The sequence below is a fragment of the Nelumbo nucifera genome, chromosome 3, assembly GCF_055504915.1.
Source record: "Nelumbo nucifera cultivar China Antique chromosome 3, China Antique-T2T, whole genome shotgun sequence".
In the NCBI taxonomy this organism is placed as follows: domain Eukaryota; kingdom Viridiplantae; phylum Streptophyta; class Magnoliopsida; order Proteales; family Nelumbonaceae; genus Nelumbo; species Nelumbo nucifera.
In genome coordinates this window covers 80,090,255-80,234,433 of record NC_142651.1, presented here as the reverse complement: position 1 = coordinate 80,234,433, position 144,179 = coordinate 80,090,255, and the positions used below count along the sequence as shown (strand labels likewise).

General features: G+C 41.5%; 3 protein-coding genes and 1 pseudogene across 4 annotated transcripts; 3 read left to right on the top strand and 1 right to left on the bottom strand.

Annotated features, from left to right (window-relative positions):
• Nucleotides 1-38,580: 38,580 nt before the first annotated feature.
• LOC104589459 (scopoletin glucosyltransferase-like) lies at nt 38,581-40,746 on the bottom strand. Its single transcript, XM_010247807.3, has one exon. It carries the CDS (start codon nt 40,353-40,355, stop codon nt 38,811-38,813), a length of 1,545 nt encoding a protein of 514 aa, XP_010246109.1. The 5' UTR covers nt 40,356-40,746; the 3' UTR covers nt 38,581-38,810.
• Nucleotides 40,747-55,781: 15,035 nt separating this feature from the next.
• Nucleotides 55,782-95,303, top strand: LOC104589458 (pentatricopeptide repeat-containing protein At3g12770). Of its 2 annotated transcripts, XM_088902147.1 has the most exons (5): nt 55,844-56,612; nt 56,970-64,856; nt 94,007-94,182; nt 94,274-94,509; nt 94,729-95,303. In XM_088902147.1, the coding sequence occupies exon 2, from the start codon at nt 57,018-57,020 to the stop codon at nt 59,232-59,234; it is 2,217 nt and encodes a 738-aa protein (XP_088758273.1). In that variant the 5' UTR covers nt 55,844-56,612; nt 56,970-57,017; the 3' UTR covers nt 59,235-64,856; nt 94,007-94,182; nt 94,274-94,509; nt 94,729-95,303. The 2 variants fall into 2 exon arrangements, with proteins under 2 accessions (XP_088758272.1, XP_088758273.1); XM_088902146.1 differs by having other exon boundaries at nt 55,782-64,856.
• Nucleotides 95,304-97,755: 2,452 nt separating this feature from the next.
• LOC104589471 (putative inactive receptor-like protein kinase At3g56050 pseudogene) lies at nt 97,756-115,895 on the top strand (annotated as a pseudogene).
• A 2,171-nt stretch (nt 115,896-118,066) lies between these two features.
• On the top strand, nt 118,067-127,294 carry LOC104589470 (wall-associated receptor kinase 2-like). Its single transcript, XM_088901915.1, has 3 exons — nt 118,067-119,056; nt 119,151-119,339; nt 125,930-127,294. The coding sequence occupies exons 1-3, from the start codon at nt 118,129-118,131 to the stop codon at nt 127,135-127,137; spliced, it is 2,325 nt and encodes a 774-aa protein (XP_088758041.1). The 5' UTR covers nt 118,067-118,128; the 3' UTR covers nt 127,138-127,294.
• The last annotated feature ends 16,885 nt before the right edge of the window (nt 127,295-144,179 follow it).

Sequence of the window (144,179 nt, the reverse complement as noted above, 5' to 3'; positions counted from 1 at the left end):
GATCTTAACCCGGCCCGAGGAGGGCGATGTTTCAGAACTATACCTCTCGGCGAGCGACGAAGTGGTCAGTTCGATACTAATAAAGGAAGTAGATCGGGTCCAGCGATCCATCTATTATGTTAGTAAAGTATTGTAGGGAGCAGAGACGAGATATCCGGAGATAGAGAAGCTAGCATACGCACTGGTAATTGTAGCTTGGAAGCTCCGCCCATACTTCCAGGCTCACACTGTTATCGTCCTCACCGACAAACCTCCGAGGCAAGTCTTACTTAAGCCCGAGGTTTCTTGTCGGCTGACGAAGTGAGTCGTTGAGCTCAACGAGTACGATCTCCAGTACAAGTCGTGAACTGCCATTAAGGCTCAAGCCTTAGCAGATTTCATCGCCGAATGCACATTCAGTTCCGAAATTCCCAAGTCGGTTGAGCCTGAAGCTCCCGGGCCGGTTGAGTCCGAGCCCCGTGAGGTAGCAGCCAGTGTGTCATCTCTCCTAGTTCGGCCAAGCGCGAGCTGGGATGAGGAGCCCTGGATCCTTCACGTAGATGGCTCCTCAAACCAACAGGGCAGCGGAGCCGGAATAGTCCTGCACGGCCCAAGTGGTACGAAACTGGAGTACGAATTGCACTTCGAGTTCGTGGCATCTAACAATGAAGCGGAGTGCAAGGCATTCATAACTGAACTAGCCTTAGCTAGAGAAGTAAAAGCCAAGCACATCATTATCTGCAACGACTCCCAGCTCGTGGTCAACCAGGTCACTGGCGAGTACGAAGCTCGCGAGCTAACCATGGTTGCCTACTTAGCCAAAGTCAGAGAGGCCCTGCTCAACTTCCAATCACACTTTATCAGACAAATCCCTAGGTCGGATAACGCTGAGGCCGATGCCTTGTCCAGGTTAGCCAGCACCAGCGACATCACCATGAGAACCGTGTACATAGAGGACCTGCCTCGGCCTAGCATTCTCAGGGGGGCAGAGGAGGTCGCTCCCGTCATTCAAGTAGAGCTGAGCTGGATTGACCCACTCGCGAGCTTCTTGCTACATGGGACCCTCCCTGCAGATTGCAATGCAGCCAGAAGGGTGCAGCACGAGGCAACCAAATACGTCATGATAGACGAATGACTATATCGAAGATCCTACACGCTACCCTACCTGCGTTGCTTGCGACCTACCGAAGCCGAGCTCGTACTCTGTGACACTCATGAGGGTCTGTGTGGCGGACACTTGGGGGGGCAGGGCCCTTGCCCAAAAGGCACTTCGATAGGGGTATTATTGGCCAACAATGAAGGCAGATTCCCTTGAACTCGTTAAAAAATGTGACAAATGCCAGAAGCACGCCAATATCCACCACCAACCTACTGCCGACCTCAAGTATCTCACCAGCCCGTGGCCCTTCTTACAATGGGGCATCGATCTACTTGGGCCATTCCCGCCAGCAACGGGTGGGAGGAAGTTCTTAGTAGTAGCAGTGGATTATTTCACCAAGTGGGTAGAGGTTGAACCCCTTGTAACGATCATAGCCCAGAACTTCCAAAACTTCTTTTGGAAGAACATCGTGTGCCGCTTCGGGTTACCTCGGGTACTGATTTCTGACAACGGCAAGCAGTTTGAGGACATCAAATTCCAAGACTGGTGCCAAGACATGGGGATCCGACAGAACTTTACTTCAATCGCACACCCTCAAGCAAATGGTCAGGCGGAAGTCACAAACAGAGCCATCCTCCGCAGACTGAAGGCACGGTTAGACCGAGCTAAAGGGTTGTGGGCAGATGAGCTACCTAGTGTTCTATGGGCCTACCAGACCACGGAGAAGACCACCATGGGAGAAACCCCCTTAAACCTCAACTACGGCACCGAAGCAGTTATCCCCGCAGAGATCGAAGTACCTACACTGTGACTAGAAGCATACAGTGATCAGGCGAACGAAGATGAGCTGCGTACCAACCTCCATCTACTCGACGAAGTAAGGGACCTCACATACATCCGGATCGCAGCCTACCAGCAGAGAGTAGCTCGGTACTATAACGCCAGGGTCAAGAAGTGGAACCTCCGCGTTGGTGACCTGGTCCTTCGTAAAGTTGTGGTACCTGAGCCCGACGCTGGCAAGCTCGGTTCTAACTGGAAAGGACCTTACCGAGTGAAACGAGTGCTTGGGGAAGGAACGTACAAGCTCGAGACCCTCGAAGGGAAACAAGTACCTCGGGCATGGAATATTGTCAACTTAAGACAATACTATCTGTAACAACTGAGTAGGCCACGAGCCACTCCCCTAGCCTAAGGGCCAAAGCACCGAGCTAACAAGAAGACCGGCACTACATAAGACCTAGCCTCCTTAACGGCATAGGCTAAGTACCCTAAATACCCAAGGCATAGGCAGCTCGGGTGTATCACAGGTTGAACTCTGTAGGGACAATCGATGTCCACCTAACCCAGATGAAAACAGGTCAGGCATATGCCCTACTATGTCACTCACCTCGGTGTGCCCTATCACATCACCCCTACTAAGTATTAGGAGACAGTTCGGGGTGATGGTAGTTAAGGAACACCCACTTTAGAAATTTAACTCGATAGGTTAACAGCTTGGGGTGAGACAATCATATCGGCAAAAGTAAATTGCACAAACACTTGGCAAAAAATATTTCTTCATTACATAAGCTCCATTACATAAATTTCATTACCTAAATATGTTCAGTACAAAAGAGAAGGAAATTGAGCTCGCAGGCCCAGTACAAAGGAGAAGGAAGTCGAGCTCGCAGGCCCAGAATACAATGAGCACTTGACTATTTGGGAGGCTGATCAGCCTTACTCGGGGCTTCTTCAGAGGCCTCCTCGGAAGAATCAGTCAGATCGGTAGCGTCAACCTCCCCGTTGTTGCCATCATCTTCAGAGTCAGGGTCATCCACGGTCTGGCGTGCCATGTCATTCGTGATGTTGAAAGAAGTAAAAGCACTTATATCCAAGTTGGGGTAGGCACGCCTTATCCACCACCGGCCGAGCTTGAACCCCCTATAGTAGGCCTTTGACATTAAGCTATCGAACCTCGACGACTTGACGTAGTCGATGATGGACTGAACCTTGGTTTGCTCCAGAGTGTTGGCTCACGGAATACGAACTTACCACCATGATGTGGGTTGCAGCACACCCCCGAGCTGTCATGGGGAGAGGTCGGCCCAACTCACGACCTCTGCATTGATGATGCCCCTATTACTTCGGTTGAGGCTGACCTCGGGATCCAAGATGGACTCCTCCTCCTCTCCAGTCACTGAACTGGATGCTGTCGCATCTGCAGCGCGGTGAGCCGACTCTTCGGTGGTCTCGGTAGCTGCCCCAACAGAACTCGAAGCCTCAGTGGCAGCCCCGACTGGCTCGTCCACCAACCCCTCCGCAGCCTCAGGCTTTTGAGGTGGAAAATCATCCTCTAGATCTATCACTAGAGGGGCATTGTTGAGCTCAGGCTCAGGGGTGGGAGCCTGGGGATGATCGGGCTCGGGGGAGGGAGCCCTTGGCGACTCCACACGAGCCTTCTTGGCAGCCCGCTTCTTCCTCCTTTTCATTTGGTTGAGGAGCCTAGGAGCCATAATCCTCTCTTCTTCGTTCATAGGACCTGCAACAAAGTTGGCATTAGTAAACCTGAAGACACCAAGCAGATAAAAGCAAAGCACCAAAAGATAGAAATAGACCTACCCGGGCTCAAACCGGCTTGAACGAGCTTCTCTTCGGTGATGTACTCCCGATGATCGAGCTCAGCCTGAGCCCACGAATGGAAGGTCTCCCACGCCTGCTGGTTGAGGGTGATGCTGGTAGCCTGGGTAGCCACCCTCCAGCTAGTGAGGAAGGGCCACCCCGTACTGGCCCGGACCACAAAATAGTCCCGCTTTCAGGCCGAGACCTTGCTCGGGAACTTATGCAGCAGCTTGAAGTCTGGGCGAGGAGACAAGTAGTAGACTTGCCCATGCTCGGGGGGAGCGCTAGAGGCGCTCTTTTTTATTAGCAGTATGGAGCAGAGTATGTCCGCGTCTAAAGAGAACTGCCATTCGTGACAGAGGGAAATGGTTCCCACCAAATTCCGCATGGAATTGGGGTGAAGCTGATCCAGCGTGATGTTGAAACGCCCCAACATCTCGGGGATAAGGGGGTGAAGAGGGAGACGAAGCCCACCGATGAGTTCTTCCCTGAAGATCACGACCTCATATGGACTGTGCTCCCAGGGGAAATTGCCAGTGGGAAGGTTGTAGGAGTACTCTGAAGGAAGGTTAAATTGCTAAATGATGTCTTGGAGCCTCTCCAGCGTCAGAGTAGAAGGACCGAACTGGTCCGACATCCGACCTCGATGAGAGGTGGACGCCAGTTTACCCGAGGTTGCCCGTGCCTCATGGGAAGGCCGGGCAACAGCAGGATCACCATGACCCGAGGTGCCCGCCTCGGGTTCGTCCGAGAAACTGCCCCCACTAGATATAAGGAAGAACGAATTGAGAAAAAAGAAAAGAGGGAAGACTCGGGGACTCACTAGAAGGAGACGAAACCGAGCTGGAGACCTCAAACGCGAGCTCAAGACAAAAAGCACTTAGCAATGAAGGAAAATGGCCAGAATCCCACTATTTATATCCGCGGGGCCTGGTAGCGAACGGTCAAGATTGGATCAATCCAACGGACTTTAAAGAAACCGACTGCGAAACTTTCAAGGCGAATTTGATTTATAAAAGTACTTTCTTAAAAGTGCCTTTACAAAAGTACTTTTATAAAAGTGTTTCACTAGGGATAATTTTATAAATGGTATTTTAAAATTCAACTAGGGATAATTTTGAAAAAAAAAATGAATAAGTGCTTATTGTATAAGCACTAAAAAATTTGGAAATTTGGGCTTAAAAAAAACCCTTATTTTTAAAATAAGCACTTATTTTGGGCTTATTTTCCAAACACCAATAAGTTTTCAATAGTGTGGTCCCAACCCAAATAAGCACTTATTTTTAAGCACTCCCAAACAAGGCCTAGTCAATTCTAAAATCTGATAGAGCTTACGCAAGGCTTTGGGCTAGAATGCATATCCTTGGAAATCACTTATCTATACTACTTATATAAGTGCGAATGAGGAGGTATTGGCTTCCGGAATTTTTCTTTACTAAGATACCTTTCCTCTTGAATTTAGTTCATCTCCATTGAAAAGGAAAAAAATGTACGTAAAAGAATATCATTTAGTACATTTAATTACCTCTCATTAAGTCTCAGATTTAAGCCATTAAATAAATCACATTCTCTCTCATCGAATCCACCATTTATACTATTGTTTATCATCATTAAATTCCACTAATAAATCCATACACAATAATTATTAATAGAATGTAATTTTATATTTTTAAAATAAACCTGGAAATGAAATCATATTTTCCATCTAGGTGGTGGGTAAGTACTTCAACTATTTAGGTCAAATGGATAATTTCATGATGTCATTAATAAATAATACAAATTTAGAATTATAAAAAATACAAAAATATAGAAAAAAAATTAAAAAAAATTGGACACGTTTCTATTATTATATATTTGTCATATTAAAAAGTAAGTATGATAAAATAGATATAATTTTATAAATGATGCACATCAAATATACAACTTAAAACCGATGGGACATTAAACCATCTTCCTATCTAGGGGGTGGGTTAGTGGTTCAACCTTTTAGGTCAAATAGGTTGACCCATGTCATTAAAAATAAATTTTTAAAATAGAATAGTACAAAAAAATGACAATTTTGGGCACATATATTATATTATACACTAATAATATAAACAAAAATAAGTATAATAAACAATAATTATTTATCAATGATATAAATGAAATGCAAAATTTAAAAACAGTTTGGAAATTAAACCAATTCCAGATGGTAGGTAGGTCAATGATCTAACATTCATGGTCAAATGGGTCAAGCTATGATGTCATAACTAAGTAACAAATATTATATATATATATAAACTCAAAGAAAACTATAAGCTTGGTATAAAGCATTTTGATATAATTCTATTGTTATATATTCACCATATTAAACAAAAATAAATGTGAAAATAAGAATTGCTTTTATCAATGATGAAAATGGAATACATGATTTAAAATCAACTGAAAAAGCAAAATGTTTTTTTGTGGTTAAACTATCCATGTCAAATGGATCAACACATGATGTTATTATTAAATAATAAAATACATAAAACTCTAGAAAATGTAAAAATTTGTCGATAATTTTGGGTATATTTTATAATATTATATATTCATCATATAAAAAATGTAATTACTGAGAATTATTTTCATTAATGATATAAATGGGATAAAAATTAGGATAAAAAAATAAAGAGCTGTTAGACAGTTTTGTATGCCCTTAGCTTCAATCAGAATGATGTACTTTATGAGTTTATTGTAAATAAATAAAGATACATATTTGATTCATGTTCCCTTGGTATGTTTCTGTGTAATACCCTTAAACTGGACACTTAATGAGACACGTGTTAGTTTAGAATGTTCACAGCCAGTGAGTCAGTCTGGGGAGACCTATCCTGACAAGGCTGACACTGTGGTGCCACCAAGTCGGTTGGGGTGGCCTGTCTCAGCTGCCAGGGTGAGACCCTAGGCACATACAGTGTAGGATTAATTGAATATTTGAACTGGACCAGATTTCCAGTATTGCCCTGGACCTTGGAGATTGATGGGCAAAACTGAAAAGTTACACCTGACCCCTAGACTCGATTATGATACTGCACTAGGTGTTGGATTGGGCTATCTTTGATGTACCAATCAGTGAGATCCTTAGCGGGGGTCAAAACCTGGGTATGTTGGGACAGCCCGAGAATTCATCTGAGTGGGTGATCATAGTGACAGGATCAGCCCCTTTGTCGGACAAAGGTAATGATCGGGGATGCACTCTCACTGATGGAAACCAAGACTGCCGGCAGCCGATTTCAACCGTTGAGATTTGTTTTGCAAAATACATTTTATATAAGATATAAAAGTATATATATAGTTTCTAAAATGTTTGCAAGAATGTTTTAATTCCCGGGATCCATATAAGTGGAGAGTGCAACACTGTTCCTTGCAGCCGAGGGAGAGGTCCTCTCTTATCGGGCAGTGTATGATCATTATGGGCTGAGAGGTTAAGTGTAAGACCATTGAGGATAATGCCTGATGGGCTAATCTTGCATCTGCCCACAGTCCCTGGGTGTTACAAGGTGGCTTGGCCCAGGGACCACTTAGTGTAAGTGTTGGGCCCATAGAGCTCATTTGATGGGTTTCAGGGGGTACACTGTCTTCAGCAGTGCATTCAGCCAGGCCTTGTAACAAAGGCTGGACTGAACCCATGTGGCTGATGTGTAGATCAATGCTTGGGTCCCACGCCATACAAGGAAGCCCAACTGGGCAGCAATTTGGAAGGTTTTTTGAGTATATAACCTTAAATGGGCCTTAAGCCCATTTCGAACTAGGCTGATTTGATCAGTCATCTAAAGGGGGCGAATTCTGAAGTGGGTCAGCTAAAAGGATTGGGCTTAGACCCTATCCACTCAGAGAGTCCAAGATCTAAATGAGATTTAGATCTGGAAACCTCCTAATTAGATTAGGAGATAGCTGATCTGATCTGCAGATAAGATAGGGATTATCCCTTATCACTAAGGGACTTCTAACCCAAATATGATTTGGATTAGCAACTCCTAATCTGATTAGGAGCTGATCCCTTTAAAAATATAAAAGGGGAAGGGGGCGGCAGCCTTGAATATAACAACAAAATCAACAGCATTCTTCTCTTAAAGAAAGAGAGATTGAGAGATTTCCTACATACTACGAATTCTCTTCTGCCGCCACTTTCCTGCCATTGCCATTCCTTCAGTTCGATCTCCAGTTCTTGGGTGCAATCAAGATTGGATCTTGATTTCAATCTTTTGGGAAAAGATTGGTTGGAGCTGTACTCACAAGCCGTCCAATTGATTCTTGTGAAGGGTCAAGTTCTTTTGAAGAACGTTGCTGATTCTACTCCATCCTGCACTGCGCCATCTTCAGTGGGAGCAGTCTTTGGATCCTTCCTTGGGCGTGAACACCTCCATTGGGAGATAGTATTTCTCCGTATCTGGTATAATCCTCTCCCACTCCTTTTGGTTCAGATCTGGTTCAGTTTATGGTTCAAGATTGATCCTTGAAAATATGATTTTCTGAATAGGGAATACGATTCCCAGTTGAAGGGAGAGAAAAATTTTTGAAATTCGCCCCTTATTCCGCAATCTTTGGGCGTCCATAGGATGGATCTCTCATCCCTTCAAGAGCATCAATGTCTAACACAAGACCCAACTAACCATCTCAAATGGTTCAATAATTTAATTAGCTAGGTCATTGTAGGCAAGTGGTTTGGTAAGGATGCAAACAGATCATATTAGATTTGAATTAGGGTATATTCAAATCTGATATGATCCAAAGATTCGACTGAATCTCATAAATATTGATTCGAATCTGAATCCGATCAAAATGTCAAATACTTGAATCTTATACGATTTGATTTAATTTAAAAAATAATAAATCATTAAAAGAAAAATAAAATATAACAATTGAAATAAAAAATATAAGTATTTTTTCAACTATTTCAATTATTAAAAATTTTACAAAATGCAATATAAATAACATATTTATAAATTGATGAGGGGTAATTTAGCATGACCTACTAAGTAAAGGTCACGTGGACGCAATCTGCGAGTAGGACGACAACTCAGCAAGAGAAGCCTAGTCAGCAACTTTCAGAGCTAGGGTGTTCGATCACCTTGGTACATAGCTACCTCGGCATAGAGTCACCTCGATAGAAAGGCACCTCGATACCTAAGCCAGTTCGGAACCCAAGAACCGAAGTGACACGTAATCGACTCTAGAAGTTTCCCAGCAGACTCCGAACCTCACGGGATCATGCCGCATAATGACAGGCCTTATCCTCTCCCCGCCTGGATCGAGCGGTAATGATAAACTTCATTGACTAATACATTACTCCCCGACTAAAGCAGAAACGGATTTCATCTACTCAGGCCGAAGATCTCGGAACCGTTTCATGAGACCCACGACAGCTCAGCTATATAAGGGCAACAACCCCTCCAGGGCCCAGGTACACACGATTACTTACATTCAAGCTCTTTAGAACTCAAACTTTAGCTCGCAACCACAACAAGAATACTAACTTAAGCATCAGAGCGACCTCACCGGGTTATCCACCCTGGTCTCTCTGATCCTTGTTTTGCAGTTTGATCCAGCTCCCTATGTGAGCACATCCATGCAACCTTCTAGCTAGGAGCATCCAGATCACGCATCATCAATTGGCACCATTTGTGAGAAATGATCAAAAGGTCATCCCAATCCTAGTTACAGTCTTAGTCTCAATTTCAACCTCAATGGAATCATCCAACCATAATGGAAAGCGACATGAACATCATTGGGGGGCAAGAGCAGCAAACAGTCACTCTCTAGGGTTCCTCGGTGACAATTGGCCAGTTCACATTCCCCTAACTATCTCTGGGGTCCCACCATTGTCCGTGCCACACACTACCCAATAGGTGAGTGTCCCGCTCCCCCAAGTGAGTGCCACATTCTCGGAGCCTTCCGTGATCCCCCTGGGGTCGGGCACTCTCAGTTCAACGACCTTGTCCAGAGCATCCAAACGATGCATATCCAAATGCATCGGATCCATCAATTTCAGTAGTTTCAGTAGTACTACTTCTATCAACAATACCATCAGTAGTTTCCACCACTACAACCCGAACCAACAGACAAATCATCATCAAGGGCAAACCCAAAACCAGAATCAACACTGGGCTCACTAGAACGTCCGCCAGTCCCCCCCCCCCCCCCCCCCCCCCCCCCGTGGTGAGGAACTTCGCAAGTGGTGTGTCCGAAAGCGTGTCGTTAAGCACTTCCGAACACCGGTTTAATATTTATAAAATTTTTTCAATTCTCAAACAACTACTAACGCAATAAATGGGTGAGAATAGGTCATATCCACAGGGAAGTGAGGGAAAAATTAATATACACTCAAATCCGGGCAATATAACACAAGAGGGAAGTGCAAAAATATAAAAATTAATTAATTAAACTGAGAAAAATATAAAATTCGAACAATACCGAAAGTTAAAAGTGCAAAAACATAAATAAATACAGAAATAAATTAACAAAAGAAACGAAATAAAAATATGTAATCCGATTAGAGGTAGCAGTCTCTGGATCTCTCCTTTGACCCTCGAACTTCTTGAGCTAGGCCTTCCCTCTTACCTGGCTGAATTGCAGATCTACAAAAAATAAAACGAAAATCAAATGGAATGAAAATAAATTGTAGAAAGTAAATAATGAAATTAGAATAAAAAGAACAAAAATTAAAACTAAAATAAAGTAAAAGTGGTTGGGATCCGATTCCGGAGGTGGCAGTAGTGGCTTTGGCAAACTGCAAGCAGGAACCCCTCCTCTTGCTTGGGCGTCCTCCTCTTCCTTTAACCTTGAACTTCTCAAGATCAACCTTCCATCTTACCTGGGGGCAGAACCCAACCCTTTCTCAAGGGTTCTTGGGTCCTTTTTATAGAGAAGGGTCGACACAACTGAGATTAGAGAGAAAGAAGGGGGTGGCAGCTAGGTTTTAGCAAAATTATGGGTGCTCTAGGGTTTCTAATGGAGGGTTAGGATGGTTCTAGGGTGATCCTAAGGCTGAGTAGAAAAGGAGAAAGCACCCAATATTATGTAAGGCTTAGATTTAATGGCTAAAGGCTAAATGATGAAGACTAGAAGTTAGGTGGCTCCTAGGGTTAGGATGCTAAAAAGAGAGTGCCCTAGAATGGATGGTGGAGATTAGAAGGGATGGAAGGTGAGGATTTAGCAATTAGAGGCAGGTAGGGTTTGTTAAGAGTGAAAAGAATGGGTTAAAAGGCACCCTAGGGTTTGCTAAGGCGTGGGGAGCATGCTAATACAATAGGAGGGCTGCCAAACTGGGTTTAGCAGCTAGGAGGCACCCTCCTCAGTTTTTCACAAAAACACCCCCTTTCTCAACTAGACTTCACACCAGCTTCCCAAAATCTACATTTCAGCCATGAAAACTTCCCAGTTTTGCACAAAGACCCTCAAAGGCCACAACATTGAAATTAACTAGGAAAATGACACAATTTGACTACTCTAAGGCCAAAATTACCCCCGAATTGATGCCCTTAAGGCATCAAAATGCAGAGTTATCAACAAGTAATGGTCCCTCCCTCGGGACGGACCCTGTCGCGGGGTACAGTAGGTGACCAACATACTCCCCCTACTTCCCGAAGAGAGAGTTCGAGGGATAGGCCCAAACCCAGCCAGCCTGAGAAGCACAGTAAGCAAGTTCCACATCAAGGTAATGTAGATTGTTAGCTCACGGCTTGAGGTGCAGGCTCAAGAGGAGACCCCTCAGTTCCTCGCAACAGCTAGCATCAGACACACAACAAAGAAGAAGCACCGAGGAGAACCCATGAACTACCTCGCCCTACCATTCGAAGTAAGATTGAAGTACCTGACAATACTAAGGTTGGTAGTACAAATGTTGCACCACCAAAGAAGCAACAACGGAGACGTCATAGGACTCACCATTCATCAAAAAGAAACTGTCCACCAGTGAAGCCCAATCATCCAGCGGATCAAGATCAAGAAAGAGAGGAGTTCGGTGGCCACAAGAACAACATCTGCTCTATTGAGCCAGCCATCCCCCCTGTCACCCAAGCTCCTAGCGGCCCCAATGCTGAAAGATTTCAAGGTACCACCGCTAGACAAGTATGATAGGTCCTTTGATCCTAACAATCATGTAGACGCATTCCAGTCCTAGATGCATCTTTCCAGGGCCAACAATGCTTGTATGTGCATGGCTTTCTCCACCACATTTAGAGAAGTAGTTCGGACCTGGTATAAAAACCTCACGTTGGGTTCCATAAGAAGCTAGTGCAGTTTGCAGACATGTTTATGACCAACTTCATCACTAGTAAGAAGTGCCCGAAGTCATAGGAGAGCCTTCTAAACATGGTGCTGAGGGAAGGAGAGTCAATTCGAAGCTACATCAAGCACTTCAACGAGACATGCCTACAGATACCGGACCTTAACCCAGCAGTACATCTCATCATAATGCGAAAGGGAATCACTCACAAAGAGTTCAAGTGGCACGTCGTGGCCAACAAGCCAAAGAACATCATTGAGTTCCTCAAGTTGGCCAATCAGTTTATCAGTACAAAAGAAGAGATAAACCAAAAAATCGACAACCAGCAAGGAGAGAAGAGGAAAAGAGACAAAGAAGGAACGAGCAACAAGAAAAGGAAAAATAGCAAGTCCCCTAAGCGAATAAGTAAGTCCCCGAGCTCGAGGAGTAAGTCCCCCTCATGAAGTTAGAGGTCGGGTCGGCATTCCAGGACTCTGCCAGTGGAGAGATTTTAATGGCCATCAAAGACTCCTCCATTGTTAGATGGCCACCTAGGCTATGGGGAGACCCAACAACCAGGAACCCGAATGTCTATTGTCACTTTCATCGGGACCATGGTCATAGCACAGAAAATTGTAGAAACCTTTGTGACGAGATCGAAGAGCTAATCCGCCATGGGTAATTGAAGAAGTACATCTTGCATGAGGAAAAAGGACAAGGGGACCGATAGGGAGATTGGAAGAAAGATGCCCCAAAAAACAACAGACAATACGAGAAGCCACCTCGCCCGCTACCAAAAGAAAGACCGATCCACAGGGTGATTAATATGACCACTGGAGGATCTATTGTTGCGGGGTGCATAGCAGCAGCTGGAAAAATGTCAGTCCGAGAACTGGAGCATGAAGTAAAGAACCCACCCAAGCAACCTCGGATCAAAGAACCCATCTATTTTATTGAGGATGATGCCTGTGGGATTCAGTATCCTCATGACGATGCCCTGGTCATAAAGATTATCATCAATGACTTCGAAGTGAAGTGGATCTTGGTGAACTCAGGCAGTTCAACTGATATCCTTTTCAAAGGAACCTTTTATAAGTTGTAACTATAGCGGAGCGATCTAAAACCAGCAAATGCTCCACTAGTAGGGTTAAGTAGAGAGGAAGTCAGGCCTATAGGTCGCGTAACAATACTAGTGGAGGCGGGCACATGGTCGAATATTGCCTGGTTCAAGCGCACATTCTTGGTGGTCACGACTCCATCCCCCTACAATGCAATCATAGGTCGGCCTATTACACATGTTTTACGTGTGATAGTGTCAACTTACTATCACGCGATGAAGTTCCCGACGAATTACGGAGTAGGGGTGATACGAGGCGATTAGCTCGAGTCCCGGAAGTGTTATGTGGTTGTCCTCAAGGGAAAGGCAAAACTAGCAGAGTTGACAAGGGAAAGGCAAAACAAGCGACCAACAGATTACACCGAGGGGCGAGCTGCCCTGATGGAAGAGATGGCCCACATATCGGTGTCTTAGACCGAGCTGACCAAGACTCTCCAAATCGGTGCATTGATAAGTGAACCACTCTGAACATAGCTAGTAAGTTTCTTACTTAACACTTTAGATGTTTTCGCCTAGTCTGCGGTAGAAATGCCTGGAGTTGACCCTAGTATAGTAACTCATAAACTTAATATGGACCCTCTAGTCAGGCCAGTTAGACAAAGAAAATGCAACCTCGCCCCAGAGCGTTGGAGGGTAGTCGATGAAGCTCCTCGCTGCAGACTTCGTCAAGGAGGTCCATTACCCGAGATAGGTCGCCAACCCCGTGCTTGTGAAGAAAGCCAATGGCAAGTGGCGCATGTGCGTCGACTACACTGACCTAAACAGAGCCTATCCAAAGGATTGCTTCCCCCTGCCCAGAATTGATTGCTTGGTAGATGTGACCTTAGGGCATGAGTTGTTGAGTTTCATGGACACCTACTCTGGCTATAATCAAATTAGGATGGACATAGTTGACCAAGACAAAACTACTTTTGTAACCGAACTCGAGCTATACTGTAATAAAGTTATGCCCTTTGGTTTAAAAAATGTTGGAGCAACTTTCCCGCAACTTGTAAACAAGATTTTTGAACCTTTGATTGACAATAAAGTGAAGTGTTATGTTGATGACATGGTCATGAAGACCAAATTTTCTAGATCTTTAATTGATGATTTAGATGTTGTTTTTCAAAATTTAAGGAAATACAACATGAAGTAAAACCCAAATAAGTTTGTCTTCGGGCTCACATCGGGCAAGTTCCTCGGTTACATAGTGAACCAACGCGGCATCAAAGCAAACCCAGACAAAATCAAGGCCATCATAGAAATGCGATCACCCCAAAAGATCAAGGAGCTACAACGACTAACTGGCCAGGTAGCTGCCTTAAATTGATTTATGTCTAAATCGGCAGGTCACTGCCTCCCCTTGTTCAAAGCAATTAAAAAGAATGAAACTTTTGAATGGACTGAAGAGTGCTAGCTCACGTTTGATGAGCTAGAAAGGTACCTAAGTACTGCCCCAGTTTTAAGCCGACCTGAAGAAGGAGATGTGTTGAAGTTGTACCTCTCTGCGAGTGACGAGGTGGTCAGCTCAGTGCTAATCAGAGAGGTAGATCGGGTTCAATGACCCATCTACTATGTAAGTAAAGTATTGTAGGATGCATAAACCAAATACCCCGACATCGAGAAGCTGGCATACGTGCTAGTGGTAGCAGCTCGGAAACTACGATACTTCCAAGCCCATACCATCGTCATCCTTACTAATAGACCTCTAAGGCACATCCTACTTAAGCCCGAAGTGTCAGGAAGATTGATGAAGTGGTCCATCGAGCTTAGCGAGTATGACATCCAGTTTGAGCCACGACCAGCAATCAAAGCCTATGTCTTGAAGGACTTCGTAGCAGAATGTACGTTCAACACACCGACCCTTGAACTGATTGAGCTCGCTAACACGATGGAGGCGTCGACTAGGGCACCAGTCCGGGTTAGACCAGTACCGAACTGGGACGAGGAGCCTTGGATCCTCCATATTGACGGCTCGTCCAACCAGCAAGGAAGCGGTGCGAGACTAATACTATACAGCCCAAGCAAGGTAAAACTGGAGTACGCTCTCTGGATCGGATTCAAGGCAGAGTATAAAGCACTAATTGCTAGACTGAACTTAGTGAAGGAAATGGGAACAAAACACCTCATCATCTGCATTGATTCTCAACTAGTGGTTAACCAAGTCAATGGTGACCATGAAGCACGCTACTCAACTATGGTAGCCTACTTAACCAAAGTTAAAGAGATCCTACCAAGCTTCAACTCTTGTTTCATCAGGCAAATTCCAAGGTCCAAGATTGCTGAGGCCGATGCCTTGTCACGATTAGCAAGTACAAGCGACAACACTATGTGAACTGTGTACATAAAGGACCTGCCTCGGCCCAACATTCTTAAGGGGGCAGAAGAGGTCGCTCCCATGTTACAAGTGGAACTGAGATAGATCGACCCTCTCATTGATTATCTGCTCCACAGGACCCTACCTATAGAATGCAGTGCAACTCGGAGGGTAGAGCGTCAATCAACCCGGTATGTCCTCATAGATGGACGGCTGTATAGGAGATCCTTCATGCTCCCTACCTACGATGCCTACGACCCTTAGAAGCTGAGCTTGTACTTCACAATATCCATGAAGGTTTATGTGGAGGACACTTGGGGGGTAGGGCCCTCGCCCAAAAGGCATTAAGGTAGGGCTACTATTGGCCTATAATGAAGGCAAACGCACTCGAGCATGTCAAGAAATGCGACAAATGTCAAAGTGGAGAATTGACATCCTCGGTCCTTTTCCGCTAGCAACTGGGCAGAGGAAGTTCTTGGTCGTGGCAGTGGACTATTTCACGAAGTGGGTGGAAGCCGAATCGTTGGTAAGCATTACAACCTGAAATGTGAAGAATTTCTTCTAGAAAACCATCGTGTGTCATTTCAGACTACCTAAAGTCTTGATTTCGGATAACAGAAAGCAATTTGAAGACATCAAATTCCAGAGCTGGTGCGCCAAGATGGGCATTCATCAAAATATCACTTCGGTAGCACATCCACAAGAAAACAAACAGGCCAAAGTGATGAACAGGGCTATCCTCTACAGACTGGAAGCTTGCCTTGCGCGAGCTAAAGGGTTGTGGGTGGATGAGCTACCCAATGTCCTTTGGGCTTACCAGACTACTATCAAGACCGCGACCGACGAGTTGCCCTTAACCTCAAATACGGGATGAAAGTTGTGATCCCAACAGAGATTGAAGTACTAATGTTGCGGCTCAAAGCCTACAACGAAGAGACAAACGACGATGAACTCAAAACTAACTTGGACCTCGTCGATGACGTACGCGATCTAGCCCACATTCGAATTGCATTTTACCAGTAGCGAGTAGCTCAGTATTATAACGCTCGGGTCAGGAAGCGACTATTTAAAATTGGCGACCTGGTCCTTTGTAAGGTAATGGTACCTGAGCCCGGCATGGGTAAGCTCGATCCGAATTGGGAAGGTCCTTATCGGGTGATACGGGTGTTCAGAGAAGGAACCTACGAGCTCGAGACCATGGAAGGGAAGCAAGTACCTCAGCTTGGAATATCAACAACCTAAGGAGATACTACTTGTAAACCTCAATACAAGCAAAAAACGACTAAGTCCATAAGACCACCGAACTGATCCTATGGATGAAAAACTAGAGAAAGGACCTTAAGTCACTCCCAAAAGCCTAAGGGCTTTGGTGCCGAGCTGATAAGAGACCTCGGAACGATTTAAGACCCAGTCGCCTCTTCGGCATGGGCAGTGAAGTCTTAGTCACATCTTCGGCATAGGCAACTTAAGACCCGGTTTCCTCTTCGGCACGGGCCCATTAAAACCCAGTCGCTTCGGCATGGGTAAGGCAAAGTAGCCCGTGTGCAGATAGGTCAGGCATGAACACCCTATAGTGTCTACTCACCCTGGCGTACAATAACGATTATTCCTATTCGAGTTCGGGAATAATCTATACTTAGAAAAATTTTGCTCCAATATGGTTTAGCTCGGGAACTTGGGAGAAATCTACACTTAGAAAAGTTTTGAACAAAAAGAGTTTTGCAAAATACTTGTATTCTATTGATAAAGCATTTCGAGTACATAGTAAAAAAGAAAAAGAGATTACAACTATTTAGCCGAGCTCAGAGTCTCGGGACATCAAGTATTTACAAAGGGGGGGGGGGGTCCAAGAAAAGAAGCATCAGTCAATTCAGGGCTCCTTATCCCCATCAGAAGCATTAGCGGGCGAATCTGTCTCCATGTGGTTCTCGTTGGCATCGGCTCCCTCTCCCTTTCTCGCTGTATCATCGTCGAGAAGGTCATTGCCACTCTACTCCTCAGAGTCTTGGTCCTTTGCGGCTTCGACGGCTATCTCCTTCGTGATCTTAAATGTTGTGATGGCACTGAGGTCGAGGTGGGGAAATTCACGTTGGGTCAATCACCTGTTGAGCTTGAATCCCTTGCGGTAGCCCGTTATCCCTACCTCGACCATCTTCTCGCGGTACTCCGCCAAAGACTTATACTCCTCTATAGCCTTATCCTTGGCATCCTCCATTGCCTAGAGCAGAATCTTAGTTTGCTCCTTCACTAGCGCCTCGAGGTTCTCATTCTCACTCTTCAAAGCCACCTCATTCTCTTTAAATTACTTCTCCACTTCGAGCTCCTTCTTCTCCGCCATCAATAGAGTCAATAACTCTTTCTTGGCTCGCACATCATTCTTTAATCGGTTGATCTCGTTGCGAGCTAAGTTGAGCTTGGAGTGGGCACTTCGGGAGGATTCCTCGGCTTTGAGAGCTCGCTTTAAGTTCACCTCGGACTGATAAGCTAGGGTGTGGATAGAAGAGTTCACCTGCCAAAAGATGAAAACGAGTATAAGTATGAAGAAAAATCTAAGTACAAAGCAACCTGAAGGCTAAGTATGTACCACCATGCAATGTGTGGCCGCTCAGGCCCCAAGCAGAGCAACCGGAAAGTCAGCCCAGCAAGTGACCTCCTTGGTGAATACCCTGTCCTTGCTCTTGAGAAGGCCAAACTTCGAAGTCAAAATGCTTCAGACTGAAGTATCGCTACCCAAAGAAGTGGCAGTCGTTGGTACGAGCTAAGGCTTTGAAGAGGAGGTCTCCTTGGGTACGCGGGGCAGAGTGGCCTTGCCTGGGTCCACAACCAAATCGATCACGGAAGGCTGTTTGGCGGCGGGAGGGTGCTTGGGGGCAGAGGTGGCAATGCTAGAGGTGGTGCTCTCGGTGTGGAGGCGAGCCTTCTTGGAGGCCCTCTTCTTCTTCTTCCCCTTTTGCATGCTCCCAAAGAGCTCATCAGCGGGGATATCGTCCATGACAACTACAACAAGTGATGAACTAAGTTAGATACAACACCAAAGTAAAACAAATAGAAAAAAGGTATAGTAGTTGGCGACCTACTAGGAGGGCTTAGATCGGCTTGCACGAGCTTCTCCTCAGTCATGAAGTTTTTAAACTTCAGGCCGAGCTTTGCCTAAAATCAGACCTCCTCCCTTGTCTTTGGGTCCAATCTGACACTAGGGTCTTGGATGGCTGCTCTCCAGTGAGTCAGAAAAGGCCACCCCTCGGTGTTATGGACCATGAAGTAGCGTTTCTTCCAGGCCAGGACCTTGTTAGGGAGCTCGTGCAACAGCTTGTACCCGGGGCGAGGAGACATATAGTAACTTCGCTTGTGCTCGGGTACAACACAGGCTGAGTTCTTTTTGATGGAAAGGATCGAAGAGAAGATGTCGAGGTGTAGAGGTCGGTTGTAATCGTGGAAAAGGGCAATGGTACCTACGATGTTACGGATGGAGTTCAAGTGTAGCTGGTCTGTGGCTTACCTCCAGCCATTGTCTTGGTGCTTGGCAAGATACCTTTTCTCTCACTTTTCCTCTCTATTTTAGATGGTGTAAGTGAGCAGAAGAGAGTAGTGAGAGGACCTAAATAATGGGTTTATATAGCCGTCTACCATCAAAACAGCTTTAGAAAGAAGAAACTAAAACTTAATTTCGCATTACTCCCATTATTTTGCATTACTGCCCTTATCTGCCATCATTTGCGCCACAATTATGTAACGTTTTCACGTTACATGTTGCACTACAATAATGTTATTAATTGGTGAAAATGTAACATAAAAACGTTACATTCTCCCACTTGGTGCAAATGTTAACTAATAACCTTCATGAAAAAACAAAATACACGAATCATAGTGATAGGTCCTCTAGATGCGAGTAATATCAACTATGTATTACAATGCATTTTACTTCCCAAGTTCTTCATGTGGTAACAACACTTAAGGGATAAACCTTATGTTTATTCTAGGTCCAGAATAAAGTACATTTTCTCAAATAATTTAAAGTGCACACAAATATGAGAAAACATTTGAACATATATAAGAGTTTCATCAATAATCTGAATGTATATATATATAATTACAAAGTAGAAACAAGTCCCATTCTTTCTACATGATCCTTGAATTTCAATGGTGGCATGCCCTTAGTCAAAGGATCAGCAATCATCAACTCACTGCTGATATGCTCAATGACCACTTTCTTTTCTTTAACATGTTCTCTAATGGCTAAGTACTTAATGTCGATATGTTTGCTTCGACTCCCACTTTTATTATTCTTAGCCAAAAATGCAGCAGTTGAGTTGTCGCAGAAAATCCTTAAAGGCCTTGAAATAGAATCCACTACTTTAAGCCCAAAAATGAAATTCTTAAGCCATACACCATGCAAAGTATCATCAAAACAGGAGATGAACTCGGCTTCCATTGTAGAAGTGGCAGTCAAAGTTTGCTTAACACTTCTCCATGAGACAGCTCCACCGGCCATAATAAAAATATACCCAGATGTTGATTTATGAGAATCAACACAGCTAGCAAAGTCTGCATCAGAATAGCCAACCACATCCAAGTTGTCTGTCTGTCTATACGTAAGCATGTAGTTTTTAGCTCCTTGGAGATACCTCATGACTTTCTTTGCAGCTCTCTAGTGGTCTATACCTGGATTACTTTGATATCACCCTAATATCCCAACTGCATATGCAATGTCAGGTCTTGTACAGACTTGAGCATACATAAGGCTCCCAACTGCAGAAGCATATGGAATATTTTTCATGGATTCTCTCTCAAAGTCATTCTTCGGGCATTGATTCAAACTCAACTTATCACCCTTCACTATGGGAGCAACACTTGGTGTACAATATTGCAAATTTTGCACTTGGATGTTCAGTACTTAGTTCTGAACTGGTTGCAAATTTTGTACCTGGCTCAGCTTTACGTCCATATATTTGTAGCTGTGTTTTTACATTCTTACATGATGCAAATTTTGCACTTTTTATCTTATTTGCATCATCATTAACAGTGCAAGTTAATTTTGCATCTAAGGCTCAGTTTGGAAAGAGTACAAATGCAAATATGTATAGTGCAAATACATACAAAACAATACAAAATATAAGGTTTTGCACTCTACATATTTGCATTTGTACTCCTTCCAAACTGAGCCTAATAAATTGATGAAAAAATTGCACCACTTCCTCATACCTTCATTCTCTCTCATAGAAAGTGGGGACCATATCAATTTACTTCCTACCTTACTCCTCCCAAATAAATAACCTTCCCATTTTGGAGACCACACCATTTTACTTTCCATTTTTATTTTTTACAAATAAACAAAACAAGGTCAAGCTAGTCTGAATCAAAAGTAAATCTGGATTTACTATTAGTCCACTTACACTTCTATGCATTTATTTCAGTGCAAATGAAATTCACACACTGCAAGCTTGTTTGAGTGGTAATATGAAACTGATGCATTTTTTGCACCTGGTTCAGATTTACATCCATCTATTTTTATTATTTTTATTATGATTTATACTCTTGCCTGAAATAAATAAGGTTCTCTTCATTTGAGTGCTAATTAATCTGAACCTGATACAATTTTTGCGCCTGATTCAGATTTACATCCATTTGTTTATAATTATGATTTGCACCCTTTCTACATGCAAAATTTGAATCTTTTGTGCCTCATTTGCATTCATTTGGGATGCAAAATTGAAATTTGATCACTTTAAGGATGATTCAAATTCAAACCATTTATAATCGGATCAAATATGGACCTACCCATTTGACGTAATCTATTTTGATTCAAGTAAATATATATATATATATATATATATATTATGTATTAGTAAAATTGATTTGAATGCTGTGTTTTTAGTAAAAAGTTATTTGTTTAAATTTCATAAAATTTATTCCAATCTACTCTGTTCATGATATATAATATTTTTCTCTTGGGAAAAAGATCAAATTTGGATCTATCTTATACCTGATTTGTTCTGATCCATTTGTAGCCCCACATTCATTGGTCAGTACAAACACTTTTGCATCCAAAAACTGATGCAAAACTTGCACTACATTCCTTCAATCCTTCTGCCTTTATTCTCTCTCATATTACATGGGGAAGGCATCATTTTACTTCTTATTCTACTCTTCCTATAAGAACCTTCGTCCTACCATCATCCTCTTTCATAAAAAGTGGGGGCTCCGTCATTTTACTGTCTATTTTACAACAAAGGATAGAAAAGGACACACTCAGCCCATTTGCAATCCCACACCCAATTACACAAATTCAATTGAAATTTGCAATTTAAACTAATGAAACTAGGCATAGCAGCAATTTAACATGCAAACCCAATGAAGTTGTTACTTGTAAAGATCTACAATTAAAAATCAATTATAAACCTCACAGGATACAATGAGACATTAAACAGAACATTAAAAAAACAAAAAAAAACAAACAAATACCTGAAATTACTTAGCCTAAAGGCTCACTTTGGAAGGAGTACAAATACCAAATATGTAGAGCGCAAAATCTTATATTTTATATTATTTTATATGTATTTGTACAGTACATATTTGTATTTGTATTCCTTCCAAATGGATCCAAATGTGCAATTTGGTGTGGGTCAATCGAAATCCAACTTATCCAATCCAATTTTTGGGCTAGGTTGGGTTGGGGCATTTGAAGGGATGAGAGATCCATCCTATGGACGCCCAAAAGATTGCGGAATAAGGGGCTAATTTCAAAAATTTTTCTCTCCCTTCAACTGGGAATCGTATTCCCCATTTAGAAAATCATATTTTCAAGGATCAATTCTGAACCATAAACTGAACCAAATCTGAACCAAAAGGAGTGGGAGGATTATACCTGATACGGAGAAGTAATATCTCCCAACGAAGGTGTTCACGCCCAAGGAAGGATCCAAAGACTGCTCCCACTGAAGATGGCGCAGTGCAGGTGGAGCAGAATCAGCAGTGTTCTTCTCCAAGAACTCTGTCCTTCGCAAGAATCAGCAAGATGGTACGTGAGCACAGCTTCCTTTCAATCCTTTCTCAAAGGACTCTGATGTCAAGATCCAATCTTGACTTCTCCCACAAGTGGAGATCAAACTGGCAAACAGGGCGGCAAGAACAGGGAAGCGGCAAGAGAGTATTTGCAGGGAGCAGAATTCTCTCTTCTTAATTTCAGCACTAAAGAAAACCTGATGATCTGTGTGTGTTTTAGGCTGCCGCCCCCTTTCTTCTTTTATAATCTTAAAGGGATCAGCTCCTAATTAGATTAGGAGTTGCTAATCCAAATCACATTTGGGTTAGAAGTCCCTTTAAGTGATAAGGGATAATCCTTATCTTATCTGGAGATCAGATCAGCCATCTCCTAATCTGATTAGGAGGTTTCCAGATCTAAATCTTATTTAGATCTTGGACTCTCTAAGTGGATAGGGTCTAAGCCCAATCCTATTAGCTAATCCACTTCAGATTTCGCCCCTTTATTAACTAAATAAACAGCCCAGTTCGAAATGGGCTTTAGGCCCATTAAGCTTATGTGCTCACTTAACCCTCTTAACTGCTGCCCAGTTAGACTTCCTTATATGGCGTGGGACCCAAGCATTGATCTACACATCATCCACATGGGTTCGGCCCAGCCTTTGTTACAAGGCCTGGCCGAATACACTGTTAAAGACAGTGCATCCCCTGAAACCCATCAAATGGGCTCTACGGGCCCAACACTTACCCTAAGAGGTCCCTGGGCCAAGCCACCTTGTAACACCCAGGGACTGTGGGCAGATGCAAGATTAGCCCATCAGGTATTATCCTCAATGGTCTTACACTTAACCTCTCAGCCCATAATGATCATACACTGCTCGACAAGAGAGGACCTCTCCCTCGGCTGCAAGGAACAGTGTTGCACTCTCCACTCATATGGATCCCGGGAATTAAAACCTTCTTGCAAACATTTTAGAAACCATAATATATATATATACTTTTATATCCTATATAAAATACATTTGCAAAACAAATCTCAACGGTTGAAATCGGCTGCCGGCAGTCTTGGTTTCCATCAGTGAGAGTGCATCCCCGATCATTACCTTTGTCCGACAAAGGGGCTGATCCTATCACTATGATCACCCACTCAGATGAATTCTCGAACTGTCCCAACATACCCAGGTTTTGACCCCCGCTAAGGATCTCACTGATTGGTACATCAAAGATAGCCCAATCCGACACCTAGTGCAATATCATAATCGAGTCTAGGGGTCGGGTGTAACTTTCCAGTTTTGCCCATCAATCTCCAAAGTCCAGGGCAATACTGGAAATCTGGTCCAGTTCAACGATTCAATTAATCCTACACTGTATGTGCCTAGGGTCTCACCCTGGCAACTGAGACAGGCCACCCCAACCGACTTGGTGGCACCACAGTGTCAGCCTTGTCAGGATAGGTCTCCCCAGACCGACCCACTGGCTGTGAACATTCTAAACTAACACGAGTCTCATTAAGTGTCCAGTTTAAGGGTATTACACAGAAACATACCAAGGGAACATGAATCAAATATGTATCTTTATTCATTTACAATAAACTCATAAAGTACATCATTCTGATTGAAGCTAAGGGCATACAAAACTGTCTAACAGCATTCCACTAAAACAATAGGGTAAATTTCTTAAACTACCCTTATGGTTTAGCTAATTGACTAAGTATACCCTTATTGTTTTAAAATTGACTAATGCTATCCCTATTGTTTTTGAGAATTGACTAATACTTCCCTTATGTCGGTGTCTGTTAATGAAAGGATTAAAAAGGCTATTTTGCCCATCATTCTTCTTTAAATTTTCAAAATGAAACTTTTGACACCTTTCTTAGATTACTGAGGATTAAAAAAAAATCATTAGAATAATCTTTGATCAACAAAAAAGATGATGAATAATCAAAAGCAAAAACACGAGCCAGATTAGGTATCTATTCTTCTGTTTGAGTTTGGGGCCTATTTCAGTCCTTCTGGTTCGATCAGATGATGCTAAGATGGAACTACTGACTTTAAATATGTTTTCTGGGAATGGCATTTGAAAGTGTCATTGACAACGGTAGAGCCAATAGCTTCAGATTGTTGGAGTCTAAACCATCGAAAGCTACCCACCGATGGCATACGCAGTGGGGTGGAAGATTCTATTTCATGCCCAATTGCTCTACCAGTTCAGGTGATTGGGAAAGCCAAGTACATTTTTCTAAGAGTCCGATGACCCCTCGTTTTTGAGTGCTCCGACTTCTTTGATTAGGGCTTGGATCGAGAAAACATTGACGGCCTCTGTGCATAGTGTTAAAGGCCATCAGCGAGCATCCTCTGCTCTATTCCCATCTAGGATCAGGGATAATCCCTTAGTTCGATGCCGAAGTATCTGCAAACGAGCCAAATACTGCACTAGCTAAGATTGAATGGGACCCGCCAATGAAACGATGATGATTGGTGATAAACCCCTTGGTTATCACTAGTCTCCTCTATAGCTCTGCAAGCACCGACTGACTGTGTTCTGTTTTGCTGTCTCATCTTGTTCTTATTATTTGAACGATTGTGAGAGGGATGTGTGCTCTGTCGTTATTGCAACACCAATATCACACTCAATCAAACCCAAACCCCACTCGTGATCATCTGTAGAGGAATCTAGGCCAAGAGATTGGCGTGTTTGATTTGTGAACCCACAACCCTTGTTATCCGGAACTCTGAATCTATTTGCATCCCAATTGGATCTTTGCAAGAACAGCCAAGACTAGAGATAACGCAAACCATTTCCCTCAATGCCATTTGATGCGGCGCGATCCGGGCACTCCTAACTGGCGGCTGGTTGGCTCCTTGTCGGCAACACGCGGCACCTGAGAAGATGAAAGGAAGGATTCCCGGGGACTTGCCCGGTGGGAATACTCCAATGCTTAAGTTAGTACTGTGTATGGGGAGTAAAGAGAGAAAACGAGAGCTAAGAGTGGAGGTCGCGCTTTATCACTATATTTTAGAGGTTAGAGGTCTCAAGAAGAAGCTCCTCCTTTGCCCTGAGGACTTTTATAGGAGCGCTCTTGTGAGATCGGGCATAACCGCCACTAGGTCCCTACCACAGCCGTTACCTACCAAGGCTGAGCAGGTGGCCGTTGAGACATACTCCCTACTCGGGCGAGTGACACATCCCCAAAGTGACAGGCACGCCTCTGCCTACTGAGAGACGTGGGCGCAGACTGTCGAAAGGACAGGGACTGCGCCGTCAGTTAGGGATGTGGCCTAGTCTGACGGGTACGGATTATTAAATAGAATCTTCCTAAGGAATGCTCGTGCGGCCCATTCGCGAGCTACTTTGCAACGAGCTTCGAATACCTCAGAAGTACCCTTAGTAGAATTGGTCCTCGGATGACTTGCCTTGTTCGGGAGCTCAGGCGAGCCGGCTTCCTTAGCTCGCAAGTTAAAGTTTTCCTCGGAATATCCCTTGAGGTATCTTGGGGGACCCGTAGCCCGCGTTGTGGCGAGCCCCTCCTTTACCCCGCTACCATGTAGCGAGCTGCTTTATGGGCCTATCACTTAGCCGTACTGGACCACGATACTGAGCTGTCATTTACGTTGAGTCAGCGTCCACACGTCGTCATTTCATGGGTTGGGTCAAATTATCCTTCATCACCATTCAATATGTTGTTTATCCGCCGACGAGCTAGATATTAAGCCAGCTACAATGAAACAAGACAGATCGCCGCTCTTTGCCTGTTCATTATTCACCATTCACTTAGAATGCCCGAGAACTGAAAACAATTGAGAGAGAGAGAGGGATAAATAAAACGGTTGCCGCTGAGCCAAAGAAAGGGTAAAGAGCAACACCTGGACCCTCTGAAGCTACTTGCCGCCGAGCAAGATGCCTGGACCCCCTTTTTTCCTCCCTTTCTTTCTTTGAGGCTCGGTTCATTCTTTCGTTTTTTATCATCTTCTTTTATTTGTTTTTTCTTTTTTCTTTTTTTTTTCATGCTTCACTTGGGGATAAGAGAGAGAAAGATGAGCAACATTGGAGTGAACAGGTGTAGGCAGAGGTTAAAGGGTTTTTTTAAGAATAGAGGTGGGAAGGGTATTTTTGAGAATTTTGATAAATATATTTGATGAAGGGTGATTTGGCCCGACCTCGTAGCACGGGTACACGTGGGCGTGACCTTGCTCAAGCGATGACTCAGCGTGACAGCACAGCAAGCGTAACCACAACTCGGTGGGAAGGGCTCACCGAGCTGAGTCTGCCAACTCGGCGGGTTAGGCTACTCACCGAGAACCGCCTGGCTTGCACCTCCTTCCCAAGGCCGAGGTACTCCGAGCTACCTCCGCGCTTGAGGCCCCCTAACCTTTCTAATACCCGAGCTCCTCCCAGTGGATTTTAGGCCACTCTCAAACAGGAACACCACGATCTGCCTCTAGATACCCCCGAGGTAGAGACACCTCGGGCCAGACAGCTCGGTGCAGTTTGCCACAGGCAGCTCGCCACTTGCAGGGTAGCTCACAGAAGAGCAGTTTGGCACATCACAGGAAGGCATCCTGCCCGACCACCGTACCCGACAAACCTGGAGACTGCACCCACGTCTCTCGTCAGACTGTGTCGTGCCCGCCACCTTTAGAAGGTGTCTTACACCTAACAGGTACGTACCCTGCAAGGACGGCCCCGCATGTGCTGCCTCAGCCCTGGCTGTAACGGCTGCGACAGGACGACAGTGGCGGTTATACCTGCCCTGTCAGAGGAAAGTGGGCCTAATTCGACAGAGTTCTGTTATAAGTAGTCCAATCCCAAAGGATAGAGGTAACTTCCATATACTCGCGCTATTCGCACTCTTAGCTTTCTTATTCTCTTTGCATCTTTCACAGAACTCTAACTTAAAAGTCAGAGTGTTCCCGCCAGGTAAGCCCCCAGGTATTCTTCATCTTCTCCATCTCATGTACCTTTCAGGAGCCACGCAAGTGCCAGCTAGGAGCGACCAGATTGTGCACCATCTTTTGGCGTCGTCTGTGAGAAACGCTTCTAAAAGCCTCCCTCTAAACTTTCACAGTTCCTTTTTTTCTGAAAACTTAGCACCCATGGCTTCTTCAAGCAATGTCGGACATAGCATGGAGATGGACATCGCCAGGGAACAACTCCAGGCCCCCGTGGTCTGCATTGGGCAGTTCACCATTCCCCTTTCGGTGGACGAAGTCCCTAGCCTGAACGTGCCACGAGCAGTGGCGCCTGTGAGTGTTCCCCTTCCCCCCTCTTTCGAGACTACCTTTGCTGAACCAACTGTTGTCCCTTTGGCGACCAGCCAGAACCAACTTGACGACTTGATAAAGTCCGTGCGGGCCATGCAAGCCCAGATGTAGTAGTTTCAGCAGTTCTAGCTCTATCAGCAGCAAGTGCTGCACCAAGTCTCTCAGTATCACTATTAGCAGCAATTCCCTCAGGTGCCTCAGCTTCAACCTCAGCTCTCGAGTCGGCACCCAGCCTCACGACAAGCTAGGTCTCGCTGGCAGGATGAACGCCCTTCTCGCCAACGAGAGGCTTCCCAGAACCCCCCTAAGAGCCAAGCCTTCTCTTGAGGACCCCAGCTCACCCCGAGCAGTCAGGTCGGGAGCACCCCAGCTTGCCAGGTCAATGTCACCTCAGCAATCGAAGTTCGAAGCCCCGCTTCTAGAGAACCGGTTTGAGATCCTAGCTGCAGACTCTAAGCAGAACCCCTCTATCTGCAGCCATCACCAGCAGCCCGAACTGCTTCTTGTGCAAACTATTTCTGACAGTACGGAGGTGAGTAGCACCAATGCGGAGCTCGCCAAGAAGCAAAGACGCCGCCGCCGAGCTCGCCGAACTACCTCTCACAACCTGCCCGAGCTCAGAGGTAGGGAAGAGGTAAGCTCGGGTGAAGTTAAAACTCCCCTCCTTTTTGTTCCATCCCCCCTGTCTCCCGAGCTCCTAGCTGTTCCAATGCCCAAGGACTTCAAGCTCCCCCCTCTCGACAAGTATGACGGGTCGTTCGACCCGAATGATCATGTAGACGCTTTCTAGTCACAGATGCACCTGGCCAGGGCCAGTGATTCTTGCATGTGTGTGGCCTTCTCCACCACTTTCAGAGGAGCGGCCCGCACGTGGTATCGGAACCTTGCACCCGGATCTATAAGAAGTTGGGCGCAGTTCGCGCAAGCCTTCACGTCCCACTTCGTCACCAGCAAGCGGTGCCCACGAACTGAGGAAAGCCTTCTCAGCATTATCTAGAGAGAGGGAGAGTCCATCCAGGGCTATATCAAGTGGTTCAATGATGCATGCATGCAGATACCGCGCCTGGATCCCGCAGTGCGCCTCGCAACAGCCAAGAAGGGCGTGACGCACAAAGAATTCAAGTGGCACATGGTTGTCAACCAGTTGGCGACCATAACTGAATTCCTCAAGCTTGCGGACAGGTTCATACCCAAAGAAGAAGAGATCAACCAAAAGGGCGAGAGCGCGCCCGAGAAGAGAAAGAGAGAAGGAGAACCTTCCAGCCAAGGGAACAGCCGAAAGAAGAAGGATGTAGCTCGGGGTGCAAAGCCGGGTCAGCCGTTCCAAGCTTCTGTAGCGGACCGAACTGATTACACCCCACTGAATGCGAAGCGGGCCGAAATCCTAATGGCCATCAAGGACGCCCCGTACGTGAAGTGGCCGCCCCGCTTGAGGGGGAATCCCAATGAAAGAAATAAAAATTTGTATTGTAGTTTTCACAGAGACCACGGCCATAGCACTGAGAACTGCAAAATCTCCGCGACGAGATAGAGGAACTCATTCGTCGTGGATATCTAAGAAATTTTGTATAGAATAACAACAATAATAATAATAAGGCAGGTCAACAAGAGGAGCACGGTAAGGATGCTCCCGAGTCCAGCAACAGGCCGGCAGAGCAGTCACAGAGGCAGCCTCCGGAAGAGAGGCCAGTTCGGGGCACCATCCACATGATAGTTGGAGGTTCAATCGTTGCAGGTTGTACCTCGGCGGCAGCTCGGACGTCAGTTTGCGAAGCTGGCAGGGAAGAACAAAATCCTTCGAAACGACCAAAGACAGAGGAACCGATCTTCTTCACAGAGGACGATGCGCACGGGATCCATTACCCCCACGATGACGTGCTTGTCATAAAAGTAAGGATCAATGATTTCGAGGTCAGGCATGTCCTCGTTGACTCGGGTAGCTCGGCGGATATCCTCTTCAAAGCCGCGTTCAACCAGCTTCAGTTGTAGGGAAGTGACTTGAGGCCCGCTAATACTCCCTTGGTGGGCTTCAGCGGAGAAGAAGTCAGGCCCCTTGGGAAAATAACAATACCTGTGGAAGTCGGCACATGGCCCAGCGTAGTCAGACTCAACCATGACTTCTAGGTGGTTGCGACCCCCTCCCCGTACAATGCCATAATAGGCCGGTCGATCACCCATGTCCTACGGGCGGTGGTCTCCACTTATCATTTGGCAATGAAGTTCCCTATAGACTTCAGAGTAGGGGTAGCGTAGGGCAACCATCTTGAGTCTCGAAAGTGCTATGTCGCCGCCCTCAAGGGAAAGACCAAGGTGGCTGACGACCTCGAACTAGAGCGGCCTACGGAGCAAGGTGAAGAACGAGCTGCACCCACGGAAGAAACAGTTGTTGTTCCGACATCAGTAGCAGATCCAACTCGGACACTTCAGATCGGTGCTTCCGTCCAGGAACCCTTGCGTTCCGAACTAGTAAGTTTCCTACTTCAAAACTTAGATGTTTTCGCATGGTTCACGACAGAGATGCCCGGTATAGATCCTAGTCTTATAACTCACAAGCTCAATATTGATCCTGTAGTTAGGCCCGTTAGACAGAAGAAACGCAACCTAACACCGGAGCGATGGAAAGCAGTCGACGAGGAGGTCGCGAAGCTCCTCACAACCGACTTCATAAGAGAAGTCCATTACCCGAGCTGGGTAGCCAACCCCGTTCTGGTAAAGAAGGCTAATGGCAAGTGGCGCATGTGCGTTGACTACACCGACCTAAACCGAGCCTGCCCAAAAGACTGCTTCCCACTCCCCATAATCGACCGCTTAGTGGATGCGACCTCGAGGCACGAGTTGCTGAGTTTCTTAGATGCCTATTCGGGCTATAACCAGATCAGGATGGACCCGGTCGACGAAGAAAAGACTGCCTTCATCAAAGAGTTCGGTCTATATTGTTACAAGGTTATGCCCGTCGTGTTGAAAAATGCTGGGACAACCTTTCAAAGGCTTGTAAATAAATTATTTGAGCCATTAATTGGCAGAAAATAGAGTGTTATGTAGACGATATGGTCGTCAAAACTCAGTTCTCACACGAATTAATACAAGACTTGCATTCTGTCTTTCAAATTCTACGACAATTTAACATGAAGTTGAATCCAAACAAGTGTGTCTTCGGTGTTACCTCGGGCAAATTCCTACCGTACATCGTTAACCAGCGCGGCATTGAGGTCAACCCGGATAAGATTAAGGCCATCTTAGATATGAGACCACCCCGGAAGTTGAAGGAGGTTCAGATGTTGAATGGTCGCATAGCCGCCTTGAGCCGCTTTATGTCCAAGTCAGCGGACCGCTATCTGCCTTTCTTCAAGGCAATTAAAAGCAAAGGGTTTAAATGGACCCAAGACTACCAGCTCGCGTTTGACGATCTCAAGAAATACCTCGCTAGTGTGTCAATCTTAACCCGGCCCGAAGAGGGCGATATTTTAGAGCTATACCTCTCGGCAAGTGACGAAGTAGTCAACTCGGTACTAATAAAAGAAGTAGATCGGGTCCAACGACCCATCTAATATGTTAGTAAAGTATTGCAGGGAGCAGAGACGAGATATCCAGAGATAGAGAAGTTGGCCTACGCACTGGTCATCGTAGCTCGGAAGCTTCGTCCGTATTTCCAGACTCATACTATTATCGTCCTCACCGACAAACCTCTGAGGCAAGTCTTACTTAAGCCCGAGGTCTCTGGTCGACTGACGAAGTGGGCCATTGAGCTCAACGAGTACGATCTCCGATACAAGCCGCGAACTGCTATTAAGGCCCAAGCCTTAGCAGATTTCATTGCTGAGTGCACTTTCAGCTTCAAAGTCCCCAGGCCGGTTGAGCATAAGGCCCCCAGTCCGGGCGAGCCCGGAGCTCCCAGGCCAGTTGATTCCGGGCCTCGTGAGGTAGCAGCCAGTGTGGCATCTCTCCTAGTTCGGCCAAGCGTGAATTGGGATGAGGAGCCCTGAATCCTTCACGCAGATGATTCCTCAAACCAGCAGGGCAGCGGAGCCGGGATAGTTCTGCACGGCCCAAGTGGCACGAAATTGGAGTACGCACTACGCTTCGAGTTCGCAGCATCCAACAATGAAGCGGAATACAAAGCGTTGATAGCTGGACTAGCTTTAGCCAGAGAAGTAAAAGCCAAGCACATCGTCATCTACAGCGATTCCCAGCTCGTAGACAACCAAGTCACAGGAGATTACGAAGCTCGCGAACCAACCATGGTTGCTTACTCAGCCAAAGTAAGAGAGGCCCTGCTCAACTTCCAATCACACTTCATCAGGCAAATCCCGAGGTCAGAGAACAGTGAGGCCGATGCCCTATCCCGGTTAGCCAGCACCAACGATATCACCATGAGAACCGTGTACATAGAGGACCTGCCTTGGCCTAGCATTCTCGGGGGGGGGGGGCAGAGGAGGTCGCTCCCATCGTTCAAGCAGAGCCGAGCTGGATCAACCCGCTCGCGAGCTTCTTGCTACACGGGACCCTCCCTATAGATCGCAATGCGGCCAGAAGGGTAGAGCGCCAGGCAGCCAAATACGTCATGATAGATGAATGGCTGTACCGGAGATCCTCCATGCTTCCCTACCTACGTTGCTTGCGACCTACCGAAGCCGAGCTCGTACTCCGCGACACTCTTGAGGGTTTGTGCGGCGGACACTTGGGGGGTAGGGCCCTCATCCAAAAAGCACTACGATAGGGGTATTATTGGCCAACAATGAAGGCTGATGTCATCGAGCTCGTTAGAAAATGTGACAAATGCCAGAAGCATGCCAATATTCACCATCAGCCTGCTGCCGACCTCAAGTATCTCACCAGCCCGTGGCCTTTTGCACAATGGGGCATCGACATACTTGAACCATTCCCGCCAGCGGCAGGCCAGAGGAAGTTCTTAGTAGTAGCAGTGGATTACTTCACCAATTGGGTAGAAGCTGAACCACTTATAACGATCACAGCCTGGAATGTCCAAAACATCTTTTGGAAGAACATTGTGTGCCGCTTCGGGCTACCCCGGGTACTAATTTCTAACAATGGCAAGCAGTTCGAGGACATCAAATTCCAGAACTGGTGCCAAGACATGGGGATCCGACAGAATTTCAATTCAGTTGCACACCCTCAAGCAAACGATCAAGCAGAAGTCACAAACAGAGCCATCCTCCGTGGACTGAAGGCACGTTTGGATCGAGCTAAAGGATTGTGGGCAGACGAGCTACCCAGTGTTCTATGGGCTTACTGAACCACGGAGAAAACTGCCACAGGAGAGACTCCCTTCAACCTCACCTACGGCACCGAAACAGTTATCCCAACGGAGATCGAAGTGCCTACGTTGCGACTAGAAGCATATAATGACAAGACAAATGAAGATGAACTACATACCAACCTCGATCTACTCGACGAAGTAAGGGACCTTGCGTACATCAGGATTGCAGCTTACCAGCAAAGAGTAGCTCGGTACTATAATGCCAAGGTCAAGAAACGGAACCTCCGCGTCGGTGACCTGGTCCTTCGTAAAGTTATGGTACCTGAGCCCGGCGTTGGCAAGCTCGGGTCTAACTGGGAAGGACCTTACTGAGTGAAATGAGTGCTCGGGGAAGGAACATACGAGCTCGAAACCCTCGAAGGGAGACAGGTACCTCGGGCATGGAATATTTTCAACTTAAGACAGTATTACTTGTAACAACTGAGTAGACTACGAGTCACTCCCAGAGCCTAAGGGCCAAAAATGCCGAGCTAACATGACCTCGGCGCTATAAGACCCTGTCGCCTCTTCGGCACGGGTGAACTCTAGGAGAGCGGACTATAAATCGCTCCCCTAGCCTAAGGGCTAAAACGCCGAGCTAATGAAAGACCTCAGCACCATATAAGACCTAGCCACCTCATCAGCATAGGCTAAGTACTTGTAATGCCTAAGGCGTAGGCAGCTCAGGTACAAACCTTGTGATGCATAGCCCGCCCCGGCATACAACAACTTGAACCCGTTAGGGACAACCGGTGTCAACTTAACCCAGGTGCAGACAGGTTGGTATACCCTATTACGTTGATCACCTCGGTGTACATAAGTTTATCCATGTTAAGTACTGGGAGACAGTCCGGGGTGACGACAGTCGAGAAACCCCCACTTTAGGTACTTAGCTCGATAGCTTAACAGTTTGGGGTAAAATAATTACTTCAGAAAATAAAGTAAAATTGCACAGCAATTAGCGAAGTGTATTTTCATTACAAAAGTTTGTTACAAAAAAAAAAGAAGAAGATCAAGCTCGCAGGTACAAGGGCTGAACTACTTCAGAAGCTCATCGTCTTTACTAGGGACCTCCTTAGGGGCATTAACCAGGCCGATGGCCTCTGCATCATCATGGGCGCCTTCGTCCTCATAGTCCGGATCATCCGCTGACTGACGCACTATGTCATCAATAATCCGCGAAGTAGTGATGGCGCTTGTATCAAGACCGGGGTAGATGTGCCTAATTAACCACCGGCTGAGTTTGAAACCCTTGCGGTAGGCCTCGGTCATCACGTCGTCGAACCTCGAAGACTTAACATAGTCAATGACATCCTAGATCTTGGTCTCCTTGAGGGCATCCTCGAAGAGTTCGGTCTTCTCTTTGACGTCGCTTTGGAGGTACTCCACCTCGTGCTCCAACTTCTCTTTTGCTTCCTTAAGACCCTGCACCTCGAGCTTCAGGGCATCCCGGTCTGCCTTGAGACTGTCTGCCTCGAGCCTCAAGGCCTCTTGGCCAACCTTGAACCCATTCACCTCGGCCCTCAATCTGTCCTTGTCGCCAGCTCACTCTTCTCCGCCAGCAGCACCTCTATGAAGCTCTTCTGAGCTGAGGCATCATTCTGCAAGTGGTGGATCTGGTTGCGAGCTGCCCTCAGTTCAGTATGGGCTGCGCGGGATGACTTCTCAGCTTCCAAAGCCCGTTTTAGATGCCGATCAGATCGAAAGGTCAGGGCACGCACGGCTGAGTTCACCTACAAAAAGGAGACCAGTCAAAAAAAAAAGGAACTCACCACCATGGTATGAGAAGCAGCTCGGGCACCGAGCTGACCAAGAGTGAGATCGGCCCATTCTGTGACCTCCTCTGGGTACGCAGCCTCCTTACTCTTCTGAAGACTGCACTGGGGGTTTAGAATGCTTTGGCCCTCCTGACTCCTCGAGCTGGATTCCGACATCTCGGCCGCATGAGTGGACTCCTCGGAAGCTTCGGCGGTGACTTCAGCAGGACGAGCTTCGGTTGTAGCCTCTGTAGGGCGAGCCTCGGCGACAGCTCCAGTGGCGTCCCTGGCAATAGTCTTGACAGGCTCGGTGGTGGACTCTACCGCCATCTCGGGCCCCTGAGGCACCACGTCCCCCTCCAAGTCGATGACAGGTGGAGCGTTGGGGAGCTCGGGCTCCGAAGCCGGGGCCTGTGGAGGCTGAACCTCGGCGGAGGCCTATGGGGACTCGACGCGTGCCTTCTTGGTTACACGCTTCTTCCTCTTCATCTGGCGAAAGAACCTCTGGCCATCTATCCTTTTTGCCTCCATGGGACCTGTAGCGAAGCTCGGCGTTAGTAACCCTAAAACAAGTATGCGAACAAGAAAGCCGAAGTAAGGACAAGACCTACCGGGGCTCAAGCCGGCCTGGATGAGCTTCTCCTCGGCTGTAAAGTCCTTGTAATTCAACCCGAGTTGAGCCCACGACTGAAGCGACTTCTTAGTCTTCCCATCATGGATGACACCGGGGTCTTGAACAGCCACCCTCCAGTTAGTAGGGAAGGGCCACCCCGTGCTGCTCCGAACTACGAAGTAGTCCCACTTCCAGGCCAGGACTTTACTCGGGAGCTTATGCATTAATTTAAAACCCGGGCGGGGAGACAGATAATAAGCCCGCCTGTGCCTGGGGAGAGCGCCCGAAGCGCTCTTCTTTATTGCCAAGATGGTACTGAGGATATCTAGGTCAATGGGGAAGGAGCGGTCGAAGCAGAGGGAAATGGTCCCAACCACATTCCGTATGGAATTCGGATGAAGCTGGTCCAAGGTAATGTTAAAGTGCACCAGCACCTCAACAATCAGAGGGTGAAGAGGAAGACGGAGTCCGGCGACCAGTTGCTCCCTGAAGACCACGATCTCATCGGGACCGTGCTCCCATGGAAAGCTGCCGGTAGGAAGACTGTAAGAGTACTCCCCAGGAAGGTGGAACCTCTGAATGAGGTCCTGAAGTCTCTCCGGAGTCATGGTGGAAGGGTTGAACTGATCTGGCACCCGACCTCGGTGGGAGGTGGATGCCAGATGACCCGAAGTCGCCTGTACGTCGGACGGCTGGGTGGCAGAAGAGCCACCCTGAGCCAAGGTACCCACCTCGGGCTCGTCGATAAGGCTATCTACACTAGACGACACGATAACGCGGAAAGGAAAGAATGTTCAAAAAAGAAAAGGAAGCTCGGGGACTTACCGCAGGAAACGTGAACCGAACTAAGGGAATAACCGAGCTAGAAAACCCGAACTAGGAATCTCAGACGCGAGCTCAATACTAACGTTGAAGACTTTGTGGTGAAGAAATGACTAAGGGTCCCCCACTATTTATAGCCACTGCATCTGGGTGCTAACGGTCAAGATTGAGATGATCCAATGGCTCTCAAAGAAATCAGCTACGGGTTCCTCAAGGTGAAATTAGTTTAGCGTGTTTTTTGGCATCCGCGAAGTCCAAATCGTGTGACGTTTGCGCGTAAACCGAATGCAACCCGGGTTTCTTTTGATCGAGTTGGGCACTGGACCGGTCCAGTTAGGCGAAGCGCACGACGGAGTGGCATGAGTACTGAAGCCAAATCCACCCGGCGCGTCATGAACTCCCTGCATTGGGTCAACACCGCCAGCACAGGGAGTGGGGGGCAATTGATGGAGGGTGATTTGGCCCGACCTCGTAGCATGGGTACACGTGGGTGTGACCTTGCTCAAGCGATGACTCAGCATGACAGCACAGCAAGCGCAACCACTACTCGGTGGGAAGGGCTCACCGAGTTGAGTCTGCCAACTCTGCGGGTTAGGCTACTCGCCGAGAACCGCCTGGCTTGCACCTCCTTCCCAAGGCTGAGGCACTCCGAGCTACCTCTGTGCTCGGGGCCCCCTGACCTTTTCTAATGCCCGAGCTCCTCCCAGTGGATTTTAGGCCACTCTCAAATAGGAACACCACGATCTGCCTCTAGATACCCCCGAGGTAGAGACACCTCGGGCCAGACAGCTCGGTGCAGTTTGCCACAGGCAGCTCGCCACTTGCAGGGTAGCTCGGTACAGGGTAGTTCGCAGAAGAGCAGTTCGGCACATCACAGGAAGGCCTCCTGCCCGACCACCATACCCGACAAACCTGGAGACTGCACCCACGTCTCTCGTCAGACAGTGTCATGCCCGCCACCTTTAGAAGGTGTCTTACACCTAACAGGTACATACCCTGCAAGGACGGCCCCGCACGTGCCGCCTCAGCCCTGGCTGTAACGGCTACGGCAGGACGACAGTGGCGGTTATACCTACCCTGTCAGAGGCAGGTGGGCCTGATTCGACAGAGTTCTGTTATAATTAGCCCAATCCCAAAGGACAGAGGTAACTTCCATATACTCGCGCTATCTGCACTCTTAGCTTTCTTCATCTTCCATAGAACTCTAACTTAAGCGTCGGAGTATTCCTACCGGGTAAGCCCCCGGGGATTCTTCATCTTCTCCATCTCAGGTACCTTTTAGGAACCACGCAAGTGCCAGCTAAGAGTGACCGGATTGCACACCATCAATATTAGTTACATGATATCATATGTGACGGATGTGATGTTAACTTTCCGTTAATTGTCAGAAACAGTAGGATTAGCATTAATCAATTTGAAAACAGTTAGGGTACACTTAGTCAATTAGCTAAACCATAAGGGTAGTTAAGGATAGACTTAGTCAATTGTCAGAAACAGTAGAGTTAGCATTAGTCAATTTGAAAATAGTAAGGATACACTTAGTCAATTAGCTAAACCATAAGGATAGTTTAAGAAATTTACCCAAAACAATATTGATAATTTTGAATAGAATAGGGTGCAACTTGGGTGGGATCTGGTTGGGCTTTTGTCGAAATTTGAATGGGCCTGGCCTGAAGGCCCAACCTGAAACAATATAAAATGTTAACCTTTTTTTTATTATTTTTATGGCAATATAAAATACTAACTTGTGCTAGCCCAAGTTGCATGCATCCCTAATATTGTTTCTGGTCGGGCCTTCAGCTTGGGTCCATAAAAGCCCCACCCAAGCTGCACCCCTAATTTTGGGTCCAGATCTGCTTGTTCCATTAAGGTGCATACGTTTCTGGTTACCCAAGTGCAATGAATGCATCATTGTCCTCCATTAAAGTTCTGCAACATCACTACCGAAGGGGATCGTCTTTGAGAAGATGAAGGGGAGAAGAGAAAACATTTGTTACACAAATACCTGATCCACGAGAAGACTTTGTTACGTTAGGTATCCAGCAACACTTAATGGAGCTAACAAATCACGACTTGATATATTTCTCATCCATTTATTAGGCTAACCTGATCCAACTGACCAGATTATGAAAATTGAAAAATCAGATTCTTGTGTTTGGGTTAGGGTTATGTTTTCTACGGTCATGGTTGGGCCAGTGATACAACTTGGGCTTGGGCAAGCTTACTAGGTTGAGCATTTGTTTAAACTTGAATAATCCCGGCCCAAGAACCTAGGCCCATTAAGCCCATCAGCAAGGATTGTTGAAGCAAGTAATGGTGACCAAGTAAAGCAAGCCAGCTTATGTAGACTAATGGACAAATTGTTGTATTGAATCATCAATAAGGAGAGATTTGCTAAACCAACCCAAACACAATTACTGGCCCATCTATGTTAGTGGGGGTTGCAAGAACGTTCTGCAACCATGGGGTGCAGCAGATGTATTAGCTTAAGAAGAATATATAATAGATGAAGCAGATTGTTTGTGGTTGTGGGTGTGGCAAATCACATGGTTCTATATTGGATTCCTCTTCACTGCCACGTGTAAAAATCTTGCATGAATTCAGATTCAGATTAGTTCTATCTATTACATGCAGATCTCTGTTGACAAATGACATGGTTTCATATATCTGTTGGCCTAGCTAGCTTGTACTTCTTTACTACCTTCTCATAGTGAAAATATCCAAAACAAAAGAAACCAGACAGAGAGTGTATTGGAAACAAGATTTAACGTATAAACATACAAGTAAGCATCAACAAAAATGCTTACTTCTTACAGAATGTCATGAGCTCCTCAATCAGAGCAGTCATGTCGGCATAAGAGGACCCACCCTCTTGAACAGCTCTTTTGGCCATCTCTCCAAGCTCCTGCGCGCATCTTCTCATCCTCCGGGCTTCATCTCCACCACCCATGACTCGACTCACCGCCTGTTTTATATCTTCTCTCCCCACCACGATAGCCTTATCAGTCATATACGAATTCCAAGCCTCAACACCGACGCTAACGCCAACCTTAAGCACCTCTATTACAAGCTTCTCGTTATAGAATTGCTCTGCAAAGAGTGGCCAAGTGATCATCGGGACACCCGAGCTCACACTCTCAAGAACCGAGTTCCATCCACAGTGAGTCATGAATCCACCGACAGCTTGATGTTCAAGGATCAAGACCTGGGGAACCCACCCCTGTATGATGAAGCCTTTCTGCGGTCCTTTCGTAACTCTCTCCTCGAGTCCTTCGGGCAACCAGAACTCACCATCCATCTCTCCCCTTGGTTTTGCCACTCTCGGGACAACCCAAATGAAGGGGTGGCTTAATGCTTCCAGAGCAGATGCAATCTCCAGTAACTGAGTAGCAGTGAATCGGGTTATACTCCCAAAGCAAACATAAAGAACCGAGTTGGGTTCTTTAGACTCGAGCCAGCTCAAACACTTGAGTTGGTCAATAGAGGCCTTACTGTTGCTAGCTTCTCTGTCGAGTTTCTCTGTGTTGAAGAGAGACACAGGGCCTATGTGCCATGCTTTTCTTCCTAAAGTATTCCGATAGTGATTGATGTAAGCCGGTTCCAACTCGTAGAAACTGTTCATTACGGCTCCGTGGCTCCTTAATTCAGCTTCTCTGACGCTGTTGAAGATCTCTCCGAACTCGGCTTGGACTTTGATGGGGTCTGGGAGTTGAGACCTTGAGAAACTTATGTGGTTTGGGAGGCCTGGAACTCGGAAAGCTCCTCCATCAGGCGGGATTTTGTCTTGGTAACGAACCAAGCTCTCTGAGACGCAGTGATAGAAGAAGTTGGTGGCGTGGAAGATGATTCTTGGTATTCCGAGTTGATTGGCGAAGTCAGTGGTCCAAGGAAGGAGTGGATCTGAGACTATGCAATGAGGACGAAATCTAAGGTGTTGAAAGAGCTGAGCAAGGGGTTGTTGAAGCAGTGACAAGGCTTGGAAGAGTTTGTTGAAGGTTTCTGGGAATGGGGCAGAGGTGGTGCTTATATTTTCACAGCCATCGGGGAGGGGGGAGTCCATGGGAGGGAGTGGAAGTGTGAGAAGTTGGATTGGGTGGCCGGAAGTGATGTCACGGTCGATGGAATTCTGGAAGAGAAGAGCGTTGAGTGGGGTGGTGATTATAGTAACCTTAACTCCACGAGCTGCCAATCCTCTGGCCATGTCTACCATGGGAATCAGGTGGCCTAGTGCCGTGAATGGAAGGAAGGCAATGTGCAGTTCATCAGCTTCACTACCCATGATCTCTCTCTCTCTCTCTCTCTCTCTCTCTCTCTCCCTCTCTCGTTTAGTATCTACCATTCTGTTCATGGAGGTTTTATAAAGGAAAGGTTGCCTCTGATGATCTGTTTCTAGGATATTGGTTTGAGGTTTCAATGGGTGGACTATTTTTTAATACATCCGACCAGTGTAGATGGTCAACATCGTCCACCAATTATATCCGAGGGAGCTTATAACAGTCTAGGTGCTCTCATGTCTTGCTATAAATTCTCTTTTATAGAGAGAAGCTTGGACCCGTCAGTATAAGGGTCAAGGATCACTACACTATTGATCAGAACAGGAGAAAAAATCTTGGAAAGTGATTTCTAACACACAGGAAATCAGTTTAATTAGGTAATTTCTTTCCAATCAAGAAAACCATTTTGTGGAGATTTATCATTTATTTGATACAGAGAACTAGAACTCAAGAACCCAGAAGTCTGTAAAGAAGAGATGCAGAAGTTTTATGCAAGAAAACCATTCTGTAAAGAAGAGATACAGAGAATATATAACTAGCTAGAACTAACGAAACCCAAAGTCTTTATGCAAGGTGCATGGTGGAGGACAGGTAAAGTGATCCCCTCCACCTTACTCCTTAGGCCCTTTTATCTTTTTCTTAATATGCTCCTTTCTTTTTTCCTATTAAATTAAAAATTGGGGGAACGGTCACTATCACTTGGGGAAAAGGTTCAAAAACAGATCTACTGGTTTGATTTACTGACAACATAAGCTCATAGAATCCAATCAGCTCGCCCATAACATTGCTAAACTAATGGCGATGCCTACTTTCCTTCAATCTTTACTTTTTTTCCTTCTTTCTTAATTCAGTTTTGATTTAGACTTGATTTGGAATTGAGTTTCCTCTCAAATACAATTAAGGGATACCCTACTTGTAAAAGATCATGAGAACATTGGAAATTAAATAACGAGAGAAAAAAGGCAAACGGAATCCTCAATAATAAGGTGCAAACAAGCAGAATTATATTTAAGGATAAAAGCATTAATTAGTACGTAGAACCAGTCAAGAATTCAAGGATTCTTCTTATGATTTGAATTCAATATTGTCGTATATATAAGCATTTAGGTTAGGCCTTGAACCAAAGCAGATTTCATGGTCAAGCCCTCTCCAAATCTATATCTCTACTAATATTCGAATTATCCCCATTTTCTCCCTTTTTTTTCTTTTTTCTTGGTAAATTTGTGACAGCTATTGCATCTACGCTCCTTGCGTTAGAATCTGCAAACTTTGCTTTTTGCTGAAAGCCATGGTCAATCCCTCTTCAAAGAAGAAGGTTGTCTTTGAGATCAGTCACGTCAACTCTTCTATAGTTTTTATGGTATTCCGTCAGGGGTCTTTTTAGGTCAGCAGGGGTCAGATGTGGATGAACCCTTAGTGCGGCCTGTTTGGGAGGGCTTCGGTATGCGGCTTATAGCACTTTGAGCTGGGCCCGACATGTAAACTGCATAAGCCGCTTTTGGTGAAAATTCAGAAAGCCAATATTGGGTTTCCAATGCCAGAAGTGCAACTGTAATATAAAGCTAGCTTCTCTGGAACACAGGTGCTCAACCATCACGGCTCAGTTAATGCAATGTGATCCAAATGCAGAAGCCATCCCAAACTGGGTCTTAGTGGGAGGCCTTTCACGAGCAGCTTCTAGCCAGAAAGTCAGAAATATGTTTATATGAACCAAGAAATCCACTTTCCGGTGAAGCTATTTGTAGCTGCTCCGAAGTGACTCAAATGGGCTTTTAGTGGTATTAGGGGTGGGCCGACGAGTCAAATCCAAGCCTCCTTGGTCCCAGCAACTTTTGTATGGGAGAGGCTGAAACAGGATTTGGGCCCTAGGTATGATAAGGCCCATTGTACGATGCTTCATAATGAAGGTGTTATATCGGTCTAGAGGCATTATAAAGCAGTGAGGCTTAATTTTTCTTGTAAGAAAGATGCTACCGTGGAGAAGTTGAGCATCAGAGCATGGACGAGAGAGCAGAGAGGTGTTAGCAACATGCCCAGTCTAGCTGCTTCGCCTTCAGAGGTGTCAAAGTTATCACAGAATATGAGAGAGATACCTCTCTTAGTGGGTGAGTTTTCTCATTAGACAGAGTCCCGTGGCCACTCTGGTTTAGGAGTGTTCATTCAACCATTATTAGAGAGAAGAGGGTGGAAGATGATACCCTATGGCTATGAGTAGGACTGCCAATGGACCAGATACTGGTCCAATACGAGTCATTACAGATGGACCAGGTCCAATCCAATCCGGTATACTTTGGACCATTCTGGATTTGTCCAATTCAATATTTGGACGGTCCAATCTGTTCAAGTTGGTTTTAATTTAGATTGGATCCAACCCATTAAATCCGATCCAATCCAACATAAACCCATTACAGATGAACCAGGTTCAATCCAATCCAATAAATACTTTGGACCATTAATTCTAGACTAGTCTAATTCAATATGTCTTATTGGTCCCTCCAACCTGTTTAAATTCATTTTGAATGGGACCCCACCATCCCAAACTCAGTCCATTGACACCCATACGGTTTAAACCGAGCTTTGAGCCAAGCTCAAGTCTAATATGTAGGCTCGTTTGCTAATTGAACCGAGCTCGAGCCCAGTAAAACTCGGCTCATGAGGCTCGCAAGCCTAATATAATAAATAAATAATTTTTTATTATATACATACATACATCACATACATGCATACATACATACATACATACATACATACATACATACATACATACATACATACATACATACATACATACATACATACATACATACATACATACATACATACATACATACATACATACATACATACATACATACATACATACATACATACATATACATATACATATACATATACATATACATATATATAATAAATAATTTTTATTATATAATAATATTTTATGTATAATATTTTTATTTTTATGTATACTAGTAAATAATTTTTATAATTCTTATTTTTCTATGTAAAATAAAAAATATTTTTATATGTATACTTTTTATATTTTAGAAAAAAAAAGATTGGCTTGCAATTGAACTCGAGTTGAGCCGAGCTCGAACTTGCAAGCTTTGAACCGAGCCAAGCTCGAGCTCAAGCCTAACACAGTTTCAGTGAGCCGAGCTCAAAAAGCCAAGTATTCGGCTTGGTTCAACTCGAATCCACCCCTACTACCTATGAATAATTGCAAGGTTGTTCTTTGTAAGGGGTGAAAAGAGAGAAGAAGGGGCATTTTCCAATCACTAGAGAATGAAGTGTATTCTCTAAAACAAGCAAACGTTTAACATGAGGCATATTATCTTGGTCGTGGTATCCTAGGTTGCAAGAAAACTAGAGAATTAGTGGATATTTAGGTCTTGTTCACTTTTTAGCAAGTTACTTACCTGGGTAAGCCCAGAAAGTGCATTTTACCCATGTTCTTTTATTTCCCAAGTAAATAAAACAATGACCACTTTAGCCATAAAAATCCAATATTAAAAATGGCATTTTTGTCCCATCCAAGTATTGGCAATTCCCCCTAGGTGGTAAAATTATTTATCCACCAAGGAGATGGCTGGGTAAGTGATGTCCCCATATAAATATAAAAACAGAATGTGGGTTTCTTAGTCAATGGGATTCAGAATCCCAATGCCAACTTCCCCCCCCCCCCTCTCAAAATCCAAAATTGAACACCCCCTTACATGGATAAGTGGATTGCAAAAGTATAATGAAGGTAGATTTGGTAGCTAGGGCAAAAAGGCAGAATGAGAGTGGGTTATGGTGTTGTTTGTTGAAGTTGTGGGGTTGTGAATGACTTTATTTTGTTTGGTTTGGAATTGTTATTCTCTCTCTTATTTGTGGAAGTTTAATTTTGTTGGTGGTTGTTTTCTCTGAGTTTGGATTTGGTGTGAACACAAGTTTGTGAACCTGGTTATGTGGCCAATTAGTTTAGCATCTCAAAAACGGGTGCAAAATTTACACCTCCTTTCTTTTAGTATAATTCTTGCCATGTAAGGTGGGGGAACATATTATTTTAGAATAACATAAAATAATTATTTATGAATAACATATATAAATATGTGCAGGTTGGGGTAGGCCAGGCCACATAACATATATAAATATGTATTAAATAACATATACAAATATGCTACAAATTATTATGTTAAATTAGTACAATTAACTTCCCTATGTCCCAATTTTATTATTCTTAGGCCCCGTTTGTTTTTGGTAAGTTACTTATCCGGGTAAATGCAATTATTTGGGTAAGTTTTTCTTAGGAAACACTTACCTGGGTAAGTGTATTTATCCATGTTCTTTAATTTCCTAGGTAAATAAGGTAATGACCATTTTAGCCATAAAAAATCATTATTAAAAGGGGCATTTTTGTTCCATTCAAGTGTTAGAAAAACTTTCCCCCTAGGTGGAAAAGATATTTATCCACCTAAGAGATGGGTATCACTTACCCATGATACCTAGGAAAATAAACTTTCCCTGGTCCCCACATAAATCTAAAAAATGAACATGAGATTCTTGGTCAATGGGAACCAAAATCCCATTGACCTACTTTCCCCCCTCTCAAAGTCCAATAAAGAACACCCCCTTAAGCTCATTTAATATGATTTTGTCCCCGTTTATTTTTTACAAAAGTAATTAAACACATTGCAAATTATCAAAATCAAATTAACACAATTAATCATTACCATTCACCTCATTATATCTGTAAATACATGTAATTCTTTATTACCCCAATTACATTGCAGATGTCAGAATAAGGTCACGAGCACAAATCTAATAACACATGGAATCTCCCAAAACTTGCGATGGGCTTATAACCATTGTAAACTTGCAATGAGCTTAAAAGCTACTCGGGATTTATGATAAGTACAGAAGGCCAGCCAAGACTTGCAATGAGCATAAAACACTTCTTGAGACCCATGTGAACAATGGGCGTCGCTTGAGATTTGCGATAGCATCACCAATCAGATCTTGTCCTTTAACATGTGGCCACTAGGGAACCCGTAAGAGAATGTAGCCTACACATACCACATAATAATCCTTAAGAAAAAGGAAATTTTGTCTTTAAAGGATCTCTGACACATGGCAAAATCCCAATGGTGTTCCCTTAATAGATGACATAAAGATCTCCTTTCCTAATAGGAAAGGTCCCCTTTTAGATCATTCTACTTACAGACATGTGGCAAAAAACTAGTAGGCCTATTATTTATAAAACAATATCCCACTATACTAAGAAATTGCTTCAACATATATACATAGCCCTATATAAAACCCATACCCCACCCTTACCAAGTGAACCAGTTGCACCTTTTTTTTCTATTAAATTAAAAAAAAAAAGAACCATTGGGCACCCATTCAAGTGGCTATTATATTATACTAGTAATTAAGCACGTGTGTTGCACGTATTGGATTTGTTTATATTAATTACTTTAATTTTAGATATATCATAGTCGAGATAGAAATTGAAAATTAATAAAAGTAACAATATGGTTAAAAATAAACTTAAATACTTGTACTAAATGTGCACTTGCAGAAATTTTAAATTACAATAACAATTACTACTACTACTAAATTTTGTATTCCATTTCTATCTTAAATAAAAATAATTTTTGTTTAATATGATGACAATATAACATTAGAAATGTCTTTGAAAAAACTTATACTTTTTTACCTTTTGTGTTCTATCAATAATGGATTTGCTTTAAGATTAGTTTTAAATTATATATTTCATCTACATAATATATATAATTTTTACTTATGACACTTAATTTTTGTTTGACATAATTAATATATAATTTTTGTTATATTCTTTTGATTACTTGTACTTCTTTTATTATTTTTTAAAGAATTATTATTTAAGTATTATATCATTAATTAATCCATTTGACCCAAACCACTAACCCACGACCCAAAAAGAAAAATAGTTTGATTTCTAGGCTGACATTAAATTTTGTATTACAATTCCATTATTGATAAAATTATATCTTATATATAATATTTATTTTTGTGATTCTTTATATTCTCTATTTTTAAAAATTATATTATTTGACTATAACATCATTTTATTTATAGGTTGATTTTAATTTTGGCATTCCATTTTCATCATTTACAAAAATAATTCTTACATTTCATACTTATTTTTGTTCAATATAACGAATATACCATATTAGTGACATGGCTAGTTCTTTATTTTGTATTATATATTTTATTTATTTTAATTTTTTATTATCTAATTATGGCATTATTTATTAATAGGTTTGACCCTAGATGGTTGAATTTCTTACCCACCATCGAGAGGGAAGAAAATGCTTTTATTTTCAAAATATTTTCAAATTATTTATTTTTATATTATTAAAATCAATGTTATGAATTTAATTAGTATAATTTAATGATGAGAAAAATATATCTTAAATATAGGATTTTTAATAAGAGAATATACCTTAGATATGAGATTTAATGAGAGATAATAGGAAAATAGTATTACTTCCAATTGGTTTTAAATTTAACATTTCATTTCCATCATTAATAAAAACATTTCTTATTTATAATAAATGTTTTCAACTTGTTGTTGGCTTGCTCGATTGAACCGTTTGAACTGTCACTCAGCCCTGATTCTAGGTTTGGTTTTGTTGAAACACCCCATTTTGGTTAAAAACTGTCTAACTTGGGTAGTTCAACCATTGACCTGTTCGACCTAGTAACCAAGTTGCAGGTTGCACATTTAATTATGTGTAAACTTTTGGAAGCCATAACTTTGCACTCCGATGTCCAATTGGGCTTATCTTTTTTTTGAGTAACTTTTCATGATCTATACGTCCCAAGGGCATTATGTGCCTTGCCTTGCTATTTTTGCAAAAAAAAAAACCCTTTTTGACCCTAAATTAAAATTTTTAATATTTTTTATAAATAAAAATTTAAAATAGAATTAAAAAACATAAATAAATGTAACATAATATTATATAATATATGTAAAACATAACTATGATATATGTAAAACATAATTATACTATTTATTGATAAAATATGTATTTTTACACACACACATACACACATAGTGTTGATGCAAAGCAGTTTGACTCGTTTGATCTTGATAGTTGAACTAGTGACCTGTGACCCGAAGGCAAAAGAGGGTCGGTTTCTGGGTCTATTTTTAAAACATTATTTATCATACTTATTATTGTTTATTATGTCAAATATATGATGTTAAAAATACTTCCATTTTTTTAAATTTTTTATTTTTTTATTTTATATATTTTTCATTTTATTATTTAATTGTGGCAACATGGATTGGCTCATTTGACCCAAATGGTTTAATTTCTTACCACCACCTAGATGAAAACACTATTTTTTCCAAGTAGATTTTAAAAGTATAAGTTTTTATGTTATTGAAATTGTTAATTTATTATGTATGTATTTAATTATACAATTTAATGATGAGAAGAAATAAAGAAACCTTAAATATATGATTCAATGAAGGTGAATGCAAATTAATTCCTTAAATTTTGGATTTAGTGAGAGATAATTGAATGCATTGAATATCTTAAAATTAACTATTTTCAACTCATTTAATATTAATAACTAATTGTCTTATTTTCCCTCATTTCTATCAATGAATTTAAATATAGAGGGGTAAATTTTGTCATCACAAAATTCCAGAAATATTCTTAAGACTATTCGTACTTTTTAAAGTAGTATAGATAAGGGATTCTAGCTGATAAGGACAACTTTTGGGTCCTAATATCAATAAAAATAAATTTTTAATATAATTTCTAGAATAGGTTATTTTTTTTAAATGTCAAATAGGGGTAGAAACACTGTTCATCATCTTCTTCCTCCAGACCACCAGACAAATCTCTCCACCTCTCTCTCCCTTCTTGTTTTCTTTGTAATCCATTAAGAGCACTTTTGCGATTGGGTCTCCTACTCTTGATCTTCCCGTGAGACTTCACAATTCAACCAAATCGGCCTTGTAGGCGAACTTAACATACACCACATCAAGGCAGGTAGAAGCCAACTGCATGGCAAATTGGACTATCTCTTCTTCGTGTTGTGCAACAGCCTCGGATGTTCTTTTGTAATTGGCCAACCCAGCGCTCGAACGACGACTCTTTGCTCAACCCAACTGATCTTCCCTCAAAGATGTTCCATCAATGGTGAAATTATGCTAGATTCCGTAGCTTCCTCTGCGAACTCAACCTTGTTCAGTGTATGGGTGTGTCGATGGCAAAGCCTTCATGGAGGACCTTCAGCTATTGGGTGCTCGCTGTCGCTACTAATAATTTCAGCTCGGGTAAGGAAAATTTCAAACTTCTTCGATTACTTTCTTTACAATAATAATAGTTTTATTTTGGGTTTATAGCCGATAAAGCCTAGAAATTGGGATTGTGGGAGATTTGTTCGGTGGTTTGAAGGAGGAAGGAGATAAATAGTGTTCCTGCCCCTTTTTGATATATTTCCTTTGAGAGAAGCTATTTATCTATTTTTTTCATTTTTTTCATTTTTTCTTATTTTCTTTTATTTTAAAAATATAAAACAATAATCAGTGCTTATCTTGATTAGATTAATAACGTTGCACACTATTAGAGAGAGACCTTTGGATTTTCCAATGCCTCTTTTTTTAATTCATGTTATTATTACGTTTAAAAAAAAACATTTAAGAGAGAGAGACCTTTGGGTTTTCAAAGGCCTCTTATTTTAATGCATCTTATTATTACATTTAAGAGAGAGAGAGAGAGAGAGATAATAGTAATAATATAAATAGATTGAGGTTAAACAATAAAAAAATTATTAATTTAAAAATCCACTAAACTTTCACAAAAAATAAATATTAACAAAACTTAATAAATATTAAAAATGTGTTTCAATTCCACTTAAAAATCAAACTTAATAAGCTCTAATAAAAATAAGAAATTTAAATGATAAAAATTAAAGAAAATTTGAAATGAAGAACCTATTTTATTAACATTAATTTATTGCAAAATTATTGAACAATAATGAACAAATACCAACAATTAATTAAAAATAAGAAATTTAAATATAAAAATATTAATTGATAGTATTAATAATATAATTAGATAACTTTGTATTAATATATTATTAATTAATTAATAACTTTTATGAGTTGAGACCTTTATTGTGCATGATGAACTCATTAAAAAATAAAAATTAAAATGTAGAACATGCTTTATAAACAGTATTTTATTGCAAAATTACTCATATGCAAAAATTACTAAAAGAGAATGAAAAAATACCAACAATTAACTAAAAATCAGGAAAATTTTGAAAAAAAAAACTAAACAGAATTAAAATACTAAAAATAATTAAAAATATTAAAATTAATAAGGGTATTTACTGAAAATAATTAAAAAAGTACAATTAATAGTATTCTATTATTAAAAAATGCCAAAAAGTATTAAAAAAATACCTAAGATAGAAAATTTTAAAAAATATTGAAAATTAGCTGTATTTTTTTATTAACTATGGTATTTATTTAGTTATTTAATTTATTTTTACTGAAAGCAAATGCAAATTAATTTTGCAGTGACTAATATGCAAAAATAAATGCTGAAAATACTGAAAATTATTGAAAAAATACTCATGCAAAAATTACTGAATAATAACGAAAAAGCACAAAAAACTAATTAAAAATCCAAACATTCTAAGAAACCTAAAGCTTAATTAAAATATTAAAAATAATTAAAAAATTAAATTAATTGTATTTTATTGCAAAAAATATTGAATACTAATAAAGAATGCATTTTAATTATTAATAGTAATATAATTAATAATTTTTATTTTTAAACTACAATTAGCATTAATTATAATTTAAGCTATAAATAATAGCAAATTACATTTAATTACAAAAAGTTATATTTAATTACTAGAAAATTACATTTAAATAAATACAATAATTTAATAATTATAATGTTAATAATTAATAAAAAGTAACAAATTGTTTATACCTTAAACAACTATTAGGTCTATAAATTTGCAGGCTCAAGCAACTATTTTCTTTTGAGTTAGGTCTAGTTGAGATATGCACCATACCCACACATTATCATCGATAATTAGATTCGAAGTTTAATTGGGTATCAAACTTTTAGAGTCCAATGATGGCTTTAGCGGATAGGGCCCAAGCTAAATAACCTCTAATAAACTCAACTTGGAATTTATATGCATATATGGTAAATATTATTGTATAATATTTAAATAACAAATTTTATATTAATATATAAAAATGTTATATATTTTTTATACTAGATTAGAATTAAATAAAAATTTTAAATTGTAAAAAATCATAGTTTTATAATTAACATGGGCCTCTTTATCAATAGAAAATGTGCAAGCCCGAGCCCAAGCCCGACCTGACCATCGGGCCTAGATCTTAAGCCCAAGCCCAGCCCTTATATAAAGCCCGAAGCTCGAGCTTAAGCCCGAATCCCAATCTGTACACAAATTTTGTAATAGTATCAGGCTGGACTTATTTGAGAAAGCTTGAGCTTGAGCCCACGAGCTTGAAATTTTGTCCAAGCCTAAAAAATAACAAGTCAGGCCAGGCCCAGCCGTTGGGATACCCGACCCATGAATAGGCCTAATTGTATATGTAAACAATTGAATACATAAACATCTTTTTCATTTTTTTAAAAAATGGACCTCTCATAGCTTGACCCGGTCTACTGCCTGGCCTAGCCCAAGGCTCGTCCCATGGACTAGCCCGACGACCCATGGCACGACACAGGCCCATGTATGCTTGACCCGTGGGTTGTGCCGAATCGACCTCCCAAATTATCCCAGGAGAGGGAGGCATGGTCCACACTTTGTGCTGGCCACATGCGGGTCGTGTCGTGTCGGTCCAACACAACCCGATTTACACCTCTACTTGAACCTGCCCAATACTAGGGACGGGGCGGGGAAATTTAAGGATTCCCCATCCTTGATGAGGAGTGGGGTGCCTTGCCCCTAAACTCGCCCGACATTGGGGAGTGGTTGCCTTGCCTTGAACCTGCTTGACACTAGGGACGGGGTGGGATGGAGTAGAGTGTCCTAACTATGGGGCAGGGATAGGGATGGGGTGCCCTGCCCTCATCCCACCCTGTTGTCATTCCTATATAATTGTTAATTATTAGTGAAATTAATAAAAATGTTAGCTTTTGTAATTATTTTTATTTATTTAAAGTTAATCAAAATTTCATTTAAAAAGAATAACAATTATTAAAATTACTACAAATTATTAATAGAACTATATTTATTAAAAAATATTTGTTCATATTAAATTAACAATAATGATTTTCTGTAAATCAACATTAAATGAAAAATACAATTATTAAAATTTTAAATATTAACAATAACTTTAAATATTTTATGTTAATAAGGGTATTTATTGAAAATAATTAAAAAGTACAATTAATAGTATTTTATTATTAAAAAGTACCAAAAATTATAAAAAAATACCCAAACCATAAATTATTGAAAATATTGAAAATTAGCTGTATTTTTTATTAACTATGGTATTTATTTAGTTATTTAATTTATTTTTACTAAAAGCAAATGCAAATTAATTTTGTAGTGACTAATATGCAAAAATAAATGCTGAAAATACCAAAAGTTATTGAAAAATACTCGTATGTAAAAATTACTAAATAATAATGAAAAACACCAAAAATTAATAAAAATCCAAAAATTCTGAAAAACCTAAAGCTTAATTAAAATACTAAAAATAATTAAAAATTAAATTAATCACATTTTATTGCAAAAAATACTGAATAATAATGAAAAAAACAATGCATTTTAATTATTAGTTGTAATATAATTAAGAATAATTATTTTTATATTGTAATTAATAGTATTTATAATTCAAGCTATAAATAGTAGAAAATTACATTTAATTACTAGAAAATTACATTTAATTAGTTTTAGCCAAGAAATTAGCAATATTTTTGAAAATATGATAATTTCTAGAAATTACTATTTTTTAAATAAATATAGTAATTTAATACTTACAATGTTTTAATAGCTAACAATATTTTATTATTTAATAAAAAGTAACAAATCGTTTATAACTTAAGCAACTTTTAGATCTATAAATTTGCAGGCTCAAGCAACTATTTTCTTTTGATTGTGGTCTAGCTGAGATATGCACCATGCCCGCACATTATTAGGAATAATCAAATCCGAAGTCTAATTAGGTATCAAACTTTTGGAGTCCAATGATGGCTTTAGCAAATAGGGCCCAAGCTAAATAACCCCTAATAAGTTCAACTTTGAAGTTATATGCATATATGGTAAATATTATTATATAATATTTAAATAACAAATTATATATATATATATATATATCTAGAAATGTTATATATATTTTTATACTAGACTATAATTAAATAAAAATTTTACATTGTAAAAAATCATAGTTTTATAATTAACTTGAGCCTCTTTATCAACAGAAAATGTGCAAGCCCGAGCCCAGACTTAGATTGACCATCGGGCCTAGATCTTGAGCCCGCCAAGCCCAACCCTTATACAAAGCCCGAAGCTCGAGCTCAACCCCGGAGCTAGATTTGTACACAAAATGTCTTATTTTCAATATACTTTTATAAACTAATATTATATTAATTTAGTAATAATTTAATAAATTAATTTATATTTCCTAACAGTAAATTGATATTTATTAATAATTTAAGAAGCATATATATATATTATATTTATTATATATAACATAATTACTTTTTTATATATGTAAAGTATCGAGCCGACCTTATTTGAGAAAGCTCAAGCTCGAGCCCACGGGCCTAAAATTTTGTCAAAGCTTGAAAAATAATGGGTTAAGTCGGGTTGGACCATCGGGCTACCTGGCCCATGAATTGGTCTAATTGTATATATAAACAATTGTATACATAAAAAATCATATGAAATAAAAATTTAAATATCTTTTTCAATTTTTTTTTAAAAATGGACCTCTCATAGCTTGGCCTAGCCCAAGGCTCGACCCACTGCACGACACGTACCCGTGTGGGCTCAGGTCGTGGGCCTAAAAAATCATATGAAATAAAAATTTAAATATCTTTTTCAATTTTTTTTTAAAAATGGACCTCTCATAGCTTGGCCTAGCCCAAGGCTCGACCCACTGCACGACACGTACCCGTGTGGGCTCAGGTTGTGGGCCATGCCGAACTGACCCCCAAATTATCCCAGGGGAGGGAGGGACGGCTCAGGATGCCCCGTGGGCCAGCACAACACGACCTATGCTTTATGTGGGCCACATGTAGGTCGTGCTTGTCGGCCTAGCATGACCTGATTTACACCTCTACTTGTACCTGCCCAATACTAGGGACGAGGTGAGGAAATTCGAGGATTCCCCATCCTTGATGAGGAGTGGGATGCCTTGCCTCTATACTCGCCTAACATTGGGGAGTGGTTGCCTTGCCCTAAACCTGCCTGACATTAGGGACGGGGTAGGGATGGAGTAGAGTGTCTTGACTATGGGGTAGGGACAAGGGTGAGGTGCCCTGCCCTAAACCCACCCCATTGTCATTCCTATATAATTTTTAATTATTAGTGAAATCAATAAAAATGTTAGGTTTTGTAATTATTTTTATTTACTTAAAGTTAATCAAAATTTCATTTAAAAATAATAAAATAATAACAATTATTAAAATTACTACAAATTATTAATAAAATTAATTTTATTAAAAAATATTTATTCATATTAAATTAACAATAATTATTTTTTTATAAATCAACATTAAATGAAAAATGCAATTATTAAAATTTTAAATATTAACAATAATTTTGAATACTTTTAATTAATTAACAACAAATTTTGATTATTAATTTAATATTAATTAATAATAAATAAAATTATTAAATCTTTTAGATTTCCCATGCATCGCACCTTAAAGAATATCCTTATTGATATTAGGGCCCAAAAGTTGCCGAGATGGAGATAAAGCAAATTCGTCATAGCTTATGGATAAAAAAGAAGCCTCCTAAAATCGGGTTAGGATCAAAGTCTTCGTCCTTATTATTATTTTATTTCCTTACCCCATGCAAATCCAGTAATTGTATAAAGGGAAAATTAGGTGCCTGTAGTTACTGAGTGCCAATTTAGTACCCGAACTATCCTAATTTTCGAAATGTGTTATGTATATCACGTGATTACATATGCGATTTAATATTTTTTAAAATATCAAAATTGCCCTTGAAAATACACCACACTTTCATCGTCTTCTTTATCAAGAAAATGAAAATCGACTACCAAATTATGGCCTCCATCAACGCGAAGAAACGTCTTCACCATTTCTTCCATCACAAACGGGGTCGGAATGGCAAACGGCGAGATGTAATTAACTCGAATGCCATACTTGCACATCTCGGCTGCAACTGTAAGTAAGAACCTCATCCCCTTATCCACCCTGAATACAGAAAAGTTTGGGTGCACCGAACAAGACAACAGATGAACCAGCCAGATGTTCTTCGTCGCACCGAAGAATGCTTGCAGCAGTGGCTCCGGTCACGCCCGGTTCCACTCCGACATTGCCACGATCTCGCTCATCTTTCGATCGCAAAACCGGCTGAATTTCTCGCTGAAGTGTCTGGTTCCTTTGTTCAACACCTCGTCTCAAGTGAGTCCCCCGAGAAGAGTGAAGGAAGCGTAGTTCGCTTCGCATTTTTGTATTGGGTTGAGGATTCGCTCGGACCCACTTTTTTAAATCCGATGGATTCGAAGTCTTCGTAGAATGCTGGGTTCAAGAGTGCTTCTAGGTAGAACAAAGTGCTTCTTGGAGAGTTTGTCTCCCTTCTGAGTGGCTTGAATGAGCTTCTGCGACAGGTCCGCGACGACGAGCTTCCATTGCTCTTATTTGGCGGTTGAAGACAGCGACTCTGATAACCTGGGGCTCTTTCTCGTTAAGGACAAGAAGATAGATCTGAAGAGGCCACCGGGGCTTGCGTTCGGATGCTTGTTGGAGCCGTTGATGTCGATAGGAACGACTGAGATTTTCTCACGGGAGGTGGTGAGCCAGCATTTGTTGCAAGACATTGAACGGTCGTCTTCGTCGTTGGTTTCCGGTCGTTTCCGGGACGACGGTTATGGGAGGTTGGGGTTCGTCTGTTGTAGTAGTGATGGTGCTGCTCCTCTTCTTGTTTCATCTTTGTTACGACGAAGAACTAACGTATACAAAGTTACAGATTAAACACAGTTGATTTAAATTATAAAACATGGAAAGCTTCAGTTTCTTCTCTGTCATCAAAAAACTTCTTCTTCTTTGGTCATTTTGTAACCGCAAGTATTATTTTTTATTTTTTTAAATCCCTAAGCTTTTCCTTTTTAAGAAAAACTGTAAGATTTATTTTTTATAGGGAGATGCCGGCGGTTGGTGGGTGCCATTTCAGCCTGGCCACCGGTATCTTGGTTGATGGTTTTACGGCTGTACCTTTTTATAGTTGTTGCAGAGGTTGATAAACAAAATTAAATGACATTTAAAGAACATTTGTGTTTTAGATGATATATTATAGCATTTGGAAAGTTTGGGTGCTAGATTATGGCGTTTTAAAGTTTGGATACTAGGCACTCGGTCTAAGACGGCCTGTGTTATCCATGTTTCGTGAAATCTAAACAACACCAGGCCGTCAGACATGTTTGATTGGTTTAGTAGGAAAATACAACCCGGCCGTCACACATGTTTGGTCAAATCCAAGTGATTTATACAGAACGCAGAAGACGGCCTGTGTTATCTTGGCTTTGCACTTTGCTAGGACACTGGACACCCTCACCCACCATCGCGACTCTTCTCGTTCTCGGTATGTTGTTTGTCTTTCTTCAGCCGAAACAACACCAGGCTGTTGCTATCGTCTCTCCTCTTATTAGGGTCAGGAAATGCAGTAGCAGCAGAAGCAGCTGTGGAGGGGTGTCAATGGACTGGATTCGGGTTGGACCCCGTCCAAACCATCTGAGGACTGAGGATCGATTGAAGTTACTTCGTACTCCAACTTAGGGTTTCTCTCTGAGTGAACTCTCTCCGACGGTTCTCTCACCGGCAAGTCGGCGATTATCTCTGTCCGTTTGGTTGAGCTGCGTGTACAGAGCGGTTATCTTTGAGCATTTCACAACATTTCTCACCGGCGAACTCTCTCTACTTCCGTATGATTCATCATTGTTTATAAAAGTGATAAAAACCTCAACGATTTTATTTTCCCCCGGCATCTATCTCTCTCCGTCAGCTTTCTCTCTAGCGTTTTTCTTTCCGGCAGTTTTCTCTCTCCAACGGCCATCTCTCTTTTGTGAACTGCAATCAATTGTTGAATAGGTAATATACCACCCCTCAGTTGGCTTCCTTGGGCAATTAGGCAGCTCATCTGTCTTGTACTTTAGTTTGTTGTTTGGTTCGTGCGGTTGTGTTTGTTGCTTTGTCATAGGTAGTGCCAGTTTTTTTTGTTTCTTTTTTTTTTTAGAAAATTGAAATTAAATTAATTAAACAGAAAGACTGTCTGATTGTTAAGTGGCTGTTCCGGTCAGTTGTTTGCTTTTTCCGTTCCACCAATAAAAATATCTTTTATATCTTTTGTTTTTTGAGCCAAATCATGAGCATCTCTGGTAAAAAGGCTAGATTTATATACAAAAGTAACCTTGTGATCAATTCGGACTAATTTGTACAGTCATACAGGTCAAATAAGCTGAGAGGAGTGTAATCACAGAATCATGTGACTCTAACATGGCTTTCGGTCAAAGAACCTCCCGTTGTTGTCTCCTCTCCATGTCTCCCGCGAAACTACAAGCGTTGGCACTTGCAACAGTTGTGCCATTTGAGCTTGTGGCGTCAACCTTTAAATTTCTTAAGGAATATTGTTCATTAATGATGCCTCTAGATTACCCTGACGAAAATAACAACCTTTCCAGCATTTCTTCTGACTCATTCTATGCTTTTCTCTTGGATAATTTGACCCACAAGAAGCATCTGGTTCAGATTCATGCTCAGCTCATTGTGGCGGGTTTTCAAAACAGCAACTACTTGGCAACCAAATTTGTTCATGCAAGCTCTAATGCTGGGGAAATTCACTACGCTCGTTCCTTGTTTGAAGAAATTCCTGAACCAAATGTTTTTCTGTGGAATGCAATAGTCAGGGGGTACTCCCAGAACAATTTGTTCAGTGATGCTCTTGAAATGTATTCGAGAATGCAGGTGGAACGAATGAACCCTGATAGGTTCACTTTTCCTTATGTGCTCAAAGCTTGTAGCAGCCTCTCAGACCTCAGAATGGGTTTTAGGATTCATGCTCAGATATTCAGGCATGGGTTTGAGTCAGATGTGTTTGTGCAGAATGGTTTGGTGGCGCTTTATGCCAAATGCGGGGAAATCAGCAGGGCCAGGGCTGTGTTTGATAGGCTGTCTGATAGAACGATTGTTTCATGGACTTCGATTATTTCAGGGTATGCCCAGAATAGCCAACCTTTAGAGGCTTTGAGGATATTCAGAGAGATGAGACAATTGAATGTGGTACCAGACTGGATTGCTCTTGTGAGTGTCCTTAAAGCTTACACTGATGTTGAGGACTTGAAGCAGGGGAAGTCTGTCCATGGTTTTGTCATCAAAATGGGGCTTGAATTGGAAGCTGACTTGCTAATTGCATTTACAGCCATGTATGCAAAGTGTGGGGAAGTAATGACTGCTAAAGCATTGTTTGATCAGATGGAAATGCCAAATACAATTCTATGGAATGCAATGATATCTGGATTTGCAAAGAATGGTTATGCAGAAGAAGCTGTGGAGCTCCTCCGTGGAATGCTATCCAAGAACATTAGATCAGATTCCATTACCATACGCTCTGCAATCTTAGCCTGTGCACAAGTGGGGTCTATGGAATTAGCAAGATGGATGGATGATTATGTTGAGCAGACAGAGTATAGAACTGATGTTTTTGTCAACACTGCACTTATTGACATGTATGCAAAATGTGGTAGTATAGATTTTGCAAGGAGGGTATTTGATCGGACAGTAGATAAAGATGTTGTGGTTTGGAGTGCCATGATTGTAGGGTATGGTTTACATGGTCGAGGTCGAGATGCTATTCAACTTTTCCATGAGATGAAACATGCAGGGATAGAACCAAATGATGTCACCTTTATTGGACTCCTCTCAGCCTGCAACCATTCAGGACTTGTACAAGAGGGGTGGGAGCTTTTCCATTGCATGAAGCGAGACCATAAGATTGAGCCTCGGCACCAACACTATGCTTGTGTGGTTGATCTTCTTGGTCGTGCTGGGTATTTGGATGAAGCATATGATTTTATCATGAACATGCCAATTGAACCAGGTATAACTGTGTGGGGAGCACTGTTGAGTGCATGCAAGGTCCACCGTCATGTGCCATTGGGAGAATATGCTGCGGAGCGTGTTTTCTCAATTGACCCACTAAATGCAGGGCACTACGTGCAGCTGTCAAATCTTTATGCTTCAGCCAGGATGTGGGATCATGTAGCAAAGGTCAGGGTACTGATTAGGGAAAAGGGGTTGAGTAAGGATTTAGGATATAGTATGATTGAGGTCAATGGTAAGCTTCAAGCATTTCGTGTGGGAGACAAGTCACATCCGAGGTCCAAGGAGATCTTCTTGGAACTTGAGAAATTGGAGAGGAGGTTGAAGGAGGCTGGTTTTGTTCCTGTAATGGACTCTGTCTTGCATGATTTAAACTATGAAGAAAAGGAGGAGACACTTTGTAACCATAGTGAGAGGCTTGCAATTGCTTATGGGCTCATTAGCACAGCTCCTGGTACAACTCTTAGGATAACAAAGAACCTTCGTGCGTGTGTTAACTGTCATTCAGCAACCAAGTTAATATCCAAGCTTGTTGAGAGAGAGATAATTGTTAGGGATGCAAATCGATTTCATCACTTCAAAGATGGATTTTGTTCTTGTGGAGATTATTGGTGATTAGGTCTGCTGTACTGTACACATCCACCATAAGTTATCTTCAGGATTAGATCAGCTTCAAACTTCTCAACGAAATTTTCATGCTTCATTAATTAAATGACACAGTTACCAAGTTGAGAAAACTACAAATTTCCGCTTTGTTAATATTTATATTTTTTTGGGGGCATAACATACCCGGCTTTCAATGGTGGTGGGTCCAGAACTGGAACTGGCACCGGAGTGGGGTTAGGTGGTTCTGGTGGTGGGGGAGTGTTACAGTCCATTTTATTTTCTGTTAGCAGTTAATTAGATAAAGGAGATGATGTTAGAAGTTTGTTAGGTGATGTCAGCAGTTTGTTAAGCTTGAACCAAATTGTATAAAAGCTGAAAATCTCTTTGTACTGGGCATGCAAATTGTAATACAAATTCCTTCTCTCAAATCCTCTCCCTCTCTCCTTTCTTCTTTTCCCTTTCCCTTTCTAATCTTCAAATCAAACTTAACTTCTTTGAAGCTCCATTATTCTTCATGAGTTTCTTGAGCTAAGGCAGAGTGATCTTCTCTAAAACTCTACATCAGGGAGGAGGTCATGCAGATTTCAGAATGATCTTCGGGATCGGCTGTGGCACACCACTCCCACCTTCCTTTTCCTAGATCTAGATGACCCTATTTTCTGTTGCACTTGGAGATGTGGGTCTTTTCCTAACCCTGGTGTGGTGTTTACTACCTCTCCTATTTAGGAATTTTTTCCTTGTCTCCTAATCCTTCCCTTTATTCCCTTTCTCTAGTTGGTTTTCCATCTCCCCCTTTCTATGGCAGAAGGTTTTCCCCCAAATATTAGTCCTCCAACTGAAATACAAACGGAAGAAGACCCTTTCTAGCAAACTGCCTTGATTTGCCAGATTCTAACAAAACAGAAGATTAATCATATAGCCTTAGCCAGGTCCTTGTCTCAGATTTGGAATCCTTCAAAAGACATCGATTGGCGATAATTGTTAGTTCATTTCAACCACAAGAAAGATATGCACAAAGTTCTGAAGAACAACCCTTGGAACTTTGTAAACCAGCTGACCCTCCTCCAATCAGCCCATTAGAACACTAATGTGTCTTAGGTTTCTCTTTGATTCTGTGAGTTTTGGATGCACATCTATGGCCTCCTGTTTGGAGCTCTTAGATCGGAGGTAGGTGTTCATGCTATTAGGTGTATGGCCTCCAAGCATACACATAATGATTGTTCATGATTATATGTGATTGAGTATAGCCGTCATAACATAACGACAGCTACAAAGGATCATATGTGGCGACATCAACGGTCAGGTTGGCCTTTATGTCTCTTGTGCTAGCTCCTGGAATTTTGATACATAACATCCCTCCTACCTTCAAAGTAGCCTTGTCCTCAAATCTAGCATTAGATAATTGCTTGGAGAGCTTCTCCCAATGTTCCATACCAAATCTCCCTAACATGAAAGTTGTGACAAGCACAAAGTTGGATTTTTCTATTCACAAATTTTCCAAACTAGGGTTCAAGAACCCAACAATATAACAAGAGAATAGCAAAATCGCATAGGAGAAAACTTTCTTAATTTTCTCAAGATTAGTTTTGGGATTTGAACCAGGTCATATTAGATTCAAAAACTAGAGAAGGGTTGGGACTTTACCTGATAGAAGAGTCCTCACAAGTTCAAGAACAGTTTTGACGTTCACACCCAAGAAACCAATCTCCTCTCTCTAGCAATCCAATCAATGTAAAGATGGTGCAACTTTTGGTATTGGAGAGCAGAATCCTTTGAGATCACAGTAGTGTTTGCAAGACCAAAACACCTCTGAGATCACAAGTTCAAGAACAGTTTTCTGTTGTTGTGTTGCTTTTGTTTAGTTGCATTTGTCCTATTTTATAATGAAGATATTGCTTACCCAAAAAAGTAAAAAACAGGATTGTTCAAGTTTTTCAGGCATTTGATTGACAAGAAAAAGTAGCAGTTACTAACCTGACCATCAAACCCACACCCTTCTCTCATTTACAGGAACCTTGTCTACATCCTGGACAGATAAGAATAGGGTCTAGTTCAGGTTGTCAATTTTGGAAATTAGGTAATCATGAATTCAACCAAATAGAGTATTTTGTCACTAATAATAGGAATCCGGTTAACTCAGCCATGCTTGTCAGATTTGAATGGACATTCTGCTGATCAACCTAGGTAATGCATTATTTTGTCACTAAAAAACATAGCTTCTATAAGCTGTATCAATTCAAACTTCATTTTTAAGAAGGAAACAAGTTGAATCCTTTTTATCAATTCATCCTGTTGTTTTTTACATTATTGATTCAGGAAGTTATGGGTTTGAACAGTTTTTCTTTTCTTTCTTTTTTTTTTTGAAGGGGTTCTCATATTATCACTAGCTGGATAGGTTCTCAATCAGAAGATCCATGAGTCATTATACACCTCTTGGAGGAAGAAAAGTATTTTGGCTACCAGGTTGAACTTGCTCAGGTGGATACCAAGATTAGCTAGTACCAGTGGACAGTGGATTGTGTCAGTCCAATCCAGTCTAGGGTGAACAGTCCAATAAGACAGTGGATTGGACCAGTCCAATCCGGTCCAGGTTGAACATGTTGAATAGTCCAATAAGACAGTAGATTGGATTGGATCAGTCCAATCCAGTCCAGTTGAACAATCTAATAAGACAGTGGATTGTACCAGCCTATTGAACAGTCCGATAAGACAATGGATTGGATCAGTCCAATCTAGTCCAGGTTCAACAATTGGTCCAGTCCAGGTTGAACAGTCCAATAAGATAATGGATTGGACCAGTTCAATAGATAGTGGATTGGACCAGTCCAATCCAATCCAGGCTGAGATTCAAATTGATCTAATTGGAAATGGTAACTCAACTCATGCTGAATTGTCCTCTGTTATAAAGGGTCTGAACCCGGTTATCTCATTAGGTTACTTAGAGCTTGATTTTTAAGGGGATTGAAGAGTTGTAATTGGTTGATTTAGGGACAGTCCATTTGATCCATAAGCATCACACGAGGGAAACAAGATCCTCAGCATCTGGACTGAACATCTTGTTTGAATGGATCCCTAGGTGTGCAAGCTCCTTAGTTGACTCACTTGTGAGGAAATGAGCTAGTGGACATGATTATTGGGATCCTGACTTAAGAGGTAGACAATTGTAAATTTGTATTAGGACTGTCAAATAAGTCATCAATGTATATATCTTGTGACTTGCTGGCTCACTCTAAGCATGTTCTCCTTAACATTATGCAATAAAAGTTCTGAATTGTTAAGTAGAAGCACAGTTAAAGAAAGAACTAACAAGTATAAGAATCAAAGAAACTCATTTATACTGCTAATGCAAAAGAAATAAAAAAGTAAGATAAATATTCCACCAAAGGAGAATTGTCTCTAATAACTTGATCTTCTAGAAGAAGCACCCTAACTTGATCAAATTATATGTAAATCATCACATTTAGAAATAAAATAGTTGCAACTAATTTAATAAGAACGGAACAAAATAAATCTGAATTACATATTCCTCTTGGGATATGTTGTTGGCTATGTGAGTTCTGCATTCTGTGTTGTAGAGCAGGGTGTCATTACTGCTTGATATGCTTAACAGATTAGTTCTTTTAGCTTTTTTTTTTTTTTAATTTGAAAATTAACTGTGCTTAATCTGCTTTACCTGTACGCTATGAGGTTTGGAGATATTCCTGCATGGGCAGTTGAGCTTTCTGAATCTATTCATAAAGCAATTTGGTTTTGTGATATTTCTAAGTGTGGAGATTCATCAATTTGTGATCAGGATAAGGAAATAGTTTGCCCTTTTCCATCAGAATTATTGTGGAGAGAGCCTTTCTTTGATCAATTAATTGTAAATGTATACCAACCAGGTGAGGTGTGCATTACCTCCTCTATGATGAATTGATGACAACAATGACATCAACAATCTGAATGATATATATGATATATATTTATATTTATATGTTCTTTATATACTTCTGTAGTAACTTGTTAATCCATATTATATATCTATTGTGACTTTAGCTCTATGGATACCTCTTATATCATATGCGGTTATGTCTACAATGTTGTATTACTAATAAGGAACTAGAATTATGCGTCTGATAAAAAAATAACCAGAATAATATCCATAGTAGAAGAACTGGATTAGAACTCTATATGCTACCCTTGGCAACAATTTTAACCTTACATGGAGAAAATGTTCAAACCATGTGCATATCTGAAACAATGGAAATCCTTCCTGGTAGATGTCAAAAAAACCAGCTACCTCTTGATCTTACCTTCCTGGAAAGCCAACTAAGCCGATTTATTAGTAGGAGGAGCTTTTTCTTTTTCCCATAAAGCAAAGGAGGATTTCACTCCAAAAATGGTACTTTTGGGTTAACAAAGAAAAGAAAAAAGAAGGTAAAGCTTCTAGTCAAAACAGTGTTCTCAGACTTGGACTGCACAGAAAACGAGACCAGAATGTTGATGGAGTGATGGGTCATGGAGCTCATGGATTGGTTAACTAGTAACCAGTTCAAAATTCAAGGGTCCAGACATAGATCATGGGGGAGATTCTACTAGCTTATCTGAACTGTGCAGGTTTGGATTGAATCAAATGGTTTATTAGATGTGAGTGTTGGTTATTTCTTGTAACTTTGTGGTTTAATTGGCTGATAGAGTAGTCAATGCAAAGTTCATTTTCAAATGGTAAAACATATTGTTTGAAGTTGGGTAGCTTGAATATTTTCCATGCCCATAACCCTGTGCCAACTGATTAATTAAGTATCCCATTAGACTGAAATAGCAGCCAAATACCATAACTTGGTTCTAGATTGATTATTAGGACATTAATCACTTTAGAGCTTCATATCATTAATAAATGATACAGGAGCACATGTTTTCTGGTATTGGTACGGCAAAAATGCATCTTGAGCTGTTAATTTTGTAGCCTGATCAGCTCTATAATTCTTTGTTTGTTTTGTTTTAAACTCGACAATGATAGCTATTGACATCTCTGTTAAACAAAACTTTGCTCAAAACCATAATGTGTGGACACTTGCACTTTGCAGCTCAATTAATTTGCATCCATCAATAGCTGTGATAAAATCCAACCATTTCTTTTCCCATGAGAGACGCTACAAGAAATTACATTTCTAGCGGCAGTTTTCGGCCTGGCTATTTGGCAGGTTCCGCTAGAAATGCTGATCTTTAGCGGCAGTTTTGCAGTTTTAATCAACTGCCGCTAGAGACCAAATGACTGTCGCTAAAAATAGCGAGCTAACTTACTGCCCTCTCTCTCTCTCTCTCATAGTTGTCCCTCTCTCGCTCAGTCATTCTCTCCTCTCGCTCTCCCTCTCTCTCAGTCGTCCCTCTCTCGCTCAATCGTCTCTCTCCTCTCGCTCTCCCTCTCTCTCTCTCAATTGTCCCTCTCTCGCTTAGTCGTCTCTCTCTTCTCGCTTGCTCGTTCGCTCACTCTCTCTCTCTTACTCTCTCATTCGTCCCTCTCTCTCTCTCTCTTTGTCTCTCTCTCAGTCGTCCCTCTCTCGTTTCCTTTGAATTGGCATCTCCAGATATGGCCACTTGAAGGTTTTGGATCATTGAGACAAGGAGAGTAAAAGTTACTGCATCTCAAAGGTATATTTAATCTATTTTTTTCTACCATAAATGTAGTAGCCTTGCTCATATTCATCAATGTTTTAGAAGTATAAGGAATGGAAATTTTGCTTACTTTGGGAAATTTAAAGCTGAAAGATCCCTATATGATTGGGAGAAAAGATTTGTAGTGATTAATGCTGGCATTTACAATTGTCCTCTGCTATCTTATGGCTTTTCTGATTTGAACTATAAAGTTTAGGTTATTTTCTTGTTTAAGATGGTCATTCAAAGATTTGTTTACTTTTTGTACTTAAATATCAGAAAAATCTATTAATTTGGTTAGCAGATACTTCGGAAGATAAGATGATATATTCCTTCCAATCTATCACTGTTCCTGCATAACACTGTTTCTAAGGAAACTTTTTCTATTGATACTGTTTTTCAAAAAACTTGTCTAGTTCCTTAGTTAATAACATTAAATAAAGCACAATTCAAGTCAAAACCTTGTCCAAAAAATATATGGTCAAAATCCACACTTGAAAGAAGAAGAAGAACTGTTTACTGTATTACAGGTTTGAAGAGAAGAAAAGAGAGAGAGAGAGAGAGAGAGAGAGAGAGAGAGAGAGAGAGAGGAGAAAATAAAGAAGGGGTTCAGTGGTGAATAATCTGCTGCCCCATACACTACTTTATTTATAGCTTTTAGGATCCTTACAAGAATAGAAAATAAACAAAAAATAGAAACAATAAGGCTAGCCAGGCCAACTTAATAGAAATTAGAAACTTCTAATAACAAAAATTAGAAACTAAAGATATTAGAAACAATAGTCAATCAAGACTACATTCAGTCTTGAATCCCAACAGATTTTGGATTGAGAAAAATAGGAAGAGGAAAAAGAAAGGAGAAGAAGCAGTACACAAAGGTTTTGAAAGGAGGGATAGATTGAATGAGTCTGCCACCGCCACTCTCTTAATATTTATAGGTTATGTTCACTAAATGTAGGAAATGACAGAACTGCCCTTAATGCTTACATGGCAAATAAAACAAATAATAGACTGAAACAAGTAACAAACTGGAATAACAAGCTGTCTAAGATAACTACCAACTAACACTGACGTAACTAATAGAGGTTACACATGCTGTCATACGAACATAGTGGGGACCATACCCGTGGGGCCCACATTAGTGTTCTCTACACTCCCCCTCAAGTTGGGAATAGATATTTGTCATTCCCAACTTGAATAGGTTTGCCTCTAACTTCTTCCTTGGTACAACCTTGGTGAGAAGATCTGTGAACTGCATGTTGGAGGTGATATATGGGAGACACTTCTTGTGATGAAACCCTTTTTTTGACAAAATGTCGATCAACTTCGATATGCTTAGTTCTGTCATGCTGCACCGGATTGTGAGCTATATTAATAGCCGCCTGATTATCATAATACAACATCAAGGGCTTCTCATAATCAATACCCAACTCTTCAAGTAGTGACTTCAGCCATAGGATTTCAGCCACTCCGTTAGCCATTGACCTGTATTCAACTTCGACACTAAAGCGGGAAACAACACTTTGTTTCTTATTCCTCCAAGAGATAAGGTTACCTCCTACAAGGGCACAATATCCAGAGGTAGACCTTCTGTCATCAACACTCCCAGCTCAATCAACATCTGTATAGGCCTCCTCCTTCATGTGATTATTGTTCTTGAATAGTATACCTCTACCTGGGCATCTCTTTAAGTATGCTAATATTCTCTCTGCTGCAAGAAGATGAGTAGTTCTAGGGGAATGCATGTATTGGTTGACAACACTGACTGCATAATTGATATCTGGCCGAGTGAGGCAGAGATATAGGAGCTTTCCAACCAACCGTTGGAACATACTTTGTCTTCAAGAGGCTCCCTACCCTTTGCACTGATCTTGTAATTCTGTTCAATGGGTGTATCGACAGGCTTGACACCTAACTTTCTAGTTTCCGCCAACAGATCTAGAACATATTTCCCCTGAGAGATAAAGATCCCCTGTTTAGATCTAGTAACTTCAATACCCAAAAAATATTGCAGTGCACCAAGATCTTTCACCTCAAACTCTTGATGAAGGAGCTATTTGAGGGACTCAATCTCACTACTATTATTTCCTGTCACTACAATATCATCCATATATACAGCAAGCAGTGTCAAAGAAGAGTCCACCCTTTAATGAACAGTGTATGATTTGACTGGACCTGTACATAACCGAATTTTCTAAGGGCTAGTTTGGATTTATCAAACCAAGCTCTAGGGGATTGTTTTAATCCATACAATGCCTTATTCAGTCGGCAAACCTTCTTACTTGTCTTTGTATCATAGAATCCAGGGGGTAACTGCATGTAGACCTCTTCCTGTAAGTCTCCATTCAGAAAAGCATTTTTAACGTCCATCTGGAACAAGGGCCAAGAATAACTTGCTGCAAGGGCTAATAGAACTCGAATAGTGGTCATCTTTACTACTGGGGCAAAGGTCTCCAAGTAGTCTATACCATAAGTCTGAGTGAACCCTTTTGCAAACAACCAGACTTTGTACCTTTCAATGGAGCCATCATCATTATGTTTCACAGTAAATACCCATCTACATCCAACTGGTTTCTTTCCTTTGGGCAGGCCAACTAGCTTCCAAGTATTATTTTTCAAAAGGGCATCCATTTTAACTTTCATTGCATCTTTCCACTCTGGAACTGACAAGGCTTCTTGCACTGTTTTGGGGATAGGGATATCAGCAATGGAAGTGAGATAGGACCTGTAAGAGGGAGACATGCGATCATAGGATAGAAACTGGGAAATGCAGTGAGCTGTGGATGTGGTGCAGCGCCATTTCCCTTTACGGACCGCAATAGGGAGGTCAAGGTCATCCGAAAAAGGAGGGAAAGTAGCAACAGTGGAAGGTATCTCAGTGGGCCCTGGGACTGTAGTACCTGGATTTGGATCCACAGAAGGAACTGGAGCTGGCTTGGACTGCTGATGACCGAGATCAACCTGCCTGCATCGCCTGTGATAGACTTTCAACTCCTGATCCCTCTGACAACCCTCACCATTACAACCTTCATCACTCAATGGAATGGGTAAATGAACAACCTCAGATGAGTTAACCCCACTCTCACTACACTCCCCCGAGTTAAAAGACCCAAATTCTCATTCTTACTACTCTCCCCCTGAGGAGAAACCCTAGGATAATAGGGTGCCTCATCAAAGAAGATGACATCCATCGAGACAAATCTCCTCCCTGAAACAGGATCATAGCAGCAATAACCCTTTTGAATTTGTGCATAACCGAGAAAAATGCATTTGGAGGCCTTAGGGTCAAATTTGGAATGATGAGGTCCAAGAATCTGAACAAAACAGGTACAACCAAAGGTTTTAAGAGGAACAATAAACAACTCCTTGTCTGGGTATAGAAAGATAAACAGAGGCTTCATATCAAGAACTCGTGAGGGAAACCGATTAATGAGATACATTGCCGTGAGGATAACATCACACCAGAAACAGATATGCACATTGGAGGTAAACATAAAGCTTCTAGCCACCTCCAAAATGTGCCTATTCTTCCTCTCGACAACCCCATTCTGCTGTGGTGTATGAGGACAAGTGCTCTGGTGAATAACCCCATGATCAAGTAGATAAGAGACCAGTGGCTTAGTAAAGTATTTTTTTGCATTATCAGATCTGATGACTTTGATTTTGACCCCGAATTGGGTTAAAATCATCTGATGAAAGTTTTGGGTCAGAGCGGGAACCTTATCTCGAGAACGCATAAGGTAGACCAAAGAAAAACGGGTATGGTCATCAACAAACAACAAAAAATATTTGTACTCACCTATAGAAGGGATGTGATATGGTCCCCAAACATCGGTATGCACAATATCAAAAGAATTATTACTTATTTTATTACTCAAGGAATAAGATGTTCTACAATGTTTGGCAAACAACTCTCACATCTCAAATTTGACATCTCAACAGACTCAAATAAAGTAGGAAACAAACTCTTCAAAGACCGAAAAGATAAATGACCTAATTGATTATGCCAAAGCATAACCGAAGTCACACACTGAGAAACAAAAGACTTCTTATCCACTGGCTCTTTTCAATGAGAACTCTCTCCAAGCAGGTAGATTCCATTCGTCTCACGACCAGTCCCAATCACCTTCCTCGTCTCCAAGTCCTGAAAAACACATCGGTCAGGGAAAAAGGTTACTGAACAGTTTCGATGTTTGGTAATACTACTGATTGAAAGCAAATTAGTATCAAGTTTAGGAAAATGCAAGACTGAGGATAAAGAGATAGTATCAGATAACTTGATGTCACCCTTGCCAGAAATGGGAACAAGAGAACCATCAACAATGGATACTTTATCTCTACCAGAAGACAAGTGATAAGTAGTAAACAATGATGGCAAGCTAGTCATATGGTCAGATGCTCCTGAGTCTATTACCCAACAGTGTTTAGTATTACCTAGAGTTGAAACATTGTAAGCTGAGGCCCGGGTACCTGAATGAGCAAATGCAGATGTGACAGAGGCTGATGGTGACTAAGATGACTGAGCGGAATTCCCAACCTCCTTTTCCAACTGTATTAGGGCAGCCCGAACAACAACTAACGTATCTAGGGGCGTGTCTTTTGTGCCTGACGAGGATGCATAATCAGTATTCACAGCCATATGAGCATTACCCCTTTTATTTCTTAATTTTGTTGGGACTAAATGAGGGTGGAGCTTCCAACATGTATCTTTCGTATGCTTGGGTTTCTTGCATTGTTCACATAGCAAATCCTGTTTATCTTCCTTCTTCATGTCTCTTTCTGTATCATCCCCAAACTTAGGTTTAACTGTTGCTAGGGCTAGGGGAAAGGGCTGATGTTGCATCATAACCTTCCTCCTGGTCTCTTCACTATGCACCGGGGAGCATGCTTGAGAGAGGGTTAGACTATCTCTTGTCAGTATCTGCTATCTCACAATGTCATAATCTGAGTTCAGGCCAACCAGAAATTCAATCACCCTATTGGTCTCGACTTGCTTTCTATGGGTCTGTGTATCTTTTGGACTTTCCCACTCAAGAGTCTCCAGATGGTCAATTTCATGCCACGGGGATTTTATGGTAGAGAAATAAACAGAGACTGGTTTCTCTCTTTGTTTAAGGTTATTCATCTCACACTTTAGTTCATAGACCCTAGCAACATTAAGGGGTTGGGAGTAGGTCTCTTTCATGACATCCCATATCTCCTTGGCTGTCTTTGCCGACAAGTAATTTCGGCTGATATGTGACTGCATCGAGTTGCACAACCATGTCATAACCAAGTAATTCTCTTGAACCCACTTGGTATACATTGGGTCCTCCTTGGAAGGCTCTTTCACATATCCCAATAGATAGCTAAGTTTTCTCCTTCCCCTAATAGCCATCATGTCTGATTGGGCCCATTCCAAGTAATTGGATCCGTCAAATCTCACAGTTGTAATCTGAAACGTAGTCTCAGACATATTACTAGAACTGTTGTTCCCAAACACACCTCCCTGATTTTTGAACTCCATTCTTGGTCATGAATCAGTAGTTAAGAACTATTAGGGTTACCACACTAGAAAACAACACTGAAACAATCGATCACAATCAGAAAACTGTATGAAATCAGTTCAGATCTGATTTAAAACCAATCGGAAATCAGAATATATGTAGTCCGATAACAATTCTCACTCTCAAAACAGGCTCGGAAGCCAAAACCAGGTCTGAAACTCACTTAGAAAGCACTCTGTAAAGCTGAAGCAGAATTAGGGTTTCAATTGTAGGGTTAGGAAGACCTTTGTGAGAACATAAACCGTGCTCAGCTGCACTTTCCAAAAGAATTCACAGTCAAATCTAGCCGTAGGGTTAATGACAAACCCTAAAAAACCGATCACCTCTGAGAGAAAGTAGGAGAGTTTGGTCGCTCCTCCTAGATAGGTCCAACCTATCTTGACCGACAACAATCTCAAGGGAAAAATAAGGACTTACCCAGAGAACTCTGATCACTACCTTCAATCGTGGCCTGAACCCTAACCTCCTCTGATTCTTCCTGATTACCAAAACACTCTGCAAGCCTCGACAAGTCTTCGAATAGCCGCTAAACTTTTCTGGTAACCTCCAAGAATCAGCCAACGAACAGTCTTTTGTAAGCTTCCAGCCCTAGACAGTTTTCATGTGGCCGGCTGGACTAGACTCGCATGAGAAACCCTAGATAGGCTCTGATACCAAGTAGTCAATCAAGACTATAGTCGGTCTTGAATCCCAACAAATTTCGGATTGAGAAAAATAGAAGGAAGAGGAAGAAGAAAGGAGAAGAAGCAGAAGTACACAAGGGTTATTGAAAGGAGGGACAGATTGAATGAGTCTGCCACCGCCACTCTCTTAATATTTATAGGTTATGTTCACTAAATGTAGGAAAGGACAGAACTGCCCTTAATTCTTACATGGCAAATAAAACAAATAATAGACTGAAACAAATAACAAATTGAAATAACAAGCTGTCTAAGATAACTACCAACTAACACTGACATTACTAACAGAGGTTACACATGCTGTCATACGAACATAGTGGGGACCACAGCTGTGGGGCCCACATCAGTGTTCTCTACAAAAACTACTAAAAAGAAATTAGAAACTACTAATAAAAGAAATTAGAAACAACTAGGTGTGGGTATGAAACCACACACACTAGAGCCTGAGTGTGGGTATGGAACCTCCAACCATTTCTTCACTCCCCCTCAAGTTGGGAGTAGATATTTGTCATGCCCAACTTGCGTAGATCTGTCTCCAATTTTTCTTTTGTGACTGCTTTGGTGAAGAGATCAGCTAACTGCATGTCTGAGGCAATGTAAAGAAGGCATACTTCTTGAGATGCGACTCACTCTCGGATAAAATGTCTGTCAACCTCAATATGCTTACAACATTAGAGGTTTCTTATAATCAACCTCGAATTCATTAAGCAAGGATATCAGCTATAACACTTCTGCAACACCATTGGCCATGGATCTGTATTCTGCTTCTGCACTAGAGCGAGCAACAACATTTTGTTTCTTCTCCAAGAAAACAAGATTTCCCCCCACAAATGCACAATATCCAGAGGTGAACCTATCATCAAACACATCCAGCCCAATCCGCATCTGTATACACTTCTATTTTCATATGACCATTATTCTTGAAGAGTATACCTCTCCCTGGACATCTCTTTAAGTAGGCAAGGATCTTTTCTACTGCAAGGATATGGGTGGTCCTAGGAGAATGTACGTATTGACTGACAACACTGACGGCATAAGAAATATCTGATTGGGTTAGACAGAGATAAAGAAGTTTCCCAACCAGCCTTTGGTACATAGCCTTGTCCTAAAGGAGTCTTCCACTTTCTGCACTTATCTTATGGTTAGGCTCAATGGGAGTATCAACAGGTTTCACTCATAACTTGCCAGTTTCTTCTTATGAGTCTAGAACATACTTCCTTTGGGAGATGAAAATGCCATGCTTAGATCGAGTTACCTCAGTTCCTAGGAAATAGTATAACTTTCCTAGGTCTTTCACTTCAACTTCCTTGTGAAGGTGCTGTTTAAGGGTTTCAATTTCACTAGTGTCACTTTCTGTTATCACAATGTCATCTACATAGACTGCAAGTAGAGTCAGGGAATGACCTGTCTTCTTCAAGAAGAGGGTGTGATCTGATTGAGCTTGTATGTATCCGAATTTGTCCAAAGCCAGTCTAAACCTATTGTTAGAGCCAACTGTACAAGGGTAGTATAGTCCTTTTATGTTTAGTTATATATGTAGTGTTCAACTGATGTGGCTCTCACTTAAGTGAGGGCACAATGGTATTTCTTGTATACCATAAAAGAGTATTGATGATGCACGATCCAGTCAGTCCTAGCTGTCGGTAACCTTGCCTCTGAGGGAGCAGGAGATGCCTGAAACAGGGAGGATACAAGAGATTCTGGGGGAGGAACCCAGCGGGGATGCTCCGATGCTCAAGTTAGTACTCTTGAGAAGGCAAGGAAAATAAGAGATTCTAAGACCAAAAGGCACAAAATATCACTTACTTTTACTCCGAGGGAAGAGGGCCTTTTATAACCCCCCTGGTGCACTCACTCCCAGGCCTCTGCCGGGTCAGGTGTAACCGCCTCTATGGGGGTGGCAGGCATAACCACCACTGTCCTTTCTATTAGGGCCGTCTCTGCAACAACTGAGATGGTGGTAGCAGGTGGCCGTTGGAGTGCGGTTGTTATGTGTCAGATCCCTGATCAGTCAGGCGCGCTGCTTCAGGGTACAAACCTCTTTGTAAAGTACGGTTGCAGTTATGCGACCTGGAGCCGAGGTGCCGGAGTGGTGCATGGGGGAAAGTCTTGAGTTTGGACAGGAGTATGGCTCACTGTCCCGAGGTGCCGGGGTAGGGCCCGGACTGACCCGAGGTGGGTTAGCTCAGGTTTTGCCCTTCGCGGGTTTCCTTGCTAGCCTCGAGATTTCTAGGGAGAGTTCGGGCTTCACCTCCCAGGAAGTGTAGGTTAATTTTGGGGAGCTCGGAGCTTCTTCCTGCGGGAGCTCGGGAAGTTCGGTACTCTTCTTGGGATATGGCTGTTGTTGTGCTGAGCTGGCGCTCGAACTAGGCCATACCCGGTTTCTCCCACGTGTCGCACAACCAAGGGGTCGGGCCAAATCTACCTCCATCAATTGCCCCCCACTCCCCATGCCTGAGGTCTTGACCCGGCGTGGAGAGTTCACGGACTGACGGGTGGATTTACCCCGTGGCGTGCTTCGTCCAGTTCGGAGATCCTCTGGTCTGACCCGCCTATGTTCTTGGCTCGACCAGGGTCAGCGCGGCTCGACTAAAAGTCAGCCCGGGTCGTGTACAGCTTACGCGTAGACGTCAAATGATTATCAGTTTTCGGACGTAAAAAATGCGCGCTAAACTGATTTCACCTCGGGGGTCGTGTAGCCGGTTTTCCTGAGAGCCGTTGGATGGCTTTGATCTCGACCGTTGATGTGCGGGTATAGCGGCTATTAAATAGTGGGGGCCCTGGTCACTTTTCCTTCGCCAATATTCAGCACTTATTTCTTGAGCTCGCATCCAAAGTCTTCAGCTCGCGTCACTTTCCCTAGTTCGGTAGCTTTTCCTTGGTGAGTCCCCTTAGCTTTTTCAATTTCCTTTCCTTTTCAATGTCTAGTTCGAGTAGCTCGGGTAGTTTAGATAGCCTTTTAGGAGGGCCTGAGGCGAAGACCTTGGGTCGGGCTGCCTCTTTCGACAGCCTTCTAGATGAGCCCGAGGTAGGGCCTTTAGTCTAGGTCACCCCTGGCAGCCTGGAATTCACTTCCCCTCGAGTTCGGATGCCAGACAAATTCGGACCCTCCACTATGGCGTCTGAGAGACTTCGGTCTCTTGTTCGTTAGTTCAACCTGCCCGGGGAGTACACTTATAGCTTGCCCACGGGCGACTTCCCTTGGGAGCACGGTCCGGATGAGATCGTGATCTTCCGGGAGCAGCTCATTGCCGGGCTGCGCCTCCCTCTCCATCCCCAAATCGTCGAAGTCTTGAATCATTTCGGCGTCTCCGTCGGTCAGCTTCACCCGAACTCCATCCGTAATGTTGTCGGGACCATTTCCCTCTGTTGTGAATACGTCCTTCCCTTAGGCTTAGAAATTTTCTCTGCCCTCCTCATGCTTAAGAAGCAAGCGAGCTTCCTACCCGAGCATAGGTGGGCCTATTACTTGTCTCCCCGCCCGGGATTTAAACTTCTACATAAGCTTCTGAATAAGATCCTGGCGTGGAAGCGAGACTACTTCGTAGTCCGAAGTGCTACGGGGTGGCCATTTTCTACTCATTGGAGGGTGGCTGTTTCCGATCCCGGTGTCATGTTAGATAAAGACATGGCGGAGACCTTCTAGTCTTGGGCCCAGGTCGGGCTCGAGTGCGGAGACTACCTTACAGAGGCTAAGCTTATTCATGCCGGTCTGAGTCCGGGTAGGTTTCTTTACTCAGCTTCTTTTTTTTTTTTTTTTGCTGATGCCGAACTCTTTTCGTAGGTATCATGGAGGAAGAGAAGACCCGTGGTGTCAACTTGCTTGATGGGATGAAGAGAAGGAAGCGGGTTACTAAGAGAGCCCGCATTGAGTCTCCTCGGGCTATGGAGTCCGAAGCCCCAAGCCATCCTCCGGTCATTAACCTGGATTCCCCCAGGGAACCCGAGGTGGCCGGGCCTATCCCGGAAGTGGTAGCGGAGACCGGGGTTGTAGAGGCTCGGGATGCCGAAACTACGGAGGCTTCTCACACTCAGACAGTATTCTCCAGTTCGGGGAGCCAAGAGGGGGTTGGTAGCGTGCTGACTCCGAGCTGTGCTCTCCGCAAGTGCAAGAAGGCCGTCTATCCCGGGGAGTTCACGGAATGGTCTGAACTTCCTTTGGGCCACATTGGCGCACGCGCTGCGTCTCATGCTATGGTGGTAAGTCGAAGTGGTTTTTCCCTTTGTACTTTTCCTGTGTTTTTATTTTCTTGCCGGACTGACTTGTTCTTGCTTGGCAGGTAAACTCCTCCATCCACACCCTGACCATTCAATCGGAGAGGAACCTGAAGCGGGCACAGGCTACCAAAGAAGCTTTGGGGTCAGCTCGGGAGCGGATCCAGCGTCTTGAGAGCGACACTTCGGCTCAGAAGAGCGAGTTGGAGAGACTCCGGAGAGAATGGCGCCTTGAGGCTCGTTATGAAGCACCTCGCGACCTCAAAAGGGGTCTTGGAGCATGAGGTGGAATACCTCAAGGCCGATATCAAGGAGAAGTCCGAGATCTTCTTCTAGGCTCTCGAGGACACCAAAGTGAAGGCCGTCGACGAGTACATTGCGTTGGAGCGTTTCGACGATCTAATGGTGGGCTCGTACCGGAGAGGTTTTAAGCTGAGCCGATGGATGATAAGGCATGCGTACCCTGAACTCGATACTCGTGCCATAACCACCTCGCGCATTACTCCGGAGATGGCTCTTGCAGCTGATGATGATCCGGATCTTGAAGATGAAGTTGATCCCCCATGTGCTGCCAAAGTTCCTTCTGAGGGCAAGGGAGGTGTGACTCCGAAGTGACATGCACTGGGCCTGCAAGCCCGAGGTGATATGTACCGAGCCTCGAGCTCATTTTGATATGTACCGAGCCTACGAGCTCGTTTTGATATGCACCGAGTCTGCGAGCTCGTTTTGATACTGTAAAGGAAACATCAGTAATGAAATACCTTTTTTGTTTTAAGTGTTGTGTAGTCAAATTCTTTCCTTTTGCCGAACTGCTTAGAATTAGGTCCCCAAAATGAGGGGGTTTCATGAGGCGAGTTAACATAGTAAGGCTATACGCCCGACCTGTTCTCCGCCTGGGTCGGTTTTATCGGTTTGTCTTCAATAGGCCTGGCTCGGAGTGGGCTATGCACCTCGGGTTTCACACTTGGTTCTGCGCTGAAGAGGTGCCGAGGTCATTATCAGCTCGGCGCTTTGACCCATTGGCTAGGACACTTTCCTAGGCTTTGCCCATGCCGAAGAGGCGACTGGGTCCTATGGTGCCGAGGTCATTATTAGCTCGGCGCTTTAACCCTTTGGCTAGGATACTTTCCTAGGCTTTGCCCATGCTGAAGAGGCGACTGAGTCTTATGGTGCCGAGGTCATTATCAGCTCGGCGCTTTAATCCTTTGGCTCTAGGAGCGGCTCATAGTCCACTTAGTTCGGTAATTTACAGGTAATATCGCCTTAAGTTAACGATGTTCCATGCCCAGGGTATTTGTCTACCCTCCATGGTTTTGAGCTCGTACGCTCCTCCGAGTACTCTTTTTACTCGGTAGGGTCCTTCCCAATTCGGTCCGAGCTTGCCAACGCCGGGCTCAGGTACCATGACCTTGTGGAGAACCAGGTCGCCGACGCGGAAGTTCCACTTCTTGACTCTGGCATTGTAGTACCGAGCTACCCTTTGCTGGTATGCTGCAGTCCTGATGTAGGCGAGGTCCCTCACCTTGTCGAGTAGGTCGAGCTTGGTACGTAACTCGTCGTCATTGGTCTTGTCGCCGTACGCTTCTAGTCGTAATGAGGGGATTTCGATTTCAGTTAGGATGACTGCCTCTGTGCCGTAGGTGAGGTTGAAGGGAGTTTCTCCGGTAGCGGTCTTCTCTGTAGTTCGGTAGGCCCATAGGACGTTGAGTAGCTCGTCCGCCCATAGTCCTTTAGCTCAGTGTAGCCTGGCCTTTAGTCCGCGGAGGATAGCTCTGTTCGTGACTTTTGCCTGACCGTTTGCTTGCAGGTGCTCGACCGACGTGAAGTTCTGCCGAATTCCCATGTCTTAGCACCATTCCTGGAATTTGATATCCTCGAACTGCTTGCCATTGTCGGAAATCAATACCCGAGGTAACTCGAAGCGGCACACTATGCTCTTCCCAAAAGAAGTTATGGACGTTTCGAGCTGTGATTGTCACGAGAGGTTCAGCTTCTACCCACTTCGTGAAGTAATCTACCGCCACTACTAGGAACTTCCTCCCACCTGTTGCTGGCGGGAATGGCCCGAGTAGGTCGATGCCCCATTGCGCAAAGGGCCATGGACTGGTGAGATACTTGAGGTCAGTGGCGGGCTGATGGTGGATATTGGCGTGCTTCTGACACTTGTCGCATTTTCTGACTAACTCAACGGCATCTGCTTTCATTGTTGGCCAATAGTACCCTTGTCGTAGTGCTTTTTGAGTGAGGGCCCTGCCCCCCAGGTGTTTGCCGCACATGCCTTCATGAATGTCGTGAAGTACAAGCTCGGCTTCGGGAGGTTGCAAGCAGCGTAGGTAGGGGAGCGTGTAGGATTTTCGGTACAACCGTCCGTCTATTATGACGTATTTGGCTGCCTGGCGCTCCACCCTCCTGGCGACATTGCGGTCTGCGGGGAGGGTCCCATGTAGCAGGAAGCTCGCAAGTGGATCGATCCAGCTCGGCTCTGCTTGGACGACAAGGGCTACGTCCTCTGCCCCCCCCCCCCCCCCCCCCCCCGAGAATTTTAGGCCGAGGTAAGTCCTCTATGTACACGGTCCTCATGGTGTTATCACTGGTGCTGGCTAACCGAGACAGGGTATCGGCCTCAGCATTCTCCGACCTCGGGATTTGCCCGATGAAGTGTGACCGGAAGTCAAGTAGAGCCTCCTTTACTTTGGCTAAGTAGGCGATCATAGTCGGTTCGCGGGCTTCGTATTCGCTTGTAACCTGATTGACAACGAGTTGGGAATCGCTGCAGATGACGATGTGTTTTGCTCTTACCTCTTGGGCCAGGGCTAGCCCGGCTATCAATGCCTCATACTCCACCTCATTGTTGGATGTCGTGAACTTGAAACGTAGTGCGTACTCCAGTTTTGTGCCACTCGGACCGTGAAGAACTACTCCGGCTCCGCTGCCCTATTGATTTAAGGAGCCATCTACGTGAATGATCCAGGGCTCTTCATCCCAGTTCGCGCTTGGCCTAACTAGGAGAGATACCAAACTAGGTGCGACCTCACGGTGCTCGGACTCAACCGGCCTGGGAGCACCGAGCTCACCCGGACTGGGGGCTTCGTGCTCAACCGGGCTAGGGGCTTCAGAGCTGAATGTGCATTCTGCAACAAAATCCGCCAAGGCTTGGGCCTTGATAGCAGTTCGCGACTTGAACTGGGTCGTACTCACTGAGCTCGATGGCCCACTTCGTCAATCGACTAGAGACCTCGGGCCTGAGTAACACTTGCCTCAGGGGTTTGTCGGTGAGGACGATAATGGTATGGGCGGAGCTTGCAGTTTGCAATGAAATGCGTAGGCTAGTTTTTCTATCTCTAGGTATCTCGTCTCTGCTCCCTGCAATACTTTACTAAGATAGTAGATGGGTTGCTGGACCCGATCTACTACCTTTATTAGTACCGAGCTGACCACTTCGTCACTTGTTGAGAGATACAACTTTAGGACATCGCCCTCTTCGGGCCGGGTCAAAACTAGGATACCGGCGAGGTACCTTTTGAGCTCGTCAAATGCGAGCTGACAACTTGGGTTCCATTCGAACCCTTTGCTTTTCATTGCCTTAAAGAAAGGCAGGCAACGGTCTGCCGATTTGGACATAAAACGACTCAGAGCGGTTATTCTGCCGTTCAACCTCTGAATCTCTTTTACTTTTTGGGGGTGGTCTCATATCTAGGATGGCCTTTATTTTATCCAGATTGGCCTCAATACCGCGCCGGTTGATGATGTATCCTAGGAATTTACCCGAGGTGACACCGAAGACACACTTGTTTGGGTTTAGCTTCATGCTAAATTGGCACATAATTTGAAAGACAAAGTGCAAATCTTGTATTAATTCATGCAAAAATTGTGTCTTGACGACCATGTCATCTACATAACATTCTATCTTAGTGCCAATTAAGGATTGAAATAGCTTATTCACAAGCCTTTGAAAGGTTGCCCTAGCGTTTTTCAGTCCGAAGGGCATAACCTTGTAGTAGTACAGGCCGAACTCGGTTATGAAGGCTGTCTTTTCATCGTCGACTGGGTCCATCCTGATTTGGTTGTAGCCCGAGTAGGCATCTAGGAAGCTTAGCAACTCGTGCCCCGATGTTGCGTCCACTAGGTGGTCGATCCTGGGGAGGGGGAAGCAATCTTTCGAGTAAACTCGGTTCAGGTCAGTGTAGTCGACGCACATGCGCCACTTGCTATTAGCCTTTTTCACTAGAACGGGGTTGGCTACCTAGCTCGGGTAATGAACTTCCCTTATGAAGTCTGCTGCGAGGAGCTTCCCGACCTCCTCGTCGACCGCCCTCCATCGTTCTGGGGCTAGGTTGTGTTTCTTCTGTCTAATGGGCCTAACTACAGGGTCAGTATTGAGTTTGTGAGTTATGAGGTTAGGGTCTATGCTGGGCATTTCTGTCGTAGACCAAGCGAAAACATCTAAGTTACTGAGTAAGAAGCATACCAGATCGGATCGCAAGGGCTCCTCCAAGGAAGCGCCGACCTAAAGTGTTCGGGCCGGGTCCTCTGCCGAGACAGGGATGGGAACGGTCTCCTCCGTGGGCACAACTCGCTCCTCGTTCTGTTCCATGGCCCGCTCTAGCTCGAGGTCGTTGGCCACCTTAGCCTTTCCCTTGAGGGCGGCGATGTAGCACTTGCGGGACTCAAGCTGGTCGCCCTGCACTACCCCAATGTCGAAGTCCGTGGGGAACTTCATGGCTAAATAGTAAGTGGACACCACAACCCTTAAAGCGTGGGTGATTGGTCGACCTACTATGGCATTGTATAGGGAGGGGGTCGCAACCACCAAGAAGTCGTGCTTGAGTCTTACCGTGCTAGGCCACGTGTCGACTTCCACAAGTACTGTAACCTTTCCTAGGGTCCTGACTTCTTCTCCGCTGAAGCCGACTAGTGGGGTGTTTGCGGGCTTTAATTCACTCTCTTGGAATTGGAGTTTGTTGAAAGCCGCTTTGAAAAGGACGTCTGCCGAACTACCGGAGTCGACAAGTATGCGCTGGACTTCATAATCATTGATTTTTACCTTTATGACGAGCGCGTTGTCGTGGCGGTAGTGAACCCTGCGCGCGTCGTCCTCGGTGAAGAATATGGGATCTTCTGTCCTCGATCGCTTTGGGGGATTCTGTTGGCGGCCTCACGGGTTGATGCCTGAGTTGCTACCGAGGTGCAACCTGCTACAATCGATCCTCCAATGATCACGTGGATCATTCCCTGAACTGGCCTTTCCTTCGGGGGCTGTTTCTGTGACTGCTCTGCTGGCTGGTTGCTGAACTCGGGGGCATCCCTACTGCGCTCCCCCTGCTGACCTGCCTTATTATTATTATTATTACCATTATTCTGTACAAAGTTTCTTAGGTATCCGCGACGAATGAGTTCCTTTATTTCATCGCGGAGATTCTTACAATGTTCGGTACTATGACCGTGGTCTCTGTGAAAGCTACAATACAAGTTTCTATTCCTCTCATTCGGGTTTCCTTTCAGGCGGGGTGGCCACTTTACGTACGAGGCGTCCTTGATCGTCATCAGGATCTCGGCCCGCTTTGCGTTCAAGGGTGTGTAGTCTGCCCGATCTGACGCAGGAGCTCAGAACGGCTGACTTGGCTTCGCCCCCCGAGCTGAGTCTTTCTTCCTTCTGTCCTCTTGGTTGGAAGGCTCACTTTCCCTTTTCCTTTTTTCAAACCCGCCCTCAGTTCTTTGATTGATCTCCTCTTCGGTTCTTATGAACCTGTCTGCGAGTTTGAGAAACTCAACTATGGTTGTGGGCTGGTTGACCACCATGTGCCATTTGAATTCCTTGTGCGTCACTCCCCTCTTGGCCGCTGCGAGCTGTACTGCGGGGTCTAGGCGTGGTATCTGTAAGCACGCGTCGTTGAATCGTTTGATATAGCCCCGAATGGACTCCTCTTCCTTCTGGACTATACCGAGGAGGCTCTCCTCAGTTAGGGGGCACCGCTTGCTGGTGACGAAGTGCACGGTGAAGACTTGTACGAACTGGGCCCAGCTCCTTATCGACCCGGGGGCCAGGTTCCTATACCAGGTGCGAGCCACTCCTCGGAAGGTGGTAGTGAAGGCCACACACATGTAGGACTCGCTGGCCCTCGCTAGGTGCATCTGGGACTGAAAAGCATCTACATGATCACTTGGGTCAAAGGAGCCATCATATTTGTCTAGCGGGGGGAGTTTGAAATCTTTGGGCATGGGGACAGTGAGGAGTTCTGATGAAAGGGGGGAAGGGACTGAGAGAATAAGGGTAACCTTTACCTCGTCCGAGCTCGCTTCCTCTTTACCTCTGAACTCGGGTAGGATGCGGGTGGTAGTTCGGTGAGCTCGTCGACGCCTCTGCAGCTGCTTGGAAGGCCCGGTGTCGGCGTTGCTTGCTTTAGTGTTGCTGAGTTCAACGGGCCCGGACTGGTGGTGGTAGTCCGCGGCTAAGACGCCGAACTGGTTTTCCGCGAGCGGGAGCCCAAACTGAGAACGCTGAGTTGACGCTGGCTTGGTTGGTCGGGAGGTTCTCGATCCGCCGGCATGCTGCGAAGCGGGGGTAGTTGGTCTTTCTCTTCTGCCAGGGGATGAGGCTTGGCTTCTGGAGGGGTTCTGAGCCTGGGAAGCTTCTCCCCGGTGATGGCGCCCGCTCGGAGGAGAGGGCTTGACTTGCTTGACAGCAGGGTGCCGAGGTGGGAGCTGTGGCTAGCTCTGAGGCAGTTGGGGGAACTGCTGTTGGTAGTGGTACTGAGAGACGTGATGTAGTACCTGCTGCTGGTAGAGTTGGTGTTGCTGAAGTTGCTGCATTTGGGCTTGCATGGCCCGCATGCATTGCATCAAATCATCAAGTTGGTTTTGGCTAGTTGCCAGGGGGACAATGGTTGGTTCAGCGAAGGTTGTCTCGACAGAGGGGGGAAGGGGAACATTCACAGGCGCCACTGTTCGTGGCACATTCAGGCTAGGGATTTCGTCCACCGAGAGGGGGATAGTGAACTGCCCGATGCAGACAGTGGGGGGTTGAGGGTGTTCCCCGACGGCATTCAGGTCGACATTACGTCTATCACTGCCGGAAGAAGCCATGAATGCTAAGTTTTCTTTCTTTAGAAAAGAGCTAGAGGTTGGGGGAGGCTTTTAGAAGCGCTCCCACAGACAGCGCCAAATGATGATGCACGATCCGATCAGTCCTAGCTGTCGGTAACCTTGCCTCTGAGGGAGCAGGAGATGCCTGAAACAGTGAGGAAACAAGAGATTTCGGAGGAGGAACCCAGCGGGGATGCTCCGATGCTCAAGTTAGTACTCTTGAGAAGGCAAGGAAAATAAGAGATTCTAAGACCAGAAGGCACAAAATATCACTTACTTTTACTCTAAGGGAAGAGGGCCTTTTATAACCCCCCTGGTGCACTCACTCCCAAGCCTCTGCCGGGTCAGGTGTAACCGCCTCTATGGGGGTGGCAGGCATAACCGCCACTGTCCTTTCTGTCAGGGCCGTCTCTGCAACAGCTGAGATGGTGGTAGCAGGTGGCCGTTGGAGTGTGGTTATCATGTGTCAGATCCCCGATCAGTCAGGTGCGCTGCTTCAGGGTACGGACCTCTTTGTCACGGTTGCAGTTATGTGACCTGGAGCTGAGGTGCCGGAGTGGTGCACGGGGGAAAGTCTTGAGTTCGGACAGGAGTATGGCCTACTGTCCCGAGGTGCCGGGGTATGGCCCGGACTGACCCGAGGTGGGTTAGCCCGGGTTTTGCCCTTTGCGGGTTTCCTTGCTTGCCTTGGGATTTCTAGGGAGAGTTCGGGCTTCACCTCCCAGGAAGTGTAGGTTCCTTTTGGGGAGCTTGGGGCTTCTTCTTCGGGAGCTCGGGCTTCTTCCTGTGGGAGCTCGGGAAGCTTGGTACTCTTCTTGGGATATGGATATCACTGTGCCGAGCTGGCGCTCGAACCAGGCCATACCCAGTTTCTCCCACGTGTCGCACAGCCAAGGGGTCGGGCCAAATCTACCTCCATCAAGTATAAATAAAAGAAGGGCCGACTAGAGGGATTTGAATTTTTCTCTCTATTTCGACTGTGACCTTTTCTCCTTCTTCTCCTTCTCTTTCTTTTGATATGAACTTATATGAACATCTAGTCTGAGTTTTATCATGGTATCAGAGCCACGATAATCAGTTCAGATCAATTGTTTCCTTTTCTCTCTGTTATGCGCATTCCTTTATAGGGTTTTGCAGAATTCTCATTTATACCTAGAGTTTTCCAGAAAGAAAGAAAAAGATTGGTCATTTTCTCTTTTTGGGGGTTTCCATGCCTCCAATGAGTGCAATCGTTGTGGTTTTGTGTGGTTGGTAGAAAACCCTCTACTCGTAATTCGAAGAGGGCTGGTTTTGTGATGGTGACAGTGCAGATTTGTTACCCTCTACTCGACAGGTTCATGATCTTCAAACTAAGTTGTGGTATGTAGCAAGTTTTTTTATGTTGCAGAACTGAATATCCTATTCGTGAGGTGTGCTGTGAGGGTTTCTAGTGCTGACAGTAGATGGCAACAGTAGTGTTGTTGCTAAAAGTGGTGAACAATTGTGAATATTGTTGCTGAAACAGTGGTGAATAGTTGTGAGTGTTGTTGCTGAAACCTGGTACTAGTAACCCTAGTGGTATTCAGTCATTCGTGTGGAGTGTGGTGATTTATTAGGGCAGTAAAGTAACAATTTAGTGGTATATCTTCCCATTGTTTTCCTGTGCAGTCATGGGAGACAACAGTGAATACAAATCAAGTGTGATGGTGCCTTCTGATTATCTGAATGTGTGGATGACCTCTATAAAACTGAATGGTGAGAATTATGTCCCTTGGGCTAAGTCTGTTGAAGTTTTCTTGAAAGCCAAAAAGAAAGTGAAACATGTGAGGGAAGAAAAACCCTCAATTGATTCTCCGGGATATGATGAATGGGAGCAGGAGGATGCTCAAATTATGACTTGGCTATAGAATAGCATGGAATCCAAAATTAGTGTGAACTTCATGGTTTTAGATATAGCCAAGGAAGTTTGGGATCATGCAAGGAAACTATATTCTAGACAAGATAACACTACTAGAGTTTACCAACTGTACCAAGAGTACTTCAATCTACAACAAGGGAATCAGAGTCTTGAGGACTATTATGTCAGTATGAGAAATTTATGAAATGAGTTGAATGTTTATCATCCTCTTACACCTGATGTCAAAATTCAGCAATAACAGAGAGAGCAGTTGGATGTGACCAGATTTTTAGTAGGGTTAAAGTCCGAGTATGAACCTGTAAGGGCACAAATACTAGGTGGATCTGCTTTTCCCTCTCTTGAGGAAGTGTTTGCTTGTCTTTAGAGGATTTCAATTAGACACACAAAGACTTCCACTTTGTCAGATAGGTTTGCATTTGTAGTTACGAGAGGGGGAGGTCATGGTGGTAGAGGAAGTCAGCCTGGTCGTGGTAGTGGTGGTGGACCCATATATGGTCGTGGTGGTGGTGGCATGTATAATCGTGGTGGTTGTCGTGTTGGAGGATGAGACTCAGGGGGAGCCCGTGGTAGGGGACATGGTAATACTCAGAGAAGATGTACTCATTGTGGTATGGAGGGACATACTATCAACTTTTGCTATGATCTACATGGCCCACCTTCAACTTGGGCAAATCATGCAGCAGTAAATGGTGGTAGCTCAAGACAAGAATATCAAGTTACTGATCCCCCACTACATCTACAGATACTTCTAGAAAGGAGATGGTGAGTGTTTCACGGGATGAGTATGAGCGGTTCATTTAGGGTACATTTCAACAGAACACGGCTACCCTTGCATACACAGGTATGGCTTGTCTGGCATCCACACCTTCTCGTTGGATTATAGATTCTGGAGCTTCCGATCATATGACTGAAACTCCAAGCGTGTTTTCATCCATTTCTTCATCCTTCACTTCCCAATCAGTTACTCTTGCCAATGGTTCTAGGGTTGGAACCCCAATTCCAACCCCAAGTTCTGACATTGATCTTCCTATTGCTTTGCGGAAAGGTAAACGTATTTGCACTCTCCACCCCATTTTCAATTATGTTTCTGTATCTCACCTTTCGGCTTCCCATTGATAGTTTGTTTTTATGTTATCCTTTGTCTTTGTTCCCAATGATGTCCAGGAAGCCCTCACTTCTCTAGGGTGGCGCCAAGCAATGGAAGAAGAACTCTCGGCCCTGAGTTGTACTCATACGTGGGACCTCACCACTCTTCCGCCTGGTAAGCATGTTGTCGGCTGTAAGTGGGTGTACACGGTTAAATACTTACCTGATGGGAGTGTTGAACGGTATTGATTACACAGATGCTTTCTCTCCGGTTGGCCAAAATTGGGTCAGTTCGTGTTCTGATTTCTCTTGTTGCTATATTTGATTGACCCTTGTTTCAACTTGACATCAAGAATGCCTTTTTACATGGTGATCTTCTTGAGGAGGTGTACATGAAGCAACCACTAGGGTTTGTTGCTCAGGGGGAGGGTGAGAAGGTATGTAGACTTAAGAAGGCTATTTATGAACTTAAACAATCTCCTCGTGCATGGTTTGGGAGATTTAGTGAAGTGGTGAAGAAGTTTGGAATGAAATAGTGTCAGGTTGACCATTCCGTATTCAGCTATGAATCAAATGCTGGGAAGATTCTCTTGGTGGTATATGTAGATGACATTGTTATCATAGGCAATGACAGACCAGGAATTGACAGGTTGAAGACTTGCTTGCATGATCACTTCCAGACAAAGGATTTGGGCAAATTAAGATACTTCCTAGGGATAGAGGTTGCGGGGTCCAAGAATGGTATTAATTTGTGCTAGAAGAATATGTTATTGATCTACTAAAAGAAATAGGGTTGTTGGGTGCCAGAGCAGTTGAAACACCTATAGAACTGAATGTTAAATTGGGTAGTGATACAGGTGAGGAGTTTGAGGATCTGGGAAGGTACAAAAGGTTGGTGGGTAAGCTTAATTACCTAACCATCACTCGACCTGATATCTCATTTGCGGTTAGTGTAGTAAGTCAGTTTATGCAAAATCCTCGAATCCCACACTGGGAGGCAGTCCTAAGGATTGTGAGGTATTTGAAGGGTGCTCTAGGTCATGGTTTGTTGTATAAGAGTGGAGGAAGTCTTGAGATAGAGAGATACACGGATGCTGATTGGGTTGGGTCCATATCTGATAGAAAGTCCACTATAGGATATTGCACTTTTCTTGGTGGGAACTTAGTGACATGGAAGAGTAAGAAGCAGATAATGGTAGCAGGAAGTAGTGCAGAGGTTGAATATAGAGCTATGGCACACACAACATGCAAACAAGTGTGGTTGAAGCATCTACTAGAGGAGATGGGATACAAAATTGACACTCCTATGAAGCTATACTGTGATAATCAAGCTGCAGTTCATATCTCCTCTAATCCAATGTTTAATGAAAGGACAAAGCACATAGAAGTGGATTGCCAATTTGTATGTGAGAAGGTGCTTAGTGGAGTGATAAGTATAGCATATGTGAACACAGGAAATCAATGGGCAGATCTATTTACCAAAGGGTTGAATTGGGGAAGAGTGGACTACATATGTAACAAGCTGGGACTATATGACATATACTCACTAGCTTGAGGGGGAGTGTTAGAGCCGGCTATACAAGGGTAGTTTAGTCATTTTATGTTTAGTTATATATGTAGTGTTCATGTGGCTCTCACTTAAGTGAGGGCACAATGGTAATTCTTGTATACCTTAGAAGAGTATAAATAAAAGAAGGGCCGACTAGAGGGATTTGAATTTTTCTCTCTAGTTCGGCTGTTACCTTTTCTCCTTCTTCTCCTTCTTCTCTCTCTCTTCTCCTTTTCTTTCTTCTGATCTGAACTTATACAAACATCTAGTCTGAGTTTTATCATCTATCAAACCAAACTCTCGGGGATTGTTTCAGCCCGTACAAGGCATTTTTCAAAAGGCAAACTTTCTTTCTTGCTTTTGTACTATAAAAACCAGGGGGTAACTCTATGTATACTTCCTCTTGCAAGTCTCCGTTGAGGGAGGCATTATTAACATTCAACTGAAATAGTGGCCATGAGAAGTTTGCAGCAATGGATAGAACTCTGATAGTGTTCATTTTTGCAACAGGTGCAAAGGTTTCTGTATAGTTTATGCCATAAGTTTGTGTGAATCCCTTTGCAACCAATTTGGCCTTATACCTCTCTATAGTACCATCAGTATTATATTTCACAGTAAACACCCATCTGCATCCAACGGGTTTCTTCCCTTCAGGCTGGTTAACTAGTTCCCATGTGTTGTTCTTAACAAGAGCATCCATCTCTACTTGCATTGCTTCCTTCCATTCAGGTATCAAAAGAGGTTCTTGCACTTTTTTGGGTATAGGAATAGAAGAAATAGATGCCAAGTAAGATCTGTAGGATTCTGAGAGACAATTATAGGAAAGGAACTTGGAGATGCAATGGGCAGTGGATGAGGTGCAACGCCGCTTCCCTTTACGAATAGCAATTGGAAGATCAAGGTCATCTGTCGATGAAGGCTGAACCTCTGTAACAATGGGATTAACAGTGGGAGCAGTAGTAGCGTTAGATCTGGAGCTGTAGAAGATGTTGGAACTGGCCTGGATTGCTATTGAGTACGAGAATCAACCTGTCTCCACCACTTTCTGTGATACACCCACAACTCCCTGCATTTTTGACAACCTTCTTTGCAACTCCCCCCCTCAGTAATCGGGACAAGTAAACGAACTCTTGGAGCTGGAATTGAAATCCCTTCCTCACTATTCTACCCCTGAGGAGAAGCCTTAACAACAATATCCTCAAAGAAGGTGACATCCATGGACACAAAGCGCTTCCCTGAAACTGGATCATAACTGCAATATCCCTTTTGATTTTGTTCATACCCAAGGAAAGTACACTTGGTGGCTTTGGGATCAAACTTGGAGCGATGGGGTCCAAGGATTTGAACAAACAAGTACACCCAAAAGTTTTGAGGGGAATAGTGAATAGGTCCTTATCTGGATATTGAAGATTGAATGGGGTTTGCATGTTTAAGACCCGTAAAGGAACCCTGTTAATGAGGTATATGGCTGTACGGATTGCATTTCCCTAGAAGCGTATGGGAACATTGGAGTTGAGCATGATGCTTCTAGCTACCTCTAAAATATGCTTGTTTTTTTCTCTCAGCAACCCCGTTTTGCTGAGGTGTGTGAGGATAGGTGCTCTGATGAATGATCCCATGATCAAGGAGATAGGATGCCAAGGGTTTTGCAAAGTATTCCTTAGCATTATCAGATCTAAGAATCTTGATCTTGGTTTTAAATTGAGTTAGGATCATCTGATGGAAAGCTTGGGCCAGAGAGGGGACCTCATTTCGAGAGTACACAACATAGACCCATGAAAAACGAGTATAGTCATCAACAAATAATAAGAAATATCTATACCCCCCTTAGTGGGAGTATGATAGGGCCCCTAAACATCGGTATGCACAATCTCAAAAGGAAGGTTGTTTCATTTATTACTTAAAGGATAAGATGATCTACTATGTTTTGCAAGTTCACAACTTTCACATTTTAACCCACACTTTTACTAACTCAAACAAGTTTGGAAAAAGACTCTTTAAAGACCCAAAAGATAAATGACCTAAGTGGTTGTGCCAAAGCATAATCTTACTACAAGATTGAGAAACAAACAATTTCCCTTCTTCACTCTACTCCTCCTGTGAATGTTCCAACATGTAGATTCCATTCATCTCACGACCAATCCCAATCACCTTCATTTCTAGATCCTGAAAAATATATTGATCAGGGATAAAAGTTATCGAACAGTTTTGATTTTTAGTAATACTACTAATTGAAAGAAAGTTAGCACTAAGCTTGGGAACATGCAAATCTGAGGATAGGGTGATGGTATCTGATAATCTAATGTCTTCCTTGCTAGAAATTGGTACAAGAGAGCCATCAGCAATAGAAACTTTGTTTCTCCCAGAGGTTAAACAATATGTGCTAAATAGAGTAGATATGCTGGTCATATGATCTGAAGCACCTAAATCTATTACCCAAGAAGGTCTAGTATTACCTAGGACAGAAGCATGACAGGCAGTAGCTCTTGTACCTATATGAGCAAGAGCTGAAGTAGGCTTAGCTGAATTACTAAATTCATTTTCTAGCTGAGTCAGAGCAGTTCGGATTATAGCTAGGGTATCTAGAGGAGTGCCTCTTGTGCCTGATGAAGTTGTATTATCAGTGTTGATAGCCATATTAGCATCCCCTTTCTTATTTATGAGCTTTGCTGGAATTAGATGAGGGTGCAACTTCCAACAGGTGTCCTTAGTATGTTTAGGTTTCTTGCAGTGTTCACATTACTAAGTCCTTCTTAGCTTCCTTCTTCTCCTTATCCCCCCATATTTAGGTCTAACTGCTACCAAGGCTGATTCGAAGGGTTGTTGCTGCAACATAACCTTTCTCCTAGTTTCTTCACTATGCACTAGGGAATAGGCTTGTGATAAAGTCGCACTATCTCTTGTCAACAACTTTTGTCTCAAAATGTCATATTCAGAGTTCAGACCAGCTAGGAACTCAAAACCTCTGTTAGTTTCAACCTGCTTTCTATATGTTTGTGCATCTTTTTGACTCTCCCGCTCAATTGTTTCAAGATGGTCAATTTTATGCCAAAGGGATTTTAAGGTTGAAAAGTAAACAGAGACCTGCTTCTCTCATTGCCTCAGATTTTTAACCTCACATTTTGGCTCATAAGCCCTAGCAACATTAAGAGGCTGAGAGTAAGTTTCCTTCATAACATCCCATATTTCCTTAGCTGTTTTGGCCCACAAGCCCTAGCAACATTAAGACCTATTTTCAGTCATGTTACTTGAATCACCAGTCCCAAAAGCACCTTCCCCTTAGTTCTTGTACTCCATTCTAAGTTAAGAAGAGGCTTTAAACTACTGTGACAAGAAAAAAATGTATTTCGGATGATGTGTGGCTGCATAGAGTTGCACAACCATGTCATCACCAAAAGACTTTCTTGGACCCACCTAGCATAAGTGGGGTCCTCCTTGGAGGGTTCCTTCACATCCCCTAACAAGAAGTTCAATTTTTCCTCTACCCCCAGCCATAATGACTGATTGGGCCCATTCCAAGTAGTTTGATCCATCAAACTTAACAATTGTAATCAGAAAGGTGTTTTCAGTCATGTTACTTGAACCACCAGTCCCAAAAGCACCTTCCCCTTAGTTCTTGTACTCCATTCTAAGTTAAGAAGAGGCTTTAAACTACTATGACAAGAAAAAATGTATTTCAAGGCTGATAACAACCGACCTAGGACAATGATTTTGTAGTTAGATAACATTCAACTACAATCCTGGGATTGATATCAGTCCTAGATTGATTGATATCAGTCCTGAGATTGTCTATATGCACCTCTCTGAATGAATAACAAAGTCCTTTTGAGTATCAATCTCAAGAAAAGGTACTTTATGAAGAAAAAAGCCCAGAAAACTGATTGCCACCTTCAGTCTTCAAACTTGATCAATCGATTACTGTCAGCACATTGAATCTTGATCAAAGAACCTCATTTCGAGAATACATCATGTAGACCCAAGAAAACCGGGTGTAGTCATCAACAAGCAGTAAGAAGTAGTTGTACCCCCCCCCCCCCATAGCAGTGATGTGATAAGGTCCCCAAACATCGGTATGCACAATGTCAAAATGAATACTACTTCTCTTATTACTCAGTGAATAGGTTGTTCTACAATGCTTTGCAAGCTTACAACTTTCACACATTAAACTGGACATCTGGATAGGTTCAAATAAACTAGGAAACAAGCTTTTCAAAGACCTAAAGGATAAATGACCTAAGCAATTATGCCAAAGCATAACTTGACCAACAGACTGAGAAACAAAAGACCCCCTAACTTCATTGCCTTCCTACTGTGAATTTCCTCCAAGCAAATAGATCCCATTTGTCTCACGGCCAGTCCTAATCACCTTCCTTGTCTCCAAATCCCAGAAAATACATTGATCAGGATAAAATGTTACTGAGCAATTTTGGTTTTTAGTAATGCTACTAACTGAAAGTAAATTAGTGCTAAGTTGAGGAACATGTAAAACAGAAGACAAGGAAATGGCACTAGACAACTTGATGTCTCTCTTGCCAGAGATGGGAACAAGTGAACCATCAGCAATAGACACCTTGTCTTTGCTAGAGGATAAGTGATATGTAGTAAATAGTGAGGACAAGCCAGTCATATGATCAGATGCACTTGAGTCTATTACCCAACAATGTTCACTGTTACCTGGAGCTAAAGCATGATAAGCTGAGGCCATGTACTTGAATGAGCAAAAGATGAGGTGGGAGGAGCTGATGTTGTGACTGGCAACTAAGATGATGATGCTAAATTACTAACCTCATTTTCCAACTAAGTCAAAGCAGCTCAGACATCAGCTAGGGTGTCTAGTGGTGCTGCTTTTGTGCCAAATGAGGATGCACAATTAGTAGTAACAGCCATATTAGCATTCCCTTTTTATTTTTGAGTTTTGTTGGAACTAGATGAGGATGTAGCTTCCAACAGGTTTCTTTGGTATGCTTAGGTTTCTTGCAATGTTCACATATTAGGTTCCTCTTGTCTTCCTTCTTCATATTTCTCTCCTTATCCCCCCAAACTTGGGTTTAGTTGCTGCCAAGGCTGATTCAAGTGGCAGATGCTGCAACATAACTTCTACTCTCTTCACTATGCACTAGAGAGTAAGCTTGTGATAAGGTCACACTATCTCTTGTTAGAAGTTGTTGTCTTAGAATGTCATACTCAGAATTCAGACCAGCTAGGAACTTAAACACCCTATTGGTTTCAACCTGCTTTCTGTAAGTCTATGCATCCTTTTGACTTTCCCATTCAATTGTTTCTAAGGTATCAATTTCATGCCACGAGGATTTCAAGGTTGAAAAATAAACAGAGACTAGCTTATCTCCTTGTTTAAGGTTATTCACCTTACATTTCAGCTCATGAGCCCTAGCAACATTGAGAGGTTGGGAGTAGGTCTCTTTCATGATTTCTCAAAATTTCTTTGTTGTTTTTGCCCATAAATAGTTTTGGTTGATATGTGGCTGTATGGAGTTACACAGTTATATCATAACTAAATAGTTCTCCTGAACTCATTTGGCATATATTTGGTCCTCCTTGGCTGTTTCCTTCACATCACCCAGCAAATAACTTAGCTTTCCTCTACCCCCAATAGCCATCATGGATGATCGGGCCCACTCCAAGTAGTTTGATCCATCAAACTTGACTGTGGTAATTTGAAAACTGTTCTCAGGTATGCTACCAGCACCACCAGCCCCCAAAAAACTTTTCCCTTGGCTCTTAAACTCCATTCTTTGTCAATAAAAAAGGCCAAAGAATGCCTCTTTTATCACTAAGACTGGGTAATTACACCCAGAATTTGCTAACAGTCGAACCAAAGGTCAAGAAAAAAACATCTTTTATCACTAAGACTGGGTAATCTCACCCAGAATTTGTTAACAGCCAAACCTACTTTACCCTTCTAGGTTGGGAATCTATCAGAAAAAAAGGTTTGATAATCTTCCAGAGAACCAAAAAGCAACTTAGAGTGCAGGGCTGAAATTGAACTAACTGCTGCCATAGAATTGGCGACAGTCGAGAAACTAGAGTCTTAAACCTAGAAGCAGTTGTAGGTCAAGAAACAAGTAAAGAACTAGATCAATAGCCAGAAAAGGTGGGATCTCTCAGCCACACCTCTTAAAGTAGCCAGAAAAAGTATTCTTTTAATGGATCAATCACAAAGAACAGTTCAGGAGAAGAAACCTCTTAGTCGCACCTCTTAAAATAACCAGAAAAGGTGCTCTTTTAATAGATCAATATAAAAAATGTAACTTACTTCAAGTAAAACTATGGCTGCCACCTTCAAAATCAAGTCTGAACCCTAATCTTGAAAGTTCTTCCTATTGTCTGACTCTTCCTAATTGCTGGTCATCCTCCAATGCTAGCCGCACACTGCCAACAATCTCCAAGACTCAGCCGATGGTCTTGATTTGCTAGAAACTTTTCAATCCTAGGAAATTCTTATGCAGCCAGCCATGTTAGACTACCATAAGAATTCCTAGGTTGGCTCTGATACCATGTAGTCGAATAAGACTATTAACAGTCCAAGTCTTAATGTACAATTAACAAGAAACTGAGAAGATGAGAGGAGAGAATGAGAGGAGAAAGGGAGAAGAGGAGAAGAAGAATCCAAAAGGAGAGATTTAGAAAAGGAGAGAATGCTTTATCTATCACCCCTCATTCTATTTATATTAATTCTTAAATAAAGATAAAAGGGCTGAAATACCTTTACTGCTTACATGGCAAAAATAAAATACTAATAAAAGTCTAACACTACTAATTGTAGACTGACTGAAATAACTAACAACTAACTAACTGTATACGAGTACAATAAAGTGGTGGGGACCACATTAGTGGTCTCTACAATGATATTGACCCTGAAGTGTTAGCAGAATTGGGCAACATTGAGGTCAATGGTATTATGGTAGTGAAGAGGTAAGTGATGATAAGGTTAGTTTTTCTCTCCTATACCCATCATTGAATGTAAAACCTTTAAGTCTTTCTAGTGGTGATCAGTTCTATTTTGATGCTTTCCACTAGTCTATGTAACTTTATGAGTGGTGTTTTTATAATGATTTTGTTAATATTATTAGGAAGTGCCACGTTTAGATCATAAACAATGAAGATGGCGAGGCTGGAGAATAAGCAAAACCAATAGAAGAAGCAAAGATTAACCTGGTGATATAATCTGATAACTCATCGTCAAGTGATGGGGTTCACCATTTTGTACCTAGCTCTAACATCATTAATCTTAATGAAGAAGACAAAGGTACTGTTTGACTTCATTGGAGTTCTCACATTGTTTTGTAAGGTAGTAATATAATCTGAGGATCAAATGCTTTGCTTTTTTGTGGTGGCAGGAAATGAAAATAATAACATCTTAACCAGAGAAAATATCTCAGATCAATGAGAGGCTAGAGGCCCTTGAGGCAGAACAAGAGTTTTTAAAGCATTCTTTTAGTCTTTTAGGTCACTTCAGAAAGATGGTGAGGGGATGCAACTTCTAAAGGAAATAGCTCAACACCTGCAGGAGCATAAAAAAAAGTCCTCGGAGGGTGTTTGTACATGAGACTATCTCATTCTATTCATTATTATGGTAAATACTTTATTGGAGACTATCTCATTGATTAAGTCCGCAAAACCTTCATTTTAAGCCAGATGTCCCACATTCTAACCTAGACTTTTCATGTCTTTGTCTTTTTAGAAGTCTTTTTTTTTTTATTTTTTCTGTTAGAATCTTTTTAAAAGTCATGCTTGCTGAATCTTGTATGGAATATTGTATCTTATTCATGATAACTACTCTTATCTACTTCAGGAACACTGTTGAAGACAAAGACATAGCTCATCGAAGTCTTCAATGCTTTCTAGTTTTGTCTGCAATCCTCGGAGCATCCCTTTTCTTCATTGTTTCAGTCATTGCCATTTTTGATTGTTGGAGCAGTAAGGTGGTTACAGTCAAACCTTGGTCCACAGGCCTGAGTGTACAGCTGCAGAAGGGACATCTTCATATTGTCTTGGTCCACAAGCCTACCTTGGAGTGTACAGTTGTCTTGGTCCACAAGCCTACCTATGTGTATGCCAAATTGCAGCAGAGAAGGGACATCTTCATATTGTCTCATCCTACTGCAAATATTCCTCATATCATACAAATATTTTGTTCTCGTAGATTTTGGATTTATTGGTTAATGAGCTTGGAACCAATATGAATATGCAATTATGAGGAGGATACATCACCCTAGGTACACAGAATTTAGATTTATTACTGGTATACCATTTTTCTATTTATGTCAATTATCTCTTGCGAACTCCAAGACAACTGTCTTGATAAAACTGTTGTAAGGCTTATTTAATTGTTATTTTATAGTTGTTGTTAGCAGGTGGTCCTCTTAAGATACTATCAGTCAACTATTTTTTCTTTTTTCTTATTAGTTTGTTTCTAGGGTGTGCTGCCAGGGGCATACTTGTAATTTCTATTATTTTTTATTAAGTTAATATAAATAGTGAACTGGCGGCAACCAGAGATAGTTTTTCTTTTTCTCTCAATCGTATCTCCCTTTCCTTCTCTTTCTCTCTCTCTCGTCTCCCACTCTCCATGAATGAGTACATGGTATCAGAGCAAGTTTTTGGACTGTAAAAGAATTTCGGTCCCTCCTGTTTTGAACCTACTTTCCCTTTTTTTTTCCCTTCTTTAAATTCTTGGACGTGGAAGACAGAGAAACCCTAGCAGATTACTGGCGGCACCTCCTATGGGTTCTTCCTTGGTCGTAATATCAAGGAAACCCTAGTCGAAGAAGGGTGATGCTGATAGAGACTTCATTTCTTCTCTGTTCGATGTTGTGAAGTCGATTTCTGGTTGGCACCTTCGTACAAGTGCTGGACAGGTGTGTTCTTGTTTTTGTCTTTTTTTGACCAATGGTGTGAAGGTCTTATTCCTTGATTCTATACATTTGTTTGGATGTTGGATTATTAGACTGTATGGGCTGTAGTCGAACTGATAGTAACGTCTGCCTTGGCTGTGTTGGACTGATTACCGGGCTGGTTTAATGACTGAACCATCACAGAGTTGATTTTAGCAGTTTCTTGTTTTCTTGAGGGTTGGTATTCTGCTTGTGGCTATTGTGTAGTTGTGTGGGACTTGGACTGTTTTCAGCAGTATTGTATGGCAAATTATGAATCAACTTCATCAAGGGTTACACCGACCTGCAACACAGCTGGTATGGGAGTTGAGAACATGATGTTTCCCATGCCAATTACCCCTTTAAATGGTCTGAACTACCTGGAGTGGGCTAAAAGTGTACAACTCTATGTAACGGCAAGGGGAAAAACTGATTACATAAATGGAAGGGTGAAAGAACCCAAGGGTGAGACAGCTCAACATGATAGGTGGGACCAAGAAAATAGTATGGTGATGTCTTGGCTCCTTGCAGCCATGGAACCTGATGTGAAGAAGAACTTTATGTGGGCAGACACCACTAGTGAGATTTGGGAACAGGCCAAAACTACCTATTCTGAGCAAAGGCATTTACTAGTTACAAGCTGAATCTTCTACCTGTAAACAAAGAAATCGTAGTTTGTCTTCATTTTATTCAGCCCTTACTTCCATATGGAAAGAATTGGATCATTATCAGGCTATAGAGTGGAAACATGATGATGATGCTAAGGCCTACAGGAAGCTGGTCTCTCAGCAACGTGTGTTTGCCTTCTTGTTGGGACTGAACCCTGCCTATGAACCTTTGAGGGTTCAGATCCTAGGAAGCAAAGAGTTGCCGTCAGTTCACGAGGTATATTCCCTTGTTGAATCGGAAGAAAGTAGGCGGAGTGTGATGGTTACAGCTGAGGGGGAGCAACAAGTTGCTTTGGCTGTGATGAATAATAACTCCACATGGAAGAAAAGTGACAGCAAGAAGACTGATGGTTACACGTGACACATGTTGGGACATCCTCGGGAAACCCAAGTGGGCAATGAAGAACTAAGAATAGGGTAAAGGTCAAGGTCAGAAGAAGATGAATACAACGCAGAATGCAGCACATGTGGCAACCCAAGATACTCAGGTTGCTGGTACTACCCGGGACCACCTTAATAATTCTGACCCCAAGGAAGATATAATGAATTCCTTCAGGGAACACCTGGAATCTTATGGTAGGGCTTTCCGACAAATGGATAGCTCAGTCACTGGTACTCTCTCTACTTCACTTGCATCTACATCAGGTAATACGACTTCTACAACCCATGTCAGTCCCACAGGTTCCCCTTGGATCATTGACTCAGGGGCCTCTAACCACATGACCGGTAAGAGGAACTTGTTTCAGACCTATAGCCTTTTGTCAGGAAGGGATAAAGTAAGGCTTGCAGATGACTCATTCTCCTCCATTGCAGGCCAATGATCAATATCTCTTCCCCATGGCCTTAACCTAAATTGTGTATTGCATGTCCCTTAACTTTCTATAAATTTGCTTTCAATTAGTAGTATCACAAGCTCTTTAAACTGTAGTGTAACCTTTTTTCCTAGCTCATGTGTTTTTCAGGACCTAACTTCTGGGAGGACGATTGGTAGAGGGAGACTAGTGGATGGTTTCTACACTCTCGACAAAAAAACTGGTCTCTTAGTGTCATCTTCAAAGTCACATAGTCAGTCAAATAAGAGTCAAATTTTTTGTGGCATAGTCGTTTAGGTCATGTTTCTTTTGAAATAGTAAAGTCTTTATTTTCGGTTTTATTTAAGTCATGTTCAGTGTCAGAGTTATAGTGTCAAACGTGTCAGTTGAGCAAATAATGTAGAACAACTTTTCACTCAAGTAATAAAAGATCAAGTGTTCCTTTTCATGTTGTGTATTATGATGTATGGAGTCTACTAATGTAATATCTGAGGGCGGATATAAGTATTTTATCACATTGATCGATGATTACTCTCGCTATACATGGGTATTTCTCATACGTAGTAGAGACGAAGTTCCAAAGGTTGTGAAAGACTTCCAGAGGATGGTATTTACATAGTTCCATGTTGAAATATAGATCTTCCAATCCGACAATGCAAAAGAATACTTCCATGGTGAGCTCAATGAGTTCTTTGTCTCCCACGGATTTATTCATAGGATCTCATGCACCAGAACACCACAACAAAATGGTGTTGTAGAAAGAAAAAACAGACACCTCGTTGAGGTAGTTCGCGGGATGATGTTACACATGAATGTTCCAAAAAAGTTTTGGGTGGATGCTATACTTGCAACTGCTTATGTCATCAATCGCTTGCCCTCCAAAGTGCTGAACTGCATGGCCCCTCATCAGTTATTGTACCCTCAGTCCCCTTTATTTTCCATTCCCATGAGAGTCTTTGGTTGTCATGCATTTGTCCATGATTTGTCTCCATCTCGAGGTAAGTTAGACCCTCGGTCCATTCCTTGTATCTTTCTGGGGTATCCCTCATCTCAAAAAGGGTATCAGTGCTTTGATCCTGTTAGTCATAAGTTTTTTGTGTCTATGGATGTGTCATTCTTTGAGTCTGAGCCATTCTTCCTTGCTTCTCCTCAGGGGGAGAGTAGTAGTGTGGAAGAAGAGAAGCAGGTTCAAGTCCGCAAAGTCTCTCTTCCTTCTATTCCAGACCTTGCTCCCTTTCGTGTCTTCCAATGTATATGTCGTAGAGATCAACAATGTGATAGAGATGTGGAGCAGCCAAACATTGAGCAACCGACACTGTTAGACTCCCTAGAGGTAAGTCCAATCCCTGTTGCACCTATTGATACCCTTGTTCCTACTGTGGATGACCTTGACATTCCTATTGCTCAACAAAAGGGAGTCAGGTCATGCACTACCAAACACCCTATTACCCATTTTGTCTCCTATGATCACATTTCCCCCTCATACTGAGCCTTCCTATCTACAGTTGATTGCATCATTGTTTCCAGAAATGTTGCAAAAGCCTTAAAATGCCCCGAATGGACAAATGCCATGAAGGAGGAGATTAATGCTCTTCACAAAAATCAAACTTGGGAATTAGTGGATCTTCCAAAGGGGAAAGACCCCATGGGGTGTAAATGAGTGTTTAACCGTAAACATAAGACAGACAAAACAGTTGAAAGGTACAAAGCAAGATTAGTAGCCAAAGGGTACACACAAGTGTACGGGGTTGACTATGATGAGACTTTTGCTCCAGTAGTTAAGATGAACTCAATTAGGGTTCTCCTGTCATTAGCTGTTAATCTTGATTGGGAATTGCATCAACTGGACATAAAGAATTCTTTTCTAAATGGTGGCTTAGAGGAGGAAGTATATATGGTTCAACCCCCTGGGTTCTGTGCCAAGGGAAGTGAAAATAAGGTGTGCAAGCTGCGAAAGTCTCTTTATGGCTTAAAACAATCTCTCAGAGCTTGGTTCAGTAAGTTTCACATGGCAGTTCAGCAGATGGGCTTCAAACAATGTTAGTATGATCATATGCTCTTTGTGAAGAGATGTCAGGAATAGGTTGCTATCTTGATAGTGTATGTGGATGATATCATCATTACAGGAAGTTGGAGTTCAGAAATACAAAAATTGAAACAATTCCTTGCATCTAAATTTGAAGTGAAAGATCTAGGTCCCTTGAAGTATTTCCTTGGAATTGAAGTCGCCCGCTCAGAAAAGGGTATATTTATCTCTCAAAGGAAATGCACCCTTGATCTATTACATGACACAGGCAAATTAGGTGCAAGGCCAGCAGATACTCCCATGGATGTTGACCACAAGTTGGGTGACTATGATGGTGAACCTCTGAAAGATGTGAAACAGTTCCAAAGGTTAGTGGGAAATCTGATTTGTTTGTCCATGACCCTTCCAAACATTGCCTATTCAGTTGGGGTTCTAAGCCAATTCATGCACTCTCCTAAGAAACCACACATGAAGGCAACAGAGAGAATTCTTAGATACTTGAAAAAATATCTCGGAACAGGTCTACTATTCGGTAAACATAATCACCTAAAGGTGGAAGTCTTTACAGATGCTGATTGGGCAGGTGCTGTGGATGGCAGAAAGTCCATGAGTGGGTATTGCACTTTTGTGGGAGGAAACCTAGTGATTTGGAAAAGCAAGAAACAAAGTGTGGTTGCAAGGTCAAGCGCTGAAGCTGAATATAGAGCTATGACACATGGGGTGGCTGAAGTCCTTTGGCTAAAGAATCTTCTAGGGGAGCTTGAAGTTGTTGTTTATAATCCTATGTCTCTTTACTGTGACAACAAGGCAGCAATAAACATCGCCAACAACCCTATCCTACATGAGAGGACCAAGCACATTGAGGTGGACAAACACTTCATAAGGGAAAAATTGGAAAAAAGAGAAATTTGCATCCCATATGTCAACTCCAAGGAACAACTCATTGATGTCCTCACAAAAGGGCTTCCATACTCGTGGCATAATGAGTTATGTGACAAGCTGGGCATGATAGACATATTCAGCCCAACTTGAGGGGGAGTGTTGTAAGGCTTATTTAATTGTTACTTTATAGTTGCTGTTAGTAGGTGGTCCTCTTAAGATACTGTTAGTCAGCTATTTTTCCTTTTTTCTTATTAGTTTGTTTCTAGGGTGTGCCGCCAGGGGCATACATGTAATTTAGGTTCTTTTTTATTAAGTTAATATAAATAGTGAACTGGGGGCAACCAGAGATAGTTTTTATTTTTCTCTCAATCGTATCTCCCTTTCCTTCACTTTCTCTCTCTCTTGTCTTCCACTCTCCATGAATGATTACAAAAATTTTATATTGATGATTGTCTGCTGGATTGTTCAAGACCCTGTGAAATGGTTGGGGACACTGCTAGCTTGATTTGACACAACCAGACCATTCATTCTCTTTCTTTCTCCTCTGAACATCATTGATATGTCTGCCATCGATTAGCATGGATCCTAGTTGTCTATTAATGGCAATAACCATGAAGTTGTGTATATTATATGAACTTAACTTTCTAAAAATATAACAATATTAAGCAGATCTTAGAGCAACCTCATAGCTTGTAGTTCTTCAAGCATGTATTCTCTTGGCAATAAATCCTATTGAAATATGAGGAAGTAGAGAAGAGAAGGGAAGAAGAGAGAAAAGGAGAAGAAAGAAAGGAAGAAGAAAAGGTTTGGAGCAATAGAACAGTGCTGGCGGCACCATCTTCTATTATATTATATAGAGCGACAGAAATAAGAAGGGAAAAGACCCTTGTGCCCCTGCTATAAGTGAGTACAATAACAGAAATAATAGAATAGACCCTAACACAAATTACTAAATTATTTCAACACTCATCCTCAAGTTGGAGCATACATGTTAGTCATGCCCAACTTGTCACACAAATCATTGTGCCGCACATGATGAAGACCTTTGGTGAAGATATCTGCAAGTTGTTCTTCTGAGCTGACATATGGAGTACACACTTCTCCATTTACAAGTTCATCTCTAATAAAATGCTTGTCCACTTCAATGTGTTTCGTCCTATCATGTAGGACTGAATTAGCAGCAATATTGATGGCAGATTTATTGTCACAGTAGAGTGACATAGGATTACTCACTGCAAAACCCAGTTCACCTAACAGATTTCTTATCCACATGATTTCAGCAACCCCATGAGACATCACTCTATATTCTGCTTTAGCACTAGATCTAGCCACCACACTTTGTTTTTTACTTCTCCATGTGACCAGGTTTCCTCCTAGAAAGGCACAATATCCACTGGTAGACTTTTGATCATCAACTGCTCCTGCCCAATCAACATCAGTATATACTTCCACCTTTAAGTGACCATATTTCTGGAACAACAAATCAGCTCCGGGAAACTTCTTGAGGTATCTAAGGATCCTCTCTGCAGCTTCAAAGTGAGTTGTCCTAGGATTGTGCATGAACTGACTAAGGATGTCCACTGCATAAGCAATATCAGGCCTGGTCATAGACAAATACAAGAGTCTCCCTACGAGTCTCTGGAACTTCTTCACATCTTTCAAAAACTCTCCCTGACTGTCTCCCAACTGATGATTAGATTCAATTGGTGAGTCAATTGGTTTTACCCCCAACTTGCTTGTATCTTCTAGTAGATCTAGTACATATTTCCATTGGGAAATAAATATGCCCTTGTGAGAGCGGGCAACTTCGATTCCAAGGAAATAACGTAAGGGGCCTAGATCTTTCACCTCAAATTGAGTGGCTAAGAATTTTTTTAGTCTTCGTATTTCAGTCTCCCAATCTCCTGTGATCACTATGTCATTCACATACACAATTAGAGATGCAATTTTTCCTTCACCTCTTTTCACAAAGAGTGTGATCTGACTGGCATTGTTTGAACCCATTTGTTGAACTGCTAAGTGAAACTTACTAAACCAAGGCCGAGGTGATTGTTTCAACCCATATAAAGATTTTTTTAACTTGCACACCTTTTAATCACTGCCTTTGGCACAAAAACCTAGAGGTTGGGTTATGTACACTTCCTCTTCCAAGTCACTATTCAATAAAGCATTTTTTATGTCCAATTGGTAAAGTTCCCATTCAAGATTTGCTGCCAATGAAAGAAGAATCCTGATAGAGTTCATCTTGGCTACTAGAGCAAAAGTCTCTGCATAATCCACTCCATATACTTGTGTAAATACTCTTGCTACCAGTCTAGCCTTGTACCTTTCAACAGTTCCATCAGACTTGTGTTTCACTGTGAACACCCACTTGCAACCCACTGGTTCCTTCCCTTCAGGAAGATCCACCAACTCCTAAGTGCCATTTTTGTGTAATGCATCAATTTCTTCTTGCATTATATCTGTTCATTAAGTTTTAGATAAAGCTTCTGCCACATTCTTAGGAACGGAGACACTATCCACAGAAGAGAGGAATGCACAGAATGAAGGTGAAATGTGATCATAGGACACAAAATTGGAGATAGGATGATCATTGGTACAAAATCTAACACCCTTTCTCTTAGCAATAGGAACATCAAGATCATTGATGACAGGGGAATCAACATTGAGAGGAACGGGCATATCAATAGGAGCAAGTGTACTTGGCTGATGAGACGGATCTGCCTCTGGTGAATCCGATGATGTTGGTTGCATAGTGTCAAGTTCCACGGCTCTTAAACTCTACTGGCTTTTATGGCGATGATGAAAGACCCGGAATGGAGGAGGATCGGGTAAAGGAGGTAGTTGAGTTTGAGCCACCTGTTCTCCTCAACCCTACTCTCCCCGTGAGGAGAAACCGAGAAGAAATGTTGATTCTCAAAGAAGGATACATCAATGGAGACATAGTACTTGCAAGAGGTTAGACCATAACAACGATACCTCTTTTGAGATAAAGGGTAACCAAGGAAAACACAAGGAATAGCCCGAAGATCAAGCTTACCTCGAGTAGGGGACAAGTTATGGACAAAGCAATGACACCCAAAAACACGCATCGGAATGGTGGACAACGGAGCTGTAGGAAACAAAAGCTGATGTGGGGCCTTATACTCTAGTAACCAAGATGGCATACGGTTGATGATGTATGTAGCATACAAAACTGCATCCATCCAAAAACGTTTTGGCACATTCATATGAATTAATAAGCCACGAGCTACTTCGAGAAGGTGGCGGTTCTTTTGTTCAGCAACACCATTTTGTTGGGGTGTCTTGGCACAAGTGCTTCGTTGAAGTGACCCACTCGAAGCAAAAAACTCTGTGAGATCACTATGGAAGTATTCCTTCACATTGTCTGACTAGAAGATATGGATTTCAGTTTGGAGCTGAGTGAACACCATGTGTTAAAAGTCTTTTACAAATTTTGGCACTTCATCTCTAGATCGCATAGGGTATACCCAAGTGTATCTAGAGTATTCATCAATCAAGGTAATTGAGTACTTATATCCAGCCTTAGTGGGTAGAGTAACAGGGCCCCAAACATCAGAATAAACAATATGAAATGAAAATTCAAATATTTTATTTCTCAAAGGTAAAGAACTTCTACAATGTTTACTCAATTGACATGTTTGACACTATAACTAACTCATTGACAAGGACTCAAACAACTTTGGAAACACTATAACTACCCCAAACATGGAAGGCAGTGGCAACGTTACCTGATGTAGACGCAAAAGAGGTAGAGGGAGTAGGACCAGAATCCATCTGGTGGAGAGTCCTACCATACAATTCCAAATGGTCATGAAAGGAGTTGATAATTTCTTCCTTAGGGTCAGAACTGGGATGCCTCTCTTGAGTTAACAATGGACTAGTCTTTAGCGACACCATATAGCTGAGTTATACTTTTTCTGATTCTGCTGACTTGGTTTCTTGCCCTGATCAGGTGTTGACTTCTTACCCAAATCTTGTGTCCATTTAGGTTTTCCATGGAGATCCCAACATGTATCTCTAGTGTATCTTGTCTTCTAGCAGTGAGTGTACCAAAGTTTACTCTTATCATTTGTTCTCTTCTGAGAGTCACCTTTCTTAAAAGCACCTCCGACATTTGTATATGAATTTCCCTAGACAGTTAGGGCAACTGACTCCCCCTCTACACAATTCATCACACTTCTTCTACTCTCTTCTGACTACACTAAGGCATACACCTCTTGAACTGATGGCAAGTCTTTACTACCCAAGATCTGCACCCTGTGTTGGACAGTTTTGTATGCCCTTAGCTTCAATCAGTATGATGTGCTTTATGAGTTTATTGTAAATGAATAAAAGTGCATATTTGATTCATGTTCCCTTAGGTCCCACGCCATACAAGGAAGCCCAACTGGGCAGCAGTTAGGAAGGCTAAGTGAGCACATAAGCTTAATGGACCTAAAGTCCATTTCGAGCTGGACTATTTTAATAAGTTAATATGGGCGAATTCTGAGACGGATCAGCAGATAGGATAGGGTCTTAACCCTATCCACTCAGAGAGTCCAGATCTGAATATGATTTAGATCTAGAAACCTCCTAATGAGATTAGGAGAAGGCTGATTTAATCTGCAGATAAGATAAGGGTTTATCCTTATCACCAAAAAGAGATGTCTGATCCAAATATGATTTGGATCAACAGCTCCTAATTGGATTAGGAGCTGATCTTTTAGGGTTACAAAAGAAGGAGGGGGCGGCAGCCTTTAGAGGAATGACATAATCAGATCCTCTTCAGAGCTGAAATCAGAGAAGAAAGATTTCTGCAATCCTTGCAAAGATCTTTCTTGCTGCCTCCCTCCTACAGCCGCCAGACATCCAGTTCGATCTCTAGTTGTGGGAGAAGTCGAGATTCGATCTTGACATCAGTTCTTTGAGAAAGAATTGATAGGAAGTTATGCTCACGTGCCATCCTGCTGTTTCTTGCGAAGGACAGAATTCTTGGAGAAGAATATTGTTGATTCTGCTCCATCCTACACTGTGCCATCTTCAATGGGAGTAGTCTTTGGATCCTTCCTTGGGCATGAACACCTTCGTTGGGAGATACTTTTTTCTCCGTATCAGGTATAATCCTCTTCCACTCCTTTTGGTCCAGATCTGGTTCAGTTTATGGTTCAAGATTGATCCTTGAAAATATGATTTTCTAAATAGGGAATGTGATTCCTAGTTGAAAGGGAGAGAAAAATTTTTGAAATTCGCCCCCTTTATTCCGCAAGATTTGGGTGTCCATACGATGGATCTCTCATCCCTTCAGTGGTATCAGAGCCATGGTTCAAATCTTGAACTAATTTGTTTCAGATCTGAACCTGCGCAAATGGGCAGAAGGCATTCTACCCAATTTGCGCAGATATGGGTTTTGGGAAATTTGTTCCCAAAATTATGGCCGAATAATCTGAAATTAATTTTTATATAAATCTGATTATTGTTTAGAATTGTTCTTTATGATTTTCTTGATTTATGAGCTGTTTGTACAAGAGGAGATCGAAATCTTGATTTGCGCAAGGAACCTGCGATTTTGCAGTTTTTGGATTACTTTATTACATTTGGTCTGTAAAATAATTTTTTTATTTTTATTTTTAGACTGAATGTATAGGTATTTGATCTGTTGTAATTATTAATAGAAATTATGATTTCTATTTATTTTATTTTGGATCGAAGAAGGCGGCGCAGAGAAGGAGATTTCGTAGATGGGAGAATTGCAATCTGCGATTAGCAGTTTATGAAACTGTAACCAGTGATCTAACCTCTGTTTTGTAGGATGGAGTGTGCGAATAGCCCTATGAGACTGATTATTGTTTTTCTTTTATCAGTATTTAATTTCAGATTATTTTCTTGAATTAAAGATTTAATTAAAGATCAAACCCTAGACCCATTCGAACCAAGATTGGTTCAAATTGTTTGGACCGAATCTAGGGTTCAATCAAGGCTGAAAGTCAGCTCTAATTTTCCCACTAATGGGTCTGAGGATTGATATTTAATTAAATGGTTAATTCGGCCCAACCTATAAAGGCTCAGTTTTAAATGGTTAAAACTGCTAAAAGCCCACTCTGCGGATAAAGCTATATGGGCCGAACCCATTAACACTATTTCGGCCCATATACCTAGATAATATTAATGGTTAATATTATGGATTTAAAATGGACTTCAAATGGGCTTTACAGATATTTAATTGATTGGATCAATTTATCCTTGCATGTGATGTATGGATGTATGATGTGCTACGTACATGGGCCATAAGTGCTTGGCCCATGCTCAATCGACAGAGGCTCTTGCGCACACCATGGCTGAATGCACATCATTGCCATGGTGTCCCTTTTGGTCATTGGATGACCTCCCTCAGTGGTAGGCCCCACACCTCATGGAGAGGTTACGTGCGGGACCCTAGCCGATTTGGGCCCACCGAAATCTGACTTTATGAAAGTTAGTGGGAGCCACTTGGGTTTGACCTAGATCAAACTAGGGCGTAATTGATTGTTCCCTCCAGCTAATATGAGTGCATGTGATAGGGAGATTCATATGATGAACTCTCTAAAAGCCTTCCATCATTAGCATGAGGATGGGTTCTTCAGTAATGAGGAAACGCACCAGAAAATGGGCTATCCATTTGCTGTTGGGCTTGTCTGAATGTTTCATGAGATGATAGGGGCGTCATAGACCGATGTGGGAGGGGCTTCACCAGAAAATAGGAACTCTCTCACGGTACCTTGGCGTTCACGAATATGATGGGTAAGCACTCACTGGACAGAATGGTTTAACTGAAAATGACTCTAAACCTTGTCTGACAGAGGCCAAAGGGAAAGCTCATATGATGAGTGGATATGATCCTTCACAGAAAGGTGGGGGGTTTTGTAGCTGAAACAGTTGGCTCCGTGCACCCTATGTGATTTTCCACATTTCCAGAGACAACTCGTAGTCTCCGTCACTAAGAAAGGAGGGAAATCTCAGAGATGAATAAATGAAAATGGAACGTAGATTAAAATCCATATCTATGTAATGAACATGAATCAAATTAGGTTGTGGACTGATGTTTGCTCTTTTATCAGAAAATGGAAAACGAACAATTTGCAAAGCTGCTTGATGACAACAAGATGAAGGGCCCAAACTATGCCGACTGGTACATGAACCTTATGTTGGTCTTAACCTCTGAGAAATTGGACAAGGTAGCCAAGAATCATGCCCCAGATCGTCCGGGAGATAGGGCTTCTGAAGCCCGAATAAGAGAATACCAAGAATGGGAGGAGAAAAATTCCCTTGCCCGCTGCTATATCATTGCCTCCTTGGACAACCCAACTCAGAGTTATTTCGATCAGATCAAACTTGCTAAGGACATATTGGACAGTCTCAAGACAATGTACGAAGAGCAGAATCGTTCTACTCAGCAGAAGGTCTTGAAACAATTCATGACCGCACAGATGTCCAAGGGCCAACAACTTCACGACCATTGTCTCCGAATGATGGGTTATATCAACGAACTAGAGGCTCTTGGATCCTGGCTGGATCTGGTAACACAGATCGATGCTATTCTCAACTCTCTGCCTCCATCTTTTAATCCATTCATCATGAATTACAACATTAACAACCTGAACGTCAGCTTGCAGGAACTCAATAATATGTTGCAGAGGGCTGAAGAATTGATTAAAAAGGATGAGCCCATTGCCATGCTTGTTGAAACTGGCAATTCGGGCAAGAAAAGGAAGGCAAAGAGAAAGCCCTAGAAGAAGGCTGCCAAACCCAAGAAACAAAGGAAGGACAAGGCATCAGATGCCTGTCATTTTTGCAAGAAGGCCGGCCACTAGAAAAGGAACTGTCCTGCCTACCTGGAATCCAAGAAAGGTAATCTCGAAACTTGTGTTATAGAAACCAATCTATTTGTAGCTTTTGTGTCCTAGTGTATTGACTCTAGGGCTTCAATTCATACGTGTAACTCACTGCAGGGGTTCAAGGTAAACAGAAAGCTGAGTGAAGGAGAAGTCACGCTCTACTTGGGGACTACTACAACTGTTGTAGCCGTGGCCATAGGAACCGTGGAGTTACTTTTAGAAAATGAACTATTGTACTGAAAGATTGTCTTTATGTGCAAAATTTAAGGAGAAATTTGATTTCTGTCTCAAAACTGTGTGCAGATGGTTATTCTATCTTCTTTAGTAATACGATTACTATTAAAAGAAATAACAGATTCATCGCATACGGGGAACTGGAGATTCTACATCCTTCTCTAGAAACTAACATAACCGAAACTACGTAGGCTGAAATCCCCAAGAAGAGAGCCCATGATACAGTTAATCCCACGTACCTGTGGCATTACCGACTTGACCACATCGGTGTTGACCGAATCACAAGGTTGGTAAAGGATGATCCTTTGGATTTTCTAACTGTAGAAGATCTTCCCACTTATGAGCCTTGCTTGCAAGGCAAGATGACTAAACGACCATTTAACGGTAAGCCTGAAAGATGTATAAGCACAGTTGACCTTATACATAGTGATGTGTATGATCCCCTGAGTGTTAGGACACAGAATCAACACATGTATTTCATCACCTTCACCGATGATTTTTCACGATATGGTTACGTGTACCTAATGAGACACAAGTCTGAATCCTTTGAAAAGTTCAAAGAGTTTAGACAAGAGGTCGAGAAACAGTTAGGGAGAGAAATTAAAGCCCTTTGATCAGATCGAGGTGGCGAGTACCTCTCTGACGAATTCAGGGACTACTTAAGGGACAATGGGATAGTATCACAGTTAGCTCCTCCTGCTACACCACAACTTAACGGTGTTTCAGAGATGAGGAATATGACCTTATTGGATATGGTCCGGTCACTTCTCATACACTCAAAGTTACTCACATCCTTTTGGGGTTACGCATTAGACTACGACTTACGTGCTGAATCGGGTTCCAACCAAATCGGTTCCAAATACTCCATATGAACTTTGGACCAGAAAGAAACCAAGTGTCAGACACTTGAAGATTTGGGGTTGTCTAGCACATGTTAAAAGAACAATTGCATACAAGTTGGAGTCTAAGACCAGTCGTTGCCTATTTGTAGGCTACCCAAAAGGCTCTGTGGGTTACCTATTCTATGACCCAAGTGAGCAGAAGGTGTTCTACAGCTGAAATGCACAGTTCCTGGAAATCGATTATATCCTGGACACCCATCGTCAGGAAATAGTCCTTGATGAGGAGAGTTCAGGAGCAGTGGGAGATGTCCCACCAGTTCTAGGTAGTGACCAACCTAAAAGATCCACTCGGGTATCCAGGCCACCAGTCTGTTATGGTTATGACTAGGATAGTTACCTGGTGGAAACCTTGACTAGTGAGGAGGATCCCGTGACTTACGCGGAAGCTATGTTGGACATAGATTCCCAGAAGTGGGTGGAGGCCATGAGAGCAGAGATGGACTCAATGTAGACCAATGGAGTCTGGACTCTAGTAGATCCGCCCTCCGGGGTAAAAGCAATCGGTTGCAAATGGATTTACAAGAGGAAGAAGGGCCCCGATGGTAGGGTTGAGACCTTCAAAGCTCATCTGGTGGCGAAAGGGTACACTCAGAAAGAGGGCATCGACTATGAGGAAACCTTTTTGCCTGTGCCCATGCTTAAATCCATTAGGATCCTGCTAGTTGTAGCAGCATACCATGATTATGAGATTTGGCAGATGGATGTCAAAACTGCATTCCTGAATGGAGATCTTATTGAAGATATCTATATGCAACAGCCGCAAGGCTTCATCGCTGCAGGTTAGGAAAACATGGTATGTAAACTTAATAGATCCATTTATGGACTTAAGCAAGCTTCTAGAAGTTGGTACATCCGTTTTAACTCTGCTGTCAAATCGTTTGATTTCAAGTAGAATCCAGATGAACCCTGTGTTTATAGGAAGTACAGTGGAGATAAGGTTACCTTCTTGGTTCTGTATGTAGATGACATTCTACTCATTGGGAATGATGTAGGAATGTTAACTACGGTGAAAGTATAGCTTTCACAGCAATTCTCCATGAAAGATCTTGGAGAAGCCTCCTATATACTAGGTCTTCGACTCTATAGAGATAGATCGAAGCGGATAATAGGATTATCCCAATCTGCTTACATTAACAAAATAGTCAAAAGATACAGCATGGAAAACTCCAAGAAAGGAAATGTTCATTTTAGGCACGAAATCACTCTCTCCAAGAAGATGTCTCCCAAGACTTCTGAGGAGATTGATGGCATGAAATACGTTCCCTATGCCTCTGCCATAGGGAGCATCATGTATGTCATGCTGTGCACTCGTCCTAACATTGCTCAGGCAGTGAGTGTAGTAAGCAGACTTCACGCCAACCCAGGGCAGGAGCACTGGACTGCTGTGAAAAACATACTTAAGTACCTTCGAAGGACAAAAGAGTTTTGTCTAGTATTCGATGGTAGCTCACTACAGATCCAAGGGTATACAGATGCCGATTTCCAGTCGGATCCAGATGATAGAAAGTCTACATCTGGATATGTTTTCACGATCCAGTGAGTGTTGTTTGCTGGAAAAGCAACAAACAGGGGTCCACTGCAGACTCCACGACCGAGGCCGAGTACATTGCCACAAGTGAGGCTGCCAAAGAAGCCGTGTGGATGAAGAAGTTCGTTCACGAGTTGGGAGTAGTTCCGTTCAGCACATCACCCATCCTGTTGTTGTGTGACAACAATTGAGCCATTGCTCAGGCTAAGGAGCCACGAGCCCACTCGAAGTCGAAGCACATCGAGAGGAAGTACCACGTACTGCGGGAGATTGTTGGTAGAGGGGACGTCCTAATTCAGAAGGTTGCGTCAGCGGAAAATGTAGCAGACCCATTGACGAAGCCACTATCACAGAAAGTGTTTGAGAAACACGTGGAAAGCATGGGACTCCGGCTTGTACCTGATTGGACCTAAGTGCAAGTGGGAGCTATTGGGCAGTTTTGTATGCCTTAGCTTCAATCAATATGATGTACTTTATGAGTTTATTGTAAATGAATAAATGTGCATATTTGATTCATGTTCCCTTGGTATGTTTCTGTGCAATACCCTTAAACTAGACACTTAATGAGACTCATGTTAGTTTAAAATGTTCACAGCCGGTGGGTCGGTCTGGGGAGACCTATCCTGATAAGGCTGACACTATTGTGCCACCAAGTCGGTTGGGGTGGCTTGTCTCAGCTGCTAGGGTGAAACCCTAGGCACATATAGTGTAAGATTAATTGAATCTTTGAACTGGACCAGATTTTCAGTATTGCCTTGGACCTTGGAGATTAATGGGCAAAACTGGAAAGTTAGACCCGACCCCTAGACTCGATTATGATACTGCACTAGGTGTCGGATTGGGCTGTCTTTGATGTACCAATCAGTGAGATCCTTAGCGGGGGTCAAAACCTGGGTATGTTGGGACAGTCTGAGAATTTATCTGAGTGGGTGATCATAGTGACAAGATCAACCCCTTTGTCGGACAAAGGTAATGATCGGGGATGCACTCTCACTGATGGAAACCAAGACTGCTGGTAGCCGATTTCAATCGTTGAGATTTGTTTTGCAAAGTATATTTTATATGAGATATAAAAGTATATAAATTATGGTTTCTAAAATGTTTGCAAAAGGGTTTTAATTCCCGGGATCCATATAAGTAGAGAGTGCAACATTGTTCCTTGCAGCCGAGGGAGAGGTCCTCTCTTGTCGGATAGTGTATGATCATTATGGGCTGAGAGGTTAAGTGTAAGACCATTGAGGGTAATACCTGATGGGCTAATCTTGCGTCTACCCACAGTCCCTGGGTGTTATAAGGTGGCTTGGCCCAAGGACCACTTAGGGTAAGTGTTGGGCCTATAGAGCCCATTCGATGGTTTTCAGGGGGTGCACTGTCCATAGCAATGTATTTGGCTAGGCCTTGTAACAAAGGGTGGGCCGAACCCATGTGGCTGATGTGTAGATCAATGCTTGGGCCCCACGCCATACAAGGAAGCCCAACTGGGCAATAGTTAGGAAGGCTAAGTGAGCACATAAGCTTAATGGGCCTAAAGCCCATTTCGAACTGAACTATTTTAATAAGTTAATATGGGCGAATTCTAAGATGGATTAGCAGATAGGATAGGGTCTTAACCCCATCCACTCAGAGAGTCCAAATCTGAATATGATTTAGATCTAGAAACCTCCTAATGAGATTAGGAGAAGGTTGATCTAATCTGTAGATAAGATAAGGGTTTATCCTTATCACCAAAAAGAAGGAGGGGGTGGCACCCTTTAGAGGAATGACATAATCAGATCCTCTTCAGAGCTGAAATCAGAGAAGAAAGATTTCTGTAATCCCTGCAAAGATCTTTCTTGCCGCCTCCTTCCTATAGCCGCCAGACATCTAGTTCGATCTCCAGTTGTGGGAGAAGTCGAGATTCGATCGTGACATCAGTTCTTTGAGAAAGAATTGATAGGAAGTTGTGCTCACGTGCCATCCTGCTGTTTCTTGCGAATGACAAAATTCTTGGAGAAGAATACTGCTGATTCTGCTCCATCCTGCACTGCGCCATCTTTAGTGGGAGTAGTTTTTGGATTCTTCCTTGGGCGTGAACACCTTCGTTGGGAGATACTTTTTTCTTCGTATCAGGTATAATCCTCTCTCACTCCTTTTGATTCAGATCTGGTTCAGTTTATGGTTCAAGATTGATCCTTGAAAATATGATTTTCTAAATTGGGAATGCGATTCCCAGTTGAAAGGGAGAGAAAAATTTTTGAAATTCGCCCCTTTATTCCACAAGATTTGGGCGTCCATACGATGGATCTCTCATCCCTTCACCCTGATGGACTCATATGAAGGATTCAACCCTAGGAGGAAGGCAAAGACCCATTGCTGAGATACAAGTGACTTATACGCCTTTGCATCTTCATCACACTTCTAATTCACATTCTGGTAGTGATCAAGTTCTTTCCATATCGATGTTAAATCATAATAGTACATCGAGAGACTCCTCTCCCCTTGCTTGCAAGTAGAGGATTCGACTTGCAGTTGGTATATTTTGGCATAGTGTCTCTGCTCTGAATAGGTGGACTTTGCTTGTTCCCATATCTCACAAGCAGTTTCATCCCACATAAAAGTCTTCCTTACCTGTGGCAGCATGGAAACCAAGAGCCATGACATCACCATACTATTCTCTTGGTTCCACCTATCATATTCAGCACTTTCGTTCTTTGATTCCTTCACTCTCCCATTGATGTATCCTATTTTCCCCCTAGCAGTGATGTAGAGTTTTATTCCCCTAGACCACTCAAGGTAGTTCAGGCCATCAAAGGGAATAACAGCCATGGGGAAATTCATATCCATTCCCCCACTCACTCCATTGTGGCTCCCTGAAATCTCTGAAGTAGCAGAATTCTCAGATGACATGGTAAACACAAGGTTTTTTTATCTAAACTCTCAACTTAGGATTCCTCCTTATATCGACAAAAGCTTCACACACAATAATTCAGTTTTGGACTTAATCTGAACACAAAAAACAACACCAATTTCCAAAGAACTATGACGAGACTGATTTTCAGATCTACATGAAGAATAGTCCCAACTTACTGGTTTTTCAGTAAGTTCCACCACAACATTAATCAATAAGAGAGATCCTAACACACATGAAATCAGACTAATGAGCAGAGAAAACAGGTCATCTATGACTTACAGTCACCTTTTCATAGGTACAGGATCACACGATCCCACAAATAAAAAATATAACCCTCACAGAAGTCTGCCGACATTCAGTGGTTTGGATTCATTTGTTCTCCACTTGGTACACAACCAAGGAAAGAAATAAAAGAAGAAAGAAAACTTTAGGGTTGTACCAGTTGCAGATCTGATTTGATCAGCCCAGATTCAGTCCTCTGTTCCACCCAGATTCAGCAACTTGAAGAGAAAAAAACTTGGTCGCCTAGATTCAACAGCCTTGCTCTGATACCATCTTGGCAATAAATCCAATTGAAATATGAGGAAGTAGAGAAGATAAGGGAAGAAGAGCAAAAAGGAGAAGAAAGAAAGGAAGAAGAAAAGGCTTGGAGCAATAGAATAGTATTGGCGGCGCCAGTTTCTATTATATTATATAGGGCGGCAGAAATAAGAAGGGAAAAGACCCTTGTGCCCCTGCTGTAAGTGAGTACAATAGCAGAAATAACAGAAAATAAAAAAAAATGCTTTAACTAGCCAAACAGACTCTAACACAAATAACTAAATTATTTCAACATATTCCTTGGAAGGAAGATGAGCAATCAGGGACCATTATTTGGTGTAATGGTAAAATCTTGGGCTGTCAAGTGTGAGAACGTAGGTTCAAGGCTGAGAGGCCACTTTGAAAAGAAAAATGCCAAAGGTTAGGACTGTATCCAGTCAGTCCACCCTTCCCAAGACCCAGATGGCTGGGACCATCATGGCCTATTTAGATGGTCATAACATCCATTCCATCAATTGTGATTAGGCTTAAATTTTTTATAGCCCAGCTTGTAGTAAGATTATGATTTGTATGAAATCATTAATGTCATGATTTAAAATCTAGATATCCATATTTAACCTGTTCAGGTCTGGTACAAGGTAACCACTCTAGTTGAGTTTCCAGATAATATGAAAATAATAAATTTGTTGTTGTAGTGTGACTAGAATGATATGAATTAGATTTATTCTTGTCTCTCTCTCAAATAATGCATCTTGCTGATCAATTTATACTTGGCCGGTACTTCAAGTATTGATCATTTGGTTATGCAGTAAGTGAAGCCTATATGCTTTTGTATTTTAGTTGATTCGAGATTTGTGGTGGGATCATGCAATTAAAGAGGCAGAGCGCTTGGACTGGGGGATACGTCTGAGGATTGCAATGGGAATGGCATACTGCCTTCTGACCCCACCTGTGATCCATAAGAACCTGCACTCAACCATTATATATCTTACTGAAGACAATGCGGCCAAAATCTCAGATTTCAATTGGAATGAGGCAACTGCTTCCAAGATGGGATCCACGACCATGGAACTCCTGGATATGCCATCTGGTCCAGAGAGTAACATATACAGCTTCAGTGTTATATTATTGGAGATGGTAATAGGTAGACTCCCATACTCAGTGGACAATGGCCCACTTATTGACTGGGCATTTAGAGGGGAGAAGTCCCTTAAAGAAATAGTAGATCCAACTCTGAAAGCTTTCCAAGAAGAGGAACTCAAGAAACTGTTAAAGGTTATAAGATCTTATGTTCATCCTGACCCAAAGCACAGACCAACAATGAGAGAGGTTACTGCTCGATTGATAGAAATTACAGCAATGGGGCCTGATGGAGAAACACCTAAACTATCTCCTCTTTGGTGGGCAGAGCTTGAGATTGCATCAACAGAAGCAAGATAAGATATGGAAAATGAATTTATCGTGAAGTATAAGGGTACTTCATCTGTTCAGTAATGACAAATCTGACTCTGACTCTAGAACATCAGGCAGTGACAAATCTATTCAGTAATGACTCTGTTCAGCTGAGAGAAATTACAGTAATGACAAAGCTAAGATATTGAAAATGCATCAACATCAGGCAGTGACAAATCTGACTCTAGAACTGATTGCATTGTGAAGAGAACATTTCTTGTACAAACCAAGAATTTACCTAATTGAAATTAAGATGTATTTGTGATTTGAATGGTTTGAATGGAAAATGGATTTTTAGATTTTATTTGTAATTGATGTTTTTTTTTTTATTTTTTTTTTGTATTTCATTTCGATTTAAATAAATATAGAGAAAATAGGTAATTTGAAGAAAATTAGAAAAAAAAATAGGTTATTTGAAAAAGAAAAGTATATTTTTAGCGGCAGTTTAAAATTTATACCGGCAGCCGAGAAAACTGCTGTTAGAACGTCTAGTGAAAGTTCTTTTATCGGTGGTTTGCTGGCTGCCGGTAAAGTCTCTTGCCGCAGTTTCTGAGATTTTTAATGCAGTCAACTGTTGCTAAAAGTCATTTTTCTTCCAGTGATTAAGCGTAAGTGGCTGGAGCTCATCCGTTCGAACTGAACTCCAATGAGTGGGGTGGTACTAAATTCCCCCTTCACACCTCTCTTGGAGTCAGCAATCTACTCGACAAGAGTAAACACAGAAGAATAAACACAAAGCCGGAGTTTAACCCCCTTCACTCCTGAGTTGAAAACCTAAAAGAAACCGCTAAGAATAAACGAAAAAGAAAGGAGGGATCCCAAAACAATGGTAACAGCCAAGAAACCTACCTGTATTCAAGCTACAGTGTGGGAGGATTCAACGACCGCGAGCTCCTTATGAGAGGACGAGAGAACCACTACAATGAATACTGAAGCTTTTGGGCGTCTGATACCCTTCAGTTCATCTTGAATTACTTTGTAAAGCTCCTGGACTCAGTACTAAGACGTGAAATGCAACTTGTTAAAGTACTTCAATGGCGGACTGAAACTGGAGGATGAAAGAAAGCATTCGATCAAATTGTTTAGAGTTTGTCCATGGCTGCCCTCTTTCCTAACGTTCAAAGCTTCCCTCCCTTTTTTGGCAAAAGAGAAAATAAAAAAGTAAAGAAAAGATATAAAAGAGGAAGAAATTAATGGGGGAGAGTAAAGAAAGGGTGATGTAGCAAGAATGTTTGAGAAAGAGGACCACTTCCTAAGGTTGCTTCTATGCCTTGGACCCCCTCACCCCCTAAGGCTGCATTTGGATGTGATGAACCAATATAAATTTTATATCGGTTTAGTTTTGTATGTGTTTGAAAAGAGGATATAATTATTTTTGACGTAAAACTTTATCAACTTTAAAATTTTACATGAATAAAATTGATATGAAAACTACATTGATTTTATCAATGTAAAATTTTACATTCTTCCACCCATCACTATTAAAAAAAGCAACAGTCACTTTTTTATTCAATATAAAATGTCATCAATATATTTTTATACTGATTCTATATGCAGCCTAAGGATCCACCTTGAGGCCTCGTCCTTGTGCTGCAAGTTTGCCAAAAGTCAACAGTCTGTCCAACTCACCAGCTCAGTATAGCATTAGAATGATGTTTTGTTTTTGGGCATCATCTTGAATTGCATTGTTCTGATATCACATTAAGGAACCATTAACCTAAAATCTTAAGCTATTAGGTCAGTGGCCTGAATTGGATTTTGTTCTCTAACAATTACTAAAGTTTTCATTTGGTTTGTTGTACCTCACTTTCTAGCATCATAAAAAAAAATCTCTCTTTCTTCCTTTCAAGTGCCGCTCAAATGCTTTTCTTTTTTTTTATTTTGGTGGGTTGGGGGAGCCTGTTGATCTTTTTTGGATCACAATAACTCTTTCCAAAATCTCCGCTACAATCAGCTACATCTTACCAATTGAGGCTGTTGGGACATTTTTTTTTATTTCTTTTAAAAAAAAATAGTAGGCACCACTCAACTAGCTATTATATATAAAAGTGTCCCACTTTCCTAAGAAATTGTCTCGACATATATACATAGCCCTATACAAAACCCATACCCCACCCTTACCAAGTGAGCCAGTTAGTGCCTTTTTTTTTCCTATTAATTAAAAAAAAAAAGCATTAGGCACCCACTCAAGTGGCTATTATATTATATAAAGCAAATTCGTCATATGTTATGGATAAAAAGGAATCCTCTTAATTAAACCGGGTCAAGATCAAGTCTTCGTCCTTATTATTAGTTTATTAATTTCCTTACCCCAGCCAAACCCTCTTCTAGCTAATAACATGTGGAATTTGATTGGTTTAGTAGGAAAATACAACCCGGCCGTCACACATGTTTGGTCAAATCCAACTGATTTATACAGAACGCAGAAGACGGTCTGTGTTATCTTGGCTTTGCACTTTGCTAGGACACTGGACACCCTCACCCACCATCGCGACTCTTCTCGTTCTCGGTATGTTTTTTGTCTTTGTTCAGCCGAAACAACACCAGGCTGTCGTCTTCTTTGCATCGTTGCTATCGTCTCTCCTCTTATTAGGGTCAGGAGATGCAGTAGCAGCAGCACTGGTAAAGCCTGGTTGCGAAGATAGATGTGGGAACGTGAGCATTCCCTACCCATTTGGCATGGGGAGTGGTTGTTTCATGGACGAGCCGTTCGAGATCATATGCAACAGCTCTTTTAACCCCCCGAGACCCTTCCTGGCAGCTCACACTTCCAAAGAAGTTATTGAAGTGTCACTGGAACAACACTATGTGCGTATCTTTCGTACTTTTGTAACTCAAAACTGTTACGATAGTCATTCTGGGCAGGGCTCCATTTATTCCTCACATAGTAGCAACTATACGCCTTTTACCTTCTCCGCCACTCTCAATAAGTTCATTGCCATCGGCTGTGATATCCTTGCCTACATCTCTGCCGATGATAGTGAGAACTACACGGCCGGATGTGTCTCTCTTTGCCCAACCACCATTCCTGATGTCAACTCTTCCTCTTCTTCCTGTTCTGGCTTGGGTTGCTGTCGGACTTCTATCCCCAAGGGAATCTATTTTTACAACTTGTATATCCATAGCATCAACACCAATGAGAGGACTTGGTCCTCCGAAAGCTGCAGCGTAGCTTTCCTGGCAGCCCAAGATTTCTCTGATTTCAACAAATTCCTTTCCATCAATAATAAAGAGCTCCACAATCAAAAATATCCTGTGGTTCTGGACTGGGGGGTAGGGAACGGCACATGTGAAGAATCTCGAAAAAATAAAAACTCTTCCACTTATGCATGTGGTGATGCCAATACTTACTGTATTGACTCCGATAGTGGCTCAGGGTACAACTGCAATTGCTCTCAGGGCTTTCATGGAAACCCCTACTTGCCTTCTGGATGTCAAGGTACTCGTCAACTTCTTCTTCTTCTTCTTCTTCTTCTTTCTTCTTCTTCTATATCCTTATATATATGGTTTTGGCTTTCTGTGATTGCAAACAGATATTGACGAGTGTAAAGACCCAAACATCAAAAGGAACTGCCATTCGGCAGCTACTTGCATTAACACAGAAGGAAGCTATTATTGTGCTTGCCCAAGTGGTTACCATGGAGACGGAATCAAACTAGGAAAAGGTTGCTTACCAGTACCAGACAAACGAAGTCTTCCCTTGGCAGTGGTGGTTCCTCTAGGTAAATTATATAAAATTACAAATTAGTGTACGATTCGTGCATGATTCTTCCAACATTAATTAATGACCTCTGTCAAGTAATCCTATAAATATATGACCAAATCCAACTCGGATGGTGGTGCTCTAATCTAAATCCATTTCCTTTACATCCCTAAATCCAACTCACCCAAGGTAGACATTGGTTACATACTGTCATACTGATGGTCGCTCAACTGGTGGGATTTCCCGATGTTTGTAGCGCAGTAGCGGAGATAGGGGATCAAATTCCACGGTCAACAGGATTTGGGGGGTTAAGGAGACGTGGATGGGCTACTATCAAGTGCTCATTTAACATGCTTACTTTGACGTGCCTATTATATCCGGTTCCCACTCTGTAACCCTTAAGAACAAAGACCCCTTTATACTATACTATAAAGCTGCAACTTGGGCCGGTTGGCCCGAACCCAATCCGAAAAAAGTCGGATTGGGTTGGGTCGGGTTGATGCTCGAATTAGGGTTGAAATTTATGAATCCAATTTTACTTCGGGTTGAGTTAGGGTTAACCCCTCAGGCAATCCAATCCAATTCGAACCCAATTTTATAATACATATCATATATAAATATATTATATATATGATATATGATATATTGATTTGTTTATATGCATGATAATTGTATAGCCCCCACCACATACTATCATTTATTTCTTTTAAGATAATCATTTCACTTAATCGTAATTAGAAATACTAAAACCTTAATAACATATTTTAGTTTTTGAATATTTTATTCTTTATCTCCTCTATATTGTTTACCACTCATGGCTTGCTACCCATAAAAGATTTATTATAAGTCATAACTCATAATAAAATATAGCCATTTTAAACATTTTTTTTCTGAATTTTGTACTTAAAGAACCAATTAAAACATCAACAAACAAATACTAATAAAACATAGGATCAATATATGCAATGAAAGTTGAGTTAAGATATGAGATTAAGAAGTTTTACAAGATTATAACGGATGGGAAGAAGGTTGGGTTGGGCCCAACCTGAGCCCAACCCAACCCGAAGTTGACTTTGGGTTGGGTTGGGTTGGGTTAGGGTTGAAGGAATTTAGTTAGGGTTGGGTAGGTCGGGTTGGGTTAGGGTTAGGATTGGGGGTTTAGAACTTAGGGCAATCTGGCCCGACTTGCAGCCCTAGTTAGTGACAATTATCCCATAAACCCATAAGCTTTTATTTTCGATAAAGATCCTATGAACTTTCACTTTGTGAAAAATACCCCACTAACCATTAAGTCAAATAACGGAGTGCATTAAATTATCAAAAACCCACCTAAATTTATTTTCTTTTTCACACCCTTGTCTATTAAATCCTCATTGACCAAAACTACTTTCATTTTCTCCAAACAAACCATTTAAAATAAAATGAATCATTTTGCTGCCTTTGAAAAAATGTTTTTTTTTAATTCTTCATTCATTTCATTCATGAATGCCTCTCTTCATCTTAAAATATAAAAATTATCCACTCCTTTCTCCAATAAATCAAGAAAAACCAAACGAAACCATAAATTTATATCTATCAAGAAAAAATTCTTACCATTTTATTTGAATATTGATCCATCCAGAAATCTATAAAGATCTATTAGAGCAATCAAGAGGGCTTCAATATTATATTTAGAAAGCTAATCAAATCATAAATCATTCAAATAAATGAGAAAATGGTAGTTTAGAGATTTAATAAATTTAAACAGCTGAATAAGAATTTTTTTATTTCTTGTTTAAGTTAGCTGACAGAACTCTAACCGAGGGGCCCTTTCTCGCAAAGTGAAAATTTAGGGTGGTGTCGGAAATGCAAGTTCAGGGGGTATTTGTCACTGGCCCCATAGTACAAGGGGGCCTTTATCGCAAATAAATGTTTATGGTGGTATCGCAAATGAAAGTTCAGGGGGTATTTATCACTGGCCCCATAGTACAAGGGGGCCTTTGTAATTTAGCGAAAAGGTAGGCATTGGGTTAACACAAGTTGCTTTAATTTTATTTACCATTCACTTTTGTTAAGACACTGTCATAATCATGGCCATAGATATATTGCAGTAAATGTGGTTTGTAACAATGTCAATTGATTTTCTAGTTGTGGATTCCAAAAAATAAATTTAAACCATGTTTGAAAAGTGAACCATAAACGTGTTCCCAAATTTTTGGTTTAGACATCTGGTTGGTACTTGCCTTGCCTTGGTTTTGGTTGTTAAATTTGATTTTATATTATCAATTTATATCTTTACCCTTTATTTACACATGTACATAACAATAACACATATTCCTTTTATTAATTTAATATAATGTTCAATATATCATATAATATTTTGTACTATAAACTTGTTTTTGATTTAAAACTATTCTTTTGAACAACTTAACATTTGCTTTTTCAAAATAGAAAGTACACCATGCTTCTGTTTTTTTTTGCTAATGTAACAATTTCGAAAATAAATAAATACAAAAGCATTCTTATTGTCGTAGAAGACCCCCTTATTATGAAAGCTTCGTGTAGATATAAACATATATAGATAGCCTTTGATCAAGTTAAAATTGTTGGTGCATATTTTAACATACATACAGGACTACATCTGTATATGTGTGTTTGTATACTTCAGGTTCGGCCTACATGCGGTTGAGGATAAGATTCTATTTGAATCTCAATACTATCCAATTACATTTGTATGTAGTTTTGCAACCTTGTTGCAGGGGTGTAAATCAGGTAGGTTGGGCCAGGTTTAAGCACAAACTAGGCCCAATCCTAGGAATAGAGCCTGAGGTTAAGCCCATTAGTTTGTATGTACACGTGTGTGTATTATGTTTATCATGGTAATTAATGTGAATTCGGATTTTTTGTCCACACAACTTCTGTCCACATCTATCCATATAACATCGTATTACACATAGAGAACATCTCATCTTCTTACATAGTATTTATCATGCAGGGAAGATGTTCCTAATTCACAGGAATAGTGTGTTGTGGGTAGATGTGGACAGAATTCTCGTGGGCGGGAGATCCAGAATCAATTATTGTTGCCTGAACACCACACATTTGAAAGAACCTCATGATAATCCCCACAAGTAGTCAATGCTACCTCAAATCTCTTAATGGGCTTGTATCTGTGTTGGAAGCCTACTAGGTCGTAAGGATTAGATTGTGGTCACTTCCTATCGCTGAGAGGTACTTAATCAAGGTTTTAGGAAATAAAGCAAAACAATCCGATTGAACAAGGATTCGATCCAACCTCTCTCTTACAAAAAAGTGAGCTAACCTTCTGTTGGTCCATGTATAGGCTGGAACCTAGAAGCCCATTTCAATGAGTAAATGTTCGTTAATTCGGTTGGTGAATTCTCTGGTTTGGTTGCATATAACCAAGAGACCACCCTCTTTTTCCTGATTATTGAATATAGCATTCAGGTCTCTAATTAAATAGTAAACATGGAAATATAGAGTTTGTATGATATTGTCCAATTGCCTCCCAGAGACTATGTTTTTCTTTTCGTTTGGGGAACCCATAAGCACTTAAAATTTCCCATTAACCTCTATCAAGATGATCAGTAGCTCTTCCTATTATCAAGTTTATTCCAACTGTGAAGGTTAAGGTTCTACTCCCACATTAGCCAAAGACTACCCAACAAGCCTGCTACCTCCACACAATAATAATGGTTCCAGCCTAAGAAAGATAAAATCTGCCTTGCTTTGTGCATGAGAGGAGCTTAGATATATAGGTGTTGAACAGCCTGGGTGCCCCCCCCCCCATCCCTTGGCACTTCCAAGCTAAGATTTTCATGGTTGGTGGGTAGGGGCAGATATGATCTTGTCACCATGACCGCATCCTGTAGCTTTTAAAGTTTATCTTTAGGTTCCTCGGGTTCCCTTGCTTCATTGTCTTGTTTTCTACTACTCCTTTTACAAGGAATGAGAGTTTCTTCAACGCTGGTGTCTACTTCCATGGCATAGGTCATGAGGAGTGATAGAATGTGCTTATATTATTGTGCCTACTAAGTACATCGGGACTCGTTCGAGTTTCTTTCGTTGCAATTCTTAGTTTCATTCCATTCTGCAGGAGCATGAATGGTCGTAGATTGAACCTCATTCACATTATCATTTATATCAGGAGATGGAGTCATAACGAACATAGTAGAATTAATAAAGGGGTGGAACCGGACTTGCTTGATTTGGTGTGCTCATGTTTGAGGTCACCGGAGTGGGACTCATCATCCTATTTAGGTTAGATAGAGTGGGGTTCCATTTGCTCTCTTGTGGATCGGGTTGTATCTGCTTATATCATCACTTCTTTTAACACTAATGTGGAATTACCATTCAACGTCGAAGTTGGGTGCATGTTCGAGGTAGCCATTGTTAGAGAATAAAACCTATTCAAGGACCTCACTTAACAACTTAAGCTTTTAGGTTTAATGGTTTTTTGAGATGGTATCAGAGCCACTTTGACCAAGTGGTCTAGTGTTTGATTCTTATCACCCCCATTATAATTAATTAAGTTTTAGCACAAGGCATGAATGGGCCTTTGCTGTCCACGCTTCAAGCCCAATGAGTTGACTTTTGTGTGAAGAGGCATGTTAGAGAATGAAACCTATTCAATAACCTCACTTAACAGCTTAAGCTTTTGGGTTCAATGGTTCTTTGAGAGCCACATCCTAGTCGAGTGCATTGTCTCGACCAATGTCCATAGGTTGATTATGAATGGGTTGAACTGAAACAATACCATTGGGGTTAGAGCTTGAATTGTGTCCTACCCCAATGGCTTTTCATGCTGATATTACCTTTGATATTGATACCAATTGGTACCTAGATTCAGGCGCATCAACACACATGACACCATATTTGTGTCATGTCTTATCTCTTGAGCTCGCTAGCTAATGAGTTCTCCATTAGAGATCTTGGTGACTTGCATTATTTCTTGAGAATAGAGGTATTTTGTTCCTCTCAAGACTTATTCTTTCTCAGTGCAAGTACATCTATGACTTGTTGAAATGCACCAATTTTGATGGTGCCAAACCAGTCAGTTCTCCTCTTTCACCTTCTTCCTCTCTTTCTCTCCAAGTCCGGTGGCAAGCCTCTAGTAAATCTTACTCCTTATCAGGGCTTAGTTGGTGCCCTACAATATATATATTGCTTTGATGCGACCTGATATATCCTTTGTTGTGAATCGTGTTTGCCAATACATGTAGTGCTCCACTGACAACCATCTTGTTGCAACAAAATGCATTGTTGAAACATACCTTGGATGATGGTTTGTTGTTTAAACCTTGCAAATACATCCCTCTCATTGCCCATACAGAAGTCGATTGGGTTGGGTGCCCAAATGATCGACACTCAGCTGGTAGCTATGCTATTTATATGGGCCCACACCTTGTTTCTTGGTGTTCTCATAAGCAGCATATCATTGCTACCTCTAGTATAGAATCCGAGTTCAGGTCCCTTACAAATACTACAGCTGAGTTGATTTGGTTGCAGTCACTCTTAATAGAGCTTGGCTTTTCTCTTAAAGTACTCCCGGTGTTGTTTTGTGACAATGTTGGTGCTACGTACTTGGCTGTGAACCCCATCTAGCTCGCACCAAGCACCTATTCATTGATTACAACTTTGTACGAGTACGTATTGTTAGCAAGTGCTTACATGCCCAACATATTGTACAATTGACTTATGTGTTTACAAAGGCTTTGTCCAACCCACATTTCTCTTTTCTTCGATCCAAGCTCAATGTGCTATTATCCACTCCGTTGAGCTTGTGAATGTCCCGATCAACAAGAATCCCACTTGGAGTCTACTCTTCGACAAAGATGGAGTTCTAGAGATTGACTAGAATAGGACTCTGAATATGATTCTTCATTTATAAATACATTTGCCACAAGTTGGTAGCAAGCTTTTCCCAATTTACAGTCAATTCTTGTCTAGTGCTTTTTACATTGTTAAGAATTAATGATTTTAGTTATTAAAGAGCCTACTATATATAATATAGAATATACACATATGATACATTGTATATATGCATAATCTAATTAAACATATATCCTTACATTTTACTGTGAAATCTATTAATTCTTTTCATAAAAAACCAAAAGATTGACCAATCCAACTGGTTTGATTCAACATTGTTGTATTAGGGATTGGATTGAATTAACCTTGCTTATCCTAATAAAAAGCCCAAACCTTATCTTGGAGATGCAAGTCCTTGGATGGGCCTTAAGTTGGTTCTTGTTCATATCCAACCAAGGAAGTTGTATCCCTGGATATTCAAAGCTTTTGATCTTTCTTTTTTTTTTTTAAAAAAAAAAAAAAAAAGCAAGCCCATTTTCCAGGTCAGGCAAAGTTGTGGGAAGGAACTATCCGTAAATGTAGACTAAGATGAAGTGCCCATTCCACTCTTATGGAAATCATACATTTTTGGGTTGATTAGTACTGGTATAGTTAGCTGAAATTCATTAGAATAAGAATGGAGTGATTGTAAAATAATTCATGTAAATGCAATACCGAAAGGGGAAATAAATATTAATTGCTCTTTGGTTTTGGTGTGTATACTCATATTAGTTACATCAACTTACCTTTAATTTGCAGGTATTGGAATAGCAATGGTTTTGATAACCTTGTTTGGTTTTGGACTATGGGGATATGCCACAGTTAAGAGAAGAAAACAAATAAAACTTAAACAGACGTACTTCAAGAAAAATGGTGGCCTATTATTAGAACGTCAAATCTCCTCTTGTGAAGGCAGTGGTAGGGTTGAGAGTACCAAAATCTTTGTTGAAGAAGAACTGGAAAGAGCAACAGATAACTTCAATGAGAATCGAATCCTTGGAAAAGGTGGTTTTGGTACAGTTTATAAAGGGATGCTATCAGATGGAAAGATAGTAGCCATCAAGAAGTCCAAAGAAGTGGACGAAAACCAAGTGGATCAATTCATTAATGAACTTATGATTCTTTCACAGATCAACCATAGAAACATAGTGAAGTTGTTGGGCTGTTGTCTAGAAACAGAAGTTCCTTTGCTTGTTTATGAGTTTATATCAAATGGAACCCTTTCCAACCATCTTCATGATGAACACTATTTGCCATCGCTTTCTTGGGAAATGCGCTTAAGAATTGCCGTGCAAATTGCAGGAGCACTTGCTTATTTGCATTCTGCAGCTTCCATCCCAATCTTTCATAGGGATATAAAACCCAGTAACATTCTGATGGATGAAAAGTATAATCCTAAAGTATCCGACTTTGGGATATCAAGATCAGTTCCCATTGATAAAACTCACTTGACTACAGCAGTGCAAGGGACCTTCGGGTATTTGGACCCAGAGCACCTTCATTCAGGCCAATTCACAGAAAAGAGTGATGTTTATAGTTTTGGAGTAGTTCTTGTTGAGCTCTTAACTGGGAAAAAGGCGATCGATTCTTCGAGACCTAATGAGGCAAAAAGTCTAACTATGCAGTTTACATCTTTGATGAAAGAGAATCGTTTATTAAACATTTTGGAAACTCAAGTGGTGAAAGAAGCAAAGGAAGATGAGCTTCTGATTGTTGCCAGGGTTGCAAAGAGATGCTTAAAATTAAATGGAAAGAAAAGGCCAACCATGAAAGAAGTTGCAGCAGATCTTGAGAGAATAGTAAGATCTCATGAACCTTCACTCGAAGAGGATATGTGGTTGGAAAAAGGAATTTCATGCCACTACACCAATAATCTGACGGAGATAGACACTACTTATGGAAGTACTATTTCAACAACCAATGGCAAACATGAGGGCGATTCATCTCCATTGCTTTATTTGGTTTAAGCCTTTGATGAAGACTTAAAATGGTAATTAATTTTTCTTCTCAAGGCTTTAATTATCCAATAAATGGAAAGGTTTAGCCCAACTATGATTTCTAATTTGCAATTGAATAATTTGTACTCCTGAATTGCATCTTTGAACACATGTGGATGAAATGGAAATGTGTTTTGTTTAGTTAGTTGTTCAATAACTAAATAATAATTTCAAGAATGCTCTAGAAAAAGAAAAGAAAGGCCAGTTATATATTTAGCATAGAGCTTAGACATGATACTGGAACCAAGCAACCCGCATTATTGGTAGCCAATAAGGTGGGTTTTCATCCAGATTCATAAGGGTTTTGATTGATCAAAGCCTCTCCAATATCATGTCTTTCTGGCACCATAGGTTTTTCTATCTAGATAATTACAGTGGTGATTATCAAATTGTCAATAAAAAAAGGTTCCACTATGATATGGTAAAGATATGATATTTAAAAACAACTGACCAATAAATTGGAATCATAAACGTGATAGCGAATAAGATGTTATCTATCAAAATTTATGGGACTCTTTCCATACTATATCTTTTTTGCATCATAGATTTAAAATGTTGCAATTTGGCGTACAACTTTGGTGGATTAGGGTTAGGCTTTGTCAAATTTTGAATGAGCCCAGCCCAAAAACTGAACCCTGAAGTAATGTAGAATCTTAAATTCGAGTAGCCGACTTGCACCACTAGTTGTAATTGGATTTAGCAAAAAAAAAAGAGAAATTTTCAAATGATTTGCATTTTTGTTTGTTTTCAGTCATGATTTATACTCCTACCTGATGCATAATTTTCAAATGAATTACTGTTTTGTTATGGCTCTTATTAATGAATGTTATCTCGCATCTCGTAAAAAAAAAGAAGAAAAAAACTGATGCAGAAGTTGCAATTTTTTTTTTGGTCAAATTTGCACTCATTGGAAGTGCGAATTTCGCATCAGTTTTACATTTCCCAAAAACTGATGCAAAATTTGAACCTCCTTCCTTCTGGTATAATTTTCTCTTATGTAAAGTGGGGATCACATCATTTTAATTACTTCATATTGTATTCTACTCTTTTCAAACAAAAAAAAAAGAAAAAAGAAAAAATTTCTCACAAAGGAAATCCAACCTAAAACAACAATAATCCAGAATTTGAATTAAACTCATATTCACCCTCATTGATTTAAGCCATACAAACAAACGGGACGTAATGAATTAAACAATTACGGTTTAAACAAACAAACCGGGCCCAAAGAAATAAAAAACATCCCTGCCATTATGCGTGAGCCCATGAAGAAGTGGAGTATTGCGTCGGTCATAAGCCGGGTCAAATTTTACAATTTCACTGGAAAAAAAATCCCAGAAAATAAAGTGAATTCTGCCGGTCACACATTTCTTATTTTGGTAATGTGAAAGCCATGGTCAAGCCCTCTCAAAATCCATATCTATTTACTAAAATTAGAATTATCACCATTTTTCTATTTTTTCCTTTTTCGAAAATCAGAGAAAAGACTGACCGGAATCTTTGGCGTGGAAGGACCTAAGGACGAACCTCACCAGTCACCACGCCTCTATCGTACGAACCACTCCAACTGCCACTTCTCCTCCTCCGCACAACCCCGGCGTACATTAGCACTCCTGCCACACAATAATAGCACTTTAATCTTTATCATAATACGTATAAAAGTACCATACACTGATTTCATTCAATCGCAGCCGTTAATCTCTTAGATCTCGATCTCTAGACCATTATGTTTGTGACACGTGTATCGCATGTATCGCTTTACTGGTAAAACCAAAAAAAAGTTCCTGGAGCGAACAGTGGCACTCCCGTAGTTAATGCCCAACTAAATACCCTCCCCCGTCTTTTACGAAAAACGGTTTCCTTTATAGACCGTTAGAATACTCACAGTTCCGGACTTCACTTTGTACGGTACGTGACGTGCATTCCTCTTTTATTCTCAACGTCCATTTCTGCATGGTACGCGTTCGTCTCTTCACGACCAGAAACAAAACCCAACGGACAGGATTCCGAATCCGATCCTTATTCCTATCGGCCGAAACGTATCGGTTAACATTATTTTGATACTTTCAATCTGCATTGGCCAAATTTTAAGGCCTGGGATCCAGCAGAAAATTACAATGGAACAAAGAACCCGAATCCGTGAAACATGGGCGGAAATGTAATTATGGTAGTGGCGCTTTTGTAATTTCCAATTTTAATTGTTGAAGGGATTTCATTTCAGGGGACAAAACCGATACGGCTCACGTATCGCCGGCCGCATCGCATTACGTATGGTAAATGTACCGAGACTATGGTCATATAGGACCGGACAGAACAGAATTGCCCTGACTTTTAATGTGAAGTATAAACAATTTTGGTAGTGGCGGAATAGGGGTATTTTGGTCTTACACTGAAAAGAAAAACAATTCCATGTAACTGTAACCAGACAATAGCCATGATTGAGAAAAACAAGGCACGAGACGCCGGAAAACAGCAAACAAATTCCGGTCGGCTGGCCGGTTGTCCTTAGTCTGTACAACTGTAACCGTCGCCACGTAATAACAATAACAATTATAATAGTAAGAAATGAAATAAAGGAAGAAATTAACAACGTAAAAACCAGAGGAGAAACGATAGAATATTCCGGCGTGGCGTGTCAGATACCAGGGCGAACGGTGAGTCAGATATCGTTCGATGATTGATGGTTGGTTGGTTCGGTTAGGTCGGATAGAAGGTTAGAGCCAGAGAGCTCCGGCGTCCTTGAGGAGAGGAACCAAAGTGCCGTTAATATGACAGGACATGACGGTCTCGAGGCCACCCAGGAACTTTCCACCAATGAAAACCGCCGGGAGGGGCTGCTGGACGTCGCCAACCAGCTGGAACAGCACGGTCTGCATCTCTCTCCCACCTTTCTCCTCGTCGAGCTCGACGATGGTGGGTCCCACGCCGAGGCCGAACAGTAGACGCTTCACTACGTGGCACATGCAGCACCCGCTCAAGCTGAAGACCACCACCGCGTTCCCTGAGGCCAGCCTCCTCACCCTCTCGTAACTCGCCACAAGCTCCATCGGCATTACTTCCTCGTCACTCCCACTTCCCTCCATCGCTATACCGGCCTCCTTCATGAACTGCATCCTTCACTCTTCTTTTCACCTTCCAGAAACTTCTCGAACTACGAAACGTCTCGTCGTCTGCTCTGCAAGTGAATGAGTGAGAAAGAGGAATGGAGAGATAAACTCGCTTTAATGCAGCTTACGGAAGAGAACAATAATATAGTAACGATTGACTTCTAGGGTTAGATGATGTTGCGGCAGGCTCAAAAACAAGAGAAGACACAGTACTAATTAATGCTTCGTCATGCTCCTCTTCAAGGATCGAAGCCAGAAAGCCAACTCAGTAATCTCTTCTGGAGTTCAGGACTTCTGGGTATGGATCTGTTTTTAAGTACTTTGAAAGCCTTCCAGGTTTTGATGCGAAAAGCAGGCTCAGAAATAAGAAAGGAAGCGCAGAGAAGATAACAGAGGACAGGAGTTTCTTCCGGGGTATTTGTATATATTGAAGTGATTTGAAGAAGTTTGAGAGGAGGAGGATTGAGAAAAAGAAGATCGATCATCAATGGTTATAGGCTTTGACGATTAAAAAATGTAAGAAAAAGGAAGAAACCGATAATTAAAGAAAGGGAATTAGAGACAAAGAGCAGAGAAGATATCAGACCTGCTAGGGTTTCTGGACCCGGCAATCTCTGACGGATTGAGCTCTTCTTCTACGGTACTGCTCTGCTAATGATGCACCTTTAACGCATGCCTTCGATTCGACGACCATCAGAGAGAGAAAGAAAAATAGAGAGAGATTTTTAAATGGAGTTGTTTATGCTTTAAAGGAATGGAGATGTACGGACATTAACGGCGGAGAGTAACGTTTTATCCGAAAAGGGTTAATGTCGTTAAGAGGCAAGGGGAAATCGTTACGGGAAATGGAGATGTAAACCGACAAGTCGACAAATAACGTCTTCTACGCCGCCGTTTGACGACCAGAACGTAGCTTTCTTGCTGTCGCTTTGGGACTGTAACGCCGTCCACTCTCTGTTAATTTTATTCTCTCCCTCTCTCTCTCTGTCTGGGTTTGGCTGGACAACGGAGACGTTAATCTCGATGTAAAAAAAAGCTCAACCGACTCCAATAATCCTATGCGCTATGCCTAACGGCCATAGTGGCTTTGTTCTGAAGGAGTTTAATCTGGGTCATTAAATTTCAGACCGGCTAGGAATCAGGTCCAACTAAAGACCCGGTTGATGGTACCCGATTAACCTTGGACTATAGGAATAATGAAATATAATTATAAAAAAGAATTAGTAAATTTTTATGAAAGGTAAAGGTACTATATTAAACAGCATTAATATTTATATAATCATGAATAACTGGTATCCCAATGGGATAAGTATAAAAAGAAAGGGAGTTCCACGGGTAGCCCTTGGTCAACTGAGCCATTACATGGGCTGACACGAAGGTTCAAAATATTGATACATTTGATACGTGGATAGAGATGTATCCATAGTTGTTTCTTTATATTTTTATTTTTATTTTTTTTTAATTTGATTCAGAGGGGTAAGTTTAAGGTTTGTCCACCCCCTAAATCGATTGAGACCCCGAAATACCCTTATAAGGGTAATATTAAAAAGCCCCGATACGATATATATCAGCTGATATAACCTGATATTTTGAACCTTGGCTGACACATTGTATTTTCTATTTACATGACAATAAGAAACATAGCCAAATCTATAAGAAAGAGCCCTAGTCTTCATCAGAAGGCAATGTCAAGACCAAGGCAAAACATTCCTCTCTTGTAACTCATGCACCAATTTTTGTGAGTCTAAACATAAAACCACACTCCCAGGATTCCATTGCTGTACATGTTCAAAAGCCTGCAATACAACAAAGAGCTCAGCTTGATCAATTGAATCTAAATTATCAATTCTACCACCATATATATTTCCAAACAGGATAAAATTTTCGTTAACATGATGATCCCAAACAGGATCGTGTAATAGATCCTACATCATTGAATATGATAATATTTGTTGAATGCTTAACTTGAAGCGTAAATTTTGGCAGTAATCTTGTCTATAACTTAGATCAGATTGTGAGGGCTAGAATTTTGAAAAACCTGGTTAATGATGATCAAAAGATTCTGCGGAATAATTTGGTAATTTCTGAAACATTTCTCATTCCTAGCAAACCATATATAATAAATGGCAATGGCATACCATCCTAAAGCATCAAAAAAACAACTCTTTATCTGAGAGAAATGCTAAGAGCATTAATGCACCCATGACATAACACATTCAAAGAACTACATTCAAAGAACAAATGATTCAAAGATTCAACAAACCCATGACATAACACACACTGTTTATCTTGCTGGTCCAAAAAATTTGTATCTATGACTAGAACAAAATTACTAATAGCCCTCCAAAAAAACAACTGAAAACGAGGAGGAATGGCTTGAAGAATTAAGATTTGAAATTGGTAAACTCCTAAGAGTCTAAGACACTCGTTGTGACACCATTGTAAAAACATTACTTGATTGGATCCAGGGAACTTGATCCAGAGAGGTTTGAGAATTTTCTTTCACCAGGTAGCCACATTCTGAACCCAAACTCTTTGATTTTTGGAGCTACTGATTTCCAGTAAAAAGATCTTGATTTTTGAATTGTATGATCGAGGAAACAAACTATTGTTTTTTAAATAACGTGACTTCCACACTTGAGGCCATAATTTATGTTGTTCATTTATACACCTCCAAGCCAGTTTTTTTTTTAAAAGGGCCAAGTTTACCATTTCCAAATTTTTAAGCCCTAAATCTCCGAAAGCTTTTGGTAAGGTTATCTTGTGCAAAGAACACCACTTATAAGGGTGACTTGAATCAGACTTTCCCCACCAGAAATTTTAATTAATTTTTCCAAAAAATGTATAGTTTTTTTTTTTTTGAGGAAATTGAATAATACTCACTGAATGTAGGGGAATGAACTGAAGAATAGCTTGGATAAGGACTTTCTTACCTGCCTGGTTGAGTGCTGAGGCTTTCCACTTATTCCTAAATATCTAGAATGAGGATTGTGGTCATTGATATGTAACTGCCTTTTAATCATCCTTTGATGGCGTGGGTGAATGTATTTACAAAAAAGTATTCCTGTTTTCTCAAAATTAATTACCTATCCTCAGCTATGTTGAAATTGGTTTAAAATCTATTTCAAATTATCCAAATCCTCCCGATGAGCTCTAAGAAACAACATGATATTATCAGCAAAGAATAGGTGAGAAATGAGGGGAGGAATGATTCAAAATTTTAATAATCTACAAAATCCCCTCATGTTTAGCCTTGAGAAGCAGGCGGGGAGACCCTCCATAGCTATAATAAGCAAGTAAGATAACACGGGGTCCCCTTGCCTTAGGCCTCTTGAAGGAGAAAAGTGTCCTTCAAAAGTACCATTGATCAAGATAGAAAAGGAAAGAGTGGAAATACATTCTTTAATCATTTGAAAGAATCCTTTTGAAAACCCTAGGTGATGGATCATTTTTAACAAAAAGGATCGTTCTAATCTATCGTAGGCTTTAAACATATCTAACTTTATTGCCACATAGCATATACCTCTTTTATGACTTTTCAAAAAATGAAACATTTCATGAGTGATAATGGAGTTGTCTAACATGTGACGTCCCAGAACAAAAGCAACTAGCTTGAGTGGGAGAATTAATAAATTAACATTTTGTTTTGAAATGTATACAAAACAAGAAAGTTCACTTATTGGATATAAATGGATCCGGATTGGACCCGACAGGTTTGCCACCCTAAACCCATCTTCAGAAGCCAAAACGTGGAAAGTGTGTAGGTAAAAGCTAGAGTTGTAATGTGGGTTGGGCCAGTGGTGGGCCGGCATGGCCCGACACGATAGGGGGTTGTGCTTGTTACAGTAGGTCGCTATAGTACCATGTCAAGCCTAGGCACAACATAGGAATCCGACCTTATCAAGCTAGACTGTGGAGAAAACCGGGCCACCAAGGCATGGCCAACACAAACTAGTGACATGACAGTGCACACTACGAAAATGTAGCCAGTGGGGGGCCCAACAACTATATTCATCTTTTGGGGTTATTTGAACTAAAATACCCCCAATAGCTATAAACCGCCACTAGGGGCATTTATGTATTTTGGATCGTGGGGAACAAAAAATGATTTAAATGCCCCCAAGGCCCCAATAACTATATAACAACTAGTTAAGCGATATTTAATTCAAATAACATAGAACCCTTAAAATTACCAAAATACCCCATCTAATAGTCATAACTAGTTTTTTAGGGTATGGCACTGACCATTTGTCTAGACACATGGAATCTCACCTGAGATAAGGAGATGATCCAAACCAAATACAAATTTATCATGGGTATTTGGTAATTTCCAATATTTCCAAGAGAAAGTGAGGCATGAATTTGCTAAATATATTGTAAATGCTGAGCATCCCTTTATGTTTTCTAAAGACCTAGGTAGGAAAACTTCGCTACATTTTGTTAGTCCTCTATTTAGGAAACTTCTAGGAATACAACTAGAAATGATGCTTTAAAAAATTTTCCAATATATAAGCAAGATTTAATTTTAATTTTTTATAATTTAGATTCTAAAATTTCTCTTATGTCTGACATATGGACATCCAAATATAAAATGTATTTCAAAATTGAAAATACATTTTTTTCTATTACTTTTTGATAATGCTAGTACTAATGATTCTACAATAAAAATGTTAAAAATCAATAAAAACTAATCTTTAATGGAAAATTATTTCATATTAGGCGTGTATGTCATAATTACCCTTCAAAATAAAACATTGTTCATCATCTTCTTCCTTTCACATTTCAACGGGTTACTCCATCAAGCCCTCCAACGCCCTTTTAACTCTACCAGCTCTAAGAATAATACCCGCCTGCTTACAACATACAACACCAAACATGCCGAGCCTGTCACCACCACTGCCACATCCTACGAGGACTACGCACTCCTATCTCTTCTCCATTAGAGAAAGACAAAGGAAGCATGGCTTACCTACTCTCAGTCCACTTGTCTCCCTAGTTCAACGTGCCTTAGTCGGCTGGTTTGCCAATTGTCCTACCAAAACACCAAAGATGGCCTCACCAGGGTCCAATCCATCATCCAACACCTCCACGACGAGGACCAGCAACTCCAATTCGTTTCATAATCAATCAACTTCTACAACAGTTTCTTTGTGCTAGATTCAATTGATAAGTGAGGTAGATAGAGAACTGCATCCAACATTCACCGATATCTTCATTGTCTGCTTCATCAACTTAGCCATCTCCTCTAGAATGACTCCAACTAGTTACTGACAGCCAAAGAGCATGAAAAAGGGTTGGGGGTTCTCCGTGTGTTATTAGAGAGAAGTCTCTTCACGTACGTGTACTGTTGTAACTTACCTAGATCGATGGACTCTCCCACCTGGATAACAATTATCCTAGTTTCATCTGACTTATCTCTTATCTGTAATCTTCATCTGACTTATCTATTATTCTTGTAAACCATTTGCGATGGACTCCTTGTACATATACGATTCTCACATTATAAATACAACATGGACGATGGACTCAACCATTGATCCACACCATTATCCAATATTTGTTTATTTAACTTGGTATTAGAGCTATCTGTGTTACCATGGCTTCCAACGGTTCCTACTATGGTTCCCAGAATTCGATAGGAGTGTCATCCGCTGACAACACTTCAGGTTCGAACTCTTCTCATACGCATGCAATGCACTACCTTCCCATCAAACTCAGCAATGACAAATATTTTCTTTGGAAAGCTCAACTCTTGCCAACTCTCTACACCAATCGACTGATGGGGTATGTAGACAGATCAATTGCTACCCCACCTAAAGAGATACTCGATCCGATTGGTGGTGATCGAATGATTCTAAATCCAACTTATTCAGACTGGTTTAAGAAAGATCAACTTGTTCTTTCCTGGATTATTGCATCGCTCACTGAGAGCGTTTTTGCGCAAGTGGTAGACTAATGTTCTTCTCGCGAAGTTTGGAATGTCCTCGCCATGTCCTTTGCCAATTATTCTCATTCTAGACTAGTGCAGTACAGAAGACAACTCCAGAGTCTTAAGACTATTAATGCAAGTGACTTAATTCTCTGTATTCTTGCAGTCTTGGATCTGAATATGAATCTATTGTATTGTAATTACTAATAGGTCTGACCTAGAGGACATTGATGTTGATGATGTTCTGGGCGTTCTTCTTGGGCATGAAGGTTGGTTAGAACAGAACTCCACCACTGTTACTACTATTGACGCCACATCCCCTACAACCAATATTGCCAATTTTAAAACCAAAATTCCCTACAATAACCAACAATACACTACGCCCAGTAATAATCGTGGCATAGGCAGGGGCATGGTCCCTCTGATGACCATACAAATAATGGAGGAAGAGGACATGGCAATCCTATTGTCTGTCAATTATGCAACAAACCAAGACATGGAGCAGTGAAATGTCATCGCCAGTATGATTTGAATTTCAAAAATGAGGAGACTGAACCAGCCACTTACAACAGTGGTACTACATTTTCCTCATTTGATCCAACCTGGTACCCAGATAGTGGAGCGACACATCACATGACTCCTAATATTGAAAATCTGCAAAACCAGTCTGAAGATGGTGGAACCGATCAAGTCAAAGTTGGAAATGGTTCAGGTTTGGAAATTAATCATGTTGGTTTATTTATTCTAAATTCTTCTACTTGTCAGCTTGCCTTAAATTTTATTTTTCATGTGTCGGAGTTATCCAAAAATCTGTTATCTGTGCACAAGTTTGCTCAAGACAACAACTTATATTTTGAGTTTCATGGTGATTACTTTCTTGTGAAGGATTATACAAGGAAAACACTATTGTGAGGACCCAATAGAGAAGGCCTATATCGGTTTCCAATGAAAGTGTCCAACATGAATAAGTCTTTAGCTCTTCTCGGTGAACATGTTTCAATTGATGATTGGCACACACAACTTGGACATCCGGTTATGCACATTGTGAGGCAAGTGGTGTCACAATTCGGATTACGCATTGTGAATCATGTCAAATGGGCAAAAGTCATAGGTTATCACTTCCCCCATCTTCTATAGTTGTTTTCGGTCCATTGGATTTAATTTATTCTGATGTATAGGGACCAGCCCCAGTTTTATCTAATGTAGGCTTTAGATTTTATATAATTTTTGTTGATGCTTATAGTAAGTTTTCTTGGTTTTTCCCTTTACAAAGAAAGTCAGATGTCTTTGATGTATTTTTACATTTTAAGCGTCATGTCGAAGTCCTGTTCAATACTAAAATCAAAGTTCTACAATCTGATTGGAGTGGAGAATATCGAAACTCTCTTGCTACCTCGACTCAGTTGGCATCACTCACAAACTCGCAAGCCCTCACATGCTTGAATAGAATGGCACTGTTGAACGAAAGCATCGCCATTTCATTGAAGCTACGCTGTCTCTACTGGCCTCCTTATCACTCCCCTTTTCCTTTTGGGTTGATGTTTCCCTTACTGCAGTCTACTTTATTAACCGACTCTCGACTAGCACATTAACTAGGAAGTCTCCCTTCAAGGTTCTCTTTATCTCTCCTCCTAACTATAGATTGCTCAAAGTCTTTGGGTGTGCTTGCTATTCGATGCTTCGACCATATAATTGGCAAAAATTTGATTACCACTCGAAGCAGTGTATTTTTTTGGGTTACAATGACAAGCACAAAGGTTACTGGTGTCTGCATCCCTCCACTAGACAAAAATATGTTTCATGACACGTGATCTTTGATGAACACTTGTTTTTGGGAATAACGCTAGTTACTTCATCTTCTTCAACCTCGTCTACTGGAGTATATCTGTACCCACCTAGTTTGTCCAAATCTGGTCCTACCACCAATGAACCTGTGGCACCTCCATCACCACCTCCAGTAGGTTCATCTATTTAGTAGATGTTGACAAGTTCTTCCTCATCGACGTCTGACCAGTCTAGTCTGGCATTATCACCAGACACCTCATCTTCTCTAGAGGTTGGTCCACGCGAGATGCGTTCCTTACAAGATGTTCTTCGTGATGTGCCCACTCTCCCACCTCCAGCATCTAATAATCATAATCGGCAACACTCTATGGTTACTCGGTCCATGGATGTCTCCTTTTTGCCCCATACTCATCTTACTACCAGGTATCCCCTGCCTCAATCCTTACTAGCCCAACTACATGATAATGATGTGGAACCTTCCAGCTTTTCCAAAGCCACAAAATCGGCTCATTGGCGTGATGCTATGACCAAAGAGTTTAATGCTCTTGTTAACAACGGTACTTGGAGTCTTGTGCCATGTTCTTCAGATATGCACGTGGTCAATACAAAATGGATCTATAAAATTAAAAGGAAGGATGATGGTACTATTGACCGCTACAAAACTCGTCTTGTCAGACAAGGCTTCACTCAAGTTCCCAGTGTCGATTCCATCGTACCTTCAGTTCGGTAGTGAAACCGATAACCATCTGTACCATTCTCTCCTTGGCAGTTTCTCAGAACTAGTGTATTCATTAGATCAATTTTGACAATGCTTTCCTCAACGGTGAACTTCAAGAAGACATCTATGTCAGACAACCAAGGGATTCGAGGATCCTTACAAACCCAATCATGTTTTCAAACGTGCTTGGTATTCTCGATTGACCAATCAGTTAGTCTAGATGGGTTTCTGGTCATCCACAACCAATACGTCCTTATTTGTCTATTGTTCGAACTCCATCACACTTTATCTGCTGATTTATGTGGACAATGCCCTACTCATTAGGAATTTCAAAGATCTCAGGCCTGCTAAGTTCTTCCTTGGTATTGAGTTTGTTCGTCACTCTCATGGCATTACTCTCAACCAGCATCACTACATCTGTGATCTGATCCAATGTGCCCACATGGATATAGCTAAACCCATCTCCTCTCCTATGGCAGCCAGTACCAAGCTATCCAAATATAGCGGTCGCACTCTCTCTAATCCCACTGAGTACAGAAGCATCGCCGGTGCATTACAATATGTAGCCATTACATGCCCAAATATCTCTTTTGCAGTTAGCAAGGCTTCTCAGTTCCTTGAATCTCCAATTGATGAACATTGGGGGGCTGTTAAAAGGATTCTACGTTATTTTAAAAACACAATCATGCATGGGCTATGTTTATTTCAAGGATCATCCTCTCTCTCCCTTCATGCTTATTCTAACGTTGACTAGGCCGGCTGTCCCGATGATCGATGCTCTACAAGAGGTTTTGCAATATACTTGGGTCAAAATTTGATAGCATGGAGCTCCTGTAAGCAAGACAAGGTTGCCTATTCTAGTACAGAATCAGAGTTTCGTTCATGTGCAACAGCAACAACTGAGGTACTTTGGATTGCTTCTCTCTTCATGATCTTGGTATAATCCTCTCTGCATCTCCCACTATTTGGTGTTGTAATATTGGTGCGACCTACTTTGCAGCAAATCCAGTTTTTCGAGCACGAACTCGTCATGTCGAGGTTGATTTCCATTTTCTACATGACTTCGTTCTTGCTTGATGAGTATGCATTCAGTTTATCTCATCAGGAGACTAGGTTGCTGACATATTGACTAAGCCCCTTAGTGGTGATCATTTTCTCTCCCTCCGTAACAAGCTTTATGCCCTTGATGCACATGGTGTTTGAGGGGGCATATTAAAGAGAAGTCTCTCAACATACGTTTACTATTGAAGCTTACCTAGATCGGTGGACTCTCCCACTTGGATAATAATTATCCTACTTTCATCTGACTTATCTCTTATCCTTGTAAGCCATTTGCGGTGGACTCCTTGTACATGTACGATTAGTACATTATAAATACAGCATGGATGGACTCAACCATCGATCTACACCCTTATCAAATCTCTATTTATTTAACTTGTGCATGGTCATAGGTATTGGCAATGTTAAAACTGCGGAGTTGCCTGATAAAATTTATCTTGTTTATTCTTGGGCCGTGAAGCATAGGCTGCACCAAGAAATCAAACAAGATTGTCTTGGGTATGCCTTTTGGTCGCTTCCAATTTCCTAATCTTACAGCTCTCTCAAACAAGCTCTACTTCATCAGTTCCTGCTTCAACACGACAAGTGGGATCTAATTCTTTAACCCAAAAATGCAAGCAACCTAGTATATGTTTGGCATCGATGCTGTAGTTGTAGCACCATTTTCTCAAAAAACAGTGCCTTTATTTTTGTTTGGAATGGTTGCTGCCAGGTAGGACATTTCCAGGAGCAACAACAACTTTTCCTGTTTGGTACCAATGCTTCAGGAAACATTTTCAGCACTGGTACCCATTATTCAGTGCCACATCACTACCCTATTGGTAGCAACGAGCTGCAGCTCCAGGATGCTCCAAGCCATGACTTCCTAAATTCCGAGGTGTGGCTTGGAGCCCCATTTTTTATGGAAAAATGGTTCCAAACAAATTCCCGTTTCCTAGAGCACCATTTTTTTTCCGATGGCACTGATGTAGCGCTGTTGCTCCAGGAAATGACAACGATGCCAAATAGCCACCTAGTAGCTGAGCTGCTCCACTCAAATCTGATCAAAGAATGGGTGCTCCATTAGACCAACCAACAAGAACAAGGCTAGTTATAGCATAAGCCTTGCACGATCATTTTCTGCATCAAGTCATTGTCCCATCTACTAGAGATCCCACCACGCCCAGCTCTTCATCTTTATAATCATCTACTAGTGTCGGCCCGTGCAGTGCACGAGATTTGTTAAGTGAAAGCTAAACAATATAAACACATAAGATTATACAATTATTTTATATTTTTAACTTTTTAAATAATTAATAATTATTTATATTTTTTGTATACTACTTTTAATAATTTTTACAATACAAAAGTAGCAATAATTTATTTCAGCTAGGTTGCTCATCAAATTGATGAAACCGGCCAACCCAACCAACTCAACTCGAGTTGGTCAGTTTTCTAGTATTTTCGGTCGGCTTTGGATTAGTTTCACTTTGTCCATTTGTAAACCAACCAAAATTGAACAACCTGACCGTAGATATATATTAATATTTTATATTTCAAATATAGTTTTTTAATATGGGAAAGTGGGAAAATTCCCATATTTCTTAGTCTAAAATATTTTATATCATAAATTAAATTTTTATATTTATTTTTTAATAGTACCACTAAAATTTTTAATTTAAGTTTTAAATCTTTTGAACTAACCGACCAAATCGAAAATCTATTCAAACCAATACAACCCAAGTTGGTCGATTTTCACTAATAGTCATTCAGTTTTGGGTGACCAACTCCCCAACCTGACCAGGTCGATTTGGTTGGCCAAATAGCCTATAATCGAACCAAACCAACCCTTGAGCACTCCTAATTTCAGCTAAATTAATAGTCTAATCTCTAATAAATAACAATAGTTTAATCCCCAATAGTTATTAAAAATTTATAGTGAAAATACACAATTATTGAAAATATATTGAAAATGAAAATACAATAAATAATAAAAATATATTAAATTAGTGAATAAATAGTGTAATCTCAAATGATAGTTTGATCTCTAATAAATATTAATCAATAAATAATAACAAAATGCAATAAGTACAATACATTAAATTAAAGAGTTAAATAACAGTAGTTTAATCTCCAATAATTATTGAAAATTTTCTGTTAAATAACAAAACAAAAATTAGATTTATACATAATTATTGAAAATATATTTATTACAAAAAATAATAAATAATTAGTGAAAATAAAATAAATATTAATTTTAGTATACATAAATATAGATTAAGATTTTAAAATTATTATTAATAAATATTAATTATTTTGAACGTTATTCTCTAGAATTATTAATTGATATAAGTGAAATTAGTTATCTACAATATTATTTAGTTATTTAAATAATAATATTATTTAAATTTTAAAATATTAATTATTTATTGAATTTAATTATCCATAAAATTATAATTTATACTATTATTACATAATTTCGTTATTTTAAAGATTTGAAATCTAGTTATGTTAAATATTTCGTTGTTTAAAATATTTAAATAATATATAAAATATCCATTTTTATATTATTTGAATTTTATTTATTTTAAAGTTATTATATAATATTAAATATTTTGTTATATAATTATTTATCTATTTTTAATATTTTTTATTTAATATATTTAGTTATTGGAATATTTAAATAATATTTTATTTTTTAATGTTACATTTTTGTTTGAGTCGGGTTGGGTCGGTTTCTTGGGATTTTCCCAACCGACCCGACCTGGTCGGGTTAGCTAAGGTGAGAACCGAAACCGACCCACTGACAAGCCAAACCGACCTGGTCGGTTTGAGTCGGGTTGGGTCGGTTTGGGTCGGTTTCGGTTTTTCTCCTGTACAAAGCCAAATAAAATCTGAATTAGTTGATAATTTGATATTCAAGAGTCCAAGATAAATTTAAATTTAATTCAGGTAAAGAATAAAATCAATAAAATCTTCATGTAAAAACAAGTGTCAATAATGGGCCTTCTAGAGTAAAAAACTAGGTAAATATAGGTAGGTAAATCAATAAAATAAAAATTTAGAAACCTTCTAAATTCTAATCTAGGTAAAAAACTAAAAAAGGACACCTAATTGAATTCTAATTGTAATTGCCTAATGGGCCTTCTAGAGTTATAGTTCCAGTAGAAGTCTAAAAGTAGAAGACTAGTAAGAATTAGGAAACTACTCAAACTAGGAAGTAGGAACTACCAAACTAGTAGAATACTAGTTCGGGTCGGGTCGGGTTGGTTTTGGTTTTCACGCAAAAAAACTCGGCCGGTACAGATGAACCGGTCGGTACCAAAACCGACCGGTACAGATGAAAACCCGACCGACTCAGGTTGGGTCGGTTTGGGTTGGTCAGTTTGGTCGGGTTGGGCATTCTTATGAACAGCCCTAATTTTAGGTAATTTTTTATGGGGAAAGACATCTCATTGGTTGTTTAAAAAATGACACATAATAAAAAATAAAAAATTCAAAAAAAGGAGAAAGTTCATATATTGTTTAAGGACCATGGCTTATTTCTCTACTCTAACTACTGCATCCTTGTATTGTTTAAGGACCGTGAGCAGCCTCTTGTTCAACTCCACTACTTGTATGATCCCAACAACGACATACAACCTTGCAAACCTACCGGTCCTTGAATAATCTACTAGAAAATGGGTGGATAATTGGCATTATTAGATCTGCCATTGGCTTATGAAGAGCTTTTAGGTCAGAAGCTGATTTGCATTAGGTGAGTGAAGCTCTTAAGCTTGTTCTTTCTGAGGGTCGCATGATTAAAATTAAAAACATACAAGTATGGAGATGTTCCTAATACATGCTACAAGGCTTTTGGACCCACCACTTTAATAGATACAGCATTCGTTGAGAAACAAATATCAAAGAAAGAGAGAAGAAGAGAAATGGTTTAGATTTCTAAAGAGAAAGGCACTTGGATGGTTGATAAAGAAATTATGGCACCCGAAAGACATTTTTGTCTTTCTACATGTCAATTAACAATTGGTTAATTGTAGGTACTAAGTTGGCATGTTTTGGGAGTTTATGTACTAGATTGACACGTTTTGAAATTCGGGGACCAAAGTGAGACTAGGCCCAAAGTACAGGGTACTAATATGCAATTTTCCCTAGAATTTATTTCACCCCATATTAATAAAATTAGAAATTGTATTATGTATATTAGAACTTCAGAATTAGAAAAGAATTTAAAAATTTTTGTCACCTATATGGAAAAAGAATATAAAAGATTTGTAGTAGATGTACAACATAGGTAGAATTCAACATATTCTCTATTAGAAAATTGTTTATCATATAAAAATCTTTTAACAAGCTTTTATAATGAAAAAATGACAAATGATTATCATACTTCAAGTGTATTAAAGATTTTATGCATATTCATGTGTATTATCCTATTTCA

Bases quoted from the DNA above. Each gene is read 5' to 3' on its own strand.
- LOC104589459 (XM_010247807.3), bottom strand. From the start codon at position 40,355: ATGAACAGAATGGTAGATACTAAACGAGAGAGGGAGAGAGAGAGAGAG.
- LOC104589458 (XM_088902146.1), top strand. From the start codon at position 57,018: ATGGCTTTCGGTCAAAGAACCTCCCGTTGTTGTCTCCTCTCCATGTCT.
- LOC104589470 (XM_088901915.1), top strand. From the start codon at position 118,129: ATGTTTTTTGTCTTTGTTCAGCCGAAACAACACCAGGCTGTCGTCTTC. The intron at 119,057-119,150 runs GTACTCGTCAAC...GATTGCAAACAG, and splicing joins CTTGCCTTCTGGATGTCAAG to ATATTGACGAGTGTAAAGAC. The intron at 119,340-125,929 runs GTAAATTATATA...TTTAATTTGCAG, and splicing joins GGCAGTGGTGGTTCCTCTAG to GTATTGGAATAGCAATGGTT.